The 132,108-nt window shown below is 42.0% G+C and overlaps 1 long non-coding RNA gene across 1 annotated transcript; it reads left to right on the top strand.

Annotated features, from left to right (window-relative positions):
• The first annotated feature begins 17,203 nt into the window (after positions 1-17,203).
• Positions 17,204-69,749, top strand: LOC142046367 (uncharacterized). Its single transcript, XR_012655304.1, has 4 exons — positions 17,204-17,322; positions 26,009-26,097; positions 36,273-36,337; positions 69,639-69,749. It is a non-coding gene; the product is annotated as an uncharacterized LOC142046367 (long non-coding RNA).
• Positions 69,750-132,108: the final 62,359 nt, after the last annotated feature.

Here is a 132,108-nt window from a genome sequence, read left to right as displayed (position 1 = left end):
TTGTTATAAAAGTGGATGGGTAGGGTTCTGTGGCCTGCTTTGTGCAGGAGGTCAGACTAGATGATCATATTGGTCCCTTCTGACCTACGAGTCTATGAGTCTATGTGATGGGTGCATATACATGGGCAGGCAGGGCCCTCCTGCCATAATGCCTGCGCTATCCCCTTCCTTATCCTGGTGTTGCCAGATATGGAGCCGCAGGATCCCTCCCCACTTCCCCCAGCACACTCCTTCACCCAGTAATCCCCTCAGGATCCCTTCCCTGCCCCCCTTCAGGATGCTTTTCCTTCCCCAGGGACTCCCTCTTTCCCTCCCCATCACCTCAGGATCTCTCCCCTCTTCTCCTGGGACTCTCACTCTCTCCCAGCAAGCCTCATCCTGATCCCCAACATGGAGAGACTCCACTTGCCAATCCCCACCAGCCCCATCTTCTCCTCTCAAGAGTCTGCACTAGGACACAGCTCACCTGCTGGGGCTCCCGGATGCCATACCTCCTCTTCCTGCTCCACTGTGCCTGCTCCAGATGTGGATCCCAAACCTTCCTGCCTGGCAGAGTCCCCTGGAACTCGGTCTTTTCAAACATTGACATTCCCAGGAAGCAGCGCTCAGGTGCCAGCACCCCTTACTGGGACTGAGGAATCTAGATCCACCTGCGGGGAACCCAGCACACAGGTGTGCTCTCTCCCTGCAGCACCCTGCCTGCTTCCTTGGCACTGCCAGACACAGGGTGAGCTGAGCTGTGCATGTGTGTGGGCACTGAGGTGGCTCAGAAAATGACAAGGCAGAGATAGACATCGGGGAGGGAGGGCTGAGCCCCTCTATCCCTGGCCACTCACCTTGTGTGCCAATCAATTTACTACATTGCAGCGTTTTAGTGTTTGTTGCGAGTTAACAATTCACAATCCCCCTGTGGGGTAAGAGAGAACAGAATCAGGCCCTTAATGTTTTTAGCTTTTGTAAATTGCTCCCTAGGTGAGGCCCAAGGACAGCAGATGAGTTGCAAAGTACCATGGAGTTAGGAAAAACTCTATTTTTCTGAAATAAGTGATGAGATGGGTTCCCCAGCACACTGTTTTTAAAATAACTGACAGATCAGCCATTTATTTGTTTCTACTGAGGATCAGACTCAGGTGCAGAGGAAATGCCCGTTCTGTTACTTGTAAATGAGATTAGAATATATTAATGAAACTATAATCAAGATATTGGCAAGCTGTGTATGTACCGCAGGGAGAAAAATCTGCTCTTATTTGTCGTCACGGGGAGACTGAGGATTGGGTGAAGGGTTAAATTATTTAGCAGGATGATATTCATGTCCATCCATCGCAGGGGAATGAAGTTAGAGAAAGCCTGGATACCTTAAAGATACCAAAGGTAAATATTTGCCTTATTTATGAAGTGGCAGGGTTTCACAGGCCTGTATTGATTACTGATGTTTGAACAGAGCAGGAAGCTTTTTAACAAGGGCATAACCAGCAGGGATTGAATGGTGGGAACAAATCCCCTTTGCTGTTCAGCCCTTCTAGTTATATGCAGGTCTTGAAAGGTGTGTATCTGTGCATGTCTGGATGCTCATTTGTATCACCCATCCTGCTATGAGGAAATCTTCTAGGATCTAATCCGAAACCAATTGGAATCAACAGGAACTACCCCATTGACTTCAATGGGCTTTGGATCAGGCCCCCAGATCTTCAACTACGGGAAGTAAGGACTAGATTATGCAAGGTGCTGAGCCCCCTGGCCTGACCCCCACAAAAGACTTTAAGCATGTGAAGAGTCCCATTAAATTCAGTGAGATTACTCATGTGCTTAACTCTAATCACCTGGTTGGTAGTCCCTGTGAAGTTAATGGGACTATTCACATGTTTAAAGTTAAGCACCTGCCTAAATCTTTTGCTGGGTCAATCCAGAGGGCTCAGCACCTTGCAGGACTGAGTCCTAAATCCGTGTTCTGTTCCCTAGGGAAGGGAGCAGAATGTGTGAGAATCAAGAGGGTTGCTACACTCCCTGGCTGAAGTCGCTAGAATAATCTCCTGGAAAAAGCTAGTTATCCCCATAGCAAAATTGATTACTCTGAGTTAGCAACTAAACCGTTGGTTATGCTGGTGTGAGCAAAAGGGAAATTTGGCCTTCCATCATTAATACCTTTTTGATACTTGGATTTGAACTTCCCATGCTGTGGTGATTTCGCACAAGAAATACACTAAGGTTGGGCGGCAAACCACACAGCATGTCTGAGCATTAAACTGCCGGGCCATGTTAGTCTTTCTATTATATATTGGAAAGTCATTTGTCTTTGAATTCTTCACCCAGAAGGTTGTCTGGGGCTCCCTGCAACGTGATATAGCTTCACACTACCTGAACAAATGATGTTGCAGATTGGCACAGTAACTACGAACATTTCGGGGCCCAATTCTGCCACTCTGCTAGTCATGCAGGCAGGCCCGTTGACTTCACTAGGATTTATCACATGAGCAAGTGCTGCACAGTGTGAGTAAAGGTGGCAGGATCAGGATTTTGGAGATGTCAAACAAGGAGTAGAACTGGTCAAAAACATTTAAGTGTCAATGTTTTAAATCAGAAATAGCCTTTTTTCAAAAACAAAATCTTTTGGAAGAAACTTGATTTTTCTCCAAAAATATTTACATTTGTGTTTGTGATAAATGAAAGGGGAGGGGATAGCTCCTTTTTATGGATCCAGCCAGCCTGTTAGCTATAAAATCCCTCTTAGTAGCAGTTCTCTACTTGCTTTACCTGTAAAAGGTTAAAAAGTATCACTGCAATGCATAGATAAAAGGAAGTGAGTTGGCACTTGGTCAATAAAGCCAATGGGAAGGCTAGAACTTCTTAAAATTGAAACAAAACTTCTCCTTTGTCTGTCTGTGGTTGTTCTCCAGAGAGAAGGAACAGAGCAGTATTGCTGTAAAAAGCTTTGGACCAGGTATGAAAAATTATCAGATCATACCTAGAAACTACTCATTTGAAACTCCAGATATGTAAGTAAATCAGCGAATGTCTAGGAAGACGCGATTAGGTTTATCTCTTTTTTATTTCTTTATGGCTTGTGCACTCCTCTGTGTTGTACTTTTGTTTTGCTTCTAACCTTTAAGCTGGTCCTCAAGAAACTATCCTTGATGCTTAATCCTTGTATTTGCTCTTTTAAAATCTAGCAATAGCCTGAGTTTCCAGATGTATTTCCTTTCTTTTTGTTTTAATAAAATTTACCTTTTTAAAGAACAGGATTGGATTTTTGTGTCCCAAGGTGTCTGTGCACATGTTGTTTAATCAGCTGGTGATAACAGCTGATTTCCTTTGTTTTTCAGCTCTTCCCGGGTGTGGGTGTGAGTGTGAAAGGGTTTGAGGGTACCCCACAGGAAGGAATTCCCAAGTGCGCCTTCCTGGGTTCTCAAAGGGGTTTTTGCACTTGGGTGGTGGCAGCATCTACCCATCCAAGGTCAGAGAAAAGTTGTAACTTTAGGATTTTAATACAAGCCTGGAGTGGCCAGTATTTATTTTCAGAATCCTTGTGGGCCCCCACCTTCTGCACTCAAAGTGCCAGAGCGGGGAATCAGCCTTGACAGTGTTCAAAACTTTAAATCGAAATGTTAAATGACTATCAAAATTGACCATTTACTCAAACCAATGACAAATGTCTAGGCATTTCAATAACATTTTTGATGAAAAAACAATTAACATTTTGATTAAAACTTTTGTTTAGAAAAATTCTAAAACATTAAAATGCTATGGATATTTTTAATTCAGTTTGGTAAATGATAATTTTCGATAACCATTTTGTGAATGTTTTTGATAAATGTTTTTATTTACTAACACATAAAATATTTTGGATTAAAATAGAAAATGAGTCTGATGCCAACCCCATGAAACACAACTTCCACCTTTCAAAAATATTTCATAATTTTTTTTTTCATTTTTTGATCTGCTCCAGTGAAGGGCTCTCAGAACTGTTCAGATCCCAGTTCTGCATCCATTGCTCACAGCAAGCTGAGCATATCAATGCAAATAGCCCCAATGAAGTTACTTTGGCTTAGATCTGCAATTCATTGGAATTAGGCATCTAAATACTTTTGAAGATCTGGAACTTTGTGCTTTCCTGCTGGCTCATAATACATAACCAGCCAATATCACTTGTTTCATTCTGAGGGCTGATCTTCACTAGGGGGAGATTGAAGCTACTGCAATCGGTGCAGCAGGGGTCATCTTAGTGAGTCTAGTGAAGACCTGCTAAATCGACGGCAGAACACTCTCCGGTCAACCCCGGTACTCCACCTCCCCAAGAAGAATAATGTAAGTCGATGGGAGAATGTCGCCCATCGATGTAGCGTAGTGAAGACACCAGGGTAAATCGCCCTAAGCTACATAGATTCCAGCTACATTATTCACATTCCTGGAATAGCCTAACTTAGGTTGACTTACCCCCAGTAGTGAAGACAAGCCTTGAGTTATACATCACATTTGTTGTTCCTGAGGTGGGGTGTAGCAGGGTGAAAGTGTTGGCATATATTGTTAAAACCCTAAAATCCTTAGATGAAAATCACTACTTATGTACAGTTACTTCCATTTTTTTAAAAAGAGCCAGAGGGAATGGTATAAAATCTGTTGCTCATGAGCGTGGAAGTATTTGGTGAGTGTGCCAGTATGTGATTATTATATTACAATGTTTCTCAAACTGGGGTCGCTGCTTGTGTAGGGAAAGCCCCTGTCAGGCTGGGCCAGTTTGTTTATCTGCCTTGTCCTCAGGTCTGGCCGATCACGGCTTCCACTGGCCGCAGTTCACTGCTCCGGGCCAGTAGGGGCTGTTGGAAATGGTGCAGGCCAAGGGATGTACTGGCCACCACTTCCAGCAGCTCCCATTGGCCTGCAGCGGTGAACTGCGGCCAGTGGGAGCCACGATCATCCGGACCTGTGGGTGGGGCAGGTAAACAAACTGGTCTGCCTGCCAGGGGCTTTCCCTACACAAACGGCGACCCCAGTTTGAGAACCACTGTTATATTATATGATGGTATGGACAGGTGATGATGAGTGTCAATAGATTTCTAAGATGATGTCTGGAAGGTGCCGATTGTGTATGAATTTTAGACTGATTTGTAGAACTGAGCCAGTAATTCACACCAAAAATTTTGCCACATTTAGAACCTGTCTTTCTGATTGCAGGGTATTCGCTCTAGCTTAAAGCTTTATACTGTTGTATCTGAATGCCTTCCATATATAATTGTTTGCAATAGCTAACTATGTTGACTTTGTGGATGTTCACAAGCAGCTCTCCCTTGCTTTGCATTTATTTTGAATGTTGCCAATAAATTTTTGCGTGAACATTTTTAACTCTATTCTTATTCTTAGATTATAAGGCCAGAAGGGACCTCTGTGATTGTCTAGTTGAACCTCCTATAAAACACAGGCCATAGGATTTTCTGAATTAATTCCTGTTTGAACTAGAGCATATTTTGATAAAGAACAGTTATCTGAGCGCCACTGGCCTCCTGGGTTACATAGGCAAACTTTACCTTTCTGTGCCCTATTTTCCCTGTCTGTAAAATGAAGATGGTACCCACTTTGCAAAGTGCTTTGAGCTCTACAGATCAAAAGCACTATATAAAAGCTATATTACTTGTTAAGATTGGCCAGACAAGTCATTCTGCCTGGAATGGATGGCTGCACAAACATTTCCACTGAGCTTGGTTAGAGGTAAATTTGTGACTTTGTTTTCCATGAATATAAGTTAAGATAAAACATGAGCACATGCATGTTTGTGGAAAACCAAGAGAAAGGAGAAATGAGAATAGCAAATTCAACTAAAAATTACAAGTGGATAATCACTGAAAACTAGTTTGGTATTTGGCCAAATCTAGCCATTATCTTTCATAATTACAAACCCATTGTCAGTGGCATGACTGTATCTCTTTCATCTTTACTACAGCAGTAGTTCTAGGTCATCAGCTAAAGCCAGAAATGCTATTAATCAGGGTTATTTTTTTTCATTACATTGGTTTCAGAGTTAAATCACCAATTACCAGCATAAGCCAGCAAATGTTTTCTTTCTGATTAAACAAAGTGTAGTGATTCTTTCCCTGCAAAAGCTTTCTTTCTTTAAATCAAGCAGCAATGTCTCTTTTCATTAGCTACAGTTAAACACTATAAAAGAGAAAGACAATTACAACAGACTGACACTTTTACTATGTGAGCTTGAGATTTTCCAGAATTTTTTACAGGTTGTACAGTATATAAATATTGCCTAGCTGCCACTGAAATCTGAGGTGATTTGTATCTGTATATATGCATGATTATCCTCAAGGGTGGAAAGCAGAAATTCTAGTGGTTAGAGCATTGCAGTGGGAATCTAGAAACTTGGGTTCTATTTATTTCTCAACCACAATACACCCATCATAACCTCTGTGCAACTAGGGGACAATTATGCTCTTATCTGTACAATGGGTACAATAATGCTTCATTGTCCCACAGGAGTGTTGCTATGGTTACTGGACAACCGCATAGTATTCATATTAGCTCTTTTCCTGTTGTATTTTTGCACTTGTTTATTTTCACTTGCCAGAATGGGGCAAAACACAAGTAGCCACATGAAAGCTTGTTTTGGGCAAACTTTGCTCAAGGGGTATCCCTGCCACTGCCTATTCCTATGCAACAGCTTTGCAGAAACCATCACTCTGCTGTCCTGTTGTGGATAAACACTAGCCTGCTTGTGAGGAGAGAGAGTCAGGAAATATTCACTGGGTAGCATATGTAATTTTTATCAACTATGACTTGTTTTCTGTGATACTGTATCTTTAAATGCAGAATAATCCCCCCCGCCTGCCCTCTGATGGTGACTAGAAGCCAGTTTTATCTTCAGTTCAGTGCAGTCGCTCAGAAGAGACAGATGCACTTACTGATATTTGAAAAGAGGTGGGATTTCATCACCGCTGACCTGAATGCAATGCACAAGTGGTCAATGCTTTTTAAAAGGCAATTAGAATAAAGCTGATAGAGTGTGTCTCTGTGCAAGTTGTAACTCAAATGACCCAGTTTCTCACTCTTTCTGAGCTGAAATATCCAGGTATTTAAATGTGAATTTCAACTCTGTGCAGAATTCTATCTAGTCTCATAAAATTCTGTGTGCCTAATTCACTTGGGATGACATTCACAAAGTGTATGTACCACATAAGGCTCGTGTAAACCCCCAAGGCTAAATTTAGAATACAATGAAGGGCACCAAGTGAATACTCCAGAATCCCTTAGGTGCTTTTGAAAATCCCACCTTTATCTCTCACATTAGTTTTATGTTCCATTCTGGAACAATTTGTAGGCAGAAATATTTGTAGTCTTATAAAAATGCTGTGTATTCAGTTAGCTTCGGGTGAAATGCACCTCTTTGTAGAAGACCAGCACAATACCCAATAACCACTTAAATTCCACTTAAACCTTGTGGATTAAGATCGAGTTCATGCTGGCTATCTCTCTGCTAGGTGTTTATCATTGTGCAGTGTTGATTACAGGGCATAAATGGGACTTATGTGGCACTAGGCCTTGGGAATTTAACTGCAAGTGAAATGGACACACAGAATTTTGAGGTTATAATGACTGATGACTAAATTATGCAGAAGTGGGCATTTTTTCATGTGAGAAATAAATGTCTGTATTCTAAACTGATATCCTTCTTTCTCGTCAAGAAGACCACTAGTGAAGCAACATTCCACACTGCAATGAAAGACACTGTCAAGCCCCCAAATTGACTGTTACTTAATTTTTGGCAGGGTGGTACTGAGCAGAAAGATTTATTGCTGTGTCTGTGGTAGCTACAGGGTGGCTACTTTCAAAGTACTTGCTGTTTTTAATCAAACTTTTCATATGTTTCCTAGGAGGCAATTGGAGTACCAGCAGTTGACTAGAGTGCTGGAATCCGTCAGGCTCCAGGGCTCAATCCTTCAAGGTGCTAAATACCCTTTATTCCCATGTGGATTGGAAAAGAGGATTCTGGTACCAGGGTGATGAGCCCTGGATGTACTGAAGACAGACAGATGGTCATGCTATATTATTCCCCAGGTTTCTCATCCTTGCTCCCATGGGCTGTCTGCACCTGCACACCAGGGTGTGCTGAAAACACAAAATGGGCTTTTCACACCCCATTGGTTTGGAGAAGGATGCTTCTGCAGAGAGTAGCTCCCCTTTGATCCCACTCAGCCATGCTTCACCACAGCGACCATATGTAGGGTCCCTGGGAGAGAGGGCTCAACACTTTCCCTCTGACAGAATCTGAGCCATTTCACTGAGGTCTTCTGTCTTAATCATAATCTTTTGAAGCCTCTGCTTTTTAGATTATGGACTTGTTAGGAGAGACTGTTGCTGAAGTCTGATAGCATGATTATGGATCTTGGACACTTATTTTTGTGCCTCATGACTGTCATAGTATTCTTTCCCAAATCTGTACCTTAGAGTCCAGAAAATGAGATGCTAGCATGAATCCTCTAAGCTTAATTACCAGCTTAGATCCTGTAGTGCTGCCACCAACCAGAAATTCCAGTGTCTGGTGCACTCTGTCCCCCAAAAACCTTCCTTGGGGACCCCAAGACTCAGATTCCTTGAGTCTCACAACAAAAGGGAATAAACCATTTCCCTCCCTAGGTTACCCTGGAAGACCCTTCTCCCCCACAAATTCCCTGGTGAGTACAGACTCAATCCCCTTGAGCCTTAACTAGGAAAAAAATCAAACAGGTCTTAAAAAGCAAACTTTTATAAAAAGAAAAGAAAAAAACATAAAATTGTTCTCTGTGAATCAAGATGAAATATTGGGTCTATTAGCTTAATAACAAATGGAATAACAGCCTATCACAGGAAAAATACAATTTAAAATATTATCCAAGCAACTACAACATTGCAACATAAAGAAAAAACCAATAAAAAGATATAAACCCTTTACTATACTCACTATTCTGACTAGAAGTCTGTAGAGCAGATTGCAGTAGAAACTTGGTTTCACCCTAGTCCTGTCCAGGACCCGATGAGAACAAAGCCAACCAAAACCCAACAAACAAAGGCTTCCCTCCCTTGAGATTTGAAAGTATCTTGTTTCCTGATTGGTCCTCTGGTCAGGTGTTGTTTGTTAACCCTTTCCAGGTGAAAGAGACATTAACCCTTAGCTATCTGTTTATGACAATGACTCTCTGCTAGGTGCTTCTCAGCATTGTTGATTAGAGAATTAAAATTCACATATATAATAAAGGTAGTCACTTTGTAATTGCAATTATTTATTTATAAACACAGGGCCTTGTTCTATTCTCAGCCTTTGCACAGAATTCCCATTCATACCAATGAGAATGCCTCATTCTGAATGAAAGTAAAATATGGGCTAATGAACACAACTTGCCCTAATACTAATAAATCCCACTTGCTCCTCCTCCCAAATGGCCTGTTACCTTTCATTTCCTTCCTCCTAGTTCATGGCACTTCTAAATATGATTTTAGTGTAGCACAGATTTTGTCCAAATAAATTAAATCCATGCTTCACCTTTCCTTTTCTCTCCCTCTCCATGCAAGCTACTGTATCAAAAATCTTCCATCAAAACTTTTCATATCTCCCTCCTGGCTTCCTTCAGAATTCTGGGATGTAGTTTATCTGAAACTGGTGCTGTATTTGTCATGTCCAGCTGTGTGCTTTGGGACAACCCAGCAGCATTTTAACATTTCCCTTCCCCCCACCCATAGGAAAACAGAATTGGGGATAGGAGTTTTAGCTTCCTTGTTTTTATGAGTTACAAAAATAATAACGTAGCTGGAGTCGACATACCTTAGGTTGAGTTACTGTGGGGTCTACACCACGGGAGATCAACGGGAGAAAATCTCCCATCGACTTACCTTACTCTTCTCATTGGGGTAGAGTACAGGGATCAAGTGGAGAGCGATCTGCAGTCAATTTGGCGGGTCTTTACTAGACCCGCTAAATTGACCGCAGGTGGATCGGTCTCAGAGCATCAATCCCTGCCCTGTAGACCTGCCCTTAGTTTCTGTTTCAAGAGGAAGTGAATGAACTTTTAACTTTCTGGGATCTTTAACATATGTCGTGAAATTTATTTCTCTTTGTATTTAGCCTCATGCTAACCCTGTACATTATGGTTGTGTTCATGGAATAATATTATTCAGGCATTTATATATTACTAGATAAACATTCTTAAGGCACCTATCATCATAGTACCTAGGCACCAATATTTTTCTGTATCATGCCCCTGTTTGTGAATTTTCAGCTTTTTAACAAAAACATAGACTCAAAAGTTCATTCCTTTTTTAAACAGGGAAGGGGACATTTTCCTCATTTACTGTACACACTCCAGATGTGCAAATGTTCCTGCTCTGGGCTCTAAAACTAGTGGTTAAAAGAATATTTACTTTCCTGCTTTGCATCTGCAGTAGATCTGGCATGGCTACTGATGCCCATTTTTAACCTTCAAGCCAGCAGAACTCAGTGAGTGCAACTGTTCACACAGTTCCATGAGAGAGTTTACCACTCTCATTCTATAGAAGAATTGTAATTAAAACAACATTATATACGCAACTTTAAACACTGGCAAATTACTAAACTAATGCATCCTGCTCTGTTGGATTAAATGTACATTCTGGCTTTGCAAAAAATCCTTCTAATTTACCATTTGCATATGAACAAATTTATAAAAACATTTCATTGCAACAACAATCACAAATACACTTATTTTACTGGTTTATTCTTAAATTAGTTTGATAGGCTTTAAGGCAGTATGGTGCACTGGGCAGGGCACTGAGGAATCAGGAGAGCTGAGTTCTATTTCTGTTTCTACCACCGACCTGCAGTGTGAACTTGGGTAAGGCTCTGTGCCTCAGTTTCCCCACCTGTAAAATGCATATAACAGTTCGTTTCTTTGTGAACTGTTTTCAAGGTATGCATGAAGAAACTTGATAGATATTATTCAGAATTTGAGTTTTAAGAATCACAGTTCTTTTGAGTTTTAAGAATCACAAACCTGATGTTTTCTTAGGATAGTCAAAGCACATAGCTACTGGATCACTAGCTACTCTGTTAACTCACTTACTTTACAACTATCCTGAATACAACAATAACATAGATGTAAACTGGTTTATTATACACACGAAATAGTGCAATTTCAATAATAAAACAGTATCTGACTTATTAAATTGGAATCAAAATGTAGTGTATAAAGTGGACTTCTAATTGTAACTTTGATGTTCTACCACTTGGTAGAACGTAAGACTACAGTTACCCCTTTCTTAATAAACTGTGAAAATAAAAAGCAGTTTTTACTCCTGCAATCCAAACTCCTTCAGGCTTGAAACCAATGATTACACCAAGTAATTCCATTTCTAAGATTATGGGTCCCTTAAAAAAACGACACCTAGATTCTCACCTGTTGTAAAGCAACATAGCTTCATGGACTTCAGTGGATTATGGTGCTTTACACCTACTGAGGTTCTGGCCTCCGTAGATGATAAAGATGCAGGTGGCTTTCTAGATAAATGGAGATAAAACATCCATCTCCTGTTGTTCTATTAATATAGGGCCTAATCCGCATACACTTACTATCTGATGCAATCCCTGATCCAGCAAAGCATCAAAAGGGAAATCAGGACCAGTGCAACCCATTAGGCGACCTAGGCGGTCACCTAGGGAGCTAACATTTGAGACGCGGCGACCATGGCGGCTGGATCTTTGGCCGCCCTGGTCGTCGTCTGCATTTCGGGGGTGGGGCTTTCTGCCGCCTCTGTCAGGAATGGCATTTCGGGAGCAGGACCTTCTGCTGCCTCTGTCGGGGGCAGTATTTCAGGGGCGGGAACTTCCACTGTCTAGGGCGGCAAAAAAGCTGGCGGCACTCCTGAGGGAAATGCTTACCTTTAAGCACGTGTGTTAAGCATGTTCTTAAATGCTTTAGTGACTTGAGGCTGTACTTCTTATTACAGTGATTAGCAGCTGTTTACAGAATGAAGATTTTCAGGGCAGGGAACCTGTGTCTATCAGTCCAACACACACATCTAGAGCACTATCCTAATAACAATTAGTAATAAAAACAACGAGACCCATTAGATATACAACTTCACAAGTTTATACTGGACAATGAAAAGTATGAGATCGAGAAATCTGTTTTAAATGCATGGAATTATTAAACAAAACATGAACTTTTTCCTCAGGACCCATTTATTTAAAAAAAATGAAAGGTGTGTAAGATTTCTCTTTAATCTAAGTTAAAACAATGATATTTGCAGATCAAATGAATATCCCCTTTACAAAACATCACCTTCTGCTTTCATGTTGCATTACATTATTTTTACATTCTTTGTAAGCACTTATTTTACATATAATAAAATAGTTTCAAAAATTATTTAGTGGAATTCCTGCTGATAGATGAAATGATTAGCTAATGTTGACTTTGTTTGCATCAGTGACTGACTTATTGAAAGGGATTCTGAATAGCAAGGGATATCTGGGTTTTATGCATTAAAGCACATTTGTTTACTAAATAAATGTATTGAGCTTCTTTCATACTGGAGATCAAATAAACATGGAATGCTAAAGGAGGGTAATGGTTGCACATATTTCCTCTTGGGAAATCAGTGTAGCGAACGCAGACTAATAAAAACAGAGCCAGCTAATGATCTGAAAGCAAATGTTCCACAAGTCAACTCAGATAGTTTTCTCCAAAGATTATATTTGGTCCATTAACTTTTTCTCTCTTTTTCTGAATTGCTAGCACTATGTCCATTTTTTAAAACCAGAGCCAAGTTGTATTGAAGACCTTTAAAGTTTATTAAAGGAGAATATCAAAGGGTCAAGGTGGCATCTGTGATGCATATGATCTCAGAAGCACTGAAAAGATGATTGCGTAATAGCATGGGCAAATTGTCATGCAATCAGACAATCAGCTAGAGAGTCTCTTGTGTGGCACCAAAAATTGAAAATGTAGGTTTAGACTCAGATAGGCAAAGGTTCGACGGTTTACCAAAAATGAATAATCCACACATCTTGGATTTGAATAATTCACACACCTTGAATCCAGAAAACCTAGGCAGTTAGGACCCAGTCCTGCAAGGTATTGAGCATTCTAGCTCTATGCAGCAAAATACTTAAACATTAAAGATCTGGCCAGAGGGCTCAGTCACTTGCAGGATTGAACCCTAAGTGCCTGGGAGTCTTTCCATTAACTTCCATTAGCGCTGTATAGGTCCAAGACAGCTTTAAACAAGGCATTTTATGACAGTCTGTTTCACCTCCAGTTCCAGCAAGAAACGGAAGTGCCAAGTACCTAAAAATAACCATTGAAAAGAAATCTGAACTAAACTATTTAGAACATTATGAAAGGGTTGGTTTGAGCTCAGGGCAAAGGTTCTGCTGGTTTGTATCTGAGCTACCTGCCTTACAGAGGTACATGTTAATATCTATAAACTGTATTGAACATGTGCTAAATATTATAGAGCACAATTTATATGTAGGCATCAAAACACTGGTTTTAGGTGTTTACCTATGAGTGTCCATTTAGATAAACACTATTAGATGGTAATAGACTTCGTGGGGAAATGGAGGAGGCTTAAAAACAGAAATCAAAGGAGAAACAAACCAGCCCAGAATATTTGTTCTGTCTCATTTAAAGCTTTCTGCCAAATGAAGCCTGGATAACATTGAGGGTACGTCTACACTGCACGATTATTTCGAATTAGCTTAAACCGATATTACAAAACAGATCTAATAAAATCGGTTTAGCGCGTCCACAGTGGGATCCCGAAATCGATTGTTTGCGTCCATGGTCCAAAGCTACCATCGATTTCAGGAGCGGTGCACTGTGGGTAGCTGTTCCTCAGCTATCCCATAGTTCCCACTTCCGTGTTGAGAGCACAGTGCCTGATGGGGCAGAAAACACTGCCCCGGGTGGTGCTGGGTACAGCCTCACCCCTCCCTTTGTGAAGGCAGCAGACAACCCTTTGGCGCCTTTTTCGCGGAGTGCATTGAGCAAACGCCATAGCACAGCAATCTTTCCCTTTTTTTTTTCACGTGGTGGTGGGGGGAAATAAACTGAGGAGCTGTTCCCTGAACCACGCCAGACACTGTGTTTGAACCTACAGACATTGGGAGCTCAGCCAAGAATGCAAATAATTTTCAGAGACTGCTGTGGACTGTGGGATAGCTGGAGTCCTCAGTACCCCCTCCCTCCCTTCATGAGCGTCCATTTGAGTCTCTGGCTTCCCGTTACGCTTGTCACACAGCGCTGTGTATCCTGGAGTTTTTTATTCAAACGCTTTGGCATTTCGTGTTCTGTAACGGAGCTGGATACAACAGATTTGTCTCCCCATACAGCGATCAGACCTAGTATCTCCCGTACGGTCTATGCTGGAGCTCTTTTTCGATTTCAGACTGCATCGCCAGCCGGACTGATCAGAGCTCCACGCTGGGCAAGCAGGAAATGTAATTCAAAAGTTCGCGGGGCTTTTCCTGTTTACCTGCCCGCTGCATCCGAGTTCAGATTGCTGTCCAGAGCGGTCAGTGCTGCACTCTGGGATGCCGCCCGGAGGCCAATAACGTCGATTTCCGTCCACACGAACCCTAATCCGAGTTATCACTATCGAATTTAGCGCTACTCCTCTCGTTTGGGAGGAGTTCCGAAATCGATTTAAGGAGCCGTTTAACTCGATATTAATGACGACGTCGTGTGAACGGATACAGCGTTAAATCAGTATATCGGCCATTAAACTGATTTAAAGTCGCAGTGTAGACCTGGCCTGAGAGTGCAGAGAGAGAGAACAGCAGCCATCTATTGCTGTCTGGAAGTTTACAAATGACAAATTGAAAAACCTTTTCCTTTCTCGGTATACAATAGGCAGATATCATCCCATCTGTTATATTTTGGGGTGAAGGATGCTGTGTATAGAATGCAAATAGTGGAGTATGAGCATGAGTCTTGTGTGAAGCTATGTACATTTAGAGCATTCTTTCAGCCTGAAACCAGCACTACCGCATCTGCCTGACAGTGTAATATCGCTCTGTATTATGGAAGCAGGACTCCATTTGGAGACGATCTACACAATCACAAATGAAACACTAACAAATGAAATGAAATACTTCACTTCATCACATACACATAGGCTTGGCTGAATTAGATTTTTATTTTTTTATAGTTTTGAGGGAGTATTGATGTTTAGTTTTAAGTATTTTTAAAAATCTTTTTATTCATTTAAATTTTTCACCATTTCAATTTTTATCAATTTTGATTTTTTACACTGTGGGAAATTATGGGCAGAGAGGTCAGGCAATAATTTAATGACAGTAAATGTTGAGATTCAAAAAGTTAAAGCTTTATAACCAGTAAAACACTTATTGTCAAAATCACGTATCAAAATATACAAAGTAAATATTCTTAAATCCAAAGTCAAATAAATTCTCAAGCAGCACTTCTTTTTTACTTGCCAATCATAGAATCACAGAACTGGAAGGGACTTTGAGAGATATGCTAGTCCAGTCCCCTGCACTCAAGGCAGGAATAAATATTATCTAAACCATCCCTGACAGGTGTTTGTCTAACCCAATGTTTCCAAAAATTGGGATGCTGCTTATGTAGGGAAAGCCCCTGCCGTGTTTGCAGGTCTAGCCGATTGCGGTTCCCACTAGCCACAGTTCGCCGCTGCAGGCCGATGGGAGCTGCTGGAAGCAGCGGCCAGTATATCTCTCAGCCTGTGCCGCTTCCTGCATTGGCCTGGAGCAGTGACCCGTGGCCAGTGGGAGCCCGCGATTGGCCGGACCTGTGGAAGTGGCAGGTAAACAAACTGGCCCAGCCCGCCAGGGGCTTCCCTACACAAACGGCATCCCAAGTTTGGGAAACACTGGTCTAATCTGTTTATCTGTCTATAATTTACATTTTTACTGAAATTTTCCTGGGTTTTACAAAAGCTATTATTTGTCTTTTTTTTTTTTTTTTTTTTTTTTTTTTTTTTTTTTTTTTACTGATTTTCACTTGAATTTTGGATCACACAGGTACATGAAAATATACATTATATTAAGAAAAATCCAATACATTACCTTTGGTAGATGTGGTGATATGAATATATATTAGTCCAAGGGTAAATGAGAAGCTGTCTGTTAAAATAAGGGAGGCAATGTGACAGAGGAAGCGTGTGTGTGTGTGTGTACTGTTAACGTACAGTTCATGAAATAAACCACAGCATTAAACTGCTTTTACTTGCACTACTCTTATTTTTCTCTATTTGTTGCTTTTTTCTGTCCTCCCGTCCCTCAATAATAAACCCAATATTTACCCAGAAAACAGAAATTAATTTTTGCACTGATTTTCACCCATTTTTATCTTTTATAATAAATACTGATAAATTTTAACAAAATAAACTGAAGACAAAAGGTCTCACCTTTCGGTAAATGTCAGTTATTATTGAAGAAAATATTTTTGTTGGTTTGTATGTGTGTGTGGTGACATCAACATTTACTGATTAAAAACTGAATTGGAGCTGTTACTGTACTCTGCAAATTAATTTGCTCAGACAGTGTTACTATTTTTGGTAGATAATTCCTTCCTGATGCATTAAAGACAAAAGGCTGCCAGTCATCCCAACTGCATCTGCTCGATCTCAGTATGTATTGTTCTTCCCACAACACACACAAACTACCATTCGTAAACTAAAGGTTTCCAGAGCCTGAACCATATTGGTGGGAATGGGAATAAGAGGTTATAATCCCTAAAGGGTGGTGGCTGCACTCACATCTGTATATGGGACCAATGGCATAATGTCGCTGGGAATGCTGGAGTGAATGTGGCCCTTGCTTCACCTTCTTGAACAAATGCACCTTGTGTTTTCCTCATTACTGGTCTCCTGGGGCTTAATGGGTATGTGCCACACCCCATCCTCCACAGATATGTCCTCTCTAGGATGTTCAGCACACTAGCATTTACCCCGCCATATTCCTGGGCAAAGTTAGATTCAGCAAAGCCTAGGAAGCAGTCACAATTTGAACCCTACTGAAAATTACACTCTTGAGGTCCATGAATGGGAGCTGGTCACCAGAAGATGAGAAACAGGTTTCTTTCATGCAACAAATGATTATCTATCTGTCTGGCCACATGTAAATTGAGTTCACCCATTTATAATATGAGTAAACTGTAGTTCACCCATTTATAGTATGAGCCAAATACTAAACAAGTAATTGCAAAATCTCCAGGATAGATTCTAGACAGGAAAACCCAAGTGGTGGGGGTTATCCCGTTTGCAAGTGAAGACAATGGATGTTTGGACCATAACTATAGGGACAGAGGCAACACTCTTCATCTTTCCACTGAGAAGGTAAGAGGACATTTGTCTCATGAATGGAAGTTCACAGCCATGTCTGTAATATGCTGGAAGGGTTTTGGATGTGTTTTTTGCTCTATATGACATGACAATAACTAGTTAAGTAAGTCCAGAGTCCATGTCGTGTTTTGTTTTATATGCAACCATTTGTTACCATTGACTCTACTGGAATCTCTCTGTGATGAGTTGGATCCCTTTCCCCCTCATCCAGGATGCCACCTTATGTGCTGGGGTTTAACTGAGCCTCCCCTGCTCAACCAGCCTGGGTTCCCTCACCCTGCTTTGCTGAATTAGGCTCTTTGGCCTCTTGCAGCACATACACATGGACAGGGCCCTACTCAGCTGCAGCCACAGACTGAAGTCAGCTCTGTGTGAGAGAGCTCCCCCAGCACTCACGTGCCCCCCCTTTTATGAGCAAAACTCAAAATACTGCTGTCTTACACTGTATACAAATATCTATACGGTGCAATCTCATAAAATCCGCCTTCTTCCTCAATGTGAAGAGAGATATGCCCGACTTCTTGGCCCCCACCAGTTAGAAACTGAATAAACTGGGTTTAATAATAAACAAAACAAATTTTATTAACTATAAAAGGCAGATTTTAAGTGGTTCAAGGGATAGCAAACAGAACGAAGCAGATTACTAAGCAAATGAAACAAAACATACAAACAAAGCTTGACACACTAGATAGGTAGGATACACATTAGCAAATTCTCACCCTGAGTGATAAACAGGCTGGCAGACTCTTAAGGCACAAGTTGCTTTGGCTTTCCCAGGTTTTCATACAGAGGCTAAAGGACTATCACGTCTCACAGTTCAGTCTTTGTTCTTCAGCTATTTTCAGATGTGTTGTTGAAGGGAGAGTGGGGAACCCTCATGTTGTCATAGTCCCACGTTTATATCTTCCCCCCACTTGCTGGAAATCTTTTTTGCTATGACCTGGGTCAAACAGTTCCCATTGTATAGGGCTTTCTGACCACAGTCAAACAGTTCCCATTGTGTAGAGCTATCTGACCTGGGTCAAACAGTCCCCATTGTGTAGGGCTATCTGACCTGGGTCAAACAGTCCCCATTGTATAGGGCTATCTCTGAAAGGTTTCTATTGCACACAGTTCCTGGGGTGATCCTTATGCTTGGGTGCTGCTAACATTGTTTGGCCTCATCCAACATAGCACATCTGAAATACAGAGACATGGTCAATATTCCCAGCTTCAGATACAAAAATGATACATGCATACAAACTGAGTAAACACGTTCAGTAAATTATAACCTTTCCAATGATATCTTTCAAGACCCATCTTGCATAAAGTATATCTAGTTATAGTAGATTCATATCATAATGATATTTCTATGAAGAATATGGGATGTAACGTCACATTCGGTTCTTGGGGAAATAAACTTTTTACTTGTTTTCGCTATAAACATATCTAAGTGCTGTGAGTTAAGGGGAGCTGTGATCTAAGGTGTGGCTGGTAAGCAGGAGTTGTCCTATTTCTTTGGGAGCAGAGGATCTGCGAGTGTCCAGTGGATCAGCGGCTCCAGGGAGATGCTTGGAGGATTTGGCATTGGATTGTGCCTGTTGTTAACCTGTAAAGAAAAAGCAGAGGACTGGAAGACAAGTGCTTGTGTTATCGGAGGCTGGTGCTGTTGAGAAATTGACCCACAGCAGGCATAGACAAGGCTTCCTCACCCTAAACCAGGTGGTAACAAGGTGCCTCACAACCCTGGGTACTTCTGGGAACTGTTATAGCAGGAACTTGTCTTCCTGTCCCTCCAGACCACAGATTCATGCCTCCAGCTTCCATCCTGGGCACATCACATGATCCATTGTCTACAGCCAAGCACTGAGGTACAACCGCAGCTGCTCTAACCCCTCAGACAGAGATCAACACCTACAAAATCTCCATCAAGCATTCTCAAAACTACAATACCCGCACGAGGAAATAAGGAAACAGATCAACAGAGCCAGAGCCATTATGCGTACCCAGAAGCCGTCTACTGCAAGACAAAACCCAAGAACAGAAACCAACAGGACTCCACTGGCCATCAACATACAGCCCCCAGCTAAAACCTCTCCAAAGCATCATCAGGAATCTACACCCATCCTGGACAATGATCCCCACACTTTCACAGTTCTTGGATTGGCAGGCCAATCCTCGCCACAGACAACCTGCCACCTGAAACGTATTCTCACCAGCACTGCACACCGTACCATAAGTAACTCTAGGTCAGGAACCAATCATGCAACAAACCTCAATGCCAACTCTGCCCACATATCTACACCAGCGACACCATCACAGGACCTAACCAGATCAGCCACACCATCACTGGTTCATTCACCTGCACGTCCACCAATGTAATATACGCCATCATATGCCAGCAATGCCCTCTCTGCTGTGTACATCGGCCAAACTGGACAGTCTCTACGGAAAGGAATAAATGGACACAAATCAGATATTAGGAATGGCAATATACAAAAACCTGTAGGAGAACACTTCAACCTCCCTGGCCACACTATAAGCAGACCTTAAGGTGGCCATCCTGCAGCAAAAAACTTCAGGACCAGACTTCAAAGAGAAACTGCTGAGCTTTCAGTTCATCTGCAAATTTGACACCATCAGCTCAGGACTAAACAAAGACTGTGAATGGGCTTGCCAACTACAAAACCAGTTTCTCCTCCCTTGGTTTTCATACCTCAACTGCTAGAACAGGGCCTCATCCTCCCTGATTGAACAACCTCGTTATCTCTAGCTTGCTTGCATATATATACCTGCCCCTGGAAATTTCCACTACATGCATCTGACGAATGTGGTATTCACCCACGAAAGCTCAGCTCCAAAACGTCTGTTAGTCTATAAGGTGCCACAGGATTCTCTGCTGCTTTTACAGATCCAGACTAACACGGCTACCCCTCTGATACAGATTCAAACTGTAATTCCTCCTCCTCTTCACTGTGATCACCTAAGCAAGTCTGAGTTTACTTCAGTAATTGCTGTCGTCCAGGGACAATGCCAAAGGCTTACTAGTCACCAGCCAGACTTCATAATGCAAAGTTGTTATGTTGTTTCAGCACTTGCTGTGTCCCAGGGACAATGACAAATGGCTCACCAGTGACCAGTCAGCCTTCATAAGCAAAGTATTTATATTATTTCAACACTTGCTGTCTCCCAAGGACAGTGATGAAGGGCTTACCAGGGACCAGCCAGCCGTCATAAAGGAAAATACTTATTTAGAACAAAAGCATTACAGAAAAAAAAATGTATGTATGCATGCCTGTATGCCCTGGTGTAACCTGTCTTCCATATACAGATCCTGGTAGGTTTCAGAGTTCCTCAGACCCTTCTAGCAAGGTTTTACAGTGAAACCCCGCTATAACGTGATGTTTGGCGTTCAAAAAATTCCATTGCGATAAATGCGGGGTTGCGGTATAGTGGGGTTTCAAGCCGGTCAGTTTAAGTCAGTGGTCCCCAATGCAGTGCACTGATGTGTGCCACCTAGTGCCTAGCAGGGGAGAGAAGCCATGGCCCCGCGCATGCCGGGGATAGAGAGCACCAGCGTCCGCACCCTCGGAGTTCTCTGTTCCGAGCAGGCGCGGGGCAGTGGCTTCTCTCCAAGCCGGAGAGAAGCCGCAGCCCCGCGCCTGCCGGGGACAGTGAGCACCGGCGCCCGCAGCCTCAGAGTTCTCTGTCCCCGGCAGGTGCGGGGCTGCAGCTTCTCTCCCCTGCTGGGCACTAGGTGAGGGCACATCAATGTCCCAGCGGGCGCCATGGCATTGGGGACTACTGGTATTAGGCCTTAAAGGGGAGCCAACTTATGATCACGTTATATGTGATTTCGCTTTATGGCAGGGCACGTTATTGTGACGTTTGACTGTATCTTCTTGATTAAAGTCTCATGTCAGCTCTTGGATTGACTGAGGGAGACACCTCTCTATTGTCCCATTATACAATTCTCAGTTCTTAGTTTGCTGGGTCTCTTGAACCCGGTCAAAACCTGTATCTGCAATTCCCTACAAGTGAGGGAGTACTTCTGCTGATTTACTTGTCTAGAGATTTGTATAATTTACTTGTTAGTAGTCATAGAATCATAGAAGCTTAGGGTTGGAGGAGACCTCAGGAGGTCATGTAGTCCAGCCCCCTGTCAAAGCAGGACCAACCCAACAAAATCAGCCCAGCCAGGGCTTTGTCAAGCCTGGCCTTAAAAAGCTTTAAGGATGGAGATTCCACCACCTCCCTAGGTAACCCATTCCAGTGCTTCACCACCCTCCTAGTGAAATAGTTTTTCCTAATATCCAACCTAGACCTCCCCCACTGCAACTTGGGACCATTACTCCTTGTTCTATCATCTGCCACCACTGAGAACAGCCGAGCTCCATCCTCTTTGGAACCCCCCTTCAGGTAGTTGAAGGCTGCTATCAAATCCCCCCTCACTCTTCTCCTCTGCAGACTAAATAATCCCAGTTCCCTCATCCTCTCCTCGTAAGTCATGTGTCTTAGCCCCCTAGTCATTTTTGTTGCCCTCCATTGGAATCTCTCCAATTTGTCCACATCTTTTCTGTAGTGGGGGCCCCAAAACTGGACACAATACTCCAGATGTGGCCTCACCAGTGCCAAATAATCACTTTCTCCAATCTGCTGGCAATGATCCTACTAATACAACCCAATATGCCATTACCCTTCTTGGCAACAAGGGCACACTGTTGACTCATATCCAGCTTCTCATCCACTGTAATCCCCAGGTCCTTTTTTTGCGGAACTGCTGCTTAGCCAGTCAGTCCCCAACCTGTAGTAGTGCATGAGATTCTTCACAGTCATGGAATCATAGAATCATAAGACTGGAAGGGACCTTGATAGTTCATCTAGTCCAGTCCCCTGCACTGAGGCAGGACTAAGTATTATCTAGACCAGGAGATCTCAACCTTTTTCTTTCTGAAGCTCCCCCAATACGCTATAAAAAATCCCTGGCCCAGCTCTGCCACAATAACTGATTTTCTGCATATAAAAGCCAGGGCCCGTGTTAGGGGGTAGCAAGCGAGGCAGTTGCTGAGGCCTCATGCCACAGGGGCTCCCGCAAAGCTACGTTGCTCAGGCTTCAGCTTCAGCCCCGGATGGCAGGGCTCAGGGTCCTGGGCTTCAGCCCCATGTGGTGTGGCTTCAGCTTTCTACCCTGGGCCCCAGTGAATCTAATGCTGGCCCTTCTTGGCAGTCTCCCTGAAACCTGCTTGGGACCACACACCCCCAGGGGGCCCCGGACCTCTGATTGAGAACCACTGATCTAGGCAATCCCTGACAAATGTTTGTCTAACCTGCTCTTAAAAATCTCCACTGATGGAGATTCCACAGCTTCCTTTGGTAACTTGTTCCAGTGCTTACTTACCATTAAAGTTAAAAAGTTTTTCCTAATGTCTAACCTAAATCTCCTTGGCTGCATTTAAGCCCATTGCTTCTTCTCTTGTCCTCAGTGGTTAAAAGAAAACAATTTATTGCCCTCCTCTTTATAACATTCTTATACATATATAAAACTCTTTATAACATATTTTACATTCTTGAAGACTGTTATCATGCCTCCCTCCCCCACATCTTCTCTTCTCTAGACTAGTCAAACCTAGTTTTTTTTAATGGTTCCAAGTTTTCTAGACCTTTAATGATTTTTGTTTCTATCCTCTGGACATGCTCCTGTTTGTCCACATCTTTCCCAAAGTGTGGTGCCCAGGACTGGACACAGTACTCCATTTGAAGCCTTATCACTGCTGAGTAGGGTGGAAGAATTACTTGTCATGTCTTTCTTACAACACTTCTGCTAATACATCTCAGAATGATGTTGACTTTTTTTTCAACAGTATTACATTGTTGTTTCACTGTGATGGGGCGTACCTACCCCGCACCACCCCTGAGAGGGTTAACTCTGCTTTGCAGACAGAGGAAGCCCTGCCCCTCAGACCCTGCTGGACATGCTCAGCCTGAAGGCAGCATATAAAAGGTAGCAGCCCTGCTCAGTCTAGACAAGCTGCTGGAGGGAAAGGATGCAGGCTGCAAGCTCTCTCCAGGGAGTTGCTATAGGCCCTGACTACAGGACCATGGCTTGCAGTTTCTGACAGACTTCAGGCTGCCTGACAAGTTCCAAGAAAGTACTGCACTAGCAGGAGCCGAGCCATTTGAGGACCCCAGAGGAACTGAGGAGCTTTGACAAGGGAGGAAAGGGTAAGAAGCAGCCCACGGGACTTAAACTTTTTGATGGTGTGTACACTGGGGAACGAGTCAGCATGTTTCAGGAGGATCGGTGATGAGCATCCCTCCATCACCAGGGCCCTGGACTTGGACTTGGAGGAGCAGGGAGGGCCTCAGCCCCTTTTCTGGGGTTCCACACCCCCCTGAATGGTGCCCCACTCCCCCAACAGGCCACGCAATCCCAGAGGTGGGCTACTTTACTGACTGGCCATTGGGACACACTGCCCCAAGTGGAAGGCTGATCTCATTGACACCAGCCACTAGGCCATACTAACATGTTTATAGTAAAGGTCATCAGCATAAGAACTAACTCGCTGTGGTACAGCCTTTCCCTTCTTTTGAACCACATGTGACCTGACACCCCATGGTGGGATGTACCTGCCCCGCAACACTCACTTTTAGTTTGTGATCCACTATACCCACCAGCTCCTTTTCTGCAGTACTCCTTCCCAGGCAGTCATTTCCCATTTTGTATGTGTGCAATTGATTGTTCCTTTCTAAGTATAGAACTTCGCATTTGTCCTTATTGAATTTCATCCTATTTATTTCAGACCCTTTCTCCAGTTTTTCAAGATCATTTTGAATCCTGTCCTCCAAAGTGCTTGAAGCCTCTCCCAGCTCTGTATCATCCACAGACTGTATAAGCGTACTCTCTACGCCATTATCCAAGTCATTTATGAAGATATTGAATAGATTTGGGCTCAGAAACAGATGTCCATGGAACCCCATTCGATATCTCCTTCCAACTTGATTGTGAATAATTAATAACTACTAATGTGAAACTGCAGAACTGGAATTAATTTGCAAACTGGACACCATCAAATTAGGCCTGAATAAAGACTGGGAGTGGATGGGTCATTACAAAAACAAATTTTTCCATACTAATTTCCCCCTACTGTTACTCACACCTTCTTGTCAACTGTTTGAAATGGGCCACCCTCATTACCACTACAAAAGTGATTTTTCTTCCCTTGATAGTCAACTGTTAATTGAATTTTCTCTTTAGACTGGCCCCCCACTTGGTAAGGCAACTCCCATCTTTTCATGTACAACGTATATATACCTGCAACTATATTTTCCACTCTATGCATCTGATGAAGTGGGTTCTAGCCCATGAAAGCTTATGCCCAAATAAATGTGTTAGTCTCTAAGGTGCCACAAGGACTTCTCATTTTTTTTTATCTGAGTATGGTTTTCCAACCAGCTGTGCACCCACCTTATAGTAGGATCATCTAGGCTATATTTCCCTAGTTTGTTTATGAGAAAGTCATGTAAGATAGTATTAAAAGACTTACTAAAGTTGTGATATATCACACCTACTGCTTGTACCTTTGACACTATAGAAAAAGAAATGTATCACTAAGGTATCACCACTGTTGTGACCACTGATGTACCACCACTGGTGGATTATTATGATAAATCTTATACAAAGTATGCCTTGTAAGGTATCATTGGAAAAGTTGTGGTCTATTGAACAATGTTGTTCTGTTTATATGCATGTATTATCATTGCATATGAAATTATGAATCTTTACTATCTCAAACACGCTGTGTTACTCAGTTAACACCCACAAGACAGATTTACATCAAGACCAGCCAGCCATGGCTGATGGGCCAGTAAGGAGAATCAACTTTTCTAATGGTCCCCCCTGAGGATGCCTCAGAGCATGTAGCCAATGGATACCTCATGACTCAGCAAGGGCATGTAAAACATGTGACCCCTGACTCCATGTTTGTGCCCATAACTTTCCATGCACATATACATTGGAAACAGTGACATAATCCTCTGGCCTCTTTCCTACTTCACATCTCTGGACTGTGATTTCTAACCAAAGAAGAGCTTTGGACAATGAACTGAGGGCCTGAAGGGGACTGTCTGTGGCTCCATATAATTAGTACCATATTTTGGAAGCACATATTTGTAACTGGCTTGGTGAAGTCTTTTGAGAGAATGCACTACCAGTCTGGGGTATATGCCCTGTATTCTGGCAGTCTGACTTGAGATTGGCGCTCTTAGCTGTGTCCTATACTAGGCAATGGGGAACACACCCCGTCCACAAGGCTTGTTACTGTGTCAAAGAAGGATGTTAGGTTGGTTTGACATGATTTATTCTTGATAAATCCATGTTAACTGTTATTAATCACTTCATTATCTTCTAGGTACTTACAAACTGACTGTTTGATTATTTGCTCCATTATCTTTCTGGAGTTGAGCTGACTGGTCTGTAATTCCCTGAATTATCTTTAGCCTCCTTTTTCTAGATAGGTATTATATTTACTCTTTTCCTGTCCCGTCCTCCAAGAGTTCTCAAAGATTGCTAATGGCTCAGAGTCTCTTCAGCCAGTTCCTTAAATATTCTAAAGTATTCCTTTAAGTATTTTGTCAGGCCTTGCTGACTGAAGACATCTAACTTGTCTCACTAATTTTTAATTTGTTGTCTTCTCTGTTTTAGCCTCTGATCGTACCCTGTTTACACCAATATCTGCTATGTTAGTCATCCAGTCACTGCTAACCTGGCTGGTGAAAACTGAAGCAAAACAGGCATTTAACTTTTTGGTCATTGTTGTATTTTGTGCTATTGTTTTCTCCTCCTCATTAAGTGATGGACCTATCCTGTCCTTGGTCTTCCTCTTGCTTCTAATGTATTTGTAAAACATTTTTCTTGTTACCCTTTATATCCTAGCTAGTTTAATCTCGTTTCGTGCCTTGGCCTTTCCAATATTGTCCCTAAATGCTTGTGAGTTCTTTTCTTTATATTCATTCTTTGTGATTTGACTTAGTTTCCATTTTCTAGTTTCTAGTAATTGAAGATCTTCTGGTTAAGCCATGGTGGTCTCTTACCATTCTTCCTAGTTTCCTATTTATTACGATAATTCACTCTTGTGCCCTTAATAATGTCCCTTTAAAAAACTGTCAACTCTCTTGAACTCTTTTTTCCTTTAGACTTGCTCCCAATGGGGCAAACCCAGGACAAATGGCTACAAAGGGAGAGGTAGTAATTAGTCCCAGGGGGTTAAAAGGCCTCTCTCTATCCACTGAGGGGAGATAGCCATGGAGAAATAAGGTTCAGCTGGAAAAGGAGTTACCAGGGAACTAATTAGGTTCAGCTGGCCCCAAGTGCTGGAGACCTTTTTAAACCCTCCCTGGCATGGAAGCAGTGGGGGAAAGCAAAGAGCAGTAGTAGTTAACAAATTAGGTGTAGTAAGGCTCTGATCTCTTCCACCAAGGAAGGCTGCACCCTGTCCCCAGAGGGGGAGAAAACCAGCACAAGGGACTGACCGAGGGAAGGATCAGCCAGACCATATGCTACCTGGAAGGATTTTGTCTTTGCCCAAGCCTATGTCTCCAAGGCTAAAAAGGACTGTGCCTGCTGAGGAGAAGCAGGTACTTTACTACACTACTAATTCTCTGACCATGCTAAGGGCTGCCTTCTTGTAGTTCATTGTTTTTCCCCTGCTGTTTTCCCTCCCACCCTTCTTTAAAATACTGAACTCTTATCATTGCATGGTCATTTTCACCAAAACTGCCTTCCAGCTTCAAATTTTCAATCAGGTCTGCCTTGTTTAACTGAAGCAAATCTAGAATAGCCTTTCTCTTAGTCCCTGTCTCTCTCCATCTTCTGTAATAAAAAGTTGTCTTCAATGCATTTCAAGATCTTGTTGGATAATCTGTGCTGGCTATATTATTTTCCCAACAGATCTCTGGGTAGTTGATATCTAATGTTAGTTCCTGATAGTTCATTCATGCTTAGTGATTTCCCTTCAATCATTGTGTTTCTTATCTTGCTTCATGAAAAATATTGGCCCCTTTATATCTAGGGGGAAGCAACCCAATGCAAAAGGGAAACTGAGTCACATAAAAATAAACCAGAAGCTTTGTACTTCTCTATACTTCCTATTTCTGGCTGTTCCTTCAGGTTCCTGAATTAGTACACCTCTACCCTGATATAACGCTGTTCTTGGGAACCAAAAAATCTTACTGAGTTATAGGTGAAACCGCATTATATTGACTTGCTTTGATCCACTGGACTGTGCAGCCCTGCCTCCCCAGAGTGCTGCTTTACCATGTTATATCTGAATTTGTGATACATTGGATTGCGTTATATTGGGGTAGAGCTGCACCATGCTTTCAAAATCATGTTAACTGAAGCCCTGTTCATTATGCGTAAAGTTGTCCTTACTGCTTCAGGGAATGGCAAAAAAATAAATGGAAACTGAAAGCACACTTATAATTAATTACTTAATACAGTATTCAAAGCAATTGTCTGTTTTATTCACTAATTTTAGTTCAATGCCCCTGAACAGAAATGGCTTCAAATCAATGACGTTTGTATTAAGGAGTTCCTCCTTGGTACTGCTGCATCTCTGAAGTGCTAATGCTTGATGCATGTTGTTATAAAACTTATCATCATCCAGTCTGCTCTCAGTTACAGAATAGAAAACCCCATGTACCTCTGTTGACTTCCAAGGAGTTATCCTGGGTTTTTACCAGTAGAAGCAAGAACAAAATTTGACCCAATAGATGAGCAAGTACAGTATGTGCATGGACTCCTCTTCCCACCCCTCCACATTTTCTGTTACTATTAACCAGGCATTTGCATATTATTAAAAGTTGTTAAATGAACTGCATTACAAGAGCCTTACATCACAGTAAATAATAAGGAAGGGGAAATGTATCAAACATGTTTGTCGGGGCAGTTTAGAAACTCTAAACTGACAGTTGCTGCAAAGTAAAAACTTACTACCAGTGGGTCTAACAGAAAAACCTCTACCATTGATTTTTAATCTCAAATGTAGACAAAGCTGTGCCATGTTCTGACTAGACGGCCCTTCTATTAAAGTGGGACCAGGATTGAGGATTAGGGCCAGATTAATCCGTCCAGTTAATCAAACTAGTAGATTGTTGTCATATTCTTTATGTATAGCACAGAATTATACTGGATTCAAATCCTCCCCACCTCCACAATACTGGACTTTTGGATCCTAATATTATTGCATTATAAGGCCTTAATCTGAGATGCTCTGAATACGTAGGCATAATTCATCATTCTTCACTGGACCAGTTTTCTGCAGAGACTTAGGACATTTGAGATGCCATTATTGAACTTTTATCAAAGGAATTTCAGCAGTTGTGATTATTAGGCCATTATTGTAGATTCTGGTGTTTCTAGAAGGATTTTTTAAATTTTTAAATGTATTTTTGGACATTTTCTTTTGAAATTTTCTAATTAAAAAAAAAAAATCACTGGACCAAATCTTGAAGTTCTTTACTGTGTTTTTACTCAAGTAAGACTCCTGTATTTGTTCACAGGCTATGGACTTTATTTTAGGTAACATCAGGTGGTGGGGTCCAGTGAAGAATGATGAATTATGCCTACCTATTCAGAGAATCTCAGACAAAGGCCTTATAATGCAATAATATATATATTAGATATAGAAGTGCTGCACGTATTGTACATTAGAAATTGTGGGGTCATAGCTCACTAGTGAATCACAAACTCTGTGTTCAACTAACAAGGGAGCACAGCTATACACAAAGGGTTGGCATTTTTTTAAAATGAAAATTTAGGCTTAATATCAGTAAAACATTCAAATTATGAGACTGATTAGCCTCTAGAAATATCTACCAAGGGAAATGAGAGAGTCCCATCTCCTGGGTTGAAATCAGTTTGGGAAATATTCCTGATCTGGTTGAAATGAGCTAAAGCCCTGGTCCTGCAAGCTGTCATGTGGACCCCTGAGCCAGCAAAGAGCCTTCGTAACTGTAATGGTGTTTTGTATGCTGGCCAGAGCATCTTACAGAATTGGCACCTTAAGGACCAAAGACCTTTAAATGGGGAGGGTTCTGAGTGACTACAAATAATTATTTCCCATGTGTCTGGCTGTTAGGTCTTGCCCATATGCTCAGGGTCTAACTGATTGCTTTCCAACCCCAAATATGGCAATTTCCCCCAGGTTTCTGGTTTGAACTAAAGTAAATGGTGGATTTGCTGTAACTTGAAATCTTTAAATCAAGATTTGAGAGCTTCAGTAACTCAGCCAGAGGTTATGGATCTACTACAAGAAGTGTGTGTGGGGAGAGCGATGGGGGACGGGGGATGCGGGAGAGTGAGTTTCTCTGGCCTCAAAGAGGTCAGACTAGATGATCATAATGGTCCCTTCTGTCCTTAAAGTCTGAGTCTGAGTAAAGAGAACTCTTCATCTCCTAAACTTACCCTTCAAGGTTTGTGAATTAGAATCTGTTATATAAACTTTTTGCTTCAATGTTCACAACTAATAAATAGGGAATAAACTGAAAATTGGTGGATATATACCCAATATTCATGTGTATGCCTTCCATTGTGTCCCTAAGAGTAGCTGGTAGCATATTTCCCTTTCAGTAAATTCAGTTTTGACCTGTCAATGAGGGGAAATGACTCTTCATTTTAGTTCTTTTTGGGGTTTCTCCTTGGAAGGGCTAGAAGCTTACCCATTACAATTTCCACACCATACATATCAAGTTGATGATATTGAATCTGGTCTTTTAAGAAAGTGTTTCCTGCATATCAGAATATTTTAAAAGTGAAGTTTTGGCTGAATAGAATATGAGGAACATTTTTTGAAAAAATAAAAATAATTCATTATTTCATTTTTACAGTGGTCCATTTCAGCATTTTATTTTGAAACAAAACATTTGTTTCAGTGTTTATTTTAAATGTCATTTAATTCGACCAGAAAAATGTTTGTTTGTTTCCACAAGAAACCAAAAAGTAATTCAGTTTTCATTCAAAAAAAACCATTTTGTATATACTTTTCAGTTCAGCCACTGAGTTGAAAAATCAATCATTTATTCAACTCTAATGAGACGGCCTACTGGAATTTTCCATTTATATTGATAAGGAATGTAGATTACTCTTCAGAACAATCCATGATGGAAAGATAAGGAATTATTTTGAAAAAAGTATTCTATTGATCTAAATGCAATTTATGTTGTTATCTTTCAAGCGCTTTACTGAAGAATGAGAGACAATTTTCCCATCAAACTGGTATATACTATTCACAAATGAATATAGAATAATCTATCAGCAAAGAGATTGTTTTGTGGAGTGAATCTAGCTGTTAGCATAAATATTAATCTGGCATTTCTTGAATTCACATGAGTGCTACTTATTGGCTAAATACTCAAGCTATTATCTGAAATCTTGAGCTCAGCTGAGACCACAGTGGAGTCAATGAATGTCAATGAGACTTAAGCCCACACTGAATACTGTTGACTTTTTCTATAAACTGCAGCTTGGGAGCTGAATAAATCAGAGTGCCCTCACAAACAGATTATCTGCCCTTCTCTGATTCAGATGTGAATGGAGGATAGTGTGTGTTTATTTTTAAATAGTGATCCTTGGCCCTACCCACAACATATGGCATAGAAAAAGGGCATATTAGGGCTATATCACATATTATCCTTCTCCTGAGGTGCAAGGAGCAGACCTCCCTTGCGTCCCCATGCTGGAGCTGAGCAAAATCAGAGCCCATGAAAAAGGACATGGAGCAGCAGTGTAACAGGCTCCCTCTTCCATGCTAAGGAGATAGGGAGCTCCCACCCAGTCGCTGAGAGGTTTGACCTTGGGACCTAACCAGCCAAGGCAGAAATCAAGTCCACGTGCTGAACTTGCTTTGCCATATTCCTGTCACGTTCTGAGGTGAAATTCTGACCAGTGAGAGGTTGCGTCACCTCTTGTGTTATAACCCTGCATGCCCCAAAATGTTTCTGTTACTTGTGGCTCCTTGCCTGGCACATACACACAACCAGCAGCCAGTGTGCACTTCCTGTTCTGTAGGCTGTACAGCGCTCATTCAACCACTGTGAACTAAACAGCCTGTCAGCAGTTGTCACAGACACGTCTGGTACAGACAGAAGTGTAACACCTCAACATTTATCATCTATTAATGTTAGCAAGTGGCCTCAGCCCTGAACCTCCTGAGACCTGTGTGCTCCGATATGTCCAGCTCTCTCCTGCAACATTCAGAGGAATAATAAGATCTGTTCGATCTTTTAAGGAGACAAAACCCACCAGCCTGCCACATTAATCAGTCAACATTCACTTTTGTACAAACCCAACTGGTTTAGATTAATAGTAAAACAAGTTTATTAGCGAAAGAAGATAGGGTTTTAAGTGAGGTTAAGTATAAGAGATAAAGATACAAATGGTTGCAAGCAAACAAAAGTGAAAACGCACATCTAAAATGTAATCTAGCAAGGTTTGGTTCAAGGATTTGTTTAAGACAGCTTTTCTCATTCCCAGTCTTCTAGCAAGATGGTGGCTGACCCCCTCCTTGGTCAGGATCTCTTCCAGAGGCCCAAAGATGCTGGTTTCTTTGTCTTAGGTGAAAGAGATAATGTGAGGTTTTCTGTCTCCTTTCTTTTATAGTCCTGAGAACATGTGAAATGGACTGCCCCAAAAGTTACCCCTCAAAGTAACTTATTCAAACAATGAGGAAGGTGACATGGAATTTCATGGAGAAGGAGGCTCCATGATATTCCCCCCCCACACACAAACACACTCTACTGCCTTGATGGTTCTGTTTACTGCTTATATATAAATTGAGGTAAACACATATTCCTGTTTAACAACTTTTGCCTGAGCAGGGCTGGCTGCTTTCGGACAAGCAACGTTATACAGGAGAAAGTCACAACTTTACATATAATGTTGCTACACAGATGTCACCGTGACATTATTGACCAGTGAGTAATTTATTTTCAGATGATATATCACAAGGTATATTTTGTATAAAGATTATGACAGTGGAGAGTAGGGTATGACTACAGAGTACTTTGGGTCACAGTTCCCAAATACTTCTGTCATATTCTCTCCACAGTGTGCAGCTCAGCCAACTCTAACCATTAAGTTTCTTCCCCGTTGATACAGAATAAGTAGAACACAGGAAACCTCTCCCTTCTCTCAGAATTCACAGAGACACTGATTCATAGCCATTCCATAAGGCAACTGTCTTCTCTCTGGATATCTGTCTGGCTATATAGCCTCTCCATATAGCAAAATAACAGTAAGTGCTAGTGGCTGGATTTGCACAACCAATCACAGGAGCCAGGAGCTGTCTCCCTCTTCTTGACGCTCCTATATCGAGGTGGCCAAACCATGGCTGCTGAGCCGCATGGGGTGGTTCTTTTACTGTTAAAGTGTGTGGCTTGCGGAGTCCTTCATGTCTCCCCCATTCTCCACCTACCAGACTCGGGACAGGGGGAGCTTGGGACCTCTGTCTTGCAGCATGGTAGTGGGGTAGGAGCTTCTGCCCTATGGGGAGGGGAGAGTCTCCGGGCTGCAGCCCAGCAGGGGGCGCCTGCTGGAGCTCGAGTCTTCAATGGGAGCAGGGATGAAGCCCTGAGACCCAGCAGGTGTGCCCTGGCTCTTGAACTTGTGAAGATTTCTTTACATGGCTCAGAAGGTCAGTAAGTTTGGCCACCCCATCCTATATCATCTAGTCTGATCTCCTAGAGTGTTAATGAGGTGCAGCCCTTTCTGGTTTCTGTCTCTTATCCCTCATCTCTTTGCACAGCAACTGGGCTGGGAACCTTAATTAGTTACACCTGAGGACATGAAAGCTGGCATGAGCACACTATTTTAAAAAATACATTTGATACAGAGACAAATCACCTCTTTCCTTCTTTTAATTGGTGTGTTTGGTTTTTGGATTATAGCAAGTACCAGTCTACCTGTCTGATAAATAGAAATGGGATTTTTATAGTCAAATTTTCTAGGAACTGAAAAATAGCAGCACATACTTTCTTCATCCATAGTGGATTTTTTTCCATTATCTTTTAGTTAAAGGGAAATTATCACTGTGGATAAATTGACTCCCTTATTATTGTTAAACTAATATGTTCAAATCCTTATGGACAGGAAAGCCCTAAAGTTACTGTATATATTTGTGGGAGAAAGAAATGAAAACCTGACCAAAGATTTTCAGAAACAGGAACCTAGGAGTATACACCTAAGTTCATATTTAAGACCCTAAGTTGACTGTGTGATTTTTTAAAAACTACTAACCATGCAGTAGCTTCCACTGACCTTAAATCCAGTAATATGCACCTGGGAGGGTACTTTCAAAAACATGGTCTAGATTCATTAAGTTATCTAGGACATGCAAGTGAATAATAAACAAAGCAAAATGGTTGGCAGCTGAAAACACTGGGAAGGATGACAAATTTTTTAAACATAAATCAAAAGTAACCTCCAGGACCAATGAAAATTGAGTCAGGAAGATCTGGATGGAAGACAGGATCATGGTTGAATATTACCAAAGGTTGTCTTTTGAGAAGACGAAGAACATGTCCAACTTCTCTTCTCTCCTCCCCACCATGTTCTGAGGAGCACACTAGAACAGTGAAGAGCTGTCTCCACCTGCCCTCTCACTCTGAGTGCCTTAAATGTTCTGCTGCTGCAGCTCACAACCTGGATACCGACAGTCATCAGACATGCATGCACCGAGTATCTGTATTTTAAACAGCTGTAGCTCAGCAATTCTGATTCCAGCAGCTGACTTGTTACACCCCAGTAACACACTAGTATTCACCAGCTTTATTACACCCGGCAAGATGACCCCCAACATCCCCCAGTCCTGAATTTTCCCAAAACCATGTGCTCTTCAATATCCACCTGTTTCCTAGGCTATTCAGAAGAACAATAAAGTTTGTTTGCTCCTCTAAAGAGACAAAATGCACATCTTCTCTCTTTAACTGGATTTAACAATCACTTAAATTCTAACACAGTACTGGATTGGTTTAGATTAAAAGTAAGAGAAAGGGTTCTACGTGAGTTCATGTATAAAGGATAGAAATGGTTACAAACAAAAAAAGTAAAAAACGCTTTCTAGAGACTGACTTAACAAAACTACAGACTTGGTTCAAGTTAAGATTCTTATCGCTCTTCCTTCCAGCAAGATGTCTGATTATGCCCTTGGCCATGATCTCCCTCAAAGACAAAGTGCTCAGTTCCTTTTTTTTCGTTGGTGAAAAGATAACTTGGGGTTCTTTGTCCCTCCCTTTTATAGTCCAGTGACACTTTGAAATGGATTCTTCTGAAGGTTATCCCCCCCAGTGTTTTGCTAAAATGCAAATAGATCTTTTCCTGCCCTTTCCAAGTCAAATGAGTGGCCACTTGCCATGTGATGCTAATTGAGTCTGATGACAACTGGCTGGAGGAATTGGCTTGTCCATTTACTCACTCCCCAGCAGGGGCGGCTTTATGTATTTTGCCACCCCAAGCACGGCAGTCAGGCAGCTTTTGGCGGTGCTCCTGCGGGAGATCCATCGGTAATGCAGATTCGGTGGCAGCCTGCGGAAGGTCTGCTGTTAAAGCAGACTCAGTGGTATGCCTGCGGGAGGTCCGCCGGTAAAGCAGATTCAGCTGTATGCCTGCAGGAGTTCCATCGGTAATGCGGATTCAGCGGCATGCCTGAGGGAGGTCTGCTGGTCCTGCTGCCTAATTACTGTCAAAGCCACAGGACCAGTGGACCTCCCACAGGCATGCCACCAAAGGCAGCCTGACTGCCACCCTCATGGCGACTGGCAGGCCACCCCAGTGGCTTGCCATCGCAGGCACGCACTTGCTGTGCTGGTGCCAGAAGCCACCCCTGTTCCCCAGACTTGTCTGGTAAACACATTTTAGTTCCATATTTCCTTCATATTTGCATGAGCCCTTGGGTGTTTAACCATATACACACAACACAAGAATATTAATGATCAATGTGTTGTTGTTTTTCCAATGACTCATATCAGATACAGTTTATGACATTAATAAATTGGGGTACACTGGACTGGTCAGGCCAACTGAAACTCATTAGCAGATACCATGAACTCCTTGCATTGGGATGCTGTTCGGGTTAGATAACCCGAAAAACAACCCCCTCAAATAATAATAATAATTAATTAATTGCATAATAACAATTAATGGGAGTCATGAGCCTACATCAAGATAAGAACAAACTTCTTCATGCTTTCCTTGTTTGCTTCTTTTGCAATGCTCAATTTTATGAAACAAAGCGTAAGAAAAAAGAAAATGCCTAAACCAGTTCTAATCTATCAGCTACTCAGGAATGAGCTCTTAGTACAACAATGCATAGATCAGAAAGCCTCTTCCTATCACAAGATGGCTCAAAGTGCCATATAGGGCTTGATTCATAACAAGTTACTCCAATTTAACAATTATTTCCTCTCATTTGAATTATCAGGCCTATAAACTAATGGCAACCAATGCTAACTGGAGAATTAGCATAGGCTATAAAATATCATTAGGTTTTAGATTACAATATAATTAACCAAATATAGCATATTTTACACTTTATGACACCCTCCTAGAGTCCTTGTTGTCAAGTTACAGCACTGATTTAATCACACGTGAAATTCAGTTTGAGCCATTACACCTAAGAGGGAGAGGACATAAAACCAAAAATTGATCAATGCAGTTAAAATATATATTGCAGCAGTTTTTTGTAATGGCAGCTCCAATAGAAAATGCCACTAGGTGAACTGCTTTGATTTAGGCTGTCGTAAAAAATGAATCATTTGTCACAACAAAACAAAATAAAATGAAATGATTTATTTTAATTTCTTAGTTCACCTGGACATATACTTTCCAAGCTTGAATGTCTATGTAAAAAGATATGAAAGTGAGAGAAGGGATGCTACTAAATAATTTAATGAAAACTTTCTTTGCCTTTCAGATGAGAACACCCTCTGTATTTACATATCTTTTGGAAACTCACTTCTTCTGCAATACACACAATAGGTGAGTCAAGGATGGTCACTCTCTCTTCTCTTTATCTTCCTTACCTTTTAGACACAGAGGCTGGATTCGTGACCCTACATTGCAACCCAAATAGGTGGCAGCTCATAGCTATGCTGCTTCAGGACCAAGGAAGGAACCTGAATGTGTCAATCCTAATCTGGTCTCTGTTTCTCCCTCTACGTCAAAGCTCCACCCACTCCCCGCCCATCTATGTGGGAAGGGGAATAGCAGCTTCCCACTTCCCACCCAGGTTCTGGAAATGTGGGGTTAGCCTGTGCAAAGGAAGTAAAAGGGCTCCATAAACCCTCTTTCCCACTGTGCAGGCATGTAGTATAGCTCAAAATGAAGCCCATCAAAAATAACCCTTCACTGAACCACCATGATGTGAACATGCCGAAACTAAATGGCCACTGAATTTATATAGCCGTCATTCTTCTTTCCTTTCCTCTGCCTACTCTCACCTCCATTCATTGTGCCACTACTATACAATTATACCTCACGAAAGCAAACAACTAAATACCGACAAATGGTATACGTGTTTGTATACAAATGCTAGACATCTAAATACGGAGATGGGTGAACTTGCATGCCTGGTATTAAATGAGGATATTGAAATAACAGGTCTCTCAGAAATTTGGTGGAATGATGATAATACATGGGAGATGGTAATGCCAGGGTACAAAATACATAGGAATGAAAAATTAGGTTGTGCAGGTGGGGGTGTGGCACTATGTGTGAATGGAAGCAGTGTCATAGAATTTCTATTTATAGAAATTTTCTGCTTGAATAAGAGTATAACAGCAAGAATATATTACCAGCCACCTGACTCAGATGGTGACAGTGACTGTGAAATGTTCAGGGAGCTTAGAGAGGCTACAAAAACAGAAAACCTAATAATAATGGGGGATTTCAACTCTTCCCCCATATTGATTGGGTATATGTCATCTTAGGATGGACTACAGAGATAAATTTTCTAGAGACCATTAATGACTGCTTCTTGGAGCAGCTAATGCTGGAACCCACAAGGGGAGAAGCAATTCTTGATTTAGTCTGAAGTGGCATATAGGATCTGGTCCAAAAGATGAATGTAACTGAACCACTCAATAATAGAGACCATAACGTAATTTAATTTAACTTCCTTGTAGGGGGAAAATTCCGCAGTAGCATTTAACTTCATAAAGGGGGAACTACAAAAAATGAGGAGGCTGGTTAACTAGAAATTAGAAGGTACAAGAGTGAAATGCATACAAGCTGCATGAAAATGTCTTAACAAAACCATAATAGAGGCTCAAACTATATGTATACCCCAAATATAAAAAAAACAGTGGGAGGATCAAAATATGCCACTAAGGCTAAAAGCAGAGTAAAAGAGGAAGTTTGAGGCAAAAAACATCCTTTAAAAATTGGAAGTCAAACCCTGCTGAGGAAAATGGAAAGGAACACAAACTCTGGCAAGTCAAGTGTAAAAGAGTAATTAGACAGGCTGAGAAAGTTTTTGCATTTTTTGATAGTTGTTCTTCACATTCTAACAGCAAAATTTAATTCTAGTACATTAGAAGCAGGAAGTTCCCCAAACAATCGGTGGGGCCACTGGATGATTGAGGTGATAAAGCAGCACTCAAGGAAGACAAGGCCAATGTAGAGAAGCTAAATGAATTCTATGCATGAGTGTTGACTTCAGAGGATGTGAGGGAGATACCCGCACCTGACTCATTCTTTTTCGGTGAAAAATCTGAAGAACTGTCCGAGGTTGAAGTGTCAAGAAAGGAGGTTTTAGAACAAATTGATATTAATAAGTCTGGAGGAGTACATGGTATTCACCCAAGAGTTCTTAAGGAACTCAAACGTGAAATTGCAGAACTCCTAACTGTGGTATCAGCGGCAAAGAATCCTGTGGCACTTTATAGACTAACAGATGTTTTGGAGCATGAGCTTTCGTAGGTGAATACCAACTTCGTCAGACTAATATGGCTACCCCTCTGATACTTAACTGTGGTATGTAACTTATCTCTTAAATCAGACTCTGGACCAGACGACTGGAGGATATGTTGGGGAAGAGTCAACACAGCTTTTATAAAAGAAAATCATGCCTCACAAATCTATTAGAATTCTTTAAGAGTGTCAACAAGCATGTGGACAAGGGTGAGCCAGTGGATATAGCGTACTTCAACTTTCAGAACATCTTCTGCAAGGTCTCACACCAAAGGCCCTAAAGCAAAGTAAGCAGACCTGGGATAAAAAGGAAGGTGTTTTCATGGATCAGTAACTGGTTAAAAGATTGAAAACAAAGGGTAGGAATAAATGGTCAATTTGCACAGTAAGGAGAGGTAAATATCTGACTTCTCCAAGAATCTGCACTGTAACCTGTGCTGTTAAACATATTCATAAATTATTTGGAAAAGGAGGTAAATGGTGAGATAACAAAGTTTGCAGATGATACAAAATTACTCAAGACAGTTAAAGCAGATTGCGAAGAGTTACAAAACTGGGTGGCTGGGCAACAAAATGGCAGATGAAATTGAATGGTGATAAGTGCAAACTAATGCACATTGGAAAACGTAACTTTAACTATACATGCAAAATGATGGGTTCTAAATTAACTCTTACCACTCAAGAAAAAGATCTTGGAATCATTGTGGATAGTTCTCTGAAAACATCTGCTCAAAGTGCAGCAATGGTCAAAAAAGTGAACAAAATGTTAGGAACCATTAGGAAAGGGATTGATAATAAAACAGAAAATATCATAATGCTGCAACATAAAACCAAAGTGTGCCCACACCTTGAATACTGCCTGCAGTTCTGGTTGCCCCATTTTAAGACATATATATTAGAATTGGAAAAGGTAGAGAGAAAGGTAACAAAAAATGGTTGGTGGAGGGAACAGCTTTCATGTGACGCGAGGTTAAAAAGAAGGGGACTGTTCGGCTTAGAAAATAGATGAATAAGGGATATATGGTAGAGGTCTTTAAAATCATGAATACTGTTGAGAAAGTGAATAGGGAAGTGTTATTTGCCCCTTCAAATACGATAAGAACCTGTGGTCACCAATGAAATTAAAATGCAGCTGGTTTAAACAAACGTAAGGAAGTACTTCTTCACACAACACAGTCAACCTCTGGAACTCATTGCCAGGGATGTTGTGAAGGCCAAAAATATAACTGGGTTCAAAAAAGAATTAAATAAGTTCATGGAGGATAGGTCCAAGAATGGCTGTTAGGGTTACATGCCTGATCATCTTGGCTATGTTCTGGGTGTCCATAAAGCTCTGAGTGCCAGATGTTGGGACTGGACAACAGGAAATGGGTCACTCAAGAATTTCCCTATTCTATTCATTCCCTCTGAGGCATCTGGCACCAGCCATTTTCAGAAGACAAGATACTGGACTGGATGGACTGTAGGTCAGATCCAGTATGGCCAATCTGATTTTCTTATGTTCACTGAAAGTTAGATTCTATCTACTCTTACTCACTTTGAGTATCAAATTTACTCCTGTAGTAGCTCCATTAAAATCAATGGAATTATTTGCCGAGCAAGGTGCTATTCAGTGTGATTAAAGATTGTACATGTGAACATTAGGGAAGATATTGTATTGAATCCATATTAGTTAAGTAAGTAATAAATGACATGTACTGGGTTTCTCACAAATTAATTAACTTTTGGGTTGCTTAGCTCAAGGTGCAAACAAGAGTCTTGTAAATGTATATGATATTATTAAAAAATAAATAAGATTACAGGAAGAAACAGTTATAGGACGCTGTTTACAAAGTTTGAGTGAATGATTTTTTATGAAAAAAAAACTTATCAAGAAATAATAAATATAGGGGAGAACTTATATTATTCAACTCTAGGGAGGTGATTTTGGTACCAGTAAAAATTAGAAGTCCTTAATATAGGTCTCTATCAATTTGACAATCAAGTTGCATATACCAATTAAGAGTTTTGGGAAATTCAATGGCAGTTCAATAAAAAATGATTCTGAAGTTACAAATCAAGAACCATACATACAGGTAGTTCAATTGTATTCTTTATGCACACAATGGCTAGGGTCATCTTAGTTCTGTTTGCAGAATTTCAATAGTTTCAACAAGCCCTAACATATCATCTGAATCTTTTTCCTGGAGCACACACAGCTGTTTGGCCTTTGAAAAGTTCCTCCAGTGCTGTTCTGTTCAGTGATGTGTAGCCTCCTTGGCTGTTATGACATGATCTGCATTCATTTTTAAGCTCTCTGTCAGCAACTTCATTTCTTGGTAGGGATGTTCACTTTGGAGTTTTCTGGTCTGTTTGTAAAGCCCCTACACATTCTGTGATGATTTTATACCCTTATTTAATCAATCTATCACACAGTAATGTAAAGTGACTTGTCAGATCTTCTCAAACTATCTAAGTTTGGTTCAGCACCAACAGGATGAATCAGCTGCATAAAATTCAGCTCCAGTTTCAATACCTGTTTATTATTTCTTCAGTTTAGAGAATAAATCTCTTCATCTTTCCACAGCCAACCAGGAGGCTAACAAGCCTCCATGGCTAGTCAGTAGCTTTTAATGCACTTTGTCTGGGTTTACATTACAGATTTTCATTTCACATTCACTTAACTTAATGCTGGGAGTGAAAGTTGGGGGCTTCACTTCTTTAGATCCCTTTGAAACTTCCAGTCCATTTTTTCTCCCAGTTAGGCCCCTAAAGCCATTTCAGAGAATTGAATAGAAAGGATGTGACTTTCACAATGCCAAGCACGCAAAAAACCCAGTTGAAGTCCATAGCAGCTGTAGATGGCTGGCAACTTTGAAAATGCAAACCACTTATTTAGGTGGGTAAATATGGATTTAGATGCCTTATTTCAGACATCTATAATTTTTGGTTAATAATCCTAAACTGTGTAGTGTGTTTTTCTTGCATTGTTACAAAGTTGCTGTGTTCCATCCAAGCCCTGGCTGCATTTTACTGGTTAGTAAAGTGAGCATTTGGGGATCCTTTGGAATGAAATGTGCTAGTGGAACATAATTAGAATTTTGTGTCTCATCACATTCTCCATTAATTAGTTTTGACTCCGTTTTATGAACCTGTAAAACTCAAAGTCTAAGTCTCACTTTATTTATTGCAATACTGTATCCACAAAGGGCCAATGCAATTCTTGGATGTATAAACAGTGGAATATCAAGTAGGAGCAGGGAGGTTATATTACCTCTGTATTTGGCACTGGTGAGACCAGTATTGGAATATTGTGTCTAGTTCTGGTTATCAATAAGGATGTTAATAAACTGGAGAGGGTTCAGAGGAGAGTTGCAAGAATAATTAAAGGATTAGAAAACACACCTTGTAGTGATGGGCTAGAGGAACTCAGTCTATTCAGGCTAACAAAGAGAAGGTTAAAGAGATCTCAGTCTAAGCACCTACACGGGGAACAAATATGCATAATGGGCTCTTCAGTGTAGAGGGCAATTGCTGGAAGTTGAAGTTAGATGAATACAAACTAGAAACAAAGTGTAAATTTTTAACAGGGAGGGTAATTAACCATTGGAAAATTTACCAAGGAGTCACAAGCTCAGCCTTGCTTGTGGGCTTCAGCTGATGGTGATACGGCATCTTAAGGATGATTAATGACCCCATCAGTGAAGGGTAAGGAAGAAACTATACACAGAGGAGAAGGCAGGATTCTCCTGCAGGGAGGAGAACTTAAGGGTGTAGGATCAGGTTCCTGTGGATGGGAGTCCTGGGATAATGTTTACACAGGCAGGAACTCAGGTAAGAGGACCCACATAGAGCAGTGTAGGCAAGGAAGTCATGAGTCTGGGCCTACAAGGAGCAGAAACATCCCTAGGTGAGGCTACCAGAGTCCCTGGGGAAGGGAGGCAGAGAGAGAAAATCTGCTAAGACAAAAAGCCTCAAGAAAGAGCTCTGCTAGACAAGGTTAGTCTCCTGTGGAGAAAGCCCTGAGTTAGGGTCAGTAAAAGCTCTTCTGTGGAGCCTCAGAAGGGCAGAAGAGTTGTTAATTCAGCAGACAAAGGAGAAGCCAGAGGCCTGAGAACCAAAGGGATGCTGTGTAAGCACAGGCTGTGGGGAAGCAATACAAGGGGATGTAGAGACAGCAAGTGGCCCAGGGAAACATCATGTTTGAACAAGCAGACCAAGGTACTTAATATAGAGTCCTGGAGCTGGAGCTCAGAGTACAGGGTGGGCCTGGATTCCCCTACCAGAGCCTGAGAAAGGGGTCTGGAAATGCCAACAAAAGGAATAGCCCAAAGAACGGTCCAAGGAATAGCTCTACAAGGTGAGATATTGAGACTCAGAGGGATTAAGTGACTTCCCCAAGGTCAGCCTGGGACTGAACCAGCTCCTGAGCCCCAAGCCAGTGCTTTAGTCAGAAGACTACCCTCCTCTGAGAATTTTTTCTTGCTATCTGTCTCTAATACAGCTCCTAAAACCAATCAAAAGAGCTCAGCATGGAAGTGACACAGAAAAAGCTCAACTTCCTTTACAGAGCTTCCTTTTACAATTAGTTTAAACATATGCCAAAGCGGCTTCAAGTGACTTGAACCATTGATAGAAAATAGTTATAGAGGCAAAGATTTTGCACAAATAATACATAAAAGTCTAACATAATTAAGAGAGATTGCTTTGTGAGAGCATGATCTTGACTATCCTTCTTCAGGGGAATAGTCTTTACTTGCGTGAACAATCACCTGAAGTCAGTGGGTCTAATTCTGCAAGTAAGGGTTTCCAGCATCAAGCCTGGTTTCATGCCAGGTGCACTAGTTTTGAAAGTCAATTTCTCTTCAAGTCACTGGAGCTAGGCTCATTTTATACCCTCTGAGGAGCTGCCCCTGAGGAGCTGCCCCTGAGGAACAAAACTCATTACAATATTATTTTGGTATTTGCTTTTATCAGTAACTATTTTCCAGAATAGTAAATTCAGTGAAACTGTTTCCCTCGTTGCAGTGATGTGCTTCAATTTGCAACCGCATGCTGCAGTTTTTGCTGAAACATCCGCACAATTGAAAAAAAGTGTTATTTGTTGCTATTACTTCTCTATTTAAAATCAAAACCTTAGTCCGTGTTAAAAACCAAAAACTACATTGAGAATATTGGTAACCTGACATGTCAGCATTTAACTGTGCAAAGTTAAGGCTGCACATGGTACCTTGTCTCTGCCTGCTTGTGCATTATGACACAAGGGGAGATTCTGGCTCATGCTATGAACCTTTGGCGCTTTACAGTAAAATTTCCCTCAACAGGCACCTTCTAGAGCCAGCTGTCCAGTATCCCCTTCTGGATTCATTGACATAGAAAATATGCCAGAGCATACAATGGGTTGGAGAAAACATGGCCAGAGCCTGCTGTACTCTGGCAATATCTAGCTGATATAACTGCCCCTTTTGGTGCAATCTAGCACAGCCTTGAGGCTGTTCAAAGTTACGAGAGTCGATTTTGCTTCTGAGGATTAGGAAGTGCAAAGGTGGCATATAGCCTTCACTCCAGATGTCCAGAGCACAGTTCTGACAGAGCTGATGAGCCATATTCCAATTACAATAGTATATATTCTCTCTCCAATAATATACATGCCATTCAATTTTTCCATTACTGTAGAGACCTTCATGTAGCATCTTGCATGTACGCCAGAATTTCTGAAAGTTATTTACATGACAATAACTCCGTAAATCGTACTTACACATAAGTATGAGTCAACAGTGTGATACTGTTGCAAAAAAAGTAAATGTGATTCTGGGATGCATTAACAGGTGTGTTGTAAACAAGAAACGAGAACTCATTCTTCCGCTTTACTCTGCGCTGGTTAGGCCTCAACTGGAGTATTGTTCCATTCTGGCACACAAACGCATTTCAGAAAGATGTGCGGAGAAATGAGTAGGGATCCAGAGAAGAGAACACAGATGATTAAAGGGTCTGAGAACATGCGCTACGCAAGGAAGGGCTGGAAAGAAACAATGGGTATTTAGTTTGGAAAAGAAGGAGCTGAGAGGGGACCGTGATAGCAGTTTTCAAGGTATCTAAAAGGTGTCATCGCATGGAGGGGCGCCAGAAACTTTTCATCATCAGCCTCTAAGAAGAACAAAGAAGCAATGGGCTTAAACTGCGCAAGGAAGATTTAGGTTGGACATTAGGAAAAGTTCCTAACTGTCAAGATAGTAAAACACGGAATAAATTGCCTAGGGGAGGTTGTGAAATCTCCATCTCTTGGAGATATTTAAGGAGTAGGTTGAATAAATGTCTATCAGGATTCTAGACAGTATTGGTCCTGCTCTTGAGGGCAAGTGGACTGACTCGATGCTTCTCGAGGTCCCTTCCAGTCCTAGAGTTTTGAATTCTATAAGGAATGGCCATACTGGGTCAGACCAAAGGTCCATCGCAGCACCAGTAATTCTATCTATCCGACAGGAACCAATGCCAGTGTCCCAGAGAAGTGAACCCAGCAGGTAATGATCCAGTGATCGCGCTCGCCATCCAGATTCTCCACCTCTGACAAACAGTGTCTAGGACACCAATTCCTTTAAGCCCAATGGCTAATAGTCATTAAATGAACTTAACTCTCCATAGATTTATCTAGTTCTTTTAAACCCCTGTTGATACGGTCCTAGCCTTCACAACCTCCTCACGGCAAGAAGTTCCACAGTTGGACTGTTGCGCTGTGTGAAGAAGAACTTCCTTTTTTTGTTTTAACTTGCTGCCTATTAATTTCATTTGGTGGCCCCTTGTTCTTATATTATGGGAACAAGTAAATAACTTTTCCTTATTCACTTTCTCCACATCACTCATGATTTTACATATCTCTATCATATCCCTCCTTAGTCTCCCCTTTTCCAAGCTGAAAAGTCTTAGCATCTTTAATCGCTCCTCATATGGGACCCATTCCAAACCCCTAATCATTTTAGTTGCCCTTCTCTGAACCTTTTCTAATGTCAGTATAACTTTTTTGAGATGAGGAGATCACATCTGTATGCTGTATTCAAGATGTGGGTGTACCATGGAATTATGTAAGGGCTAGAAGATATTCTCCATCTTGTTCTCTATCTCTTTTTGAATGATTCCTAACATCCTGTTTGCTTTTTTGACTGCTGCTGCACACTGCCTGGGCATCTTCAGAGAACTATCCACGATGACTCCAATATCTCTTTCCTGATTAGTTGTAGCTAAATTAGCCTCCATCATATTGTATGTTTACTTGGGGTTATTTTTTCCAATGTGCATTACTTTACATTTATCCACATTAAATTTCATTTGCCATTTTGTTGCCCAATCACTTAGCTTTGTGAGATCTTTTTGAAGTCCTTCCCAGTCTGCTTTCGTCTTAACTATTTTGAGCAGTTTAGTATCATCTTCAAACTTATATTAAACCGTAATAAACTTACAGCTTATATTAAACTGTAATAATGAACATTTACTGTTTATATGTCACTTAGTACCTAAACCATCTCTGTAGCGAAAGCATGCAGGCTGCTGTTTATTATTTGGATTGCAGGAGCATGTAGGGGCCCCATTCATGGCTGAGGGCCCCTTTTTTGCACAAACAGAACAAAAATACCATTCCTGACCTAAAGAGCTGACAATCTAAGCCTAAAACAAGAGACCACAGACAGAGAGGGGAGAGCACGAGGTGACAATGAGACAATGCTGCCAGCATGCTAAAGCATCAGTCACAACAGTGCTTCTGCCTAACAATGTATTTTTTCTGCATTGTGGCAGAGAAGTGTTTTAAGGGAGACAATGAGGTGGCTTGCAGATGTGTATGATGAGCTTCTCCCATCCATGAGGAGCAGCATGGGAGAAAGCACAAAGGAGCGTCCTTAAAAATGTAACAAAAGGGTGGTGAAGGCTGGCGACATTGGCAGAGCAAAGGTGGGAGTCAACATTTGACACAACACCCCGTTTCTTGAAAACTTAGACTAAGCAATGCAAGAAAGCTTTTTTTCAGTGCTTTTTTTTCCCCTTTGAAATTTGGCTAAAATGTTAGATGGATATAACCCCTATAAATCTCCCCAGGCAATGGTATGATGAGGTTTTACTATATCTTGTACTAAGCTTTGGAAAGCACCCATTGTTCTGTGAGTGGTAATGAACTGTTGTAATGTCACTTCCTAGTTAGTGCATCACTCACCTGGAAGGACATAAACTGTGCTGAAGCCAACACAGATTCTGTTTTTCTGTCCACACATTGAGATACTTGCAGAGATGTGGCATTCCAAGCTCAGCAGATCATTAAATCACACATGGGACAAAGGCTGTTTCTCTGCATTTTGCTAATTTGAAAAGCTACATATGGAGGGACTGTTTCATGGTGACACTGCAGCATTCTGTTTCCGCACACCAGTTCCACTGGTGTTATAAATACTTCATTTTATGGAGTCCACTATCCTACCCCATCTTATATCAACCACACAATGCACTGGGAAAAAGTCTAGAGCCAAACTGGGGCTTGTCTACATTACCTGCTGGATTGACAGCAGCAATTGATCCTGCCAGTCTAGACGCGATAAATCAACCACTGAGTGCTCTCCTGTTGACTCTGGTACTCCACCAGGGCGAGAGGCGCAGACGGAGTCGATGGGGAAGCATCAGCCATCGACTTACCACAGTGAAGATGCCGTGGAAAGTAGATCTAAGTACATCAACTTCAGCTACGTTATTCACGTAGCTGAAGTTGCATAACTTAGATTGATTCCCCTTCCCCCCAGTGTAGACCAGGCCTATGTCATGCAAATTGTTCTATGGACTTCAAAGGGACTTCTCCGATGAGTAAGGGCTTCAGGATTGGGCCAATCACTTCAGTGCGATGTGAACAAAAGGCCCAAATCATCATTGCCCTGTAGCCTTTTTATACTAGCTAGGCTGCAGCAAAGAGGCCACACGACAGGCAGAGATCCACACCACATCCAGGAACACCCCGAGCATGGGGAGGGAATGGGGACAGGGTTTTTTTTTGGAGCAGGCCAGGGGTGGGGCAGAGGAAGGAGAGGGTGGGAGGAGGTGTGGTTAGGGCAGATCTGCATCCTGATGATTCTAATCCCTTGTTAAGATACAAAGGCTATGTCTGCACTGCAGTTGGGACAGCACATATAGCCATGGATGAGTTAGCTTTAATTGGGGAAGCTCACGAAAAATAGCACTGTAGCCATGGTGGCACAGGCAGCAACATGGGCTGGCTGTCTAGGCACATCCCCAAGGTCCTGGGCGGGATTGTAGTGTGGCAGCTGCAGCAGCTACACTGCTATTTTTAGCAAGCTAACTGGATCCAAGCTATTTCAGGTATTTCTATATGTGCTGCAATCACGCCTCCTGATTGCTGTGTAGACAACGCCTAGGAGCCTTGTTCTGAGCTCTCACTGCACGTGAATAGAGGGAACACAGGTTGCCTACTCTTCATTCCTACACTGACCCAGGCCCCAGCATAGGGATGAACCTGGCCAAAGATGAGCCAGATGTGGCGCCTAGTAAAACAGGGTATTACATGGCAGATTTTAGTTCTTTGGCATCCTAATATTTTTCCATTAACAATGATCTGGGCAGGTTTTGTTTTCTTTCTTGTAAATCGGCTTTTAAATCATTCGGAATTGCTGCTTTAATTCCCCCCCCCCTTCCTTGTTGTGCAGGAATTGCTGATTAAGTTGTAGACAAGAACAGACAATTAGTAATTAAAGAAGGTTTCCTTGCTCCTGCAGAGATGGATTTTACCTTTATGTAGGATTCTGATAAATGCAACTGGAAATCACAGAAGCAGCGATTTTATGCCATTTCCCTCTCCCCCGGAAGCATGCAGCCCCTGAAGTTTTGAGAATTTGATTTGATCCCTTTTGATTAGATTTGGAAGGCAGCTGTATCGACTGCTGTGTTGAGCTGCTTTTCATTCTGTGCTAAGGTCGTGCAGCTCAACTTTGAGAATATGTATTAATTTAATTAATGCCTTGATCTTTAATGACCCCCACAAATCTTGTTTTTAAAATGGCAAATCCTGATTTTAGTCTAAGGGTGGGAATGAACTATGAAGCAGTGCATTTCAAACTGCAGCCTAATTTGATGTTTTCATAACAAACAAAAACAACAAGGGAGAAAAATGTGTGGCAGATCCATTACGGATGTCAGTGGACATTTTGATCTTCTTGTTAGCTGCTCCGATGGCTCCAATCCCCTGCAGAATATACATTAAAATGCCATTTCTGAAGGTTTCAATCATAATTTTCATCCTCTTATATTTCACTTCATAACACTTGGCAAACAATATATTACGAAGAGAGTATCATAAATGAGTTATGAGTGCAAGCCTATTTTAAAAGTTCCTACAAGGGAAACAGAAATTTGATAATAGAAGGTTCTTCACTCTAGAAGACAAAGGTACCACAAGATCCAGTGGCTGGAAGCTGAAACTGAATAAATTCAGACTCAAAATATGGCACAAATTTTTAACAGCAAAGGTAATATTAATCATTGGAAATGGTGGATTCCCTATCACCAGCAATTTTAAAATCAAGATTAGATGCTTTTCTAAATGATATCTTCAGATTCAAACAGGAATTGATAGGAATTTTATTAATTCCTATGAGAGGCCTGTGTTGTACAGAAGGTCAGATTAGATCATAATGGTCACTTTGAACCTTATAATCCATCACTCTTTTTTATAACACACACGGGCAAAGAGAATAGATATCCTAAACACGGCAGAAAGGAAGAGTTCAGCTACGGAGCCAGATCCTCAGCTGGTGTAAATTAACAGAGCTCGGTTGAAGTCAATGAGGCCAACCAGATTTGCACCACCAGAGGATCTCTGGCCCACTGCTCACAGATTGCAAACTTTTGTGGGCCTAGGGCATGCCTCATTTGGAGCCAGATTCCCTAGTCAGGCCAAGTTTCAGTCAGCAGAGGTCCAGAAAAGGAGGAGCAATGGGGTTGGAAATAGAGCTGGGTGACATTTTTTGACCACATTTTTTTCTAGTGAAAATTGCAAACTGATAAATTTTGTAAATTTGTGTTCATTTTGTCAAGTTTTTTCCCATCAAACCGTCTCCTTCCAAACTGAAAAGTTTCATTTCATCCTCTTCAGAATGTAAAGTTTTGCTTTTTTCATTCAAAATGACTTTTTTATTTTGAAAGTTACTTTCTTTTTCTTTCTTTTAAATATGAGAAGTGTGAAATGCTTGAAATAAAAAAAACCAAATACTTGTTTCTGGGAAAATGATTTTTTTGACCTTTAGATTTGCTAAACGTTTAAAAAAATGCATTATTGCTTTGACCCAAATAAATCTTTCTTCCTAAAGTTTTAGAATTGGCCAGCAAATCAAAACAATCCATTATTTGCCCATCTCTATCTCTAAGCTACCGTTATGCTCCTACAGTCCCAGGGTGGATGCAGGGTCACGATGATCCCTGCCGTAGGTTAGAGGGGCCTTCAGGATGTCCATGGCATCCACCAAGGATTGACAGAATACAATGTGCCCCCTACTTCCCCAGCACACCCCAACACGTCTCTTATACTGGGTGCCTCAATAGAAGAGTGGGTGGCGAGTGGTTCTGCTCTCCACTGATCTTAACATTTAAACCAGAGGGCCAGCTGTGCTTTCACAAGGGCAAATGGCTTAACTGTGGTCCTGATTTTGTGTGTAAGTTGCTGCCTTCTATTCAGCTGTTATCGATGTCATGAACTTTGTTATAACTGTAGGCCAGTCCAAATATGCATATCTGTACAGATCATCTGCTGGTATAATTAATATATCAGCGCTGAGTGCAGATGATAAAAAGCCACTTTGTGTTCATCACACCAGCATATTAAATAAGCCTGGAATACCTTGCGCCCAAATGGCTGTAATAAATACTTCCAACTTTCCCTAATTTCCCCTTAGCTGTCGATCTCTCCTTTCCCCTGATTAATAGTCAACCTTCCAAGGGTAAAGGTAAAAAATAATTTTTAAATGGAACAGGCAGCACCACGTAAAGAATGGCTATGCTGTTAAATGCAGAACAGCTGAAGGATGTAAATGATTTCAAAGCAGATTTACAGTGTGGGCAAAAGAGTGTAAGTGGATGACTCAATCCACACACCACCCCATTCCCATCTCTGCTCTTTCTGCTGGACAGGAAAAAAGAATCCTTGGGCCTGCTTCTTTCCTGCTTTATACTTTGTGCAGTCATTTATACAAGTGTAAGTGGCTACTGAAGGTACAAGGCAGGGAAGAATCAGTCCCCAAGAGACTTATTTCATACTGTGGTCGCTTCCTCCTTTTCCTCTCAATTTCTCTGGCCTTCTGATCATGCATCAATATATTAAATGAAATGAATTTGCTTCATCCATGTGAACCCCAGAGAAAATGAGTTGCCTATGGGTGAAGTTTTGGGAGCCTGGGGGAGCAAATTCCATCCCCAAACCTGGAGCTAGGATGCAGGATGCTAGAGCTCCCCATGTTCCCTCAGTGGCTGTCTCCTCTGGAGCAGCAGACATGAGCCTTATCTCCTACATGCCATTGGAACATGTGTTAGGACTGATGTATATGGCCCAGTCCAGTCTCATGACCCTAACTCTGCCCTGTGCAGGCTGAGGAGGACGTCCCCTTCACAGTGCCCTATGGAGTTGATCCTCCTTTGCTCTCTCCTAAGATGCCACTTTCTCTGCAGTTTCTTTCTCATGCACTTTCTCTGCAGGGAGAGCCCTTAATAATCTGACCCTTAATAGTTGACAGTCTGTAAAATACCAAACTTTTAAATGTTAATATATCTACCATGATCTCTTACCCTATTGCTGATTGGATGCTGGATCTTCAAGAGGGAACACACTTTCCATCACACACAAGGCTTCCCCCACTATTTTGCTGGTGTTTGGGAAGCATTTAGGGTGGAATCCATAAAACTACATAAGGTGCTTATGTCCAGATTTTTACACCTGAGTCCCCCACTGTGATCCTCCAAACTCCTGCTGAACCCTGGAGACGCCCAAGTTTCTGCCTCTGGTCATGCTCACAGCAGCTTCCTTCTAGGTGTCAGGATGCCTATTACCCCACTAAACCCCAGAGCCAAGGGAAGATAGGCATTTGGCCGACTTGACCCAGGGGCCCAATCCACTAAGTATGTTCACAGCATGCCCATTTTAGAACTTTTAACCTGATGGTTAGAGTGCTCACCTGGGATATGGGAGTCCCAGGTTCAATCCCCCCTCCCTGGCAGAGTAAGAGTAGGGATTTGAACAGGTGACTCTCACTTTTCAGGAATTAACTCGAACCCCTGAGCTCTGGAATATTCTGATATGGGGCCCCCTCAGTGGCTCCTGTTGTAGTTCCACTGTGGATATATACAGAAAAAGTGATTGGGCCAGAGAGAGAGCTATACTGGGAATGACTCTGCAGTCCAGTGGTTGGCACCCACAGAAGATCCTAACTCAAATCCCCCTGCTCCAATCAATCTTTCAGTACTTATCCCCTGTGGAACAGTTTCAGCAGGAGAGATTTAGGAAGCCACACATCAGAATATCCCAGAGCTCAGTGGTTAGAGCACTCTCCTGAGAGGTTGCAGACCCCTGTTCAAATCCCTTCTTAACCTCCTCTCAGGGAAAGGGGAGTCCAGCCTTGGTCTCTCACACTACAGTCAAGCGCTCTGAACACTGAACTAAAAGTTATAAGTTGGGCACCTCCTCCAGCATTTTGTGTGGAGCGAGGCAAGCGCCTAACTCATTCCCACAAGAAACTGCGTAGCAGTCTAAAGCCGGGGAGAGATTCCCATTTGTGCATTGCTAGCAGATAGGTACCTCCCTGCGGCTGGACTTAGGTGCCAATGTCTGAGAAAGGGGTGGGGCTTAGCAGGTAGACATCTCCCATTGATTAGCTTGGTGGTTCCCTGCCAACTGTGCTGGCTTTGGCGGATTGCATTCTAAGGTGTTTATCTCTCCCCTGCCATTGTAGAGTGAGCCTAGGTGTCTAGCTCAGCTTTGCATCTCTCAGTGTGGTTCCTGTGATTTCCTAGGCACCTAAAAGTTTGGTGTCATGGTACTCAGTGTTGCAACCCCCAAGTCTCTTCATGGATTCCACACTGTGGCCCTGTGGTAATAAGAAAATAGCACAGTCTGCAAACCCTAATGAAGCTGCACAGACAGCAGCAAAGGAAAGTACTTATTCTGTAATGGAAAACTACCCAAAGGTAGAAGCTCTTTGAAAAAGCTGAGGGAAAGTATCACTTGCTTATACTTACAGTTTGGTTAGAGTGTTGCTGGCATGGACAAATGCCAAGGGAAACAGGTTGGCGAGTGTCCCAGGAATATTGTCATTTTTCATGTTGTCTGTCCTTTCAAACCAAAGGAAAAATACCTGCATATTTATTGATAGAAAGAGCTGAGACACACAGTCAGAGGCTAATATTATCGTTAATCAGAAAAGTTATCCACATAGCTGAGCCTGGGCACTAACTCTTACTAACTAGCAATGCTGGTTTACACAGATATCAGAGGGGGAGCTATGTTAGTCTGGATCTTTAAAAGCAGCAAAGAGTCCTGTGGCACCTTATAGACTAACGGACGTATTGGAGCATGAGCTTTCGTGGGTGAATACCCACTTCGTCGGATGCATGTAGTGGAAATTTCCAGGGGCAGGTGTATATATATATATCCTTGCTCGCATATATATACCTGCCCCTGGAAATTTCCACTACATGCATCCGACAAAGTGGGTATTCACCCATGAAAGCTCATGCTCCAATACGTCCGTTAGTCTATAAGGTGCCACAGGACTCTGCGGTTTATACAGAAGCTCTTGGAGCACTTAGGAAGAAACTATAAAATCCTTTATGATAAAGAAATGGGTAAATGCCATTAGTCATGGCACTACAGAAAGTGTTGTAGCAAAGGTGCAAAACCAGAACAGAGTGGTACAGCACGACAACCTAAGGGCTAGCCTCAGACACCCTTACTCATGCAGAATAGTTCCCAGCTCAAAAAAGGAAGCAATGGGCAGTGCAGTGTTAAGCATATGCGCAAGGACTTTGCAGAATCATGGCACATCTCAGACTCCAGCCCTTCAGGAGTGCAGGAGATTCATAGCTTCCTTTTCAGAGACCTAGAGCAGCCTGAGATTTTTCCCAGGGAGACCCCCCCTCAAAGGTTTTATTGTGCTGTCATTTATGCCACCTTCTGCGGTGGTTTCGCAGATCTCAACCTAAATAGCATCTGGCTTGTTCAGCGTTTTAATGGCAGGCCTGCAGTGAGAAGTCAAGGTGCCACAAGCTGACTTCACTGTAACATGGTCTGAGACCTTTGAGAGGGAAAAGAGGGAAAATTAAAACCCAACAGCTTGTCTGGCTCATAACAGACCTGCTAATATGCATTGAACTTGCTTTCCAGTGAAAACATGATAAAGTTTTCAGCCTAAAATGCATTTTTAATCCACCTTTGAATGAACTCTTAAAAGACTTCCTAACTCATTATAACAAATATTTGATTATAATTTAAAGACTTAATATGATTCTGTAACACTAAAGGTGGATACCACAATGAGGGTTTGACCCTGTGAGATGCTGAGCATCCTCAATCCTCATTGAAGCCAATGGTTGTGTATGGCAGAGGTGGTCAGTACCTTGAAGGATGGGGTAAAAGGTTTTCTTGTTGTTTATTGTCTGATCCTTTGATTCTTGGAATGTGTGCCACAAAAGTTCCTTTGAAGCGATACACTTGGATTATTTGCTATGCTATCTACTTTCTTTTCCAAAAAAAAATCTTACACAGACATGGCTGAGTTTTTAAAGCCATTTCCCTCAAGTGCATCTGAAGGACAAACTGCCTAAGAACTGCATAAACAATGTCTTATGTTTAAATGTCAAGCCTAAACAAGTATCTCGAAACGAATAACATTTAATGTATTTTAAGTTAAGGGCAATAACAGAATTTTACAGAAAAAATCCATTATGACATTTGTTTATACTTCATAATACAGTCAAACAATGTTTTAAGAGTAACAGTGATCTTTTTGTTCTTTCAATAGATTCACTATTGGGTATTTGAAACAGCTGCTGCTTTTCATGACAATCTGTGGCCTCAATGATTCTTAAAACCTTATTTTTCTCCCTTCTGATGCAAAATGAATAGTTACATTTTAAACTTCATAATCACAATTACATCTGTATTTTTCTTCACTTACATAATCCTCTTTCTCTGATCTCTTGAGGCTGCCAGTGAGAAAATTGCTTCTTCACAGTCATTATGTATTTCACTCGTGGAGTTTACTTTCTACTGATTGATTTATTGATGTTTTTCCCTAGAGCGATAAACTAATTTGCCTTTTTCAGGGACAAAACATTTATGTTACTGTATTATGTTTGATAAACACCTCAGTGTAATTTACCTTATATGTGAGTCTCACAGATGGGAGCTAAGAATTCTTGTTCTGATATGGGCTCCCTCAGACGGAGCCTGTCACATTCTGGGGTGCAGTTCCGACCAGTGAGAGGTTGTGCCACCACCTGCCCTGTAACTCTGGGTGCCTTAAATGCTATGCTGCTGTGGTTCACAGCCTGGACACCAACAGCCGGTGGACAAACATGTAGATCACTGAGTGTCTGTGTGTTGTGCGTCCCTGCTTCAGCTCTCTGACCCCAGCAGCTTGTCTACAACACAATAACACCACTCTGGTCTTCACCAGCTTTGGTAACTACTTGCAGGGTGACCCCAATACACCTACTCCTGAATTTCCCCCAAACCATCTACCCTGATGTGTCCTGCCTTCTCTTGGGAACACTCGTGGAAATAATAAGGTTTGCTGCTCCTTTAAAGGGACAAAATTGCAGCGTATCATTTTAAATGGACTTAACAATCACTTCAATTCAAACACAGCACTAGGTCAGTTTAGTTTAAAAGTAAAACAAGCATATTAACAAAAGGACGTAGGTTAAGTGATACCAAGTAAAAGGGATTGAAGATAGATTGGGTTACAAACAAACAAAAGTAAAAATACACACTCAGGTGGCTAAGACTTAACAAACTATAGCCTCGGTTCAAGGTAGATTTCTTACAATCTTTTTCTTTCGAGCCATGGCTGACTTTCTCTCAGTCAGGACCTTTCACAGAAGTACAAGGTGCTGGTTTCCTTTGTCTTCCTAGGTGAAAGATCTTTGTCTAAGCAGGTTTCTTATCTGTACTCAGTTTCCAGAGGCTTTGACTCCCTTGGCTGAAGGCCCCATCCTTCTCAGCTTGCAAGAGCTCTGGCCCCTTGTGTCTTTCCAGTGATGGAAGCCAACATGGCTTCTTCTCTCCCCTTATATCTGCCCAAACTCACTGTTTTGTCCCCAGACTCAACACACCCCGTACATTCATCATGCAAGAATATTAATGAACAGTGATTTATTGGGTTCCAGTGACATCTTACATGGCACCTTTTAGATACAGATTATGACAACAGTCTGCTAGGTGTAGTGAGTATGTCAGGCCTGGCAAAAGTTGCTGACACAGAGTAGTGAACCACACATGGGCCTGTGTGTCACAGAGCCCCATAATGTTCTTCCCTTTTAGTGAAATTGGGTTAGTAATACATGATGATGATGTTCATCCATCGTTATTGATGAAAACCTCAACAACTCATTCGTTCGATGACCGGGCTCTGTGTGTCCAAAGATGACTGATCAGTCTGTTTCGGGTGTGGAATGTCCTGTCACACATCGGGCAGACATGTGATGGCACTGTCAATGATGTGCAGGCAGCTCTGGACTTGCGCAGCTCACACTTTCTTTCAGCCTCAGCAGTATGCCTCGCCTCAGAGGTATTACTGCCTGTGTGAATGAGGCTGCGCCATGCTGGCTGGTTCAGTGGGAGGGTTTCCCATGTGGTGGTGTTGATCTCGAGGGACTTCAAAGAAGTCTTCAGCTTGTCCTTGAACCGCTTCTTATGTCCTCCATGGGAGCGCTTTCCCTGAGTGAGTTCTCCGTAGAAGAGCTGTTTAGGAATGCGCTCGTCTGACATTCTCATGACATGTCCGGCCCATCTGGTCTGGGCTCTCATCAGCAGTGTGTGAACTGACGGCAGACTGGCTCTGGTAAGGACTTCAGTATCAGGCACTTTGTCCCACCATCTGATTTTTAGAAGTTTTCGCAGACAGGAAATGTGGAAGTGATTGAGCCTTTGTGCATGACTCCGATAGACAGTCCACGTCTTGCAGGCGTACAGCAGAGTTGGAAGCACCACTGCTCGGTAGACCTTCAGTTTCATTGGTAGGCTAATCCCTCAACGTTCCCAGACGTTGGAGTGCAATCGGCCAAATGCAGAGCTGGCTTTAGCAACTCTGCAGTTTACTTCATCATCGATTGACACTGCTCGGGAAAGGGTACTGCCCAGGTACGTGAAGTGGTCCACTGCCTGAAGTCTCTGTCCATTTACAGTGATGGACGGTTCTGAGTACGGAGCATAGGGAGCTGGCTGGTGCATGACCTCAGTCTTCTTGATGTTAATGTTGAGACCGAAGTTGTTGCATGCAGATGAAAACTTGTCCATACTGGCTTGCATTTCTGGCTCTGTGCTAGCATTCAGAGCACAATCATCGGCAAAGAGAAAGTTTCGAAGTACAATTTCCTTCACCTTGGTGATGGCACGCAGTCGCCTCAGATTGAATAGTTTCCCGTCAGTTCTGTACTTCAGGCCTAGTCCTTCAGTGCAGTGTTGAAAGGCATCAGTCAGAATGGCAGAGAATATCATGCTGAACAAAGTGGGTGCTAAAACACACCCTTGCTTGATGCTGTTGGTGACTGGGAAGGCCTCAGATGTTTCACTGTCATCCAGGAGACGAGCCATCATACCATGGTGAAATTTACATACCCTTTGTATAAATCTGTCTGGACAGCCGAATTTTGACATGATCCTCCACAGGCCCTGGCGACTGACAGAGTTGAACGTTTTCGTGAGGTCCACAAAAGTTGTGTAGAGTTGACGATTCTGCTCGTGACATTTCTCCTGTAGGTGACGCGCAGTGAAGATCATGTCAATAGTCCCACTTCCCTTGTGGAAGCTGCACGGTGATACACGACAGGGTGAAAGAATAGCACTTTCTAGGCCCCTGTCTTGCTTTCTTGTTGCACAACCTTAAGCTCAGGGGTTAGAAGTTTGGTTAAAAGAGGAATAATTTTGACCAAAAGGTTGGGTTTGGAGAGTGAAACCAGACTGCCCTTTACTGCAACCCCAAAAAGTTCTAATGCAAGTGCCTTCTCCACCCATCCACCAGTGTGTTTGTCTTCCTCAGGTTCCCATACTGTGCTGCAGGAGTGTCTAGATCAGTGACACTCAAACTGAGGCTCGTGAGCTGCAAATGTCTCTTTAATGTGTCTCCCGGGGCTCTTTGCAGCACATGATATTAAAACACTGTGTGATTTAATAATTAATCAGTCTAAGTTATTAACCAATCAGGATGCTTTTGCTATATTATTAACCAATTGTAGCTGATAAAATAATACCTGGTCAGTGATTTCCCTTACACTCATTTCATTCTTGTGACTGTATCTTTTAATTTTTATTTAACTAGCCTTCTCATTTTTGCATGGTTCCCATTTTTGAAGTTAAATGCTACAGTGATGGGTTTCTTTGTTGTTTTCCCCCCAACAAAAATGTTAAATGTAATTACATTATAGTTGCTATTATTAAACAGTTCAACTACGTTAATCTCTTGGACTGACCAGATCCTATGCCACTTTGGATTAAATCAAGAATTGCCTCTCCCTTTTTGGGTTCCAGGACTAGATGCTCCAAGAAGCAGTCATTAACCCAGTCAATAAGGAGATAGCTGACATGCTCCACTGTTATTGGATTGTCTGTTTTTATAGCCTTTCTCATCTCCTTGAGCATTTCACAATCATAGTCACGCTCCTGGTCAGGGGCTCAGTAGTATATTCCTACTGATATACTCTTATTATTCAAGCATAAAATTTCTATCCATAGAAATTCTATGGTACTGTTTGATTCATTTAAGATTTTTTTTTTACTATATTTGATTCTATGCTTTCTTTTGTATATAGTGCCACTCCCCCACCAGCACAAGTTACTCTGTCATTCCTACATATTTTATATCCTGGTATTACTCTATTCCGTTAGTTATCAACATTCCACAAATTTCTTTGATGCCTATTATGTCAATATCCTCATTTAATACCTGGCACTCGAGCTCACCCATATGATATATAAACTTTTTGCATTTGTTTACCAGCACTTATAACGTTTGTCAGAATTTAGTTGTTTGCCTTCCTGAGATGTAATTGAATTCTTTTGTTTCACTGTTTCTCTTTAGTTCTTACCTGTAATTTTTCAGCTTCTGTCCTCTCCTGTTTCCTAGGTTATAGAATATTTCCTTTAATAAATCCTCTCCTCATGCCAAGGCCCCTAGCCCTCACTGAACACTGACAAATGCATAGCTGGCTCACCTGTGTGTTAGCATTGTTAAAATAGTTGTTCTGTTGATAACTGTGTTTGAGCTTTAGATTTGATGAAATATTTGTAGGATGCTGCATGTATTGATCTCACTTATAACATCTGTAGCCCCTGGTACAAAGTTATATTGAGCATTTGCATTGTAAACCTCTTTAATTGTATAACTCATCAAAGAGGAAAGAAGCATTAATTTGTGTAAAGTGCTGGTCCTACATACAAAAAGGCCAATTGAAACCAAATAAGCCATTGTGAAACATCAAAGGACCCCATGTTTGTTGATTCACCCCCACCACATACCAGTGAAGAGGAGACAGGCACAGGCACGTGTTCCATGAATTTAAATTCTGGAGGAAGGGAATAAAAATGCCTAACCAGGAGGAATTTTATCACTATGCTGCCTGGAATTTGAAGACATTGTTTCCCCAAGCTGCTTAGTTTGGGTTAGGTACTCTCAGCTTTTGGAACCCAAGACTGTAACTCATTTGTGTGTATGTTTACCTGTTTTAAGTTTGTAAGTAACTCTCATTTTTCTTAGTTAATAAGTCTTTAGTTAATGTATTACTGAATTGGCTACATGTGTGGTATTTGGTGGGGTGCAATTGACCTGGTGTAAGTAACCGGTCCTTTGGGACCTAGACTAACCTGAATATTGTGTGATTTTTGGTGTAAGGAACCATCTATCACAAATGGAAGCTTTTCTCAGTGGCAAGACAGACCGGAGTGCCCAAGAGGAATGTCTGTGACTCTATGGTAAGGCTGTTATAGTGCTTGAGAAAGTCACACTTGATGCTGGGTTGGTGAAATCTAGTTATAGAACACACAGCCAATTTGGGTTTGGTGCCCTGTTTAACAGTCTGCCCTGAGGCTGGCATTCATGGTTGTGAGCCCTAGACAGCTTAACACCACAGTTTTACTGTGTCCCATTGATTATCATCATTCCACCAAGTATCTGTGATGCTTATTATATCAATATCCTCATTTAATGCCAAGCACTCAAGTTCACCCATCTTAGTATTTAGACTTCTTGCATTTGTCTACAAGCACTTATAAAATTTGTCAGTATTTAGTTTTCTGCCTTCTTGTGATGTAATTGAATGAGACTCTTTTGTTTGACTGTCTCTTTTCAGTTCCTACCTGTACTTTATCAACTTCTGTCCTCTTCTCTTTACAAGACTATAGAGCAGCTCCTTTAATAACTCCCTTCTGGTTTCATTTTGGTTTAGGTGAAGCCCATCCTTCCTGTATAGTCCCCTCCTTTCCTAAAAGGTTCCCCAGGTCCTAAGAAACCTAAACCCTCCTCCTTACACCATGATCTCATCCATGCACTGAGATCCTGCAGTTCAGCCTGTCTAAATGGCCATGTGCCTGGAACTGGAAGCATCTCAGAGAATGCTACCATAGAGGTCCTGGACTTCAATCTCTTACCTAGCATCTTAAATTTGGCCTCCAAGACCTCTCTCCTGTCCTTCCCTATGTCGCTGGTACCTACATGTACCAGAGCCACTGGCTTCTTCCCAGCACTGCACACAAGTCTTTCTAGATGTCTGGACAGGTCCGCAACCTTCGCACCTGGCAGGCAATTCACCATGTGGTGCTCCTATTCGTCACAAATCCAGCTATCTCTGTTTCTAATGATCAAAGCCCCCATGTCTGTTACCTGCTAGTTCTTAATAACTGGGGTCCCCTCAGTGCAAAAGGATACCATGGCATCTGGAAGGAGAATCCCAACTATGGGATCATTTCCCTCCACAGCACCTTGATATTCTCCTTCCATGAGATTTTCATCCTCCTCAACAGCACAGAAACTGTCAGCCTGGGGGTGGAACCACTGTACTGTGTCTCAGAAAGTCTCATCTGTGTACCTTTCTGTCTCCCTTAGCTTCTCCAGTTCAGCCATTCCAGTCTCAAGACCTTGTACTCAGTCTCTGAGGGCCATGAGCTCATTGCAACAAATGAAACCAGGCATTCACTTCCAGGATGTGTCTCTGCCTGGGCCCATGAGATGAAAACACCACCTGCACCCCTAGCACCCACACCCTCACTCTCAGAGCTCTGTAGTCACTTCTGATCTGCTCAGTGTCATGACTTGCAGTATCATGGGTACCCACATGTATGAGAAGCCTGGGGAAGTAGTCAGTGTGCTGGATGAGCCTCAGCAATCTTTCATAATGTCTCAGATACAGGCCCCTGGCATACTCCCAGGTCGCTATGTCAGGCCAACAGGGGATAGAGCCCTGCAGATCCATGGATATTCAGTTTATATCCACAGACCATTTTTGCGGATCGCAGCTCACATGTGGATATACATCTTTTATCCATGCAGCACTCTGCAGCACACAGTCATCCAAATGGAGTGGCTGTCACCCAGCCCTCAGGCTGCAGCTCTGGTCTCTGAATCACGCAGCAGTAGCAATAGCCCACTGGGCATTCTGGGAGTTGTAGTCCCCAGCTTGCTTAGATGGCGGGGGGGGGGATAAACTACAACTCGCAGAAGGGAGCGCGATCGTGTGCCCCTGTGCAGTGAGCTAAGCAAATCTGTCTAGGGGTGTCCGAGTTCCTCGCTGGGAGGGTGACACATGAGAGCCCAGGATGTAGCCTCCCTGCCTGAAACAGGGAAGGAGGTATGATGGGGATAGTGTTACCGGAAGATTTAATTCAGTTATATTCTAATTATCTAAACCGGTAGCCAAGGTTGTAGCCCTCCTGAAAGTAATTGCCAAGGAAGCAAGCTAGCCTGGCGGACCCTTGAAAGGACGCAGACACAGCCCTCAGACGTAGAATAGGCACACACGCAGCAATACTTTGAAAACAGAAATAATATTTATTTAGAAGTGACTGGTTACAATAAAAGACTAGGGAAAGATATGATAAGTGGTAGATACGATCAAGATAAGTGGCGCGGCAACAAAAAGATACGGTACAATAATAATAAAAGTAAGACACTAACAGAAGGATGACGTGGTGAGGCGAATGAGAGACACACCAAAAGCAATAACAATCTCAGTTAACGCTGTACCATATAACAATGGAACAGTTAAACGTATGACAATATAAACATTCAGTACTAAATACTTAAAGCTAAACATCCAGCAAGCGCTGGCCGGGCAATTACTACATGGGTAGGGGAAAAGCTCACTCAGACCATAGACACCCAGCTTTATTTACAAGCAAAACCCATACGCTCTAGGACTGGGGAAGGCAAACTATGGCCTGTAGGTTGGATCTAGCCCATCAGGGCTTTCAATCTGGCCCACCGGATTGCCAGCCCTGTGGCTCAGTGGGGCTAAGGCAGGCTCCCAGCTTGCCCTGGCCACACGCTGCTCCAGGAAGTGGCCTGCACCAATTCTCTGCGGCCCCTGGGCAGGGTTGCAGAGGGCTCCGTGTGCTGCCCTCGCTTGCAGGCACCGCCCCCTGCAGGTCCCATTGGTGGGGAATGGGGAACCGTGGCCAATGGGAGCTTAGGGGATGGTACCCACAGTTGAGGGCAGCACACTGTGGAGCTGCCTGCCCCGCCTCACCCCCAGGAGTCACTGCTGGACGTGCTGGCCACTTCCAGGAGTGGCGGGGGGCAAGGGTACTCAGGGACCAGCCTTAGCCCTGCTGCACACTGCTGCCATGCTGGAGCCGCTCACGGTAAGCGGCGCAGGGCTGGAGCCCACACCCTGAATACTTCCTGCACCCTGCACCCCAACCCCCCTGCCCTGAGCCCCAACCCCCACCCTGAGCCCCCTGCTGCACCCTTCCTGTACCCAACTCCCTGCCCTGAGCCCTTTCCTGTACCCTCACCCTTCCTGAACCCCAACTCTTCTCCTGAGCCCCTTCTGGCACATTGGACCTCTCCCACACCCTGCACCCCTCCCGCACCCCAACCCCTGCCCCAGCCCTACATTCATGGCCCTGCATGCAATTTCTCCACCCAGATGTGGCCCTTGGGCCAAAAATTTTGCCCAGCTCTGATTTAGGATATCACCATAGGGTATCAATTCTTAGAAAAATTAGCAACTGCAAGGAGTAGGAAATAGCTCATTTAGAGAACAATTTATTCTCCTTGTAACTTTTCTCCAATCCCAGGACATTACTACAGCAAAGTGTTCTGCCAGCTAGTTTTCTAGTTTCATAACTAATTCTGTGGGCAAATGCAACTTCCCAGGAGCTCCAGGGTAACAGCTTTCCTTTCCACACTGCTAGATAATTGGCAGATATAGCTCTATAGAAATCAGCGAAGCTATGCCAAACCAGCTAAGGATTTGAACCCATTAGTTTAACAGTTCCAAGGGTGCTTTCAGTCAGCAGGAACAAAATAGCTCTTGTGATTTATTTCAAATGCTCCCAAATCTACATTAGGTAGTTGAGGTCAATAAACAACTAGCTGGCTTCAAAGGTAACAAAAACAGAAACAGGCTTGATTCTCTAATTGCTGTTTAGAGCGTGGTTTGTTTGGGGGTCTCCTAGGCAAGGCTGGGAGCTTTTTAATAAGGCTCTCGCCTGCCATCTTTTTATCCCTAATCCCTTTAGGGTCCCTTCGTGAGGGGGTGAGGCTAACTGAGTGGTCTAAAAAGCCAGCTCCTAAGCAAGGAGAGAATGCACAAATGAACAGGGGAGTTTTGCGAAGGAGTTTAGAGAGGGAGCGCAAGAGCCACGTACACCTAACAAACGTTCTCTAAACATAGGCAGTACAGTCTACCCCCTCCCAAAAAACTCCCAAGTAAACAACAACAATAACGACAACAACTGTAAGAGTAAAAATAATTCAGGCAGAAACCCAGCCACGGAGTGGTGGCTATCCAGTTTATTTCACTGAATGCAGCATGTGTGCTTACCTGCTTTGTGGGCAGGTGGCATAGTTTTGCCAGGAAGGCTTCAGCTTCCTCAGCCATGGGATGCTGTTCTGGGAAGGACTGCTGAGCAGAGGTGGGGTCCGTTATCAAGGAAGGAGAAGAGTATCTTCGGATACAGACTAGGTTCAATGGGGGCAGGAGGGAAAGCTCAGAGGTAAGCCCAAAACATGGAGACCTGGGTGAAGAGTTGGAATCTAGGAGGAACATGGGGAATCACTGTACAGGGAGACTTTGGCAAACCAGTAAAGTGCCTAAAACCACTTTGATTTATTGTTAAAAAGCAACCTACTCAGCAGACTGTAAAGTGGCCATGCAGCTTGACCAAGGCAGGAGGGGAGGAGGTTTTGGGTGCCACAGAAAGGGCAGCTTGACCCCGCGTCCTTCCTGATAAGAATTGTGTTGAAATTGCTGATACATGGATTTTCAAAGAGTAGGGTATGCCCCAGGAATGTCTATTGGGGTCTCAAGGCTGCAAACTCTGGAAAAACCCACACCTGGTTAATCAATAATCAGAAGGAACCTCTTGCTGGATCATCACAACTACTTACTTAACAAGGTTTCTTTAAGGGACATGTCATTCTATTACTAATGTATAAATAAGGGGGAAAAGCTTGAGATGGAGAGACTCTTCAGGACTAGTCTCTTCCTCTAGATGCATCTTGTGTTCCCCACCAGCAGACGGGCTGCCACTGTGCCACTCGAGAGCCACACTCAGCTTTCGTAATTATCGAGGGTTGGGGGTGTTTTACTAACCTTGTTGCGGACGTGTGTAAGTGCTTGAGACTAAGTAAAGTTTAGCTTTCAATGAAAGCACTCTTGTGTTGTCCTGTTTGTGCCAGCCATCTATCGGTCGGATGGCCGTGTCTCCCCTGATTTATTTCCTGACACCTCCTCGCACAGAGTAAAGTTACCAAGAGCTTTGGGTTGAAAGAACCCTGGGTAACATCACAGCTTGGACAAAGGAGAGACAAGGGAGAATATAGAGGCAAAGGCTAATGAACTTCTTAGATGTCAAGTATCAGAGAGGTAGCCGTGTTGGTCTGGATCTGTAAAAGCAGCAAAGAGTCTTGTGGCACCTTATAGACTAACAGACGTTTTCGAGCATGAGCTTTCGTGGGTGAATACTCACTTCGTCGGATGCATGTCCGATGAAGTGGTATTCACCCACGAAAGCTCATGCTCCAAAACGTCTTTTAGTCTATAAGGTGACACAAGAATCTTTGCTGCTTTCTTAGATGTCTTTATACTAATGCAAGAAGTATGGAGAATAAACAGGAAGAACTAGCAATATTAGAATAATCACAGTTAAAACATAATTGGCATCACAGATTTGATGGAATAATTCATATGATTGAAATAGTGACGTAAAAGAGTACAGCTTGTTCAGGAAGGATAGGCAGGATATATTGTCCATATATGCTTGTATTGTTTTTTATATTCATCCTTCATAAATTGACCTAGTTTCCACTTTTAATATAACTCTTTTTTAAGTTTCAGGTCATTAACGATCTACTGGTTAAGGCAGTCTTACCATATTTCCTGTCTTTCCTATGCTCTTGTACCCTTAATAATGTCTCTTTTAAAAACTACCAACTCTCCTGATCTCTTTTTCCTTAGAAATGCTTCCCATGGGATCTTACTTACCTATTCTCTGAGTTTGCTAGAGTCTGCCTACTTGAAGCCCATTGTCTTTAGTCTGCTATTTGCCCTCCTTACCATTCCTTAGTATCATGAACTCTATCATTTCATGATCACTTTCACCCAAGCTGCCTTCCACCGACAAATTCTCAACCAGTTCCTCCCTATTTGTCAAAATCAAATCTAGTACTGCATCTCCCCTATTTGCTTTCTCCACCTTCTGCTATAAAAAGTTGTCTCCAACGCATTCCAAGAACTGCTGGAGAATCTGTTCCCTGCTGTACTGTTTTCCCAACAGATATCTTAATACTTTAAGTCCCTCGTCACTACTAAATCCTGTGCTTTGGATTTCTTTTAGTTATTTAAAAAAAGTGTCATTCATTTCTTGTCCTTGGTTAGGTGGTCTACATTAGACCCCCTGCAATGACATCATCCTTGTTTTTTACCCTTTTTATCCTTACCCAGAAAACTTTCAACAAGTCTACCTCCTACTTCTATCTCAACCTCAATGCAAGTGTATCCATCTTTAATATACCCGTTAGCAAAGTTACTGGGAGCACATGGCAAAGATTTTACCTTGAACCAAGCCTAATGTGTTAATTTTTAGCTACCAGAAAATGTTTTATCTTTATTTCTGTTGTAACCATTTCTGACTTTAATACCTTATACTTGTACTCACATAAAAACTCTCCCTTTTTAGTTAAATAAACTTGTGTTTTTTATCTAAACTAATCCAGTGTTTTGTTTAAACTGAGCTGGTTGGTAATTCCATTTAAAGTAGTGGGCTGTTGCATATTGACCCCTTACAGGAGCAACAGCTGTATAATATCTGAACTGTCCAGGAGAGGACTGGACAGTGCAGAACACAAGTTTTGGGGGAAATATGGCACTGGGAATGTGTTTGGGTCACCCTGCAGGGAGTAATCAAGGCTGCTGGAAGTCACAGGGTGGCTGGTGTGTTACTGACAGGCTTCTGGGATCAAAGTTGCTGGTCCAGGACTGCAGCTAAACACAGACACCCAGGATGTGATCTGTAAAAGCAGCAGAGAATCCTGTGGCACCTTATAGACTAACAGACGTTTTGGAGCATGAGTTTTCGTGGGTGAATACCCACTTCGTCAGATCTGTCGCTCTAGGTCAGTGGCCTAGGTTGGGAGCTACAACAGCAAAGTTTTGTGAGATGCCCAAAGTTGCAGGGCAGGTGGAGATACAATCACTCATTGGTGTGGTTTGACTCTAGAATGTGATACAGGCATCTCTCTCCCTTCTGACTGGGGTATGTCCAGGCTGAACAGTTCCCTGCTTCACTGTGTTATTCCCAGCAAGAGACAGACTGCCCAAACACACCTACTCGCTTTCTCCTCAGAGAGGAAGAGTTTAACTGCCCACAGTCAAGCTACCAAACAGCTCTTCCTGTGCAAGATTATTTATTCTTGAGGTGAAATCATTACAGAGAAAACATATTTGAAACAATAAAAGAATCTACACGCATGCTAATAAGCTTACCAAAGATTATCTCAACTCCAACATGGGCTCTCGTAGGTGAGTAGTTATTCAGATCCCACAAAAGGGTCTCTCCTATGGTCACAAGTTCATAACAATCTCACCTCAGAACTAGCACACGGGAAAAGACTAGTCCACTCCATCTTTTATACAGTTCAGGGTCTTTGATCTGTAGGTACTCAGGAGACAATTGGTTTTTCTCCCCAAGCCGTAGCTTCAAAAGGCCTCAAAAGTAGCTTTTAGGAAACCCACTTCACATTATTAGTTAAATTGGAAAAGATGGGGATCAATATGAAAATTGAAAGGTGAATAAGGAACTGGTTAAAGGGGAGACTACAATGGGTCATATTAAAAGGAGATTGCTAGTGGAGTTCCTCAGGGATCGGTTTTGGGACCAATCTTATTTAATCTTTTTATTACTGACCTTGGCACAAAAAGTGTGAATGTGCTAATAAAGTTTGTGGATGACACAAAGCTGGGAGGTATTGCTAACACAGAGAAGGACTGGGATATCATACAGGAAGATCTGGATGACCTTGTAAACTGGAGTAATAGTAATAGGATGAAATTTAATAGTGAAAAGTGCAACGTCATACATTTAGGGATTAATAACAAGAATTTTAGTTATAAATTGGGGACACATCAGTTGGAAGCAACAGAGGAGGAGAAGGACCTTGGAGTATTGGTTGATCGCAGGATGACTATTAGCCGCCAATGTGATATGGCCGTTAAAAAAGCTAATGCAGGTCTTAGGATGCATCAGGCAAGGTATTTCCAGTAAAGATAAGGTGTTAATACCGTTATACAAGGCACTGGTGAGACCTCATCTGGAATTACTGTATGCAGTTCTGGTCTCCCATGTTTAAGAAGGATGAATTCAAACTGGAACAGGTACAGAGAAGGGCTACTAGGATGATCCGAAGGAATGGAAAACCTGTCTTATGAAAGAAGACTCAAAGAACTTGGCTTGTTTAGCCTAACCAAAGAAGGCTGAGGGAGATATGAGTGCTCTTTATAAATATATCAGACAGATAAAATCAGGGAGGGAGAGGAATTATTTAAGCTTAATACCAATGTGGACACAAGAACAAATGGATATAAACTGGACACTAGGAAGTTTAGACTTGAAATTAGAGGAAGGTTTCTAACCATTAGAGGAGTGAAGTTCTGGAACAGCCTTCTCAAGGGGAGTAGTTGGGGCAAAAGACATATCTGGCTTCAAGACTAAGCTTGATAAGTTTATGAGGGGATGGTATGATGGGATAGCCTAATTTTGACAATTAATTGATCTTTGATTATTAGCAGGTAAATATGCCCATGGTTTGTGATGGGATGTTAGATGGAGTGGGATCTGAGTTACTACAGAGAATTTCTTTCCTTGGTGTCTGGCTGGTGAGTCTTGCCCACATGCTCAGGTTTACTGATCACCATATTTGGGGTTGGAAGGAATTTTTCCTCCAGGGCAGATTGGCAGAGGCCCTGGAGGTTTTTCGCCTTCCTCTGCAGCATGGGGCACAGGTCACTTGCTGGAGGATTCTCTGCACCTTGAGGTCTTTAAACCACGATTTGAGGACTTCAATAATTCAGATATAGGTTAGGGGTTTGTTCTAGGAGTGGGTGGGTAAGATTCTGTGGCCTGCAGTGTGCAGGAGGTCAGACTAGATGACCATAATGGTCCCTTCTGACCTTAAGTCTATGAGTCTATGTATTAGATCCCAAACAGATCTTTGAAGTTCTTAACATTTACCCATGGTTTACATTAGTCATTCTCCTGGAAAAGTTACCTACAGTCCTACAAGAACACATAAACAATTGCATTTTTAATACAATGGACCCCAAAGTTATAAAACTTAATTTTATAAAGCTTATCCAGGATATTGCAGGAAATTGCCCTCTGTCACACTAGCACAGGAAATTGGGTTTCTTGACAAGAAATTAAAAACAACAACTTCTTCAACATACATGCAGAGAAGCCCAAACATCACAGGCGAAGAAGTGGGAAAATGCATCTTTACAATAACAGTGATATAATTATTGAACTAAATAGTAATTTTGATAGGACACTGCCCTGTTATTACATTAAAACACATGCAATTAGTTTCTGCAATACAGTCCTCAATCATATCACATGCTACATAACACCTCTCTGTTGTAAAAGTGTTTGTGCTTTCTCAGGATTCTAAGTGCTTTTTCTTTTTTAGGTATCATCAGTAATTCATTGTCCTTACTGATAACCTGGCAAGTAAAATCCTTACTAGCTGGCTTTTCATGTTCTGTAAGAGTCAGATTTTTCCTGAATACTGCACTCTTTCAATGGAGAGCTGGTGGAGCATTTTGTCTCTGATTTTCTTGCCTCTCAAGCTATACTTTATCTAATAACTAGGGCATGAAGAAATGGTATTTGCTCCTTTGCACTAACATGACGGCAGTTTTTCTTCAGTTGCAGTTGCTCAACAAGACATAGATTTTCTAAAGACTTTATCCAAGGGCATTGTGTCAGTCTGGCAAAAACCCATCATTGCTCTGTTGCTGTCATTGTGCTACTGATGGTAGCTAAGGTTGGACCATGTTCTGCACTTTTTTTCTTGTCACTAAACCAAGTGGCTGGTAAGAATACACAGATTATTTGGGTTACTTAAAACTGGACTGGAAGAAGCAATACAATTATATAGATGATAAAAATCCTGCATCAGTAAGGGAAGTACAGGATGATTGATTAGGTCTTTCCCATATCTAGATTGTAAGACAAGCAATAAAATGCTGTTCAGTCTCTTCTCTATTGAAAACGTACAGCGCTGTGTGCTTCTATGATTTATGGGAGCACAGAAATCCAACATTTCTGCTCCTATTTGTTTACAGTCTGTGCACACCTTATATGCATCTGTTTAAGAAAACAGAAGAATGAACGTGGTGGAAATTAAGCTTGACATTTTTTTTACCTCTCTAGTTTGAAATAATCATTTGATGAAAACTTTGTGTGGTACCAATCATTCAACCAACAGGATTACCAGAACTGAATTAAATCCTTAGCATATGTTCTACAGTCAATACGTGGCACAGCTAATCTTAATGTGAAGAATGCTTGGTAACCCACTGAGGAACATTGCACTGGCAAAGCATTCATGAAACTGAATGAGCTATAGACTTCAAACACTGTGCAAAGAGGACATATGACATTGTGAGCAGACGGTCCCTTTTCTAAAGAACTACCACTAGCTTTTTGGCCATGTACTCCTTGTTTTTGGTCTTACCCAGTTGAACCATTACTATTCAGTTTTCATAATAGCCTCTTATGAGGGGGTTTGCCCAAGGTTCTTGGCAGTGTCATGGCTATGTTTCAGAGCTCTAGTAGGTTAAAGAGGTGCAGCTTTTCTCTTGCAGAAGTGCTGACTGGACCTCGTCATATCAGGATATTCAATAAACCAGACAGATGAATTTAAACATGATAATAAACTACATCAACTATAAAGTGACCGTTGCTGATTTCAGTGATAGTGGTATAAATATTTATCTTTACAGCAGAGCAGTTACTTCACACGGGTATCACTATGACTAGAATCTGGCTCATCATCCGCCCAGGGTGGTTGTTTTATACTTCACATTTCTCCTGTTTTCCATTGGAAATGGGCCCAAATTGGAACTCTGGATTGAAATCTCTCCAAAGGAAATGTTTTGGGCTAGAGTGGAGAGTGTGGGTTGAATTCAAATTCCGGTACAAGCCACCCATTAGTTTAGGTGCAGGGTCATATCCCAAACTGAAAGGGGGTTATTTTCAATACCAGATAAAATAGAGTAGGAACAGCTGCTCTCATAAGAATTTTACCATTCAAGATGTTTAAAAGTGCATCTGTGTATCTAAAAATGCCGGCTTGCAAAGGGTCAGGCTAGACAGCATGGAAACTGAGGCAAAGGTGTCCCGTTGTCTCAAGACCAGATTTTTAATGGTATTTAGGTGCCTATCTCCCATCTGGCCCTCAAACCACGCTGCCATGCCAAGCTCAGAGCACAAAGTACAGGGGTACTAGAGACAAAAATTAGTATTACCTGTTAGGCCTAATCCTGTGACAGTGTACTGACATGCCTGACTTTACAGAGCGCGAGTAGCTTCACTGACTTTAATTTGCAAGTTTTAAATGCAGTCCACACCAAATCCTAAGTCTTATTTTTCTTTGACATGTGAACAATAGCCTCAAACAAAGCCTAAAGCTAATCTGGTTCTGAATGTCACTTCCACAGTCTATTTCTAGCAGAAGTGGCCCAGAGTAAAAGCTACCTAGAATCAGCTCTCTAGAAGCTTTCTCCTCATCTCCTATGAAACATCTTTAATGTGTCCTCTGTTTATTTTGCCACTTCAGGAAAGACAATTTTAGGATTTTGATCTTTAATGAAAAATGCAAGATCCTGTATGTAAAAAAATACTCTATTTATATGACTAGTATGTTTAAAAAATTTAAAAAATGACTGTACAACATTGCTATAATTTTGAAAAGGTCCAACTTTAGTATTGTTTGTATCACAACATCTAGAGGCACCAAGTGAAACAAAGCCTCCTTTGTGCTAGATGTTGTACATACACATAGTAAGAGATAACGCCCTACGCTGAAGAGCTTATAATATAAGCAGTCAGGACGGATAGTGGGAGAAAGGAACCATTTTATTAGATCTGGTTGAAATATTTCTATCTATGAAATCATTTGATTGAACAAAGGCAAATTTTTGCAAAGAAATTGTCCCTTTGTTCAACCAGATGTAATTATGATCCCCATTTAACAGACAGGAGATGGAGGAATTAAAGGTTTTCTCATTCCAGCCAAATTTCAGGTGTTTTGCCGTTGACTTTGGTGGGAGCGGGATCAGGCCTTAATCAACTTCCTCAGGGGCACACAGGAAGCCCGTTACAAAGGCAGGAATTGAACACACATCTTCTTGATTCCACAGCCAATGCCATGGGCATTAGATCGTCCTTCCTCTTAGTTCAGCTGTTAAGCACACAGGCCACCCAGAGGATTCAGTGGGCCTGGGGCAAAGCAATTTCGGGGGCCCCATCCATAAAAAAAGTTGCAAAACTATAGAATATTATATTCTCATGGGGGACCCTGCAGGGCCCGGGGCTTAGGGCAAATTGCCCCATTTCCCCCACCCCCTGGGCAGCCCTGTAAGCACACAACTTTATTTAAGATTCCCCAGAAAGACCAAGCTTCTCAGCAGAAAGTAAAGAAAATAATTATCATGTTTGTGTCTTCTTTTCAGTTGTTAGGTATGACACTGATATTTCCTTAACAGAAACTCCTTCTTAGTTCAGATACAATAATGGAAAACCCTGTTTGTTTCTGTCAGTTTTCTGGCTTGATATTTTCTGCTCTATTGGCTACAAATGAATTTCTGGTTATCAGTGTTTTACTCACTCATCTCTCTTTGTTTTCTTCTGTGTGATTTTTAGATTTTCCCCCCTGCAGCTACTGTGTGTTTACTGATAGTTTATCATGTAACAAAATGGCAACACTGATAATAAGCGGAAGCCTCTTATCCTGTATGTATTTTTGTCCCAGTTATTCTGTATGTATTTTTGGCAGAGAACTAGGATCTAATTGTAGGTCAGAAAAGAAATGAAACTTTTACTGTGAAAATAATTATATGCTGTACAGCAAGAAACAACAAAATGTCAATGTTAAAAATTGTCGCTTTGTTATTATTTTCGTCTTTAATTCTTTGTAATGTGATTGGAAGAATAGTGTTCTATTTCACGCTTTGTCGGATTTTCAGCTTCTCCTCAGAAGGACTTAATCTATGATTGATTGTGATGCTGGCAGACCAGGTGCCAGCTCATGCCAAAGCCCCAGAGCTCTCTGAACACTAACAAATGCAGAGCTGGAAACTAGTCTGGCTCGCTTGTATGTTAGTATTATTAAGATAGATATTAGAGTTGTAAGAATGTGTTTGGCATTTAGCACTTACGAATAGCTTGTAGGATGCTGCGTGTATTAGTCTCACTTATGTATACCCCCATGGCTAAGGCTACAATTTAGTCATGGAGGTCATGGAAGTTACAGAATCTATGACTTCCAAAGACCTCTGTAACTTCAGCCCTGGGGACTGGGAGCTACAGGGTCCTGCAGACTGTCACAGTGGTAGGGAACTGGGAGGTACGCCAGCCGCCTGAGGCAGTGGTGCCCCCAAGCTCCCAGCCGCCATGGGCTAGGGGGTACTATGCAGCCCCCCAGCTGCCTTGTGCAGCATGGGGAACCCAGCAACTCCCCCAGAAGCTCCCCGGGTACCACAGGTGGCATTGGGGGAAACCCGCAGCTCCCTGGCCACCATGGGTGGCATTGGGGGACCCCTGCAGCTCCCCGGCCGCAGAAGATGGCAGCAGGATTCCCGCGGCTCCCTGGCTGATGGCAGGTTGTGGAGCAAGGCTGGAGCTTTCAGCCACCCAGCGTCTGTCCGGTCCCTTCTCATTTTATCATGGATATTTTAGTAAAAGTCAGGACAGGTCATGGATTTCTGTGAATTTTTCTTTTTTGCCTGTGACCTGTCTGTGATTTTTACTAAAAATATCCATGACAAAATCTTAGCCTTTCCCCTGGCAAATGTTTGCATTGCAAACCTCTGTGAGTGTGTAATTCATCAAACAGGAAAGAAGCCTTCCCTAATGTAAATGCTGGCTTCCTACAGAAGGTGTTAGGTTCTGCCCAACAAGAAGACTTTTGAACCAAGTGAGACACTGTGAGACATCAAAGAACAATGATTTTGTTAATTGCATTCCTCACCACCCCTAGGAAGAGGAGACCTGTGCATGAACTCATCCCATCAGCTTGGTCTCTGGGGAAAAGGGGACAGAAATCCCTGAGAAGAAGAAATGTTTGCTGCTTGGACTCTAGAGGGGCAAGAATCACTAGGTATAGGCAAAAATTCCAAACTGTTTTGCCTAGGTTAGCCTGAACAGACATGTGGAATTTGCTTATTACAGAAGTTTCTATTATCTTTTGGATCCTAAGACGGCAACTCATTTGTGTGTGTATGTTACCTGCTTTAACTTTGTAAATAACTCTAATTTCTTTCCTTAATTAATAAATCTTTCGTTAATTACAGGATTGGCTACAAGTGTGGTCTTTGGTGAGAGATCTGGGGGTGCACTTAACCTGGGGTAAATTACTGGTCCTTTGGGACTGGGAGTAACCTGACTATTGTTAAGTATCAGATATCAGCCATGTTAGTCTGTATCCACAAAAACAACAAAGAGTCCGGTGGCACCTTAAAGACTAACAGGGTAAAAGGGACCATTTATCACATAGTCCAGCTTGCCTGGGTGGCAAAATAGACTGGAGAGCTCAAGGGGACTGTCTGCGACTCCATAGTAAGGCAGTTATAGTGCTTTAGGAGTTTATGCTTGTTACATGGTTGGCAAAATCTAATTATACAACACACAACTAGTTTGGGTTTTGTGTGCTAGTCCTGAGCAGTCTGCCCTGGGGTTGGCACTCATGCTCGTGAGCCATATTGATATGTTACTGTATTTATACATTGTGGATTTGATTTCCTTTTGAACATGTGCAGGGATTATTTTGCCACTATATCAGGTATTTTAGTTTCTGGGGCTTACCCGAGAACTGGGATTAAACTGATCATCAAATGTGAAGGGAATTAACTTGTTACAAGTCTACTATAAGGGAATGTCTACTGTGCAGCTGGGAGTGAGCCTCCCAGCTTGGGTAGAGAGACTAGCACTGGGGGGGGCTCGAGTCAGTGCTCTAAAAATTGCAGCATGGATGTTGCAGCTCAGGCAGCAGCTGAAACTTTCAAGCTCTCCCAGTGCTTCATTTGCAATGAAAGAGGTGCTGGGGCTCAAGCAATTTTTTTACTTTCATAACTGACATGACAAGCCCAGAGGTGCCAGAGCTCTGAATTACCAAGCCCAGAGGTGCCAGAGATCTGAATTACCAAGCCCAGAGGTGCCAGAGCTCTGAATTGCCAAGCCCAGAGATACCGGAGCTCTGAATTCCCAAGCCCAGAGGTGCCAGAGCTCTGAATTCCCAGGTCCAGAGGTTCTGGAGCACTGAATTACCAAGACCAGAAGTGCCGGAGCTCTAAATTACCAAGACCAGAGGTGTCAGGACTCAACCCTGCCACGAATTAAGCACTGAGCCCACCTATTCCTGAGCTTGAGTGGCTAGTCTGAGTCACTGCTGGTGCCACCATGTCCACACTGCTATTTTTAGTGTGCATGTTTGAGCCCTACCAGCACAAGTCTGTCTACACGTGTTGGGAGGCATGCTCCCAGCTGCAGTGTAGACATACTCTTAAAGACTATGAGTCTGATTCTGTGTTCACTTACACTGGCATAACTAAGGAGTAAATCCCAATGAACTCAATGGACTCACAAAGATGTAATTTACACAGTATTTGCAACAGGCAAGACTCTGCCACTTTTATATTGATTAGTAACTTAGTGCATTAATACTGCCTTTGGAAACACTTAAGGAGTACAAGTACTACTCAGTATGAATAAGGGCAGAAGAATCCAGAGATTCAACAGATGTGAAATCCAAATTGGACCTTCTGCCACAGTTTACTTTGGTTAGACAGCAGAATCAATCAATGTACTTATAAACCTAATGAAAGGTTGGCAGCAAACTCCATACCTAATTGTTACTGTGCTGATCTTTAGCTGCCTGGGAAAGGCCAGCACTGTAAATGGACCACAATACCCACAGGAATATGTAATTCCACTTTCAATTTTTCCACATACGGGATCAGAATCTCAGCTGATGTAAACTGATATTACTTCACCGGTTTCAAAGGCCTTGCAGCAATTTACATCAGCTGAGAATGGGGCCATTAAACCATTAAAGAGGTAGTTAAACTTTTAAAAATGTTCTTTAATTTGTAAAAACAGTTGCGTAGATTTTGTTATCACTATTGTCACCTGTAGGTCATGAATTTCCTAGCAATGAATTACTGTCAGGGCAAAGGTCTCCTTTTGTCATGTAGCTGATCGTTGATTGACAGTGTTATAAGCTGGGTGAAAACTTGTTATGGTTTGAGTTAAAGCCCCAATGAGATTAATAGGTGTGAACTCATCTTTCATTTAACATAATGTGAGCATAAGTCCCCATCTTAGACAAAAGGGGTGTGTGAAGCCACCCAGTAACTTTTGGCTGAGTATTATTTTGGGTAGTGGTGTGTGCATGTATGAGAGAGAAAAAGGCAGAGAGAGCATACAGAAATTGAGAGCAGGCAACACAGAGAGAGTGGGAGAGAGAGAGAGAAAGCAAGCAAGCCAAAGCCAGCCAAGCAGTAACTAGTAAGCACAGTGTGACCCTGGAGAAAGCTAGAGAAAGAGTTTTTATGTCTATTAGCTAATGAGGCTTCAGACTGTAAGCTAAGAAACTGCTCCTTCTGTTCTTGGTTTCTTCTGCATTTGGAGACATAGGATTTTGTTGGAAATATTCCTTGGAAATAAACAGGATGCATCAAAGAAAATATCAGACTCCATCAATTTCTGCTTCCAACTGGAACATCTCCGAGGCCCTCAAGTTTGACTAGCTGCTCGGGTTAAACAAGGGCTCTGAGGATGGCCCACCAGAATCAGTTATTGCCTATGTAATATCTATGAAAATTGTTATTACTAGGACTGCAGACTGGGGATGATCTGATAAAGATTTCCAGCAGAGTGATAGGAGATACAGCTGTCTGATTTTGATATTCACAATATTCTCAATAGGCCTTTGTAATTTCTTTACATATGTATTCAGATATATATTATGAAAACTTTTAAAAAACCTTTCACATCACATTTGACTGCACATAAACAACCACTTGTTTTGACAAAGTCCACTGAGGCTGCTGAGAACTGTAGGGTAGACCACAAGCTGGGAAGATGCCATTATACCCCCTATGAATCTTACCAGCAGCTAAAGGACCTGCACGAGGACAAGGAGTAGGGCTCATTGTCGCTCAGGGAAATGGAGGCGAAGATTACCTATGTATTTTAATAATAATTAAAATTTTCAATGTAATCTTTGAAATCAATGGGACTGCTCAAGGAGTAAGGTACTAGTGAACACAAGTAAGTTTATCAGAGTCTGGGTCCAGATCCTCCAAGGTGTTGAGGCTCCTAACTTCTATTGATTTCATTGGAACTTAGGAACCAAAATATCTTTGAGGACCTAGAATCTGGTACTTAGTGAATGAGTAGCGAAGCTAGGAATAGAACTCAAGAGCATGACTCCCCTATTGCCTTTTCTAACCACTAGACCATACAACCTGCCTGATGTATGGAGAATTCCCCTTTTCCATTTCTTCCATACTGTATTGCTATGTAACCCATTTACTGTTGTCAGCTCTAGAAGCTATGAAAAATCTAAATGCAGGATTTAAAGGGCTCAGGGCTAGGGCTGTGGTAACAGCAGTTGGAAGAACCCATGCCCTTTAAATCACCCCGTGAGCTCCCAGCTGCAGAGGTGGCTGGGATCCCTGGGGTTCGGGGGCAATTTAAATGGGGAGATTTAAAGGTCCAGGGGCTCTAGCTGATACTACCACAGCAGAGCCCCAGCCCTTTAAATTGCCGACGAAGCCCCAGGTCTCTAGCACCAGGGCCCGGGGCTCTGGCTGCCGCTACCCTCCAGGGCCCTTTAAATTGTCTCCGGAGCCCTGCTGCTGGAGTCATGGGGTAGCAGCGGCAGGGCTCCAGTGGCTATTTAAAGGGCCGGGATGGCAGAGGCAGCAGGAGCCCCGAACCCTTCAATAGCCACCAGAGCCCTGCCGCCACTATCCCAGGGCTCTGGCAGGCTCCGGGGGCCTTTAAATTGTACCTGGAGCCCTAGGGTAGTGGCAGTGGGGCTTCAGCAGCGATTTAAAGGGCCTGGGGCAGCAGTGGCAGGAGCCCTGGGCCCTTTAAATTGCCACCCGAGCCCCGCAGCCGCTACCCCAGGGCTCTGGCAGCGGGTCTCTGGCAGCAATTTAAAGGGACCTGGGCTCCAGCCCTTTAAATTGCTACCTCAGGAAGCCGGTCCACTCCTGTATGGTGCACCAGCTCTTGCCGGCAGGGGTGGTAGGTTTGTAGAAATTTTGAAGGTGCCCAGAACCTGCCCTGCCCAAACTCTTCCCCCCCCCAAACTCTACCCCCCACCTGCCCAAGACTCTGGGAGGGAGTCTGGGTGAAGAAGGAGCTCTGGGGAGCAGACTGGGGTGCAGGAGGGGTGCAGGGTGCAGGATCTGGGAGGGAGTTTGGGGATAAGAGGGGGTGTGGAGGGAGCGGGTACAGGGTGAGGACCTTGGGGTGAGGCTGGGGGTGGATTTGAGATGTGCCTGGGGATGAGGGGTTTGGGGTGTGGGAGGGGACTCAGGGCTGAGGCAGAGGGTTAGGGTGCAGAGGGATGAGGGCTCTGGCTGGGGGTGTGGGCTCTGGGGTGGGGCAGGGCTGGGGATGAGTTTGGGGTGCAGGCAGGCTGCGCTGGGACTGGAGCCAGAGGGAAGGACTCCCCCCAGCCCTCTCCCTGCTGGCAGCAGCAAGCTCTGAGGTAGGGACTCCCTTCCCCTGCCCCCCAACAACACACTCACCCTCCCTCCCATCACTGCACATGCTCCTAGGGCCCCTCTCAGGTCCAGGAATCCCCCTCGCCTCCCCTGTGGTGGGTGTCATGCCGGGTGGGGTGGGGGCTGCCAGCACATATGCGCCACCTCCACGCTGCTGCCCCTCACTGTAGCCTCACTGGGGCTGCCCCTTGCCCAGCATGAGGCAAGAGCAGTGACTGCGGGCAGGGAGGCGGCTGGACTGGTGGAAGGTCCCACTGGAAAATGAAAGGATCCAAGGGGGAAGAGCAGCCTACCCTGGCAGAAGTGAAGGGGGGCACTAGGACCCTGTGGCAGCAGTTAATGCAGGCAGGCAGCATGGAGCTGCAGCGGACAGGGAGAGACAAACTCTCTGCTCTGGGACCCAGGGAAGTGCATGGGGGCAGCAAAGGGGGGCTGGGGCACACTCAGGGGAGGCGCAGGAGGGCAGCAGGTGGGACCAGGGGGGAGACCCAGTCCTGAACATTTGTGGGGCCAGGCTCAGACTCTCAATATTGCTGGAGCCAGGAGAAGGAGGCAGAAAGGGAGAGAACGCTCCATTTTCTTGCCAGTAGTTACTGCACCTTTTCTTACCGGTCCTCCGTACCGGCCCATACTGGCTTACTTTCACCTCTGACAATAATCTATGTGACATGAATAAACACAATACTTCATGTAAGTGCTCCAGCACTACGATTGATGGGTTCCATAGAAATACATTAGAAAGATTATAATCGTTTGGGTGTTTTTTTCACAGAGATTGTTTCTGGGCTCTATCCTATTTAACATTTTTATCAACGACCTGGAAGAAACCATATCATCACTGATAAAATTTGCAGATGGCACAAAAGTTGGGGGAGTAGTAAATAATGAAGAGGATAGGTCACTGATTGAGAGCAATCTGGACTGCTTGGTAAGCATAAAATGCAAGCAAACAATATGCATTTTAATATGGCTAAATGTAAATATATACATCTAGGAACAAAGAATGTAGGCTAGACTTATAGTATGGGGGAACTCTATCCCAGGAAGCAGTGACTCTAAAACTATTTGGGAATCATGGTGGATAATCAGCTGAATATGAGCTCCTAATGTGATGCTATGGTCAAAGGGCTCATACAATCTCGGGATGTATAAACAGGACAGTCTTGAGTAGGAGCAGAGAGGTTATTTTACCTCTATATTTGTCACTGGTATGACCACTGCTGGAATACCAGCTCTGGTGCCCACAATTCAAGAAGGATGATGATAAATAGGAGAGATTTCAGAGAAGAGGCACAAGACTGATTAAAGAATTAGAAAACCTGCCTTATAGTGATAGACTCAAAGAGCTCAACCTATTTAGCTTAACAAAGAGAAGATTAAAGGGTGACTTTATTACAGTCTACGAGTACCTGCTTGAGGAACAAATATTTGATAATGGGTTCTTCAGTCTAGCAGAGAAAGGTACAACATGATCCAATGGTTTGGAAGTTGAAGCAAGACAAATTTGGACTGAAAATAAGGCATGCATTTTAAACAGTGAGGGTAATTAACCATTGGAACAATTTACCAAGAGTTGTGGTGGATTCTCCATCAGTGGAAATTTTAAAATCAAGACTGGATGTTTTTCTAAAAGATTTGCTCTAGGAATTATTTTGGGGAAGTTCTATGACCTGTGTTATACAGGAGGTCAGACCGGATGATCTCAATGGTCTGTTCTGGCCTTGGAATCTACGAATCTGTGAATTCAGTTTTTTGTATTGAGCCCATCACGAAGGTGTTTGAGGGCCTTTAAAACATTTTAGGATCCAGTGATGAAAGTATTAGCCCATGAACCTACTCCACATTGTTCAGCAAAGATTTAGGCCGGTGCTATATGGGTGAAATTTACCCACTGCAGAGGAAAGACATTGTAATTGCATTCTCGGGGTGCAACCTGAACTGTGGAACTGCTGAACCACCTGTCTCAGCAACCTGGGGTATCCCTCTCACACTGTGATGTTGTGACAAGCTACAAACCTCTGGCAGGTACTGCATTTACACAGAAATCCACAGGCAGGGACACATCCAACCGATTTACATGAATGCATCGCCCAGCCACTCATGAACCAACAATAGAGAGGTTACAGCCAATTTCCCCCAGCTCTCCAGCCTTGCACCCCAGAACTGTACCATCTTGCACTGGTCAGAAGCCTGATATCCAGTCCGCCTCTCCCTCCATGTGGTAAGGACATACACGAGCCTTAGTAAACTGAGTTGAGATTTCCCAGTAACTTTAACCAAAACACAGTTTTAGGTAAAATGTAAAACAGGTTTATTAACTACAGAAAGATAGATTTTACGTGATTATAAGTAGTAAGCATAGAGAGCAAATTTGGTTACCTAGGAAATAAAATAAATTTGCAGTCTAAATTCTATAAACTAAATGGAATTTGAATCAATAAAATATATGGCGATATACCTATCTCATAGAGCTGGAAGGGACCCTGAAAGGTCATTTAGACTAGCCCTCTGCCTTCACTAGCAGGACCAAGTACTGATTTTGCCCTAGATCCCTAAATGTCCCCCCCTCACCCCAAGGATTGAGCTCACAAGTCTGTTTAGCAGGCCAATGCTCAAACCACTGAGTTATCAAGCAGTGTCTCACTCTGACAGATGGTACAAACAAGTTGCAGAACTTCAAAACATAGGCTGAAACTCTCCTTAAGCCTGGGACCACCCTCCCCAGTTCAAAGTCTTTGTCTTCCAAGTGATGCATTGTGGGGGAAGTGAGGCCAAGTCATAACGTCACTTCCCCTCTTTATAGTTTCTTCCAGCTTGCTTGAAAGATCTTTTGCTATGACGTGGTGAGGTACTAGCATGAATTCCTCTAAGCTTAATTATCAGCTTAGATCTGATACGCTGCCACCAATCAGGACTCTGAGTGCCTGATAAACTCTGGTCTCCCCAAAACCTTCCCTGGGGACCCCCAAGATCCAGACCCCCTGGATCCTAACACAAGGAAAGTAAACTCTTTCCCTCACCAGTGCCTCTCCTAGGCTTTCCCTCCCTGGGTTACCCTGGAAGATACTGTGATTCAAACTTCTTGAATCTTAAAACAGAGGCTTCCACCTCTACCCCTCCTCTCTCTCTCTCCCACCAAGTCTTTGGTGAGTACAGACTCAATACCTTAGCATGAACCAGAGGAAAAAAATCAATTAGGTATTTAAAAGGAAGTTTTTAATAAAAGAAAGAAAAAATAAGAAATCTCTGTAAATACAAGATGTAATATTACAGGGTCTTTCAGCTTATAGACACCAGAGAAAAAACCTCCCCCCAGCAAAAATACAATTTAAAATACTTCCAGCAAACTACACATTTGCAAATACAGAAAACAATTAAAAGACTATAACTGCCTTTCTACTTAATACTCACTATTCTGAATATATAAGAGACTGTAGCAGGGAGATTGGCAAGAAACCTGGTTGCATGTCTAGTCCCTTCCAGGACCCAGAGAGAACAAAGCAAAACCCAAAAAACACAAACAAAGGCTTCCCTCCACTGAGATTTGAAAGTATCTTGTTTCCTGATTGGTCCTCTGGTCAGGTGTTGTTTGTTAACCCTTTACAGGTGAAAGAGACATTAACCCTTAGCTATCTGTTTATGACAGTGGGCTGAGCAGATTCCGCTGTCTACTTGCTCTCTGTGAGAAGTCTCCATTGTATACAGTTCTTGAGACAGTGGATTCCCTTTAATGGGCCATCAGCGTGTCTGGCTACTCCATTGTTGTACCTGAAAGGCATGCTGTGGGTGTTCCCAATCTCACAACATATTTCAGTAACATACACATAGCAGAACTTCATAACTTCACATACAATGACAGCACATACAAACCAATAGGATATTAATGTTCAACATATCAAGACTTTTAAAATGATACCTCAAAAGGCACACTTTGTACAAAACACATCATAATTATATGACAATGGTGAATATGGGAGTTCCAGGGTGCCATTTTGAGGTACAGGGTGCCACATACATAAAGTCCTGAAGTTCCATGATAAGAGCTTAAGTGGAAAACATAGGGCTTGTGTGTTTGGAACAGAAACAAGGCAGAGGATTTTCCCTAGCTGCAGTGACAGATATTTTTCAGACAGTTTCTTTTACTGTGCTATTTTGGAGGTATAAAAGAAATGTCTAACTTAATTATGCAATTGCATTAGCCACCCAGTCAATAAATGCTCTTAATTGGCGTACCTAGACTTTCTCTGGTCAAGGTAATATTCTTCACAAAGTTCTGGAGGATAATAAGGGACATGAAGAATGGTATCTTTCATGATTAAGGCATTCTTTTCAAAGGAGAAACTGTCTCTAGGTATAGTAAGTAATGTCAGTTTGCAGATCTGTTTCCCCCCAGTATTAGCAACATGCTTCTTTTAAATATTTTCTCACACACCTAGAAGATTAGATAATTACAGTGTTCTTGAAAGGTTATGGATAATGGCAGTTATCATTCCCCAGTTTAATACCTTTCCTACTGTAACTGTATGGCAGTAAGATAATGAGAGAGTCTTAATTAAACAGTAAGACCTGTTTGGGAGTCTTTAGTGATCAAAACAGAGTTAACAGCTTGAGGTGAAAATAGAAGGCACTTAATGTTCTGTCTGGCCTGAGTAGATAATGGGAATTCTTCAGAATTTCTGCTACATGAAAAATCACCAGTATTTAACCCTACTTCAGTAGAGGACATGATACGTAAGCAGAGACTGAAGGAATAATTAATAATACCTATATCTTATATAGTGCTGTAGGCCACAGCCTCTCCTCTGCATATCCTACTGGAATACCTTAGCCAGTGAATCCCATTCTGGGCAATGTATAGGGAGCTTAGACACCTAATTCAGGCCTGAATGTTGCCATGCACAAGTTCCTCTGGGGATCTAGCCGTGAGTGACTTAGGTGCCTAAGTCTCATTCACTTTCAGTGAGAGTTAAGCTGTCATTTTTGAAAATGGAGTCTAGAGACGGGATCTACAAAAGTTGCACAGGCGCTTACACTCCCTACTTAAGGGCCTAAGTCTTGGCTTTTGGTGCATAAATCCCAGTTCAGCCTCCACTGCAATCTACAAAACTCTCACTCACTCCTGTAGATACCTAAATTCACTTGGTGTCTATGTTTCTGACTTTGAACATGCAGAGTGCTGCCTCTCTGTAGGTGTCCAGAGGCCTATCTCCCACCTGAGCCACAGAGTGAATCGCAAATTGGGGGATGACAGGCAGATGAATGCCTATATCACATGTGGAGCCTGCTCTGGTAGGCAGCTTCTGAGCACACCTACCAGATCAGGTCCTATTCAAGATCTGGCCACCGGAGGAGAGGGATGTGGTGGTAGCACTGCTTGAAGCATGCAAAACTAGAATGTCACAAAAATTATTCATATAATCAATTTTTAAATGAGCTTACTTGAACTTTAAGTTCCAAAAGTCCTTCAAGCAACTGTATAGATTTTGTTAGAATGGGGAGTCCTCAATGGTTACTAAGAAGCAAGCATATATCTGTCATTGCTGTTCCTTTCTGGCAGTGATAGCTCTTCAAAGACGTGGAAGAATTTGTTTTGGAACAAATCCTAGACACTCTTAATTATCAGGTTCAGAAATTAAATCCCTATAATTGATTTGCTGTAGGGGTATATGAGGAGGTATATGCTAATGTAAAGAATCATAGAAAAGAAATTTTAAAAGGGATGCCACCATGAAATCTAGAGTAAAATTTTCAGACATGCCTAAGAGAGTTAGGAGCATAGGGTGAGCTCCACAAATGGCCATCAACTTTGGAACGCTGAGCATCATGGTGCCTAACTTCTAGGCACCTAAGAAATCATAGGAACAACACTGCAATTCACAAAGCTGAGTTAGGTGCCGTAGGCTTCCTGTACAATGAATGGAGACAGATAGATGCCTAAGACTGCGGTCCACAGAAGACAACATGCTAGATGGGGAGCTGCCTAAGCTAGCCAATGGGAGATGCTGAGGAGACAGGTTTGAGCTAAGTCCTGCCCCTCTCTCAGAAAGAGGCACCTAAGTCTGGACTGCACAGATGTGCCTAGCTCTGCCTAGCAATCTATGAATGGGAACCCATCACCCAGAGTCAAGTGGCTTAGGCGCCTAAAGCATTTCTTGTGGGAATGAGTTAGGCAACTGCCTCACCCCACACAAAATGGCTGGAGGAAGAGACAGCGCCTGCCTTATAACTTACAGACTAGTGGTTCACACCCTTATTTGGGGTGTGGGAAACCCAGGTTACATTCTACCACATGTGCCAGAGGGGAGAAAGGGGTCTCCTGCATCGCAAGAGTGCTTTAACTATAGAACTATGGGACAGTCTGAGGTGGTGCTCCTCAATCTCTCATGCTGAAGCTGTTCCACTGGATAAATCATTACATCACCATTGGGCTTGAGAGAGAATGACTCTGCAGTCCAATGATTAGAGCACCACCTGGGAGGCAGGACACTCTTGGTGCAGCCCCCTGCTCCATTCACTCACTTATTATTTATCCGCAGTGAAACAGCCAGAGCTGGCTGAGCTTCTGTTCTGCTCCTTGGGACTCCTGTAGTCCAGAAGTAAAACAAGCAGTGGAACAGCCAGAGCGGCAGGAAAGGAAAGACTTGTGTGTAAACCAGGGATTGGCAACCTTTCAGAAGGGCTGTGCCGAGTCTTCATTTATTCACTCTAATTTAAGGTTTCGTGTCCCAGTCATACATTTTAACGTTTTTAGAAGGTCTCTTTCTATAAGTCTATAATATATAACTAAACTATTGTTGTATGTAAAGTAAAGAGAGTTTTAAAAATGTTTAAGAAGCTTAATTTAAAAGTAAATTAAAATAAAGACCCCCCCCAAACTAGTGGCCAGGACCCGGGCAGTGTGAGTGCCGCTGAAAATCAGCTCGTGTGTCATCTTTGACATGCTTGCCATAGGTTGCCTACCTCTGGTGTAAGCCATTGGTCTTTGTTAAGTGTGTTGTGTCTTGTGTTCCAATGGCTCCCAGAGTGTGCCCTGGAGGGTACAACCTGTCACCCCTTGATTCTGGCTTTGGAGAAGGGTAAAGGGTAACTATAAGCCAACTTTCTGTCTCCCGTTTTCTGGGGCTGGTACTGCTCTATCTTGTTCTGGCTGCCCACTGTCTGTTAGGTGGTCAGCCAAGAAGAACCAAAACATAGTTAAAACCTTGCCCCAGAGCATCCCATTTCTGCTCCAATATCTCCCCCTATAATCTACTCCCATTTCAAAGCTAAGTAGATCAAAGCACACTAACGAACTGCTAGTGTCTGTCGGCAGGGTCCACATGGACAGTTAGGGTGTGCGTGGCAGGCTAGTGCAGGGTATATTCACACCCCAGTTTGTTGCAAACTAAATGTTTGTGTAGACAAACAGAGGAAAATATATCTTAGAATCATAGAATATCAGGGTGGAAGGGACCTCAGTCCAACCCCTTGCTCAAAGCAGGACCAATCTTCCTGCATCTGACAGAGATTCTGATAATCAAGAAAAAAGTTAGCATGTGGGTAGAACCATTGTGATGATTAAGCACTATATTTCAATTAAAATGGTGAGTGAGCTTAATAAGCCAATCTATATACATAAGGTTATATATGTTCAGCTGTATAAATAGCACTTCCGATGAGTCAGTAATGAGCCAATGCCAGCATGGTAGTCAGGGGACATGTAGTATTGGAAGAAACATTTTACATTCTGGCATCCTAAAATCCTCTGCAAGTTCAGTCAGAGATACCAACTCCAGATATGAATACCCCAAAATTTTGGATTCAAAACCGGACTTTGTTTCAGTCCTTTATCGCTATAATGGCCAAAACAAATGAGCAGCTCTGAACTTTGCAGTGTGGCCTGTATCCAATTTCAATTGAATACAAAATCTTTGTGTAGTATGGCTGTACACTCTTAAAACAGCATTATCTCAATGGTCGTTGCTCTACAGAGCTGAGTGAAGTGATGCCTTTCTATAGGACCCTTTACACTTGACATTATTGTAGATATTTTATCTAAGTAAAGACAGCAAAACTTGGACCCTCAGTTTGTGAAACATTCTGAAATCATTTGAGATTAATCATTTGAGGTTAAAGATATAGCAGATTACTTAATATCATTATCAGCTATGAGGAAACAATACTGTGAATGTCAATGGCTGGCTGGGTAGGAGTGAAAGCAGATGGATGGACTTTCCTTGGTCAAGATAATGTAGACAACATGCTTTTTATCTCTGGTAAGGAGAAGTATGGGTGACTCTTACAGAAATATTGAAATTACAACTAGCTTCTAACTTGACCTTTTACCGAAATCTTCCTCAAATGTCATGGAAAAATCAAAGCTGTAAATTATTCCAGTGAGCTGCCTCTGGCTGGGGAACTGGCCAAGAAGGAGGTGGATACTTACCGTTCTAAACCATGACGAGTAAGAACACCGAGGGCTCCAGGGAAAGCAGATTCTGGAAACTGATTTTTATAGATTCATTATTGCTTTTTCCTTATGGTATGTACATTTTTAGCTCTGTAAGTCAGTAATTAGTAACTCTGCGCTCATCAGGCTGCCTAATGTTTGACAGCAATCATCACTTATTTCTAAATACTCTATTATGAGTACTATCAAATAAATTCTCCTTTAAAACTCTTGGAGGGAAAACAAGCCATTCACAAAGACAATGTTACTGTAGTGATTCTGTAGGTTAAGTTATTATTTGTATTAAAGTAGTGCCCAATACAAGGTGTTGCAGACACATAAAATGGAATACAGCGCCTGTTCTAAATAGCTTACAGCCTAAGACTCTGATCCTGCAAACACTTAAGCATGTTCTTACCATTAGGTTTCTGAGCAATTCATTACTTTTAACAGCATTTTATGGTCCCCCAGTGATTTTTTGACCATTTTCTGTTTTAAAAAATAAATTGAGACTTAGGATCAATATTCCCAAGGCCTTTTTTCTAACAGAAAGAAACTTGAAAGCAGATTTGGGCCGTTGAAAGTTCAGCCAGGCTTCTGAGGGAATGAAAGTAGGGAGAAAGAGAATAAATAGTCCAGGAGAGTGGGGTTAGGAAAAAAATATTAAATAGAGCAGAGAAAAAGCATTGAACTTATTTATACCATATTTGCATATCATAGGAACTATTTTTCATAGTGAAAGAATATGCTTCAATTGGTCTTCCAACCTCAAGCCCCACAAAATTGTATATTTTCTAAAAAGTCCCTTTCTGCACAGCACTTATGCAACATTAAGACTACTGTATTCTCTTCTAGGTGCCTCCTGTTCCCCCTTCCCTTGGATGCACTTGAAAGGCACATTTGAATCCATACTGTAGTTAGACAGAGGCCTTGTCATGAGTTACTTGCACCCTAAGACCTGGATCCTAAAAAGATTTAAGTGCATACCTCATAGGTAAGTTGGATGTGCACAATACAAGTAATATATGACTAAGCTTTCTAATATTGGCTTTAATCTTATCAAAGGTAGTCACAACACATGTCAAAGCACTTTCAGTATGTGGAGCCTAATTCTTCTTCAGCGTACACTAGTATAAAAGTGGAGAAACTCAACCGAGGGCAATGCAGTTACACCAGTCTCAAGCTGGAGTAAATGAGCGACGAGTCAGGCCCCGTATTCCTTAAAGGTAGCACAAAAAAGAGTTCTACTTTTACTTTTCCAATAGGGCCTTGCAAAGTCTAACAGAGGCCTTAGATATTACTTTACATTCTCTCTCTAGAGGTCAAATTCAGATAACCTTTCTTTCATTATACAAGTCTATTTGGCACTGCACCAATGTGCAAAATGGAAATAACTTCTTACCTGAAATTATTTGAATCAATCAAGTCAAAAGAATAAAGTCTCCTTAAATATAGGGCAAGTCTACACTCGAGACTTAATATACTCACCTCTGTGAGAGGCAGAAGTTATGTCAGTGGGAAAGCATCTCCTGTTGACATGGCACCAGTGTGGACAGTGCTTAAGTCGATGTAACTTACGTCAGTCGGGGGTGTGTGTGTCTTCTTCAATAGGTTGACTTACGCGGTAGTGTAGACCAGCCCATAGTGTTTGGTACTATAGCTTAGAGTCTGATAACTATGAGGACACTGTTGATTGGAAAAGTGGAAGAAGCAAAAGGAGAATGTAGAGGGTTGTGTGTGTGTGTGTTTGTGTTTGTTTTTTTACTGTGCATGAGAAATGTACCTTCTCTGAGAAGAATACAGAATATATGTATTAGTTTGAATATGGTTGGCTGGATTCTGATCTCAGTTACATCAATTTAAATACAAAGTAATTCCTTGGGATGCAATGGAGCTCCCCTGGATTTGTGCTGGTAAATAGGATCAGAACTTTTCCAGCTTCATTTATGTGCCCATCACTGCAAACCAACAGCAAATAAATGCAAGAAATGGGCACAAATGTTTCTTTGAGTGGAAACTATAGGCTGACAAACAGTACCACTGCCAAGCATTATGACCTGATTTAGTTCCCACTGACATCAATGGTAAGACTTCTATTGACTTTAGGGGAAACAGGATTGGGCCCTAAATTATTATAGTAAAGAATAATATTGTACAAATATTGTTGGGTAAATTCAATTACAGATGACAGGGCAGGTCCTAAAATATGGTGCCTGTCATTCTAGATCTAAAAAGCTAATTATATGATAGACTAGAAACTCTTGTGGATCATATTAGGATCTATCATGATTTTAATCTTACTGTCTATTGGCCAAGTGCTGTACTGACATCATCTCCTCCAATCCCAACCTCAAATGACTGTCTTGGAAAAAGATGGAGAAAATTTCCAGGAAACCCAGTATTTTTATAGATTTGCATGATTAGTTTTAGCATCCTCTAGATCAGTTTGTTGACATAAATGCCTGAGAAACCTCTCTGCGGCAGGGCAGCTTCCTGCCCCTGGACTCAATCAATTCCAATGTACTGTGCCTGTAAAAACTTATCAGTCCTGGAGCAGGGCAGGTCCTGGCTCAGGATGGATGGCAGTCACAAACATAGAGCTTTCTAGTCCCAGGAAACAGGGGCTGCCTGATAGGGAAACTGTTTGAGAGCTCTGAGTCCTCTGAGTAATCAGAGGGACCAATTTTTCCTTACTTTTATTTTTGGAGTCCCGGAACACAACCTTGGTTGTTTGGAAACTCAAGGGATGAGGAGCCCAGGCCTTCCTCTTAACAACTATTGACTTTTCCTTGCATGAGGCTGCATGGACCCAACACTTTTTGTGGGTTATGGAGGTATTTTGTCTTTTTTAGGACTACGTTAGCCCCCTAGAAGGAGGCAGACTCCCTAAGAGGTGCAACCGAAAAACTGTACCCCAAATATAGAACTCAGATTACAGTCAAGCTGCCATCCAAAGAAGAAGGTCCAAGACACCCTTTGCCTGAAAAGGAAGTCAGAGAGGTGTAACCTATCAAAATCTCCTATGCTTGTTTCTTCTGCACGTCTTCAGTCAGCTTAATCTCTTACTATTTGTTATACGGCAGAGCCTAGAAGCTCCGATTATTTTATAAGCACTGAACATGCACAAGCAGCAGACAGTCCTTGTCCCAAGTTAAATAGACAAGACAAAGTTGGAAGGGAAAACAAGATCATTGAGAGGCACGATGACTTGCTTAAGGGTTTGCAACAGGTTAGTGGTAGATCTGGACATAGAATCCACATTTCCTGACTCGCAGTTCAGTAACTAAGGGCTGGTCTACACTACGGGGAAAAATCGATCTTAGATACACAACTTCAGCTACGTGAATAATGTAGCTGAAGTCGAATATCTAAGATCGGATTATTCACCCATCCTCACCGCGCGGGATCGATGTCCGCAGCTCCCCCTGTTGATTCCGGAACTCCGTTGGGGTTGGTGGAGTTCCGGAATCGATATAAGTGCGCTCAGGGATCGATATATCACGTCTAGATGAGACGCGATATATCGATCCCCTAGCAATTGATTGTAACCCGCTGATACGGCGGGTAGTGTAGACGTAGCCTGAGCCACCTGATCACATCAATCACTTTATCTTTTTCATGTATCAAGGGGATAGCCCTCCAAACACATCCCTTTCCCTGTTCATAAATGCTGGACATCTCAAGGAAGCAGGGAATTTTAGGTGTGTTCTTCTCCTTTTTTATTATTTGCATTATGGTAGCACCCAGGATTCTCAGTCATGTTTGGCAGATCTCAAGATTTTATTTTTCTCAAAGATGGGGGCTGTGCAGCAAAACACTGCTGTTTATCAGTCTAGGTAGGAATTCTGCCCTCTGTCCCCTTGCCCGCGCACTTAATACAAGGTTTATTACAAAACAAATCAACCACTCGCAGATATTGTTACAAGTTCAACTGCTGAAGCTACTAATTTGTATGGATTTGTATCTGCTAAATAATGCTTATATACTATGTTAATACCCAAGAATGATGCCCTACTGTATGTCCTTTACATGAATATAAGCATATTGTATAGGGCCAGAGTGAAGCCTTCAGTCACTGGCCTAGGCTGGGGACTTTGTGAAGCTGCCCTTCTTTCATTTTGGATTGAAATTTTCATTTCATTTTGGCCAATCAAAATGAAATGAACATTTCATTAACATCAAATTATTTTCATGAAACATTTTTATTTTGACAAAACTACATTTTTCAATAACCATGATTTCAGTCAAAAATTTTTGAATGGCTCTGAGTGCCCTGTAATGACCCTGGATGTTTGTTACAGCAGCATATGTGCACCTCACAATATTAAAGAGACAGAATTTGCCCCTGGAAAGTAGAGTTGTTTTTATTCTCCTTGGAAGCCATTTTTGTACAGTGACAGGTGTTAGTGAATGAGTCCTGCTGTACAGGGTGACTCAGCACATGGATGCTGGTGGAGTACTTGGAAATACAAGTGTGTTGTAGTGTTCTAAATGTTAGATTTTGGCTTAGCCTTATACATCGTTGACCCCTGACTAGTTGTAGTTAGGAATGCCACATCCTTAACAGCCTGAAGAAATATATCCCAAAATTGTGGGTCCTTTACTCAGAACTCATAGACTTTAAGGTCAGAAGGGACCATTACGATCATCTAGTCTGACCTCCTGCACAATGCAGGCCACAGAATCTGTAACAAACCCCTAACCTATGTCTGAGTTATTGAAGTCCTCAAATCGTGGTTTAAAGACCTCAAGATGCAGAGAATCCTCCAGCAAGTGACCCGTGCCCCATGCTGCAGAGGAAGGTGAAAAACCTCCAGGGCCTCTGCCAATCTGGGTCCTGGAGGAAAATTCCCACTTTTTGTGCCAAGTTCAGTAATAAAAAGATTAAATAAGATTGTTCCCAAAACCTATCCCTGAGGAACTCCACTAGTAACCTCCTTCCAGCCTGACAGTTCACCTTTCAGTATGACCCATTGTAGTCTCCCCTTTAACCAGTTCCTTATCCACCTTTCAATTTTCATATTGATCCCCATCTTTTCCAATTTAACTAATAACTCCCCATGTGGAACTGTCTCAAATGCCTTACTGAAATCGAGGTAAATTAGATCCACTGCGTTTCCTTTGTCTAAAAAATGTGTTACCTTCTCAAAGAAGGAGATAAGGTTGGTTTGGCTTGATCTACCTTTTGAAAAACCATGTTGTATTTTGTCCCAATTACCATTGACCTCAATGTCCTTACCCTCACAAGTTGAAACCTGGGCTGACATCCTAATAAGCATACTGAGCAATAGAGATAGGAAGGGCCAATTCTTGAGCTAGCTCATTCAAGGCTTTGAAGATGAGGACCTGGGCATCTGATTGGCAGCCACTACAGTGCATAGATCATTGGTGTAAAATGTTCATGTTGGTTTTGCTTTGCTAAGGAAGTAGGTGTTGCACTAGCTATGGCTTCTGGGTTCTGGGTAGGCCCCTGGATCAACCCAGAGAAGAGTGAATTACAGTCAGGATTGGAGAAAAGTGGCCAAAGCCATTTGGCTAGCAGAAGTTGGTAGGAGGCATGAATTTGCAGAAAAGCCAGGTTTGGAACCTCATGCTGTTAGCTCTGTGCAACTCATGCCCTGATTAGAAGTTATGATATTTTCCACTGGTGTAAATGCTGAGTAACTCCACTGTCTTCAGTGTAGTTGATTCATATTTTCACACTGATATCACTGAGATCAGACTCTGGCCGCGGGGGGGCGGGGCGGGCGTCACTACATTTATCAGGTATATTTTCTCTGGTCCTAACAATCCACCAAGAAATGTGCATGTCGTAGGTTAAATTTTAATGTTGCCAATAATTTCTTTCTTTAATTTTGTCACTACCCTGATTCAGTGGATTTGGCTCTGAATGCTTCAAAAATGTTATCTTTCCAGTAAAAACTCTTTATCTGGTCTTCGGATTTCCGTACACTCTTTTTTTATCTTGCTTCCGTCAAAATGATTAAAGAAAACCTGCCTGGTTTGAAGGCAGCTTTGAGAGTGGGAGTCTAAAGTAGTTACATTTCCACCATAAGGGCAGCTTTTGAATTCTAATTTCTGCTACATTTAAAAATTAATTGTGGAAAATAAACTCCTTAGGCTAGCTGAGGCAGTCTTATCACTCAATATTAGGCATGAATCTTCTCTGACTTAAGCCTCACATTTATTTTAATGCACCATGCAAAGTATTTTTGAATGATAGTTATAAACTAAGAAGCTGTAAATTGACTCTGCAGAAGGGCTATTGGAAATCTAATTAGAACAGATTAGTACTTTGCATCCTAAACAAACAGAGGGTGAATGTTCGCTGCAACCTTATTTAACATACAAATATATCTGAAAGGCAACTGGAATAATTTTGCAGATATTAAAGAAGTAAAATTACAAGTAGTGAATTTCAAAACGTATGTCTATATCCCTATTTGAAACAACAGCTATCAGTCATGTGTGCTATCAGAAAGGGGCAGAGCAAAGAATGAATATGTTACTGTTTAATTGTCATTGCACTTCATCAGGTAGCTACTCCAGGTGATTTGCATTATTTTTTTCAGACAGCACCACAGTAAAAAAATGTATGATAGGTATTTGCTTAGCTTATTATTAGCACTCCCTCAGTAGGGATTCCGCAGTGTCTGTTAGTTTTCATTATGTGGTCAAGGGAGCAGTAAAGTTACATCTGGAAGCTATTTTGCTTCAAATTTAAAATAAGGGATTTAGGAAATGGAATAGACTACAGTGTAAGAGAGTAAAACAAAAAGTAATAAAGAGAAAAACAGAACTGGTTTGAATGAAGCATTGTCTGCCTCGCAAATCAGCTTTTATTTTAAACAAACAACAGAAATTATAGCTAATTCTACCACTGAGAACTCCGGGAAAGGTGAAGAAGATATCACAACATATATTGAATTTTGTCAAATTTGCCATTTCTACACTACAAACTTTGGTCGATGCAAGTTAAGTCCACATACAGCTGCAAAGTGGTTTAATTCTGTCTTCAACACAGAGACATCCAAAAGGGTAATTCCAATAAACTTGTGTGGATGGCAACACTTACTTATATCAACAGAAGAACAAACTCCTCTGCTAGACCCTAGTAGAATCTTAAAACAAGATCACAATACATGGGGAGGTGACAAATATGTGGTAGGTGGTCACAGCTAACCTGCTCCCAACCTCAGCTGCTAAATGAGAGGTGTATGTATGTGTATGTGTGTGTTGTGGTGATGGTGGGTCTGACGAGGATCATGTCTAGGGGGAAGCATGATGGGAGCGCTTGTATGGAAATGGTCGAGAACCACTGTCTTTGAAAGTAGAGATGGGAAGGGAAACTTGAAACTTCCCTTAATTGTTTATTTCGTGAGGATATTCCAAGGCACCCTTCCTCCCTCTGAATTGCAGCATATTCTTGTGCAAAGTGCCATTGGGACATTTTAAGCAGCTGGCAAGCTGCACTAATTGCATGAGTATCCATTGTATTTGCAAACCTTCACGTTCATGTACGTCCGGTTTGCATGAACAAATAAGGCAACTGCACACACAAGCTGTATGCAGTTACCTGATTTATGCATGCAAATTTGTGTGGACAAATATAGAGTTTAGTAGGTGTTTGTTTTACATGGCTTGTCCATTGTACAAGTCTTTGCAGTAACGGCTTTAGAAATTGGAATTCACTTTCATTTTCAAAATCCAGACACAGCGTCTCATCTGCATAACAGGCAGTTAGATGAAGATTTAAAGTTCATCAAACAGCTAATGTATGGAAAAATAACATACAATGAGACCGATTGGTTTAAAGGAATTTAAATATGTGATTAAATTCTTTTGAAGTTAATGGGCCTTAACGTGTTTAAGTACTTTGCTGAACTGAGGCCAAATACTTGGTCTTCATTTTCTAAGGCAGCCTATAATATGAATTAGATAGTAATCCATTTTAAAAATCTGAATGGACTACTCTGGACACCAAAAAGAATTACTGTATTATGGGCTAAAAACAGCAGCTTGTGGTTTTCAAATTCTGGTTCTGATTTATGTCAGTTTGGTCACGTTTTGTGATTCATGAATTTTTCAGCAAAAGATCTTTGACAAAATAAAATGCATTTTTAAAGTGACCGTGACAGGAACTTCCAACTCTTCTTACTGGGAAATACTTATTGGGAACACAGTTCAGTTGAACTGGCATGGAGGCAGGACCGGCGCTAGGGTTTTGAGCACCCTAGGCGGACGGCAATTTCGCTGCCCGCCCGCTGGTCCCGCGGCTTTGGTGGAGCTGCTGCAGTGGTGCCTGCAGAGGGTCCGGTGTGCCTGCGGGTGGTCCACCGGAGCCGCACGAGCAGCTGACCGTCCGCAGGCACGACTGTGGCAGCTCCATCTGAGCCGCGGACCGGCGGACCGCCCGCAGGCACCACTGCGGCAGCTGCATGGGAGCTGCCTGCCGCCCCCTCCGGTGGCGCCCTGACCCAGGGGACACCCTGGCTGCCTGCTCCCACAGGCAGCCCAGACTCCCTCTCTGTCCTAGCAGCAGGGCTGCTCAACCATTTAAAAAAAAATTTGGGGGCGTTTTTTGGAGTCCCCAAATCTCGGCGCCCTAGGCAACTGCCTAGTCCGCCTAAATGGTTGCACTGGCCCTGCATGGAGGGGGAAGTGATCTGTACCTGGGAAAGGACCAGTGCAACTTACTTACCCAGGGAGTAAGATAGTGAATTGTGACCTTTTACTCCCAGTGCAGATTGCATTCCTGAATGTTTTTGTCTTGAATCTTCTTTTTCTTTTTAATTATCATATGTTAATTAGTTCGCCCCCTCAACAAATTAAAAAGTAAAAATACTGTAGTAGAACATGAAAACGTGTATTTACTGAACCAGTCTCCTTCAGCTGTTAGAGGAATGGAGATAATTTTAATAATTCCTTTTCAGTGATAAGTGTGATAAATGACTCATAGCCCTTGTTTTCTGAATTCAGTGGAAGCCTTGGAGGAAAGAAATGATTAACTAAATTAGATGTATAAAGGACAGTATCTGTCACATGGTAAATATTTATGTTTGTCACTTAAGGTTCTACTTTATAATGATTGAACTCTTTATAAGCCTTTTTGTTTTAATCTACCTAAACCTCTCTCTCACAAATGTGCATGTTTATTTTCATGCAACTTAACAAATGAGCAAATCCTGGTTGGATTTATTGCCTGGAACCTGTCCCTCACTGCTGTATATGATTAACTTACTTGCTTGGTCAGTTACCAGCTCAACTTCCAAGGACAAATTGATTTTCAATATTTGGTCTTCAGTCAAAGCTGATTTTCACAGAGAAGTTTCCATATGTAAAATGATTATATTCCTTCCAAAGTATCATTCATTCATTTTAAACCAGGGATCGGCAACCATTGGCATGCAGCTCGCCAGGGTAAGCCCCCTGGCTGGCTGGGCCAGTTTGTTTACCTGCCAGGTCTGCAGGTTCAGCCGATCGTGGCTCCCACTGGCTGTGGTTTGCAGCTCCAGGCCAATGGGGGCTGTGGGAAGTGATGGCCCAGCACATCCCTCAGTCCACGCCGCTTCCTGCAGCCCCCATTGGCCTGGAGCGGCGAACCACGGTCAGTGGGAGCTGCGATCGGCCGAACCTACGGACGCTGCAGGTAAACAAACTGGCCCGGCCCACCAGGGTAAGCACCCTAGACAGTCACGTGCCAAAGGTTGCCGATCCCTGTTTTAAAGAAACCGTGATGAAGAGTTGTTTGTTCACCGTTCATTGTAACTTGCCTTATGTTACTGGGGTGCTTAGACTGAGGTTTGAGTCTCACTGTGCTAGGCATTGTATAAACATACAGTGAAAGGCAGCCCTGCCCTGAATACCATGTAGTTTAAATAGACAGGACACACAAAGGGGAAACAGGGGCACAGAAAGATAAATTGACTAGTCACATAGTAGGTCAGTGGAAGTGTCTGGAATAGAATCTAGTTCTCCTCACTCCTACTCCAGAGCCTCTCCTGTAACCGGGCCATTGATATAAGGATACTCTGTGAAGAACACCAACTCCGTAAATGGATACACTACTTGTTAGCATGAGCAGGGTTCTGTGGAAGCCTTTCAAACATGGGGACAGATGTGGAATGAAGTGAAACAAGACTGGGCCAAGAAGGATTAGGATGAGTGAGACATTCTCTCCTTTAACCAACAGGTACCTGGTAAGTGTTGGCTATTTTAAGTAAACTACTCTTTTATTAGTTAACCTGATATTGGGTCGATTTCTGAAATATTTGGCATTGATGTCTAGACTAGAGTTGTCATTCTGTCTAGGTTTTCCTGGATCAATCTGATATTGACAGAACAATCCTTCATCCTCTAAGTGCTGGACGTTTGTGGGTCTCCAGATCACTTCTGGGCCCTTTGAAATGTCATGGCGTGATGCTATTTTAACATGATAGGATGCTCCCAGCATGTGACAAGGGTAAAGAATCAAAGAAAGTTGGCATCTTCCACACTGAACAAGAAATTCTGTTTAGAATTTAAAAATGGTATTATCTGTAAAATTACACTCCCCTTCTCTCTGCTTCACTGTAGAGTTTCTGGAACCCCTGCTAGGAGAGTGTAGGTCATTGTCCCCATTTAGTGGCTGGTTCACAAAGCAGAATAAATCTGCTACAGCTGCCAGCTGAAGTCACTAGAGGTTCATGCTTTCAGGCCCTGATATAGCAAAGTACTTAAGCATGTCCTCAATTCTATGGCTATGCTTCAGTGCCATTGAAGTCGATGGGAAAGCACATATTGAAGTGCTCTGCTGCTTCGTAGCCTTAGTGTTGAAGCTCCTGTGTTCAATCCCTGCTATTGTCCCAGGCAAGGTGCCTTGAACCTCATCCCCTGTTCCCTTTTGTTTGTCTTTTTGCTAGATAGTTAAAAAACCATTCCACACATATTCCCAGGTATTTTAATGCAGTTTCATCTGTTCATCATGGCGTAGTGAGACCTTGTTGTAATATCAACTTGTCACATCATGTGCTCTATCTACATTGCTGTCAGAATTTTGGCTAGTGAACATATTGAAGGAGTACATCACATCCCTCAGTGTTTGTATCCTGTCTAAAACTGTTTGTTTAGCTTTTGACACACACACAATAAGTTAAGTAGCTGTAGGCTTGAGAAAAGCATATCTATCTATATACATATGCTGTTTCTATGTCATAGAATGTAATTAGCATCCTGGTCCAGTGTTGCTTGTAGTAACTCAGTTTCACTGCACATTCATTAAAGCAATTGGTGCACTGGATGTGATCAGTTATTATACTGATGAGAGATTCCCTTTAGACTCGTTTGTTTCTTTACCAACATAACTGTCTCATCCCCTCAGTTTTCCTATGTCTTTAAATCCCCAGAAGCCAAAGATATATCAGTTGTAACTGGTATTTTATGTTTATAACAGAGATGCAAACTGCCATGGAAAAATTTAGGGATTCTATGATGAGGGTAGTTATTGAACTGGCTGGCTAACAAATATCACAGCTACTGTAAGTAGCATCCAGTAAATATTCTGTTATCCAGATTCTTTAGCTTATATTCTCATCTTGGAAACTCTAAGAAGAATTTTCTCTCCAACTTCAGGACACTGAGCACACTTTTGTGAGAATGTGATGCATTGTGGGTGTCTTGAGGTTCACCTGGGGTCTATAAGTAAGGAAACCGTGAGCTGAAAATTGCTTGAAAGTTGAATATCATCTTAAGTGATTTTATATAATAAAGCTATGATTGGCGGAGAACAGTGTGAACGTTTCAGGAGCTGGAGCAGGACATTCCTGGTGTAGGACTCTTGTGTACATAGATCAGAAAGAGAAAGTACCTCAGGAACAAATCATCCTGATGTGCAGAAAGAATAGCAAATATGGCCGGTGACCTGCTTGACTTAACAGTGAAGTCATTGGTGAGCTTAAACATAAAAAGGAAGCTTACAAGAAGTGGAAACTTGGTTAGATGACTAGGGAGAAGTATAAACATACTGCTCAAGCATGCAGGGGTGTAATCAGAAAGGCCAAAACACAACTGGAGTTGCAGCTAGCAGGGAATGTGAAGGGTAACAAGAAGGGTTGCTACAGCTATGTTAGCAACAAGAAAAAGGTCAGAGAAAGTATGGGACCCTTACTGAGGCAACCTAGTGACAGACGATGTGGAAAAAGCTGAAGTACTCAGTGCTTTTTTTGTCTTGGTCTTCACAGACAAGGTCAGCTCCCAGACTGCTGCATTGGTCAGCACATTATGGGGAGGAGGTGAGCAGCCCTCAGTGGTGAAAGAACAGGTTAAAGACTATTTAGAAAAGCTGGACATGCACAAGTCCATGGGTCCAGATCTAATGTATCTGAGAGTGCTGAGGGAGTAGGCTGATGTGATTGCAGAGGCATTGGCCATTATCTTTGAAAACTCATTGCCATCGGGGAGGTCCCAGATGATCTGAAAAAGGCAAATATAGTGCCCATCTTTAAAAAAGGGAAGAAGGAGAACCCAGAGAACTACAGACTGGTCAGCCTCACTTCAGTCCTTGGAAAAATCATGAAGCAGGTCCTCAAGGAAACCATTTTGAAACACTTGGAGGAGAGAAAGGTGATCAGGAACAGTCAACATGGATTCACCAATGGCAAGTCATGCCTGACCAACCTGATTGCTTTCTATGATGAGGTAACTGGCGTCTGTGGAATATGTGGAAAGCAGTGAACATGGTATATCTTAACTTTAGCAAAGCTTCTGATACGGTCTTCCACAGTATTTTCTTGCCAGCAAGTTACAAAAGTATGAATTGGGATTGTAATGGACAGTATTGGTAGATAGAAAGCTGAGTAGAATTGTTGGATCAACAGGTAGTGATCATGCTCAAGGTCTAGTTGGCAGCGCGGATCAAGCGGAGCACCCCAGGGGGTCGGTCTGGGGCTGGTTTGTCAACTTCTTCATTAACGATCTTGGAGGATGGGATGATTGCACCCTCAGAAGTTCGCGATGACACTAAACTAGGGAGAGGTAGAATATGCTGCAGAGTAGGGATAGGGTCCAGAGTGACCTGGACAAAATTGGAGGATTGGGCCAAAAGAATCTGTTATTGAACAAGTACAAGTGCAAAGTCCTGCACTTAGGATGGAAGAATCCCATGTAGCTAGCAGATGGAGGCCGAATGGCTAGGTGGCAGTTCTGCAGATAGAAATGGGAATTACAGTGGATGAGAAGCTGGATACGATGTCAGTTGTGTTGCCTTGTTGGCAAGAAGGCTAATGGCATATTGGGCTGCATTAGTAGGAGCATTGCCAGCAGATTAAGGGAAGTGATTATTCCCCTCTATTCAGCACTGATGAGGGCATATCTGGAGTATTGCATCCAGTTTTGGGCGCCCCCACTACAGAAAGGATTTGGACAAATTGGAGATAGTACTGCGGAAGGCAACGAAAATGATCTGGCTGCTGGGGCACATGACTTACGAGGAGAGGCTGAGGGAACTGGGGTTGTTTAGTCTGCAGAACAGAAGAGTGATGGGGGATTTGATAGCAGCTCTCAACTACCTGAAGGGGGTTCTGAAGTGGATGGAGCTCAGCTGTTCTCAGTGGTGGCAGATGACAGAACAAGAAGCAATGGTCTGAAGCTGCAGTGGGGGAGGTCTAGGTTGGATATTAGGAAACACTATTTCACTAGGATTGTTGTGAAGCACTGGAATGGGTTACCTAGGACGGTGGTGGAATCTCCATCCTTAGAGGTTTTTAAGGCCCTGCTTGACAAAGCCCTGGCTGGGATGATTTAGTTGGTGTTGGTCCTGTTTTGAGCAGGGAGTTGGACTAGATGACCTCCTAAGGTCTCTTCCAACCCTAATCTTCTATGACTGTATGATTAAGAGCATACTGCAAGAACCCACTGTTTGGCTAATCTTTCCTTCAGTAATGAGGGCTGAACAAGCTGCCAACTCTGGCTTATAGGATATTGGCAAACAGTTGTCTCTATTATTGGCCATCCTAAGTCACAAGTCATTGTTTCTGCTCCTTGATTGGATGACTGATGTTTTTTAAGCAAGAGAATGATGAATAGCAAATAATGCACCTTCTGGTATGAACTTTTAGAAGTTTAATTATTCATGCTGACATTTGCGAAAATTTCAGGAGCTGAGAACATTTCTTCCAACTACGCTGCAGGTGTTCGATATTGAATATACTCATGAATCTGTTGCTTTTTCCCCCCACTTCTATTCAATATTTTTTTTACAGAAAGTAGGCATTAACTCCTCAAATGCATTCCAATAATGTATATAAAAGTGTTTCTGTTTTCAATCCACGAAAGTGTGTCTGTAACACAGGTTAGCATTTACAGCGTTAAGTGGAACACTTTTTATAACTTCAAAACGAGTTGATATTAGTTTCTAATTATATGTTGCTATGCAAGTGCTAATTTACAGAACTGAAGAAAGCAACTTTATATGTGGAGAATAAAGTGAAATTTAATGCAAGAATTCCATTTAATTAAGCATTTTTATGCTTTAATAGTTGAATTACCATCCCAGATTTCATTTCCATAACCAAGCCATGTTTAGAATGTTGATACACTACTTTGTCAAATACATTCAGTCTAATCTCCTTTTCCCAGGATTGTCATAACTCTTCAGCTAAATAAGAGTATTTGCATGATACCAAAAGCCAAGAAAGTTTTACTGTGAAGGAAGGGGAGATTTTTTTTTTATCTGTTTCCTGATAACTTTACCAGTAAAGCCAATGCGTATGAGCTGGCACTTAACATACAAGAAACATTATTGGTCAGATTATCTACAAATAGTGCCAGAAAACATTAAGAATGGAGTGAGGATATGGGGAAATATGTGGCTTTTTTGTCCATTTAATCAGGACACATCATATTAAAAATTCAGTTGTCCAATAATGTGCTGCTCAAACAGTGTGTGAAAGAAACATTTTCCACAAGTGAATGTTAAAAAGAACTCTGTCAAATTGATTGAATCAAAAAGTGACATTTAAAAAAATTCTAAATAGTTTATCAATAGAAGGACTTATTAATTAGTGCTTTAAAATAATCACTGAAAACATGCTAATAATAAAATTGACTCCAGGTAGGGCAGGACATTGGAATGGGAGTTGGGTTCAGAATTTAGTTCTGTCAGTAAATAACCTAGGACAAGTTACATCACCTGGCTGTGCCTCCTTTTCCCCATCTGAGGATAATGACACTCTCCACTGGAAAGTGATTTAAGATGGACAGATGAGAAGGGTAATATGAGCAAATTGCAGTATTATTGATCATCTATTTATCACAGCAGAGTAAATGACTCGAATCTGGAGCTGCATATAGGTGCAGAATGGAAAGTATAGCGTGTGCAGAATGTAGCAGTCCACTCGTGAAGCAGGTGAACATACTGCATCTGACATTGGGTCCCTACTTCCATTTCAAGGCCCTGGTCTTAATTATTTTAGTCCTTGACATGTAGGAACTGTGAAAGTAGAATGAATTATATTGTAAAAATAAGAATGGATTAAAGAAATGTTGTATGTACCTTTAAGCAGAAATAAGAAATGTTGAAATACAGGTGCCAGGAAAAGAAACATTAGGCATAAACAATGGTGCTAATGGCAAAGCATTAACAGAAGATCGGTAATAGTTAGTAAGGAAATAAGATATGTATGCCTAGCCCAGGTAAATTTATCAGATTCTGCTTCCTTTGCTTTCTTGTTAAGTTCTTGCCCTTTTATTTGTATAAATAAGATAGTTTGTGTCTTGCATGGTGCTCACATTATCTGGGTGTTATTAGCAGAGCACTGCGCTAATAAAACAGAGTGGTCTGTCAAACTGTGAGTCCTGAGTCTAACTTTGACAATTTGGAGGTTCCATCGAGATGGCAACCATCTTCACTGGGGCTGTGTGATTTCTGACCGTTTTTGTAGGACAACCGTGGCAGCCGGCACCTGGGCATTTGGCCCGAACGGTCCTCCACCAGAATGGAAAGGCCCATGACCACAGTGAAATCTACGCCATTGAACCTGTTGATTCCCACTCTGTTCTGGTAGGGATCCTGGGATCTGACATCAGGAATCTGGTCAGGTAATTATTTCTGTGTTTTGTTTGGACTGAGGACTGTCCTGCCTCTGTGTCTATCCATCCTCCTGTGGAGAGTTTGAGTCTGGGTGCCGTCTCCGTCCGGGGATCAGCAAACCAAGGGGTTCCTGTCCCCGCGGTCCGAGTGAGTGGAATCTGCACATTCGCAGCCGTACCGCACTTTGGGTAAAACCCTTGGTGTGAAAGCAAAGGCGATTGAGGCAGTAGCCTGTGGGCTCCTTTTGTGTGTTTGCCACCAGCCTTGCTTAATGAACCTGAATTTCCTTCTTGTGTGATTGGTGTGTGAAGTCCTCCTGTATGGGTAACCAGATGTTCTAAGTCGGGACAGTCCCTAAACGGAACACCGGCTCATTTTATGTATTTAGGATGGGTCCAGATCCTGTTAAGAAGGTCTGACTCCTGTCTTCTGGAAATGGTCTAGGCTAACTCAGAGGGATCCCAAACTCAGTGGCCACTGTTAAAATCTTGGAACAAAGACCTGTGGACATCTTAAAGGACAAACTCGGCCAACTAAAACTAAATTGCTTAAAGGAGAAGGTTAATTGTTCATGCAGTGGTGGGAAGAGGCAATATCATAAGGTGACAAATCAAAACTCGCCTCTATCAACATTGAAATAATAAGATAAAAGCTTTATTAAAAGCCTGTCCCCACCAGACCGGTGCTCCCTTACCCCGTTCTCAAAAACAAAACAAAACCCACCCTGATCATCCACACCTATTACCCAATCTCATTGTAAAAAAGGACAAAAGCCCTTGTGTGTTCCCCTTTGTTTGTCTGCCTCAAAACTGATTCTTAGGTGTCACTTACCAATTCAGTGGGGGGGGGGGCGCTCCTCAACTAGCCCCCACCCTTCCTGGTCCCTTTCCTTAAACATTCTTTCAAAATGGGAAATCGACACAAATAGGCATTCACAAACGGATCATTGGGAAAAAGCAGGATTGGGCCCAGACAAGCAGGCAAGCAACAGATAAAGAAACTGAAAAACAGGTTGAAAGCCCTAAGGGCATAGTGTCAGGAGTAAGAAAAGCAGTAAGTCCAGGCATGAACCCCTGGAACAATACTTAAAATGGCGAAATCTGAGGTGATAAAGGTGTCATTTTGGGAGATAAATAAGTGATTTAAGAAAAGAGTGAAAAGTTAACTCTACAGAGGCTGGAGAGAATTAAGCAGTTAAACTTTGTGAAAATGTTAAAAAGGACCATGAGAATTCTTGGTTTCTTTGCAGCCATTCTGAAGGGAAAATGGGCCCTTTTCCAAAAGAGTGCCTGTAAATACTCCAAATATATGTACAGCTATATAAAAACAAAGCAGTGTAAAGGAACGTTAAAAAAAAAAAGTATGTATCTATTTGTCTGTGAAAATATGTAAAGTTCTAAGAATCTAAACCAGCACATCTGGTTTGTAAAACTCCTGTTTTGTAGGTGTAAGATAAATTTGTTTTGTTTTTGTTTTTAATGCCACGAAAAATTTATTTGACTCTTTAATTCAAAGTTAAAACTGATAAACCTTTTTGCAAGACACAGGTAATTAGTGTTGTTTGGCTTTGGGATTTAGCATTTAACCCTTAAGGGGTAACTTAATTCTTCATACAATTTAAAATGTTTTTAAATAAAAACCAAGTTATGGCTGCAATAGGGCAGTCAAAATCAGGAGAATAGGGAGAGATTCTGGAGTCTTTTTGTTTGTTTGGTTGTTTTTTTGTAGGAATATCAGATAAGAGATGTAGTAAAAGAATAAAAAATTAACAGTGCCCCTCTGAAGCAACAGCAGAGGTAAGGTGCACAAAACAAAAAAAAGCAATGTTAAAAACACTGAGCCTTAAAATGGCTGTGTAATCAGATTGTCACTTTGATAAGGGTACGTATCTCAGTAAGAACAAAAGAAACAGTTACACCTTATGTAAAAATTGATATGGCTAATGTTTTTTTTTAAAAAGTTATTGTATAGAAGGAATGTGCATTTTCCCTAGGACATGTGCAGTGTAAAGTGTAGAAAAGGGTAAAAGAAATGCAAATGAAACATGTTGCTGAATTAAAATTCTATTAGGGCTCCAAAAAGAGCTGCAATAGGCTGTGTTTTCTTTTTAAGTTCTCTGTTTGTTAAGGCTTTGAATCCAAAAAGCCAAGCATGTGTTGATACAAATTACCTAACTGATAAAGAAAGGTGAGAACTGCCAGCACAAAAGAAGCTGCAAATAAGAAACATACCTGATGCTTCTCAGCTATTACCTGTGCATAAACTTAAAGCTTAACACAGCAGGAAAAACATTATAAATTTGGTCTGCTTTATAAGAGGAAAAACTAAGATAGACCACCTCATGAATTTAATGACTAAACAGTGGAATAATTTCCACATAACCCTTAAAAAGTAGAAGCCATTAAAACCTGGCCTGCCTATAAAACAAAAAACAAAACAGAACAAAAAAAAAAAACCACAGAAAAATATGGGAGTAATTCCTTTTTTTTGCCTGAAATCAGCAAGGATATTCATAAAACAACAAACAGCTGTCTGAGGAGATCCATAAATAGTCTGTCAATATTTTATGAACAGAGAAGATTCTGTGGGGATGCCTTGTTTTTTCTTGGAACTCTGTGGTTCATTGCAGCCTTTGAAGTGTTGGTAGACATTACCCACATGTTCCCTCAACACCACGACTTCACACAAATGCTTCTGCTGGGTGAGTATTTACAGGGGTTTGCAGTGCACTATAGCTGTGAAAGTTCTGTTCACCACTGTTAGATTCCATATGTCATTTCATTTGACTATATCTCCACTCCACTTTTTTGACAGGTGGACAATAGCATTCTATCTGTTAAGCACATCTCAGGTAGGCTTGTGTAATGACACAAAACATCCTTGTGCTACCACTTCAGAACTTGACTTCCTGCTTATAGATCTGTAAACAGAACAAACTTCTTTCTCTGCTCAATGTTGCAACATCAGCTTATACAAAGGCATGGTACACTAGATGATGTAGAGGGCATGCAAAGCTATCATTTGTCAAGACATGCAACATTTTACCTTTCTCGTCTTTGATAGTCATCCCCACTTTCTGCTTATTGACATGGATTCATATACCTAACGTGCCATTTGTGGAGCTTATTATGTTAATGAGTTGAAAGGTCATCTTCTGCAATAATGGCATAGGGTGACCAGATAGCAAGTGTGAAAAATCGAGACAGAAGGTGGGGGATAAGGCACCCATGTAAGAAAAAGCCCCAAATATCAGAGCTGTCCCTATTTAATTGGGACATCTGGTCACCCTATAATGGCATGAAAATAACTTGTCCTGAAAAGGCCGCTTTGATTCTATTGCTTCCCTTATTGATGCTTTCTTTTCAGAAGACATGAATCAGAATGTAAGGCAAACCGGTGAGCTGTCAGTGGGAGAGATACATACACGAGCAGCAACACAGTGCTGTATTTCCCCTTCAGCAGCTAGTCAGAGGGAAAAAGAAAATAGATTATCTCTGCAAAAATCCTAGGAATTGCTGTACAACAGAAAGTCATAAGGAAGTGATAATGCAGTTTGGTATTCTAAACACTCAGATGCCTACAGAAGCTTGAAATGTTTGAAGAATAAGTACTTGGAAGGGAGGAATGGGATAAGTCACAGGGGAAAAAAGGCTGTATTTTGTACTGAAACAGTTTTGTCTATTAGTTACAGCAAGAGGAGATTGAATTCTTGGGTTGTGCTCCTGGTTCTTCCCTTGAGTTGCTCTGTGGACTTGGGTAAGTCCCTTAAACTCCCCATGCCTTTGTTCTTCCATCTGTATAACTGGCATAATAAATACATTACAAAGGATTTTAATCACTAAATTGAGCATTGGTTGTACCCCCTTTAGCTTTACTACGGAGTCCTTCATCTCCCCCCCCCCACAACTTATTCAAATTACATTTGTCATCTAGACAAATGGTACAGGGTAAATTCTATGAGTCAGGTAAATTCTATGATCCAGAAAAAAGTGCATGTTAAATTCTCCAGTAGTTCATTAAATCACAGACTGTTCAATGTTTTTGGTGTCTGTTGCTGGCTTCTACTTATTTTGGCTCCACATGTGGCCTTTAAATTATCTTCTTTTAAAAAAATGCACACGCCATCGGGTACTGTATAAAACTCTCTCTGGAGGTGTGGTTTTACTGTCATGATATTTTTCATTAATCAGTGTATCAGGGATAGACATATATGAATTGGCGCACCTTTTCTTCACCTCCTGTTTTTTGCTTCCATTCATGAATTTATAAGGGCATAATTGCCATAGTCTTGATGAGTTATAGACTATACTCTGCCTCATCTCACAGAGGTGTGCTGAGACTGAGAGGAAGAGGCATGTTCTCCCTTCACTTCAGGACGCCTGTGCAGAAGCCAGACTGAATGCTTACATCATACTCCACTGAGCCACTAGTGGGGGAACTGGCTAATGATGCTACTAACTCTTCTTTGATGCAAAGACATGTAGCCAGACAACCACTACCTGCTAGCACAGGGGGTCGACAACCTTTCAGAAGTGATATGTCGTGTCTTCATTTATTCACTCTAATTTAAGGTTTCATGTGCCAGTCATACATTTTAACGTTTTTAGAAGGTCTCTTTCTATAAGTCTATAATATAGAACTAAACTATTGTTGTATGTAAAGTAAATAAGGTTTTAAAAATGTTTAAGAAGCTTCATTTAAAATTAAATTAAAATGCAGAGCCCCCTGGACTGATGGCCAGGACCCAGGCAGTGTGAGTGCCACTGAAAATCAGCTCGCGTGCCGCCTTCAGTAGCCTATCCCTGTGCTAGTACCTCAAAGTGGCTGCTTTGCTGATGGTAATTGGACATTGTTCCTAATTTGTTTTTATTTTCTTTTGGCTCAGTTGTACAGGCTGCAGTTGAATGTGCTAGCCCCAGGGTAACAACCTGAGATGCCATGTTTGTATTGTGCAGGATGATTGGCTCACAGAGACTCAGCTGATGGCTTTATCTCCAGGTTTTATGACACAACTCTAGATTAGAAGAGCCAGGGTTAGGGGCATCCTTTCAATCCTTTGTTGAGGTGCCATAGAGCCTTTTAGGAATTGGCACCTAACAATTAAATTTTAAATAGGAAAAAAAAAAGTCAGTGACTGTGTGTTTGGTTATAAATGGGTCAAGGTCACAAACACATGTTGCCAACTCGTGCTGTTTTATTGCAGTAGTTCTCAAACTTTTGTACTGGTGACCCCTTTCACATAGCAAACCTCTGAGTGTGATCCCCCCACTTATAAATAAAAACACATTTTTATATATTTAACACCATTATAAATTCTGGATGCAAAGCGAGGTTTGAGGTGGAGGCTGACAGCTCATGACCCCCCAATGTAATAACCTTGTGAGCCCCTGAGGGGTCCTGACCCCCAGTTTGGGAACCTCTGTTTTATTGGGAGTCTCACAATACTTCCTCCCCGCCCTTCAATTTTTCTTCAGGAATTAAGTGCTTATAGGAGAACCTTAGCTTTCATTTGAAAAAAGAAGTGGCTAGCCCTCCTGAGTATAATGAACATTCTGAAAAACCAAACCCTGAAAGCTCCAAAACCTGAAGGCAAATCAAAATAATCCGAAATTCATTGTCATAAACATTATGAGATTATTTTTTAAAATATCATTTTTTCAAACACTTGAGGTAGTTAATACAGCAAGAAACAGCAAAAAAGTTTGTAATAGGGCTAGCATGCATGGAAGCTTTTATCAGTCTGTGTTCCTATATTAGAACTGAGCCCAAAAATTTAAATAGAAGCAGCGCTTTGATATCCGGCATCACTTGATGAGATGACGCTTTCCTCCCTAGATATTTGCTTCCTGGCTGCAATAATCTTGTGCTTCTTAATTTCTCCCTCTCACTGCATGGATATACAGATAACATTTTTGGCTCTCAGATTTTGGTAACATTGCCCTCCTCCCAATTCCCAGGCTGCTAGGTTATTTTAAGCACAGGCCTCCCCTTTACCAAAGGTGATAGTTTACTAAATTGGAAAGTTGGAGGGATGTTCTGAGATTAAAATAATTTCTGTGTTCCTTTATCAAAGATGCAGAGACAGCAAAGAATCTCTTTTCCATGCTGCCTCTGACCTCTCCCCTGACATATTCATTAATCTCATAGAATGGGCCAGTAGATGAGCTAACAGCTTTTCCTATTTGCCAGCCCCAGATGGCATTTCTTAGGAAATGGTGAAGACTGGAAGACAGATCTGACTAGAATTTAAACAACACCAAGCTGCTCCAAAGTGTTATTTAAGTTTCAGAAGAAGAAATAGGGGCTATCTCAATCCAATTCATATTTTCAAAATACAGTATCCAGGGATATGTCTATGCTGCAATAAAACACCTGTGGCTGTACTATATCAGCTGACTCAGGCTCACAGGACTCAGGTTGCGGGGCTAAAAAATTGCAGTCTAGATATCCAGGTTCCTGCTCGAACCCAGGCTCTGGGACCCATAAAGGGGATAGGTCTCAGACCTCAGGCTCCAGTCTGATCCCAAATGTCTATGCTGCAATTCTATAGCCTTGCAGCCTGAGCCCTGTGAGCCTGAGCCACTTGATGGGGGTCAGTCAGTGTTTTATTGCAGTGTAGGCACACCCAAGAACATTTGGAAGAACAGACAGATTCTTTTCCTTTGTTGCTTGAACCTTGACCTCCAGCTGTGAGAATCCACAATATACTGTATAATATGTGGAACTTACATCAGTTTGAAAGTATTTAAAGATGACCTACTTCACTTATGCTCTGGGGATGGAGGGGATATACATAGAAAATTGACTAAAGATATTTATGGCTGAGGAGCCAAGATCACCTGTACCGTACATAGTAGTAACTCCAGTTAAGTCACTCAGGCAAATAGCAATGAAATATGAAGATATTTGCAGCCTTTACCCTAGATCAAGTTTTTCCTTCGCATATTTCTAATAGGTCTGGACTATTAACACTCATACTGTTACTGTGCTACTCTGCTATTGAATTTATTTCTAAGCTATCATGCACCTGCTTTCATTGAGGGGAAGGGAGGCATAAAGCAACGGACCCGGAATTTCATCATTAGGGAACTGATACTGCTCATCTTGGACTAGGAAAAACTCCTGTGTAGTCCCTAGGAGTTTGTCCTGTGAACTGATTCCAAGGTAGTATCTGAAGTGTACCTTTTACCAATATTTGTATATAAGTTTCCCTACTGGGTTGAACATCAGTGATTTTGACACAGTGGGCCAAATTCTGTTCACTTCTTCCGGTGCAACCCTAATGATGTTAGTGGAGTTGTAGCAGTGAAAATGAGAGCAGAATCTGGCTCATCTTCTATATTAATACTTAGGTACAAGAGTGTGAAGGCTATAACTTCACTTCTGATGATATCCTGTGCACTTAATTTGTGCAGTCATGTGGTCATAACTTAAGGCTCCATACAACCCTGTGACATCTGTGGGTTATGAAGCTCCAAGGGCCAGAGGTATAAAGAGATGGATCTAACTCATTGCATTGGCAGGGGGCTTATTCATCAGAACAGAGGCTGGGTTCTTCCTCCTCACATAAGTTAGTCCAGAGGACAGCCAAAAAGTACGTGGACTTGTCAATGACTCTCTAAAGAGCATGGTGCATCTGCAGCTAAATAAGGACATAGCTCCTGATCCTGCAGTTGCGTGTGTGTTGGCCAGACCCTTACACTCACTCTGAGCCCCATCAAAGTCACTGCCGCTTCGCATGGGTAGAAAGCAGTTGGCACCCTAGGCAAGGAGCATATTAGGCACCTCACTTCTATTTGTTAAACTTTTCAATACCTTATTCTTTATTGCATTTGTAGCCCATTTCACGATTTTATGAGATGATAGATGTGCATGCCAAGATCTGTAAATCTGTAGGTAGTCGTGCCATTTATAAGCAAATAACATTTTCTATAAACTTAGAGGAAACAAAAACTTTTTTAATTTTGAGAATGACTAACTGAAACGTACTCACATCAATAAATTTAACTGTGCACCAACGTGGTGTGGACTGGTATTAAATAGTGCTACAGTAGACAACAGCCTTGGAATGTTAACCCTAGTTCAAAAGGTTGCTTTTCTCACCTTTGTCCTTGCGAACTGAAGTGCAGCATTAGAGAGATTCAGAGACTGGCCAATGGCGTTTTCAAGCAATAAAATAGCAAGCGATGTCAGTCTCTCTTTGGCCATCGTCGATCGAAGATTAATGACCCTGAGCTTTGAAAAGCTGCACTCAACACTTGCAGCTGTGACCAGCAGCATGAGCAAAATCCTCAAAATTATCCACGTGTTAGGAAAAGTGTCCTTCAGCTCTCTGCATCATTAATGAATTGGAGAACTTGGAGTGGAGGGTGCTACCCTTGTTGCAAAATGTGACAGATATTGTCCAATTCAACATAGAGGTCTTTATCATTGCCCTTTGAATATTCCCCATGTGTCAGAATCCAGTGATGGTCTGTACAATTGTTCAAGAGTACATTTCGGCCTATCAACAGTTTACTAAGGTCATACACACCCACCCCAGGTCTTTTTGTGGTGCTTCATTTGTCCAAACCTTTCTTCAAATGGACACTTGAACAGTGTCAATGAGCGAGCAAAAAAATCCTCTCTTGAATTTTTCTTCCAAGCTTCCCATCACCTCATTTCTGCTCTCATAATCAAACTGTCTCTCCTTCCGATGAATACGAGTTATCTTGATGACAGGCTGAACTCCTAAGTTTTTTGCCATTTCTTTGGCAGCAGGGATAGCATCTTCAAATCTCTTGTCTCTGTAGGCCACAACGAAATCAAGGCAGCTTCTCATTGAAGTAGTAGCGGTCACGATGTCCATCTACTGAGTTTGCAATGCCTTGCTTACAACTCTTACTTGGAAAAGGATATCGTGCCAAACCACAACTGAGAGCAGAAATTTGAAGTCAGTGATTTGGTTTGCCAGGCTTTGCATCTCATGTCTGCTTCTGGCCTTAGCTTTACTCAACTGCACCCATTCCATCAGGGCATCATAAACCTCAGTCACTTGGTACCTCACTGGCCTTACACTGTCAATGCAGCTCTCCCAGGAAGTGTCACTTAGAGGCTTCATGGTTAGATTTGTAACATTGTCTGTGAGGCTCTTCCACCTGATAATTGATGCTGAGAACAGGACTTATATCCTTTGCAGAACTCTGAATACAGATACTGAATCTAATGCTGCATCTGAAACAACCAGGTTGAGGGAATGGCAGCCACAAGGCACAAAGAAAGCTTTTGGAGTCAGCGCAGGGATCCTTGCCTGGATGCCACTGTTTCTTCCCTTCATGTTCATGCCATTGTCATAGCCTTGGCCGCAGCATTCCTGAAGCTTTATTTTATTGTCATTCAAAATGTTCATAAACATTTCTGTTAGGCCTTTTCCAGAAGAGTTGTCCACCGTCCAGAAACAGGTAAAGTCTTCTTTTACTTGGATACAGCCGTCCTCATCATGAACAAATTTTACCGTAAATGACATCTTTCTACTGTGACTAATGTCGGGATTGTGGTCCACTATTAAGACCTGGTACTTTGCTTTGCTGAGTGGCATCAATATGCCATTGAATACCTTCCTTGCTATATGGTCTGTCACGGAGTGTGGGGGAGTCAGGGCCCTGCACCCCTCTTCCTGGGGATTCAAAGTGACTCTCAGCAAGCAAGTAAAATGGAAGGTTTGTTGGACAATAGAATGCAGTCTACAGCAGAGCTTGTAGGCACAACCAGGACCCCTCAATCAAGTCCTTCTTGGGGTTCAGGGAGCTTAGACCCCAGCTTGGGGTTCCCTGCGTTGCACCACCCAGCCCAAACTGAAACTAAAAATCCTTCCAGAAGCTCTCTCCCCCCTCCCCTGTCCTTTGTTCAGTCTCCCAGGCAGAAAGTGTGAATTCTCCAACCCCCACTTCTGGCTCAGGTTACAGCTCAGGTAGATTTCCTCTCATACCCAATGTAACCTCCCTGCAAAATTCCCAGGTCAAATCCTCCCTGCATTGTCACACAGTCAATCAATTCATTTTGAATTGTTTTGCTGCTATAATGGTCCATAGCTTCTTTATGAACTATTTGACATGAGTGCTGATGCATGACATTGTTTTATTTCCCAAGGAGCTCTACCAAACTGAGTAAATTACCATTATGTTCATTGAACAAATTATTCAACAAGCCCAGGAAAACCAACTTATTCTTTGCAAGGAAGAGGGTTATTGAGATCATACACTTGAACATGTTCCTCCAATGCTGGGTTTCTACATTGATAACGTGCTAGTTTTCTGCATCTATGCATTTATTCAGCTTGAGCCTGGACTTGACTTCCTTATACACCTCCGAGGGCATGGATGACAATGTTCCAGGAAGTTTGAGGAAAATGTAGTTCTCAGAAAGTGTGGAAGGTTCCACAAGATTCTACAAAGGTCCAGAACATCTAGGAGCTTAGCATAATTCCATATGTGGAATACCTGAAAAATTGAACTTCAAACATTCTATTTTCCTTTTTGTCACTAACAATGAAAACAGCACCCCAAGCCCAGCGCCCCTCAAGACCAGCACCCCAGGTGGTTGCGTGGGTCATCTGCCCCTAAATCTGTCCTTGGTGGAAAGGTCCGGTGATGCAGATCCTGCAGCAGAATCAATAAATAGATAGAAATGTGCTGACTGGAGACATTCTGTAGATATAAATTTTAATCTATTAGAAATAATTATGATTTGTGTCAATTGCTTATGATTTTTAATATGAATTCGAAAGGGAGGGATGGAAATAAGAGTTTCTCAGAGGCTTCAAATCATTTCTGTAATGCAGATAGACCATTGAAACTCTCTCAGAGCTGCTATAATTCATGGTATGTTTGCAAATGTAACTACTGTATGGGATGCATACTGGGGTTAAATATGGCCAGTCCAATGGACACTGCTGGCTGCTTCAGGGACATGAAGGCTTATTGTGTAAACATTTATTTTGGTGCAGTATTTTGTAAAACACATTAAAAGGACACTTTCAAGACTAACTAGTTTGTTTTATGCTTGTTCCACTATTATTAATATTATCTTAGAAACTTGAGAATAACTCCTATTTCCCCACTTGTTTCTCTATTTACCAATAAGACTGTTGTCCCTCCTTATGTGTTTATATTTGAAATTGAAGCTAACACACACTTGTTTTTCCCCTTAATCGATTATGTGCCATAATCACTGATTTTGTATATTAAAATCCTGCTGGCTTTATGCAGGGCCAAAGTCACAAGTAATGTAAATGGCTGAGTACATTCCATGCTCACAAGGGGAAATATATCAGGGAAAGTATCTTGCTGATGGGATGGAAGGGTGTAGCAAGAAAACAAGCCAGCAGGAAGAGTAAAAAGGTGTCAGATAAGGCAGCCCCCACAACCTGTGCTGTTTTGCACATTTGTAACATATCTTATGATCGTTGTTTTCCTACTACAATCCTGTCCTCCTTGCTATTTAGCATGAAAGTTACACCCACGTCTAGCAAATGAGTCATGTGTAACTTGTACTGCTTGATCAACTCAATCTTGTTTGATTTCAATGGGAATTTTGCCTGGTTTTATTCAACATCTGCTAAAAAGCCAGTAGAAAGAACATGGATGCTTAATGCAGACAAAACTATTAACTTTACTGCTATTATTTACAAGCTACCATGGATGGACATGGTGCTTTAGAGATCCAAGAAAGGCAGGGTCCTTCCTGCAAAAATTGACAATCTAGGCTTTGTCTAGTCCAAGGATTTACCCCAATTATAGCCACTAGTGTAGCTGTGCCAGTTCAGCTCCTAATGTGGGCAGGACTAAGCCCTTATTTGCAATGGTAGAGCTTGAAATCTGAGTGGACTCCACTAACACCAATAGTGGATTTGCCTGTCTACTATACTCTGCACTTAATTTCCACAATCTGAAGGCTAGGTGAGGCAAGCATGAATCCACACCTTGTGGGCCAGCTAGCTCAGCTAGTCAGCACATGGTGTGAAAAACACCAAGGTCATGGGTTCAAGACTTATACTGGCTACTCCATGTGTTGGATGGAGAGGGTTGTATCTGTTCAGAGAGTGGTGTAGCACTGAAACGGGTTGCCTAGAGAACTGGTGGAATTTCTTTCCTTAGAGATTTTTAAGGTCAGGCTTGACAAAGCCCTGGCTGGGATGGTTTAGTTGGGGATTGGTCCTGCTTTGAGCAGGGAGTTGGACTAGATGACCTTCTGAGGTTCCTTCCAACCCTGGTATTCTGTGATTCTACCTAATGTGGAGGCCCGTAATATTCAATGGGACACTGTGCCTGAACAATTGTTAGGTGTGTTGCAAAAATGCAAGTCATTTGAGTATTTAATGTAATGAAATACCCTGATTGTGTTCTTGAAATGAGACTAGTTGACTTTAAACACTATCTTTTCACTATGTTAGTAAGATTTAACCTAATGGAAATAACAGTGTCATGAGCTGGGTGTTATGAGTTTGCTGTGGATTGAGTTAAAATGCCATTGCGATAGATAGGTGTGAACTCACCCTTAAATTAACATAACTATAAGTATGAGCCCCCACGTAAGACAAAAGGTGGGTGTGAACCTGCCCAGGAGCTGAATATTGTTTTGGGTAGAGGTATGTGTGTGTGTGTGTGTGTGTGTGTGTAGAGAGAGAGTTCATACAGAAATTGAGAACAGACAAGAACAGAGAGAGAGGAAGAGGTAAGAAAGCCAAATAGGAGCCTATAAGCACAGTTTGACCTTGGAAAAAGCTAAAGAGTACTCTTTTGGGTCTAGTGTTGGCTAAAAGGGATTTGGGTCTGTAAGCCAAGAAACTGATTCGTTTTGTTCTTGGTTCCTTTTGTGTTCAGAGACACAGGACTTTGTACATTCCCTGTAAATAAAAAAAAGATTGCATCAAAGAAAATACCAAACTCCATCAATTTCTACTTCCAACTAGAACATGCTCAAGGCTCCAAACTTTGACTAGCCACTCAGGTTGAAAAGGTACAACAATAATACTTAGGGACTGTATTGTGAGTCAGATATTCAAAACACTATACACACATTAACTAATATAGTTACACAACATCTGAATAACTGACAAGGCAACAAAGAAGCAGACAAATGCAAAGCAATGTTTGCAGTTCTGGAGTGGTGTTAGCATATAAGCTGGTTTGGCAGCCTGAGATAGAATTTTGGGTTTGACTTTTTGACACTCTTATATCATATACTAATATGTGTAAACAAAGGACAAAGACACTGTGTCAGATGAGATGAAAAGAGATAAGAGATGGAACTAAAGTGTTACAGGGTATGGTGGAAGTGTATATATGAGCATACACTGAAGGCTACCTGGCTTTTCTCTCAAGGCAAGGTCAAGCAACCAGTTGGAAGGGGCAAGCAGGGATTTAGGGGAAGGTATAAAACATTAAAAGGCCAAAGAAATGCCTGTTACTGTCCATAGCATAGCCTCACTCCTCACCCCTCCCATGGGATACAAAAGAGGTGGGACAAAGACCCTAGACACGCAACCTTCCAAACCGGAACATGACCTTAAGTTGTAAAGGATGGAACTGAGGGTGTGCATTGCAGGTATATTTGGGCCTGCTAAGAAGGAGGAGATGGGAATTGGAAAAGGGGTCACAGGCAGGCTCTGTGGCATCAGAGCTGGGAAGAGGGAAGCCGGGGTAAACGCTCTGCAGCATCAGAGCTGGGAATGGGATGCTGGGAAACAAGGCTTTGCGGCTTCAGAGTTATGGTATACATGTTTGCTGGAAACTAACCCCAATAAACATTGCATTACCTGCACTTCAGACATTTGGTCTTCTGCTTTCTGTCTGTGTTACAAGAACCAGGGGAGAGGATGAAGGGAAAGCCCTTTAATAAGTGGGTTATACAGAAAGAAGAGAGATGCACAGCTCAGTAAAATACAAGGGAGAACTTAATTGTATTTAATGTTTGCATTGTTCTCTTCGGTTTCAGCCACCTGTGATACCATGTTTAAAGTGTTAATTAGGATCTAGTAGATGCTGGTCCTCTGCCATTTCTGCCTTATAAGTTTTCTCACCACTATACATAAAATATAATTGTGCTAACTTTAAGCTTCTGGTGATTGGCTTTCTTTTGAACATCTGCAGGTCTACTGAGGACAGACTGTTTCTACAGTTGTTCCCTGAATCATCATAATATTTTCACTCAAATTGCTGACAAGATAGAAAATAATATCTTTTGCCTTTAGATAACTTTACTATTTCACTGTTAACTTACATTTTCACTGGTCTAAGTCACTAACAGGAGAATAACATGCCGATGACCTTCTACAGTGCTTGGAGGATTCATGTGAAAACAGAGAAATCCTTCACAATCTATTGTCAACTTCCTGTCCTAAAAAGTTGTTTCATGTTGCCATGAGTTGTTAAATAGCAGCTATGTTCTGGCCCAGAGTCAGCTGCATTACTGGTTTTAAATGTCTATGCAGCTCTGATACACTCATAACTATGGTCAGTGTTTGTTACGTGCCTGAGTGCTCTGCAAGGACGAGGCCCACACACACTGTGAGTGATTTGGCGTTTAATGAAGGCAAAGTAACACACCCGCAACGGGGACTCAACGCGTTGCTATCACAAAAGCGGGGAGCAGAGTCCAAAGCAGCAAAACAGGTTACAGCAGATATAATTTCATATTAATGGCATGTAAAGCAGCTTATGCCTATGCATTTCAGGGCTTTCCAACAGCTAGGGCTGCCCCTTTGGCATAGGGCCAGGGGATTTCTGCGCTTCCCCATACACACAGGGGCTTTCCAGGCTAAGCGGTTTTAACCGGTTACAAGCAGCATACACTAGTGCACAACAACCTCTAATAACCTGTCCTTGAGAAGGCGATAAGCCCTAGCTAGGCCGTAACAAACTCTTCCATGGTCCCTTACAGTGTTCAAATTACAAAAAAGAGAAGTAGGGGTTCCTGAATGTCAAGTGATTTGCTTTTATTTAAACTGAAGTGAGAAGTAAAGAGGTCAAAAACAGATCTAATCTGGAGGTGGTAAAAGTATGGTCATTGTGGTTACATCCTCAACTGAGAAGAATAAGCATAATAATTTGACTAGTCCAGCACAGAAGAGTGTTTCTTACCATTGTTGGTATTCCCATATAACCATATAATACCAACACTTATATAGTGCCTTTCATTCCAAAGGATTTGAAAGTGTTGGGTGAACTAAAATGAATACACAATTTGTGATAGCAGATCACTACATTCAGCAAGTTAAAGTAGTATGGTCTGGATAAATGGACTATAAGGTGGATAGAAAGCTGGCTAGGTCATTGGGCTGAATGGCTAGTGATCAATGGCTCGATGTCTAGTTGGCAGCTGGTATCAAGTGGAGTGCCCCAAGGGTTGGTCCTGGGGCCAGTTTTGTTCAATATCTTCACTAGTGATTGGAGGATGGCGTGGATTGTACCCTCAGCAAGTTTGCAGATTACACTAAACTGGAGGAGTGGTAGATATACTGGAGGTAGGATAGAATACAGAGGGATCTAGACAAATTAGAGGGTTGGGCCAAAATAAATCTGATGAGTTCAACAAGGATAAGTGCAGAGTCCTGCACTTAGAAAGGAAGAATCCCATGCACTGCTACAGACTAGGAGCCGAATGCTAGGCGCAGTTCTGCAGAATAGAAACTGGGGTATACAGTGGATGAGAAGCTATATGAGTCAGTAGTGTGCCCTGTTGTCCAGAAGGCTAACAGATTTTGGGCTGTATAAGTAGGAGCATTGCCAGCAGTCAGGGGACATGATCATTCCCCTCTCTATTCGACATTGGTGAGGCTCATCTGGAGTACTGTGTCGTTTTGGGCCCCACACTACAAGAAGGATGGTGGAAAACTTGGAAAGAGTCCAGCGGAGGGCAACAAAAATGATTAGGGGGCGAGCACATGACTTATGAGGGGAGGCTGAGTAACTGAATTATTTCAGTCTGCAGAAGAGAAGAATGAGGGATTGATTATCTTCTTTTCAACTACCTGAAAGGGGGTTCCAAAGAGGAAGGATCTAGACTTTTCTCAGTGGTATCAGATGACAGAACAAGGAGTAATGGTCTCAAGTTGCAGTGGGGGAGTTTTAGGTTGGATATTAGGAAAAACTTTATCACTAGGAGGGTGGGGAAGCATTGGAATGGGTTACCTAGGGAGGAGGTGGAACGTCCATCCTTAGATATTTTTAAGACCCAGCTTGACAAAGCCCTGGCTGGGATGATTTAGTTGGTGTTGGTCCTGCTTTGAGCAGGGGGTTGGACTAGGTAACCTCCTGAGATCCCTTCCAACCCTAATATTCTATGATTCTAATTCTGAAATAAAGGCACCTTTGCCCTGAAATGCACAACCTCTTATCTAAGACCAGCAACACTATACAGCCGTCTAGGACACAAAGTGAAACTGAACAGCATATCCAACAGAAATTGCTACCCCTCTAAGAACCACCATGTATATTTCCATGAGCACTCAGAAAAACCTCAGTTTTACTTCTCATGTTGCATATGGTACCCCCCAGCAGTAGAATACCCCCAGCATGATTTGTTTATTGAAAAATAAAAAGTGATGCATACAATCAAATGGTCAGTACACGTGCTGATCAGTAAATATGAATTCCACTTCATACTAGCCATTGGCTGACATGTTAATGTGTACGATCTATTTTTGTTTTCAGTTACAGAACAGAATCGAAGAATTCTTTTGAACGTGCTACTGGCAAAAATATAAAAATATTTTTAAAATGTACTGATGATGGAATGATAGAAAATGACTATGGATAAATTTAGTCTTTTGCTCAGAGAACTGAAAGTATAGATTAAGAGAAATTCCTATAAATTCCTGTGATTTGTATCTCATTTCAGTGAAGGCACATTGAATTTCTTTCTATGAAGCTGACCTTCAAATTTTCTTTTGCATATTTTTCAAGAAACAGTTGCGATTTGGTAATATTGCATTGCTGTCACAGTAATTGGCATTTACAAAGGAACATTGGGGCCATATTACAATGTGCCACTTTGAAACAGACAGGAATTAAACTAAATTTTGTTCATTAAACGCCAGCAGATGTCATCGTTTCCCCAGGAAGTCTCCTTCATCCTTTTTTGAAACAGTAAAGATTCTTAAGGAATTCTGGAATGTTGCATATAGAAATAATTCTGTGTTCTTTAATTACATTCTAGCAACATACTGTAATCATCTATATGTGCTGGCTTTGTTGCTACTCGTTCTTTTGAATTGGAGGTTTAAAAATATGCTATAAATGTAAATATCTCTTCTTCTCTACTGTCATGTTGTGGGATGCAGTCCAGACCACTGAGGGGTTGTGTCACCATCTGCCCTGTAACCTTGAGTGCCTCACAATCCTTTGCTGTTGTAGCTCCCTGCATGGGCCACTCACTGCCAGCCTATCAGCATGCCGGTCACACCTGAGCGTCTGTGTGCTAGACAGCCCTGGTTTGTCAGCTCTGACCCAACAGTCTGTCCACAGCCCCACTGCCCCAGTCTGGCTTCCACCAGCCTTGGTTGCAACCAGCCAGGTGACCCCAACACATTCTCAGTCACCAATTTTCCCAAAACTATGTGCTCTCCAATGTCCAGCTTTCCCTGGACAACTCAGAGAAATCCACTAAAGACACAAAATATATCACAGCTTAACTTGGGTGAATACACCCTTCCTTTTAAACACAGCACTGACTTGGTTTTATGGTAAAAATGAAATAAATGTATGAACAAAATATACATAGGATTAAGTGAGTTCAAATATAAGGAATGAAAATAGAAAAAGCTACAAGTAAAACAAAATGAAATATTCTTTTAAAAGTCTCAAACTAATTCTAGCAAGGCACAGACTTTGTTCAAGATGGTTTCTCTCACCAGTCATTTTGCTTCCCAGGCATGGCTGACTTTCCCTCCATCAGGACCTTCCACAGAAGTACAAGGTGATGGCTTCCTTTGTCTTCTTCAGTGAAAGATTTTTGCCTAAGCAGGTTTCACACCTATATTCAGTTCCTAGAGACTTCAACCCTCCCCCCTTGGCTGAAGAACTCATCTTTCTCAGCTTGCAAGATCTCTGTTCCCTTGTGTCTGCCTCCTGATGGATGCCTAAAATGACTTCTGTCCTTATAGCTTCCAAAGTGCAACGAACATGTTTCAAGAGGCAGGGCTGTTCTTCCCTTCCTGTGGGCTTCCCATCCCACTGTAAGAGTTCAATGTAAATAGAGCTTCCATTGTTTCTGAGTCTACCATACTTAATTTACACTGAAGATGGGTTGATAGCTGTCACATTTCCTCCTGTCTGGCCAAACTAGCAATGAATGTCCATAATTCCTTATCTAGTGCTAAAATGTACATTTTACAATATTAATCACTGGTGTATTTCAGGCATTCATAAAAGATCTTACATGATACACTTTTATAATACCCTAATATCGCATGCACGCAGTTTGATTCAATTGCTCATCAATCCCCCCACCCATCTTTACAGCTCAGATAAATTTCAATTTCATGGCCATAGGATTTGAAAATTAGTCAATTTCACATTTCCAGATGTTTACATCTGAAATTTCACTGAGTTGTAATCGAGAGGGTCCTGACCCAAAAGGGAGCTGTGAAGGGGTCACAAAGCTGTCACAGGGGAGGTCATGGGATTGCCACCCTCACTTCTGTGCTGTCCTCAGAGCTGGGCTTCCTGTAGCTGCAGGAGGTACCTGAGGTGGGTCTGATTTCCTCCCGAGAGCAGCTGTGCAGGGGAATAGTAAATCCTGTCCCTCCCCAGACCATGGACTACAGCCTGGAGAATGGTAGGACCCCCTGGCTGGGGTGCCTCCAGCCCTGCCCTTCACCCTCCCCCACAATAGCTAGATTCACAGGGGAGGGCTTATTTCACAGTCCATGACCCATTTTGCACAGCCGTGAATTTGGTAGGGACCTACTAATGAGGTAGCTGTATGGCTGTTTATGAGGCGTGCCTTCCAAGAATGTGGGATGATATGTTGATTGGGCCAGGTAAATGCTTATATAATAAGAGTGCAAATGCTAAGTACTGTCAATGCTACTCATATCATGACTATTCCTCCTGCTGTGGAATAATTATAAACAAAATTATTTTTTGTTGGTTTTCTTGCTGGGTTTTTTAAGAAATATTTTTCCTTCTGAACCTCCAACATGTGGTTAACTGAAAACCAATTATCTTTCCAGGTACTTATATGGCCCCCATCACTGTAATATCTGAACACCTCACAACTCCTGACATTTTCCTTGCAACATCCCTGTGAGGCGGAGAACTGTGGGAATGGTGGCGTGTTGGCAGAAACACATCAGGGATTGAAGTGGGGACCTCCAGAGCTAAAAGAGTATATTTGCTGTAGTTTGAGTTAAAGAATCACTTTCAGGTAGAAAGCCGTAACAAATCCATATCCACTGTGTATCAAGCAGAGAGGGGGATGAGTAACACAATGAAAAAATCAAAGGACGTTGAGACACTAACCCTTTAGAACCCTTCGCCTTGTTCAGAGTCACATAGGAAGACTGTGACACAGCCAGGAATAGAATCCAGACCTGATGAGTTCCAGTCCATGGTCTTAACGAACACTGAACATCTCCATCTGGAACCATCACCATGCTTCTTTGTCAGATGTCTCTAATACAATGTTGAGTGCAGAGAAAATTCTCACCAAAGTGACCATTTTTAAAAAGCAAATTATTCTCGCTTTAAAAGTTTCTGGTACTGGTCTCATACAGTAATGAAAATATAAATGTCTAAGATGGAAAAAGGAAATTATTTTAAAATCAGAAATTAGGAAAATTATATTGTGATATTAATCAGGGGAACCGTTCTGACCACAGGCAGAAGGAGGATATGTGTAATACCTGGACCTGATAAAACATGCAGTGTATTAAATATAACTCCTTGCTGATATTTCACATTACTTACTACTGAATCATTTCCAGCTGAGAAATGATTGCACTATAGTATAGCTGGGTGAAATGTTCGTTATTAAAGTGGCTCGTTTCCTTGACAAAATCAGCCTGTTTTCAAGGTCACAATGTTTCCTGCAAAACCAAAACCAGTTGATGCTTTTTTTTTTGTGGTGGTAGCGATGGGCATTTCTGAGACTCAGTTTTTAAATTCATAAACAATATTTACTTATCCAACCTGTGACTGCAGACATCTTACATTTGTTTGTCTGTTCAGATTTCTCTTCTTGGGAAATATTACTGACTCAGGTTCACAGAAGAGGAAATCAAAGTTCAGAAAAGTTAAATAGTTTAGCTGGGGGTGGGGAGCACTGTGGTCTATTAGATTAGATTTGGGGCTAGCACTGAAATGTGTGTTCTAATTGTGGTTCTGACAGGAGCGGCGCCAGGGTTTTTGGCGCCCTAGGCGCAGGGCCGGCTCACCAGTCTCGAGGCTCCGGTGGACCTCCCGCAGGCGTTCCTGCGGATGGTCTGCTGGTCCCGCGTTTCCGGTGGACCTGCCGCAGGCATGCCTGCGGATGCTCCACTGGAGCCACGGCACCAGAGAACCATCCGCAGGAACGCCTGCAGGAAGTCCACAGGAGCAGTCTGCCACCCTCCCAAATCCTGGTTCCCTAGGCGACCGCCTAGGTCACCTAAATGGAAGCACTGGCCCTGGGTTCTGACATCTGCTGGATGATGTTCACCAAGTCATTTAACCTAGCCAGTTTCCGCTGTATAAAGTGGTGATAAAGATGAGTTACTATGGAGTCTAGGCAATTCGCATCTGTAAAGTGGTATGCAAAGATGAAGTTCTCCCCATTGGAAAGGGTCAGCAAGAGCACCACTGAAGCTGATTCACATTTTATTAAATTAATTTTGAGGGTTTAAATGGGACTTTGGCATTGTGCATAGGCCTTCTGCTATGTGACTTTCACCCTGCATGTGGAGGTAAATGCAAAACCAGATCCTACTGGTTCTGCCCCATTTTTAACATGCTAGACAGTCTTCTTTAAAAATTCACACTACTCTTCCTGGTTGAAATTTTCACACACAATTTATATGTCTCTTCCCTCTACCTTGCAGGGAAAAAACTTGATCTCTCAAAATTTCACAAAAGATCTAAAAATTCAGGGTTAACCCCCCCACTATGAACTGGCATCAAAATGGCATTAATGTTTGCAATTTGACCCCCTTAACTTACTCTTAATTGTACAGTGCAAAAGACCATCAACTTCGTAACCAGTCTGAGTGCCTTGCTCTCATCTCTCCCTTAGTGTATATATGTCAAAGAAGGCTGTTGGCTCTTGGGATGCCTTTCAATTCTGTAGCCTTCTTGTGTAGTGTTACACTCAGTGAGTGGCTTGCAGTTTCTTCTTGTTCCATCAAAACTATTGTTCATGACATGCATCATTAATTTCCAGTTTTAGAGGTTTTTATCGGTAGAAGAAGGTAACCGGGGAATCCTATCTGAAAACACACATAATAAATGAATAAATAAATAAATTTACAAGAGAGAGAGAAATTCAAAACTTTTACAAATAATAAGTTAATTTTATAGATCATTTCCATATAGTACCAAAGACACATGGACAGAGCTTTCATAGACTGCTGGACAAGTAGGCAGATATCCACCTCTACCCCGATATAACACTGTCCTTGGGAGCCAAAAAATCTTACCACATTATAGGTGAAACCGTATTATATCAAACTTGCTTTGATCTGCCAAAGTGTGCAGCCCCGCCCCCGCCCAGAGCACTGCTTTACCGCGTTATATCCGAATTCATGTTATATCGGGTTGCATTATATCGGGGTAGAGGTGTAGTATGACTTTACATTAACAAGACTTAACTTTTTAAATTTTACTCCCACAGCTTTTCTGCAATAATATTGCTTAAAAATATTACATGCAGACCTTGGTCTATTGCATGCTTAATCCTATTTGAAATACTGTGATCTCGGTCTAAGGCCACGTCTAGACTACGCGCCAGATTGGCGCGTTAAAATCGATTGCTCGGGGATCGAAATATCGCGTCTGGTCTGGACGCGATATCTCGATCCCAGAGCGTGCTTAGATTGATTCCGGAACTCCAGCTAGACTACCGGACTTCCTGATTCGACACTGCGAGCCGCGCGGATCGATCCCGCGCGGTGAAGACGGGTGAGTAAATCGATTTTAGATATTCGATTTCAGCTACGCTATTCTCGTAGCTGAAATTGCGTATCTAAAATTGATTTAATCTCATAGTGTAGACCTGGCCTAAGTCATTTGTTCTTCAGCTTTTCCTCCAACACAATGGGCAGACTTGCTGCCCAATGTACATTCATAGGCCCTTTTTTATTCCTTTACGCTTATACGAGAGGGAAAACCTTTTAAAAAGGGTGTCTCAAATTATGGTTCTACGTTCATACTTATGCACCTGAATAAATGGTCTGATTCCTAGTGTTTGTCACACATCAGCTCGCATTGAGACTAAATGGCAATGTATAGCAGTGAGTATAGATATATCCATTATAAGATGAACCTCAAAGAGTTTAAATTTAACGTCAGGTCAATTCACTAAAATATTAATGGGAATCTCATTAGGCAGGAATTGATGCTAAATGAAAATTGATGACTGTAAATGTCCAAATTATGCATGTTGCATCTAATTGTTGTTTTTCTACTGCAAAAGCAGCTGAATGCTTATGCTTCAGCGCCATCGGGAGGAATCAGATTCTATTCCTGCCCTTTGGCACAGTGTTCCTATTTGACACAGGGCAAGTCACCAGACTTTTCACAGGTGGTCACTAATTGTGTGTTCCTCATTTTCTGAATGCTTCACTCAAGATCCTGAAGTCTGATTTTCAGGACGTTTGAGCACTCACAACTCCAACTGAGTCAGACATATAGATGAACACAATTTGTTGGGGAAGAGTCAACATGGTTTTTGTAAAGGGAAATCATGCCTTGGAATTCTTTAACGGGGGCAACAAGCATGTGAACAAGGGGGATCCAGTGGATATAGTGTACTTAGATTTCCAGAAAGCCTTTGACAAGGTTCATAACCAAAGGATCTTAAGCAAGATAAGCTGTCACGGGATAACGGGGAAGGTCCTCTTAAATGGATCAGTATCTGGAAAAGATAAAAGATAGGAAACAAAGGGTAGAAATAAATGGTCAGTTTTCAGAATGAAGAGAGGTAAATAGTGGTGTGCCCCAGGGGTCTGTACTGAGCCCAGTCCCATTCAACATATTCGTAAATGATCTGAAAAAAGGGGTAAACAGGTGGCAAAATTTGCAGATGATGCAACCTACTCAAGATAGTTAAGTCCCAGGTAGACTGCAAATAGCTACAAAAGGATCTCACAAAACTGGGTGACTGGGCAACAAAAAGGCAGATGAAATTCAATGTTGATAAATGCAAAGTAATGCACATTGGAACTTAATGCCGCTAGTTACTATGAAATGATGGGTTAAATGCTTGTTGACTCAGAAAAGGCTGGGGTGGTTTCTTTGCTAGTTCCTCTTAACGCGATCCATCACTGTTGCAGCAGGCAGTAAACAAAAGATATGTGGGAGTCATTAAGAAAGGGAGATAATAGAGAATATCATATTGGCCTCTTATACATCATGTATGCTGAATCACATGATCAACCCCGCCTCGAAAAAGAAGTTATCGGATTGGAAAAAGTTACAGAATAGGGCACACAAATAATTTATTTAGGGGTATGAAGGCATTCGTATGACAGAGATTAATAAGACTGGACTTTCAGTTGAAAAGAGATGACTACATGGGAGGCATATGTAGAGGTCTGATATAAATCCACTGAACGGTATGAAGAAGGAGAGAAATAGCAGTGAATCTGAACTCTATTTCATATGTCTTATGTGTGCTGAGGGATATTTTAATCTTATCGCAGATATTGCTCGACGCTCCCTGGAAGTTATTTTTACACAATACCGTGAAACCTGTGGAACTCCTTGCCAGAGGATGTTGCGAAGGCCAAGACTATAACAGGGTTTTAAAAAGAACTAGATAAGTTCATGGGGGATAGGTCCATCAATGGCTATTAGCCAGGATGGACAGGGATGGTGTCCCTAGTCTGTGTTTGCTATAAGCTGGGAATGGGCAATGGGATGGATCACTTGATGATTATCTGTTCTGTTCATTCCCTCTGGGACAGCTGGCATTGGCCACTGTGACAGGATGACAGGATACTGGGCTAGATGTACCTTTGGTCTGACCCAGTATGGCCGTTCTTATGAAACCAGTGGGAGCTGTGCTCTGAACATATGAAATATTATGTAATGCTAGGCATCTCAAATTGGTCACACAAAATTAGTGGAAATTTTTTATCTTAATTTCTCTTCCTCAGATCCCCTTCTGTAAAAAATGGATAATAATAGCCTCCCACCTCATAGGGGTATTGTAAAAATAAATCTATTAACATTTGTGAAACACTCAGATATTACAGAGATGGGCATCATGGAAAAGCCCATCAGGAAATGAATAGCTCCATCTTCAGAACAGATTTTGAACAGTGTGCAGCAAATAAGGCCTGGAACCATACATGAAACAATGAGAATAGAAGAAAAGAAAATATTGAATAGCTGTTCACTGACTAAGCACTCTCTATACTGTACAGGGATTGAGGCAGGGGCTCCAGGGCAGGAGAGGGGAAATAACATGTGATCATTAAAGAATGAATCATAAAGCATATATATAAGGGGGTGGGGGTGGCAAATCAAGGTTGCATGGGTAACTTTAATCCTGGTATTTCCTAAATTTTGAGTGTTTAACTTGCAATCTCAACATTGCTTTATTGTAGATGTGTGTATGTAATTATATATACTGGGTAGCTTTGAAGCATTAGCAGAAAGACATAAAATTACTGTGGTAAATGTATGGAAAGCGTAGCTAAAGATGGCAATATGTAATGAATCTAAAGTGGGCTGATAACTAGTAATGTATAAGAGGACGATTCCACATGGCTGATTGATATATACTAGACCACCTGGACTGGCCAGCTGGTTTTGAGCAATCGTTTGAATTTTAAGGGATTTCATAGAACTCAGTTCATTTTCAACAGCAATTTCTTTATAGAAAATGAATCCCGTCGGGTGCAACTGATATAGGTAGTAAACAATTGATTAAGTCTGGTAAAAACTACATCCTTTAAGAATATAATGTATTATCAAGATGAGCAGGGAAAACATGATATACAAAAGACTTAAATGGCAAACCTTGGTAACTGTACTCCTTGTGGCCGTGAACTTGTTATTTTTCATAAAGGTCTTGATCCAACAAAGCACTCAAGTATGCACTTAAAGTTAAGCACAGGAGCGGTCCCATTGAAATCAGTGGGATTACTCCTTTGCTTAAAATTAAGCACATGCGGAAGTGTTTTGCTGGGTTAAGTACACAGTTATAATAAGACACAGAGACACACATATTTGTATGTGGTCTTAACATACACACACATGTATGTGTGTGTTAAGACCAGACAGGACCACTATGATAATCTAACCTGGCCTCTTACATAATACCTATGTTAGTAGAATGTGGGTGCATGTGCTCACACATGCATATGACAAGTACAGATTATTCATAAAAAAATGAATTTTAAATCTGTCTTTTATATTAAGGTTTTTGGCCCAAAGCATTTGTTACTTGCCATTTTATATCCTTTTTACATACCATGAGGTAGTGATCTGTGACATTGTCCTCCTTTGACAGGGAGGAGTATTGAGATCTGAACCCGCCCCCGCAAAGCAGTGCTGTTATGTGACTGATCTGCAGGAGGTCATCACACAGTAAGTATGTGTGTGTGTGCGTGTGCGTGTGTGTGTGTGTGTGTATGTATGTGTCTATGTGCAGATGGTCTCATCTCCCTCACCCTAACTACACCACACATGACGGTGCATCCTGGAGGTCAGATATCTCTGACATACCGGCCGATAATGTGACAGACACAGAATGAGAACACCACTGGCTGATTTGCTGGGAATTGTCATGTAGCCCAGTCACTGCAGACTGCCTTCCCAACATGCCATCTGACAGCATTACATGCTAAGCACCCCATTGTGCCCATAGCCCCAACGCAATCAGGACCTGGTTTCCCAGGTAATCCTCTAGCAATATTAACAGGCAGATGTTTCGATTTCAGTCCTACTTGTCACAGGGTCACTTTTCAATGAAACAAGGTTTCTCAACATATTATAATAGCCCTTGATGATTGATCTTGTTAATGTTACAGTCTTGCTGCCAGAAGCCCAAAGACATCACGCTGCTACTTTGGATTATAGAGAGGAATCTTAATTCCTACCTTTCTGCTTGTAGTGGGGCCACAAATCCCTCTATTTACTGCAATAGTCCACCTGGGACGCCTAAGCGGTGTCAGTATCCTGTTGCCACTCTCATTAACATTTATATGAGGTCACCAGCAAGTGCTATGGGTTTCCACATCACCAATATGCGGATGAAACCCAGCTCTGTGTCTGCTCCTCAAATGAGGACAATGTGGTTTCTTTACTTCAGATACCTTGAATCCATGTGATATTGGTTGAAAAGTGGCTGTCTCAGTCCAGGGACTCATGGGGTTATGTTAGTAAGTGTGGGGCAGGAAGGGCAATTTAAGGAACTGGCAGGAATTGTGACCTTACCTTCCATGGAGGAAATCTAACCCTGCCATGGCTAAGGTATGTGCAGTCTCAAGGTCCTTCTATTTTAGGCATTTGCACAACTCCTACTAGATGCCCACATAGCAGCACTGCCCACACCTTTTACTGGCAGGCCAGACAGCTTCACCCACTCCTTTCTGGAATCCACAGGGTTTTATCTGTTTGATAAATACACGCTGCTCCTACGGCCCAGCGACTGTAGCTACTGCAGCAGCGCACAGCAGATTGTCTTGTAAATATGGCAAACTGCAAGAACACATCATACCAGTACTTCTTCTAGCTGACAAATGAATTCTGGGTTCAAGATACTGATTCTTATTATTGTCTCTCTGCCAAGTGGTAGCAGATGTCTGGGGCCTTGCAGATCAGCAGTGGAGGAGAAAGGAGTAATGTGGAGTCTGGGTATATTCCAAGGGCAACTTTTTAAATTGACATATATACACTGTTCTAGGAAGAGAGATGGCTGCAAAGAGCATGCAGAACAATCCCTTCTTTTGGGAATCTCAGCTTTATACCATTACGCAATTCCCAGGAAGCAACTCAGCCTCAAGAACTGGATCTAATCACACACCATAGTAGACAGCAAACTCGCCTGCTGTTTGCACAGCTCTCTCTAATCAGATCCTGCCTGTCCAGTGAACTTTGAATAGCCCAAACTAAGAACAACACAGCATTTCTTGCCAAGACGGAACAGTTGCTTGCATTCGAAGAATAAGAACTTGGAAGACTAAATGAAAAATTGCTACCTGGTGATACCTGCCATAACATCTTGGAAGATGTTCATTTGGCTCAAGTTCATTTTCTCAGAGACTGCTTATCTCTCTTTACTCCATCATGTCATCTGTGCTTAACTGGGACACTTAGAACATTGACACTTCAGCTTGGTAAAGGCTCTGGCTCTGCATTTGGGAGTCTAGCTTCACCCAGTTACAACTGCTATTTCAGAATAGCCTGGACTGACAAGAGCATCCCTTTAAAAGTAAATAGGGTCAGGTCTAGCATTTTCTTCAGCGTCATTAGCAACTGAAGTTACTTGTTAGGGTTATGTATTAAAGAACCTAAATAGACTAGAACATATCCAAACTAACTATAGGCCATTGTTTGGTCTGTCTTTCCTAAAGAACCAGGAAACATGATTTCACTGTGCGGGAGCCTGCAAGATTTTGATCTTGTTTGCCTTGTAACCAGCCAGAAGGAGAGATGGTTAGTTGATTCTGGGAATTCATAGATTCATAGACTCTAGGACTGGAAGGGACCTTGAGAGATCATCGAGTCCAGTCCCCTGCCCTCATGGCAGGACCAAATACTGTCTAGACCATCCCTGATAGACATTTATCTAACCTACTCTTAAATATCTCCAGAGATGGAGATTCCACAACCTCCCTAGGCAATTTATTCCAGTGTTTAACTACCCTGACAGTTAGGAACTTTTTCCTAATGTCCAACCTAAATCTCCCTTGCTGCAGTTTAAGCCCATTGCTTCTTGTTCTATCATTAGAGGCTAAGGTGAACAAGTTTTCTCCCTCCTCCTGATGACACCCTTTTAGATACCTGAAAACTGCTATCATGTCCCCTCTCAGTCTTCTCTTTTCCAAACTAAATAAACCCAATTCTTTCAGCCTTCCTTCATAGGTCATGTTCTCAAGACCTTTAATCATTCTTGTTGCTCTTCTCTGGACCCTCTCCAATTTCTCCACATCTTTCTTGAAATGCGGTGCCCAGATCTTGCAAGGTGTTTCTGTGCTTCTTGCTTTTGTCAGTTTTCACGTTCCTCCGACTCTTTTCTTTTGTATTTTTCTGATTGTAAAAATGCAAGTGACTTTTATATGCTTTCCTATAAAAACAATATTGGGATGAGATGTACTTAGGGATACAAAATAGGCTTGTAATATAAATATGAAGATATCTGAGTATAAAGGAAATGTATTTCTTGGATTTCTAGTGATCCCAGGTGGCTTAATTAAAAGCACAGAGCACTAAAAAGAAATAGACTGGAAGATGGGAATGATGGCCCAGTTTCACAAAGGCATTTAGACACTAATTACCATTTATTTCAGTGGAAGTTTGGAGTTTGAACACCTTTGTGGATTGGGGTCGATCTGTTTTTTGGGCTGATCCTACAGTATTTGAAAAGCACAGATATACACAACTGAGCTACTTCTTTACTCTGAACTATTAATTTATGAAGATAACTTTGTGGCCTCATCCTTAGTTAAGCTAAAATGAGTTTTCTGTCCCCTAAACAGGCACAGTATAGGAAGTGGTGCAAACTTTCCCAAACCACTCCACCAATATGTGTCAATAGCAATTTGGAGAGATCATATATTTGCATTGTTATTATTAATTGTTTAGAGTGCAGCGGTACCAAGGAGGCCCCAACTGAGATTGGGATCCCATTGTACCAGAGCTGTACAAACACCTACTAAGAGATAGTCACTACCCTGAAAAGCTCATAATCTAAATAGACAAGGGATGAAAGCACAGAACTGTAAAATAACTTTCCAAAGTCATACTACAGGTTTAGTGGCAGAATGAGAAATAGAACCTAGGGTGCCTGACTGACAGTCCAATTCCTTATCCACTGACTACACCATTCTGCCTCCCTGGACATGACAAGTTCTGTGCTCCTTCGATGTGGCAACTCCACAGAAACTGCTAATAAAGGCTCCAGTTAGGGCCTTTAGTGAAGTGTTATTGTGGAACAAGTAAATGAAAACTTGTAATTGATATGCTGCTGTTGTCTACAATGCAA

The sequence above is a fragment of the Chelonoidis abingdonii genome, chromosome 1 (genome assembly GCF_003597395.2).
Source record: "Chelonoidis abingdonii isolate Lonesome George chromosome 1, CheloAbing_2.0, whole genome shotgun sequence".
Lineage (NCBI taxonomy): Eukaryota > Metazoa > Chordata > Testudines > Testudinidae > Chelonoidis > Chelonoidis abingdonii.
The sequence above is the reverse complement of the archived record's forward strand: the minus strand, read 5'-3'. Positions and strand labels throughout refer to the sequence as shown.